Source organism: Lissotriton helveticus, chromosome 4_1, assembly GCF_964261635.1.
Source record: "Lissotriton helveticus chromosome 4_1, aLisHel1.1, whole genome shotgun sequence".
NCBI lineage: Eukaryota > Metazoa > Chordata > Amphibia > Caudata > Salamandridae > Lissotriton > Lissotriton helveticus.
The window spans coordinates 738,197,458-738,341,636 of record NC_136063.1 but is presented as its reverse complement, the minus strand read 5'-3'; the positions used below and the strand labels follow the sequence as shown (position 1 = coordinate 738,341,636).

The 144,179-nt window shown below is 42.3% G+C and overlaps 1 long non-coding RNA gene across 1 annotated transcript; it reads right to left on the bottom strand.

Annotated features, from left to right (window-relative positions):
- Positions 1 to 50,209: 50,209 nt before the first annotated feature.
- LOC144827318 (uncharacterized) lies at positions 50,210 to 133,614 on the bottom strand. The gene is made up of 4 exons (XR_013610133.1): positions 133,528 to 133,614; positions 60,467 to 60,528; positions 57,076 to 57,191; positions 50,210 to 50,712 (listed from the first exon to the last, which is right to left on the bottom strand). It is a non-coding gene; the product is annotated as an uncharacterized LOC144827318 (long non-coding RNA).
- Between the last annotated feature and the right edge of the window lie 10,565 nt (positions 133,615 to 144,179).

Sequence of the window (144,179 nt, the reverse complement as noted above, 5' to 3'; positions counted from 1 at the left end):
ACAGATGATGGACTAAAGCAAGGCTGCGTCTTGGCTCCACACTTATTCAACTTATTCATGAGTGATCTGACAGAATGCTTAGACAAGGTCAACGCACATCCACCCAGGCTAGGTACCCTTCGTCTAACGCACCTATCCTACGCGGACGATGTGGTACTGTTGAGCCAGACAAGAATCGGCCTTCAACGCTTGCTACACGACCTGTCCAGTTACACAAAAAGGAATCTTCTTACAATAAACATTAGGAAAACAAAGACATTGCTCATAACACGACGTCGTAAAAATCAGCCAATTTTCCAAATAAATAATGATCATCTGGAAGCTGTGAACAGCTACAAATACCTGGGGGTATACCTAGACAAGTGCTTAAACTTTCAAGAGCATTTTAAAGCCATAGAAAACAAGGGGGTAACCCTATTGCATGCCTTTGCCAGACTGGCTATTGAGCTAAAGGGCCCTCTCGTATCCCCTTTGCTAATCGCAATGAATGCAAAATTACTGCCCACATTAGCATATGGCAGCATCTTGCATCATGGAAAAAGTGCCACCCTCCTGGACAAAATACAAACTAAAGTCTTCAAACGGGTTTTCTCGCTAGCAAATAGTTCTTCTCCAGCTCAAGTTAGACTTGAGTTCGGACTACAATGTCAAGTTTTGCTGAAAAAATATGAAGCCATCAAATTCTGGTACAATGTCTGGATGAACCATGAGAACATAATGAACAGCGCACTGTGGGAAGCAATCCAGTCTAGTCCGAACTCTGACTACTCAAAGTACCTAAATCTTTCATTAGAAGCAACCGAGCTGGGAACTTTGTGGGAAACAAAATTGCCTGTTCCTTCGTTCAACCAGGTGGTTAAAAGGATCGCTAAGAAACACTAGTTTCTTACAGACAAAATAACTTTTAGCTCTCGAACCCACACCTGGATGACCATTAATTCGTATACAAGGCTTACCCCAGCAGCTTACCTTGACACCGCATTCTCGATGCCACTTAAACGTAAATTTCTCCACTTACGGATGGGCATTCTGCCCACAAAATTAGACCAACCTAAATGGAGTCCACAAGAATCAACGGAATGCGACCTCTGTGGTGCAGGTAAACAAGACATTATGCACATAGTATGTATCTGTCCTGCCATGTATCAAGAACGGAGGCACTGGCTGAAAGACAAACTCAACGAGCAAGGAGTCCGCACTTGTCGATCAGCGATAGTACAGATCCTATGTTCAGTGGACCCTCAACTGATCTGCCGATCAGTAAAATTTCTGGACAGCTTTGTGAAAAAAAACGAGGCCCATAGCCATTGAATCGATTCTCGTCAAGACCTAAGAACATTGTTCGAATGACAATTTTGTGCTCCAGCAAAGTCCACTGGAACAAGTGACAGTCTTTTGTAACATAGTTTTATCTTCGTTTTTACTTTCTCCTCCCCTTCCCTTGCTACTTACTATCCCTTCCCCATTCCTTAAAAGTCGTTTTTAATGTTGCAGAATGTTATATATTGTAATGGTTTTAATTAACCGCGCAATAAAGAATTTTACATTCAAAACTCATTTTTTAAGAGTCAGATCATTGTTTTTCTGAAAAACATCTCTGACTGTAATGCTTGACAGCCACAAGTGCACCAGCAGAGAGGGAGAGTTGGAATGCACCATAGCTTAATAGGTGTGGTACATTTCGGTCCTTTCCATTTGATGCACCAGAGCACATCAGGTTGTCTTGCTGCAATGCATTGACCGAGTTTTAGTAAAACTGCCTCTAGTGTATTGTCATTGAATATAAAGATCTGACATGAAAAAGTTTGTCATATATCTCAAAACTCTAAGAGTATACTTGGAAGCTCTGAGGATATAATACCCCAAATTATACAGATGACAGGTATACACAGGCATATTTATATTAGGACTAACAGGCCCCTTATTAACTGCTTACAGGAATGCCTTTCCAAAGTCCAAAGTTGGGTAGCCAGAAAGAAATTAAAAATGAATCAAACCCAAACTGAGGGACCGATTTTGATTTGACAGGCATCCTGCTAGCCATGCAGTCAGTAAAAGCTTAAGGAGAGGGTGACCTTGTAAATAGTTAAACATCCTTGCCTTCTAAGTGGATATGGCTAAAGCCTACAGAACAGTCAGCATTGCCACAACTACTTTATTGACTGGAGAGTTTGTAGAGCAACCACCACATTTCATTGAAGGTAAAAAGCTGGCTCACGCCCCTCTAAGAATCAAGTGCTTGCTCTGACACAGCACAGAATGTCAAATGTTTAATCTTCATATTAGATAGCAGATTAACTTAGATGGGCATATATAATGATTGGTAAAAGGGGTTCAGTACCCATTAACATGTATTAATTCATAAAATGACACACCCCAAAGAAGGTCGTAAACAGGTTGTACTATCACCAGCAATCTCAAGGCTGGAATATTGGATCGCCATCCTCTCTGGCTTCCCCGCTATTGGTGCATTCACTTCACACACCTGCAGGAATGATCACAGATACTAAGTCTGTTTGATGCTTTGAAACAACCCTGATATTATATGAAAAACAGAAAAAAACAAATTCAATGTCAAGCTGGAAATAGACAAGTGCATTAAAAGCTCACCTCAACATGCTCCTTCTCGGGGTTGGCTCCAATGTTTTGGAACAAAATCCCTGTTAGAAGACTACATCAGACCTTTCATAAACTACCTACAATTCGACGTCATTACACTCAATGGTATCGAACACAACTACCCATCATACCTTCTTTATACTTGCAGCCGTGCTGTAAACCCATGACTAGGCAAGTTGCAAGGATCTTTAGTCTCCTGAATTACACATGAGACTAACTGTATTTCCTTTCATCACTATCTGCTAAAATTTACTCTTTCCTTGTTGTGTAGCACTGTAATTTGAAATCTTATCATTGTACCATTTGCTGTTACATTTTTCAGGACTAATTCTTTTACTGTATCAGATACATGTATTCAGCGTCAGCTGTTCTAACATTGTCCTGCATTTTGTCCATTCCACACATATTGTTTTATAATAAATAAATACATAAATCGGTAGATATATGGATGAATGAATAGATAGATAGATAGATAGATAGATAGATAGATAGATAGATAGATAGATAGATAGATAGATAGATAGATAGATAGATAGATAGATAGATAGATAGATAGATAGATAGATAGATAGATAGATAGATAGATAGATAGATAGATAGATAGATAGATAGATAGATAGACGGAAAGACAGACAGACAGACAGACAGATAGATAGAAAGATAGATAATCATAATTTCCACCAGGCAGCATGTTGGTAATTTATTTGACGCACTTTTAGAAGTTTGATTATCAGTGATTTTTATGTGACGGTGGTACGTACAGTCTCAATCAAGTGAGTTTTTCACCTCATGATATGAGTGAAACAAGTTTTGATTGATAGCTGTCAAATACATGCTGTTTGACATTCAATGACTTCATATCAGGCAATGCAGATGCCTTTACGTATGTCCATCACTCCTTTATCTTGATGCCGCCTAATATAATAAGAATTATGTCAGACTTCATGCGAGTGAGCAGCTAAATAGTCAGTGGTACATTATATGACAGGAAACTGCGTGCATGGTTAATTTAAGCGGTCAGCCCACCATTACAACAGGATTAGTATATCGGGTGTATTATCTATTTCCGCAGTCTGTGCATTGTTACAGTTTTGAAACTCAAAAACTGTCTGTATGTTGGTCTTTAAATTGGATGGCACCAAGCTTATACCTTTGTAGAAGAACAGTGATTTTTTTTGATTTATATACAAAACGTTGCATTGCAGTTTTGCACAGTGATTCACCTAAACCATTTTAGATACTTTTTAGGAAAATTCTGTGCATGCTCATTGGGTAACTTAATAGAGCAAACAGGTTTGACTCCAAACTAAATTTTGGTCGACAATAAACAATGGAGTCAACCTAATTTTGCTGTGTTAATGTAACAAGAAATGGAACAATTACATATTTTTCCATTTCCTTTTTTTCTGACGTGAACTATTTACTTTTAATATTCGTAATTTCCTATAATATAAGCAGGGAGGTGAATAATATTGCAGAAAGGGTTCTTTTCCCTTTCCGAATCAAGCCCACTGTGCCTATCCCACAACGCATTCTGGGGGTATTGCTTGCTACTTGAATGGTTTTGCAGTTTTAACATGTTTCTCCAGGGCCATTTGCCCACACAATGCCACACAATGAATTTGTCATATGAAGCAGGTGTATGGCCAAAGTCAGTACTTCATAAGTGTAGGACAACTGCCCCATTCAAAAGAGGCAACACTAGTTTTTAGTTCAAGTGTTTTTATTAAAATATAAAGTGTACAAATCAAACGTTATATATACAGTACATAATGAAACGCGGCGAAAAGGAGAGAGAAAAGTGCAAACTGTGGCGCTCGGCGTCAACAAATAAGATAACCCCACAAGAAGCCCAGACAAAATTCTGGCTCCTCCACAGAGCCTATTGGACCCCGGCAAAAAAGCAACACTAGTTTTTTATTACATAGAAATTAATATCGCACCTGCATTAACAGTATCGATGAAATGCTGTAGAAATGACTGTGGTACAATCTGAAACAGTCTCGGACCACAAAAATTGATGCAAAGTCCAGGACACTCCTGTGTTCACTATACAAACTATTATACGTGAACACTATAAATAAATAAGTAATAGGTGCAACAAAGACATTTTCCTGTAGTTTCACTGTATATTTCCCCAATTTTTTAAAATGGGCATAAAATCATTGCATTATGCGAACTGGAGCACATTCTTCTCCATTTCCCATCACATATACCCAGTTTTTGTTTTGCAGTTTTATATAGCGCAAACTCGACCTGAAAGTATCAGAGCACTTTACATGAGCACCAGTTGCATTTCCGAAAGACACATTAATTTCTAGAAGGGGAGATTTAGTGATTTGCCCAGAATCAGAGGATATTTGAGCCTCCCGTCAGACTCAAACCTTGGTTGCCCAGCTTCAAAGTCAGCCACTCTAGCCATTAAGCCACATTCCCTTCCCAGTTACCTCTTTTTACGTCCCCAGTGAAATTCCTTTGAAAGTTAACATAAAATGGATCTACTGAGTATAGCCGAAAACAGAGGGGTATATTTCAAAGGGGTAGTCCCACCAGAACGTTACTTTTAGCGAAGTTCTGGTGGCACTATGCCCTTCTCCATATTCACAAAGCGATGTTAAGCCACTTCTTTTGGCCTATCGCCACCCTGTGAATATGGCTCCTTCACATGCATCACTTTGCTTAAAAGGGGCGTGCAATAGCTTTTGTTTTGTCCACTGCAAAACCCAATGCTTTTTGACCCTGCCTTAGATTTAGAAGGATGTGTAAATCTGAGTCAGTGCCAAAAACTAACGGCATGCAAAAGCAGGTGTTAGAATGGTGAAATGAGGAGAAAATATTTTATTTCTCCTCGTTTTTGCTTTTTCTATGTGTGCTGCATTCTGCAGTCACATAAAAAGAGCAAAATGCCATTAATGATGGCGATTTGATACTTCTATACGTGCTGCAGAATAAAAGTAACAAATCACCATCATTGATTGTTTATGTGCAGGAAGGGACACCTTCCTGTACATTAACAATCATTCCCTGCCACACAGGCATCCTTGCACTCTGCTGCAAGGGTGCCTGCGTTGGCGCTAGACAGCTAATTTGAGCTCCAGTGCTAGGAAAAACACAGAGGCGCACCATATTGTTGTAAATACTGCACATCCCTGCATTTTGGAAGTGTCAGAGTTCGGCACTGTCAAATTTGGCACAGCTCCGCGCTTCGACATTTCCTTGTACATATGCCTCACAGTTTGTTTAGCAGCTTCTTTCACTACCACTAAAGCTACAGAAAACATAATGAAAAAGGACGTGTAAGTATGAGGATATCACATTTTCATTTGAAATATTTTAACAACAGACATGAACTTGTTTCTTGCTACTGAAAATATACCAAAGATCATAAATGTTATTTTTCATTAAACCGTTTCAATAAAACAGTTGTGAATGTTCTTAACTCTTAAGATTTTGATTTCTATTTTGGTATGAGTTATGACCAATATTTTGATGGATAATTTGAAGATTATTTGACTGTACACGTCAATACGTGGAAACATTCTAGTTTCCCAGAAATGCATGCAATGTACAAAGATTAAAAAGCCATAGTTGTGGCTAGCAGTGAAACTCCATGTCAAACTCAATTTGACATAGACCTGATAATTCCTGATACTCCAGAATGGTGTATCCATTGTGAAACAGAGTCACTCCAAAGCATTTCCTGTAAACAGGAGCAGCTACAACACAAATAGCATCAACAATTGCCTTCACCTCTTAAATGTCTTTTCCTAGATTCCCACTACCTTCTAGCACCAAACATACCACCCACAGCATTCCACCTGGATACTAACCCTCCTACATCCCTTACCATAGAACAGAACACAACACACCTTCACCCTTTCGCAAATAATACATTGACACATTTTAAGATGGGGAATTAATTCCCCTTCAATCCTGAGGGCCCCTGGTGGCCAACTAGCCCATCAAGTACCTCCAAAAAGTGCCAGAGGCCTGTGTTGCAGAGAGGTGGTCCAGGCCACACCCCTTTGTACACCTCTCTACAATGCAGCTCTGTGGCACTTACTGGAGGTACCTGATGGGCTAGTTGGATCCCAGGGACCCTCAGGATTCAAAGGGACTTAATCCCCCAACTTAAAACGCACCACAGGGCATGTTTGCACAGTGGTGAAGGGAGGGGGTGGGGCCTCAGGTGACATGTGTGCAAACACGCCCTGTGGCGTGTTTTACGTTGGGAAATTAATTCCCCTTCAATCCTGAGAGCCCCTGGGGGCCACCTACCCCATCAGGTACCTTACAAAAGCACCAGAGGCCTGCATTGCAGAGAGGTGGTCCAGGCCACGCCCCGTTTTACACCCCTCTGCAATGTAGTTCTGTGGCACCTACAGGAGGTACCTGGAGGGCTAGTTGGATCCCAGGGACCCTCAAGATTTAAGGGGACATAATCCCCCAATTTAAAATGTTCTGCGGGGCATGTTTGCACAGTGCTGAAGGGAGGGGGGCGGGGCCTGATGTGACATGTGTGCAAACACGCCCTGTGGCTCGTTTTAAGTTGGGGAATTAATTCCCATTCAATCTTGAGGGGCCCTGAGGGCCAACTAGCCAATCAGGTACCTCCAAAAAGCACCAGAGGCCTGCGTTGTAGAGAGGTGGTCCAGGCCACACCCCTTTTTACACCTTTCTGCAATGCAGCTCTGTGGCGCTTACTGGAGGTACCTGATTGGCTAGTTAGACCCCAGGGACCCTCTGGATTCAAGGGGACTTAATCCCCGAACTTAAAACATGCAACGGGGCGAGTTTGCACAGTGGTCAAGGGAGGGTACAGAGTCTGAGGTGCAATGTGTGCAAATACACCCTGTGGCATGTTTAAAGTTGGACAATTAATTCCCTTTCAATCCTGAGGGCCTCTGGGGGCCAACTAGCCCATCAGGTGCTTCCAGTAAGTGCTGCTGCGTTGCAGAGAGCTGGTAAAAGTCATGCCCCTTCTTATACCTCTCTGCAATGCAGCTCTGTGGCACTTACTGGAGGTACATGGTTGGCTAGTTGGACCAGGGATGTCAGGATTCAAAGAGAGTTAATCTCTCAACTTAAAATGGCCACAGGGCGTGTTTGCACACATCACCTCAGACCCCCCTCTTCACCACTGTGTAAACACGCCACATAGCGCGTTTTAAGAGGAAGTTTTAATCCCCCTGCCCTATTATGTACTAGGGTCCTACTGAGGAGGTCATGCTAATCATAGGGGTACCCCAACGCATAGTGTTCTCTAGTGTATGTAGGTGTTTTCACTGTATTCTAAGTGTCTTTTACCATAGCACTGGCTCTACTCCTGGTTAGTCAGAGTCAGTTACCACCAGTACCCATCTGAAAAAGTAGTGGGCACAGGATTATTTTGCAACACGTCCTCTTTCTGCTCCTCTGTTGGTTCTTTCTCCACATGTCTTGCTTCTTCCTGCACATTTCTTTGTCTTTGTGGACTTCTGTTGCTTCTTTCTGCATTTCTTTTGCTTTTTTCCATGCATTTTTCTTCTTTCTTCACATGTCTTACCTCTGTAGGCTAGTTAGAAAATTGCATTCGAAAAACCTTTGAAATTCACTGAAAAAAACATAGGTTTCAGGCACGTCATAGTTAGAAATTAGCATTTAAGAAACCTTAGAAATTCAATGAAAAAACCAAAGATTTCAGGGGCGTTATAATTAGTTGGACATTTCACTCGTACAAAACTATAGAAATTGCCCCGTTAGAGTTAGTTCAGCTAACTATAACTCACGCCCCCGCAATGCACTGCTGATGACATCACATATTACATTACTCATTACATGGTCAGTGACATCACTCATGACATATCGAATGACATCACTGATGACATCATCCTTGTGATAGAGTGGCAGACCTCCTCTCACCCTAATGTAACCTTTGATACACACACTCTAAAATACAAAATACCATTTTCAAAACAATGGACACAGCAATACCAGTTACAACATACCCATTTACTAATTCCAAGATCTACACACACATCTACTCATTCACCAAAAGTCCTATACAGTCACTCAGACATGCACTCACTCATCATATGTACTCATACACCTATATATACACTTACACACCACCACTCATCCATAGAGATACTCACACACATAGTCACACATGCAAAGAAAGTATAAAACATCCATTTACTTGTGTGTACAGTTATACACACACCACTGCACTTACTTCTATAGAAACGAACACATACTTATCTCTTAAACAATCACTTATAGAAACACATACTCATTTATACAGGTACTCTTCCAATCTCTCACTCTCAGATATACTCACTTACATACACCAATACTCACATATAATAGTTTAAAACATATGTAGTTACTCATAAATACACCACGGAGATAGTCATTCACTCACAAAAACACCCAAACACACACTCATCCACCCATACAGTCCTGCACACATGATGTCTTCAACACATAGAAACAGTGTCTCACTCATTCATGCATTTATGCACAAAGTATGACCCCCAACAAACCACACAGACACTCATACTGATACTAAAAAAACAACTAATACCCATATAGACACACGTGTAGCTACTCACCAACCCATGCTGCCACTTATACACAAAGTGAGAGACTGATACAGATATTTACACATTTAAAGATTACTCACTAACCCATGTATTCACTAAGATACACTTAATCAGTCAGTTATACAATCAGTTTCACACAAACAAAATCATCCATTTAGACACTTACATACCCACTTATTCTTCCATCACAAAAACACACATTCACTGGATGATATCATCAGTGATGTCTTTTGAGATGTCATCAGTGATGTCATGAGTGATGTCACTTACCATGTCATGAGTGATGTAATATGTGATGTCATCAGCAGTGCATTCCGGGGGTGTGAGTTATAGTTAGCTAAACTAACTATAACGGGGGAATTTTCAGTGAATTTCTAAGGCTTTTTTAAATGCTAATTTCTAACTATAACATGCCTGAAACCTAAAGTTTTTTCAGTGAATACATATATACACACACACACATATGGGACCTAAAATAATATGTAAAATAGCTAATAAAATGAATCCCTCACAATCAGCACACTATAATTAATATTTGGTACTTGAAATACTTCTTAAAATGTCATTAACTCCCCTAGCATGCAATCCATTTCTAGGGGCAATTTTCATTTCCCTTGGCACCACACCTTCTTCACTGACTTGAATATCCATGAAAACATTGCTTTCATCCACAATTCTAGGAAAGTGTTCCACAACCCTTGTCCCAGCACACACAGAACTTCTGCAAAGAGAAACCCGACTCATATTCCAAATGTTACCTACTTTAACTTTTACAGCTTTGTCATACACTTGCTCCACCTTAATGGGGTCCAACCATTTGGCAACGTCTTTCGGCTTGCTACTGGCTTCCTGATGCGAACCAAGTCACCCATACAAATTTCAACACCAGACGTCTTTCCTCTGCTCTTTTTTATAGCCTTCTTCATTTTCTCACACTCCCTGATCTACTTTTAGTCAATGTACACCTTTGACTCTCCACAACACTCCTTTAACCACCAAGGAACTAGCTTATATCCCAGCTTCCTTTGGCGCAGTAGTTGAAATGGTGAACTTCCTGTGACAAAATTTGGCAAAATGCGATATGACAATAAAGTTGCCTGCAAGGCATTCCTCCAAGGCAAACTTCCCTTGCATGACAACTAATAGATACTCTAACCACATGGTTAAACCTCTGAGTCTGACCATTGAACAGGGGATAATAGTTGGCAGTTTGTTTGTGTTTCACCCCATACCTTGACAAGTAGTTTTGGAAAGCCTTCCTGACAAATTTGGATCCATTGTCAGAAACCACGTCTTCTGCTAACCCTTCCCTGGTAAAAACATCCTCCAAAAACTCATTGATAACTTCTGAAGCTACTTTCTAATCATTTCACCTTCAGGCCATTTTGAAAAATAATCAACAAGGGCAATAGCCAATTAATATTTCCTGGGAACTCTACAAAATGGACCCAAAATGTCCACATCCAAATTCCTCCATGGTCCAGGACCAAACTCAACAGTAGAGGATTGAGCACCACAAAGTTTTACCATAAAAATTTGCACACAAACCACATTCACTCACCAACTCTTTCATAATGCTGTCCATTCCAGGCCACCAATATAAATCCTAATGGTGTCTCTTTGTAGCAGACATACCTATATGTCCTTTATACCCCATGAGAAAAGTCTTCTTCCTTAACCTTAATGGTGGGACAAGTTTATCACAACAAACCAAACAAAACCCATCATACATCAATTCATTCTGTACCTTAAATTATACCACTCTTTCTCAACTCAACTTCCTCTCATCTGGCCAACTCTTATTCATGTATACGCATCCAAAGCTAATTCAGCATCCTTTCTAAATTGATCCATTCAGCTCTCTTTGGAAATCATTTCCACTTCATCATTTGAGTGACCCCAACCATTGATGTCCTCCACAGTATATGCTAAGTCACAGTCATCTCCTGGATAACGAACATCTTGTTGTATAGCTCCTATATATCCCTATATCGTGTTAAGTTAGCATAGGTACGTTCGAGATTTAAACGCCATTTTTCCTTTCTTGCAACTTCTGCACACGACCCTTATTTGTTGACTTAGCTTTCAACCTAGTAGTTTGCCGTGGTGAATGTGAGAATAATATGTTATTGCTCTGATATCTACTTTGTTTAATAAAACATGTCTGCACGGAGAGTGCTGAAGTTTCAGGAGCAACACGATATGGAATTGTTATGAGGTCTGATCTCCACGCCTTCATAGTCATAACACAAGTGCAGCCTTTGCCAACTTGGGCTTGAGGCGGGATTGATATTGCTTTGCGCGAGAATTGTTAACACACTTGATGCGGTGCATATGCAGAGAGAGCTGGTGTATGCTGATGTGATTCCTTCATGCTAGGACACTAAGGTATGGGCCCGCCCTAAAACAACCCAAAGAGACCTTCTTAGATAATAATATAATATATGTGTTAGGGAGGGTGAGATATAAGTGTTGTTAACTCTTATTCATTACAGCATGTTAACATGCTGTCACCATTCGCTTTTTATGTCTTAGTAACTATGCTGATAATTTTGCTACTGATAATAAGTATACTTGTATTATCAAAGATACTGCGCCTGAGAAGACGGCATTAGTAAATAAACATTTCAAATGCACATGTGTCTTCTTTACTCCATGTTCTGGTTTGTAATGATAATATAACGAAAGAGTGTTCATGAGTCCCACGTACCCTGAGGTACTGTAAGTTCATGTTCTGGTTTGTCTAAACATTGGGTGTTTGATATGTCCAATGAGACACTGTAGCTAGCTCGGTAAGGGGTGAGTTGGTTGCTAAGGTAAGTTTTGGGACACCCTAATTTGCCGAGGTTCCACTCCTCTGTGCACAGTTCTGTGTGAGTACAGAAACCCTGCAACATGGCGCCCAACGGTTTCGGTGGTCTTATATCATGACACTCGAGTAGTTTATCATTCATGCCTTAACCCCTTCACATCCGTTTCCGGAAAACGGGGTGTTGGTGAAACCTACCTATTTTTTGAAATAGGTCTTTATTCAAGCTTGATTCTTACTTAAACGGTTTCTTTGAATTACTACCCAGTTGTGCTACAAAGTATTCTTTGTGTTTTCTTGTTTCCAATTCTGTAATGGCGGCAGCGGTGGCTATTGCGCAGCATAGTCGCGTAGCGGTACGCAACCATCTTCAGACGTACCAAGTCCCAGTAGATGGGATGGCTGTGATTTTCGTGGTATGTGCAGATCCGGCGTTTCCTTACGAGTTGTTTTACTCTTGGGTTACGTTTCCGGCTGTGGACGCTAATTCTGGTTTGTTCCACTCCTACACCGCCTCGGATGTCCTGGCTGAATATACGCCGTACAGGGCATTGGAAATACCTATTGATCATTGGCAGCATCGAGTTTGGTTTGATGGCGCCCTCCCCCACTCTATGTCCCCTGCGAGGTTAGGCCCACTCTCAATTCCAGGTACTAATTGGCCTGCGTTGGGTGGCTTTACCCCGCACCCGAATCACGGGGCTTGCACCCTGGCAGAAATTCGCAGGCTGCATGTAGTTTCCATTTCCGTGATTCGTGCTTTAGTGCAATACATCGGTCGACATCTTCCTGGTGGTCCCCAAGGGGGTGCGGCCGCTCCCATGGAACGAGGCGGAATGCGTCTCAATCCAGTGATGGTAAATTCGGTTTTTGGTGCGCGTCCGGTTGACAACGATGACTTCCCATTCTGGCTAGCAGAGAAGTTTGATCAACTGGAGGCGGTTTTTCCGAATTCTACTCCTGCTGATAAACATAGAATGTTGACGATTACTCTACCGAAGGATATTACTCCTGAACTTGCTGACTGTGACAGCTGGGGAAAAACATTTGCGGCAGTTTATACAAGGTGCTTCGGCACCCCGTCTATGACTGCACTGCCTGAAATCGTTAGACGTGTTCAGAATGATCACGGTCCAGAGGCAGCTGTTGAATTGGGTATGCGCCTGTGTGGTTCTTTTGAGATTGTAAGTGATCTCATTCTCTCCAATGTTAAAGGAGATGCAGTTAACTTTCAGGTGTCGAATGCTTTGGCTGCTCTGCCCGATGCCGACAAACCCCGCCAGTTAGCAAAGATTGTGGTGGCCGCTTATAAAACGATTGGCCGCACAAGTAGAGGTCTGAAATATTTTCCAGTGAAGGAGAAAAAACAACCACAGGGACAATCTGCAGTGACAGATGCCCAGCCCAAGTCCAAGAAACAAAATTGGCCTAAAAAACAGACACAGGGGAAGCAGACAACGCAGACTCAGGGTACTTTTCCTGCAATACAAGCTCCTGCGCCACCCGAAAAAGTTTATGATTTGCGCGACCGCGCGATGATTAAATCACCTGATCGTTTTCAGGGTTCTGATCAACGCTCTCCTCGTTCCTTTCAGGACACATCGGCCCCGAAAACCGGTGGAGGAGGAGGGGGTGGACGTGGACGTGGTGGCCAACAAGGACGTGGTCAGTCCCGCCAGACGGACGGCGCAGTGAAGCAGGAGGATTCTACGCCTAGGCGTCCGCAGTTTGCGAAAAAGAAAGTCGCAGCCTTAACAGCGCATCGATATGCCACAGATAGTGAGAACGCGGCTTCGGAATCTGACGTGGGCTCTGACCTTGCTGGACAGCGCGGCGGAGATAACCATAGTCAGAGAGGCGCTGCGTCCACTACTGAGGGTGACAGCGACTGATGTCTACGTTGTGATAGAAACAGCGGATACGAGACTTGCTCCCCCTGAAAGACTATATGAAATTGTCCTGTTGATTGAAGGTGACATACAGCGTACCGTTAAAGGTGTATTTTGGGAGAATCTGTCTTCTACATATGATATTTTACTTTCGGAGGCTGACTGGCCCCCACCTTTTGTGCTCGCGGCGCCGCGAGGGGAGGAGGTAATCCTACCCAGTTTCGCGAACACTGTCTCGAAAGAGCATGCGCAGCATTTTGCAGAAGAGTGGGCTCGGGCTCTCGCGCCGGCTCTGTACCGTAACCAATGTGGTTGGGATAAATTGTCGCCTTGCCACGAAATTCCGTTGCGGTCTCAGCCGCAGCCTCAACCTCAATATCCCATTCGGCGTGAAGCAAAATCTTCCGTCGCGGAAATCCTTGAACAATTGGAATATCAGGGAGTTATTGAAACGTGTGTGTCACCGATGAATAATCCCCTTTTTACTGTGAATAAACCTGACGGATCATATCGTTTGGTTTTGGATTACCGGCATTTAAACTCGCATTGCCGTAACTGTGCAGTACAGAATACCCACGGCTCTGCCCTAGTGGATAGTCTCGTGCGTAAGCGTTTCAAGACAACGCTTGACATATCCAATGGTTTTTATGCCCACAGATTGGACAGCTTTAGCTCCCAATGGACCAGTTTTACAAGCGCTGGAGTCCAAAAGCAATTCCGGCGTCTTCCAATGGGCTACAAGAATAGTCCTGGTGTATTTACCGCTCGAATTGTCTCTATTCTGGAGGCACTCGACCCTGATGCTTTTTCGTATGTGGATGACATATATCTCACAGACGACGATATTTGGGAGCATCTGTGTCGTGTAAATTCTCTTGTTTGCAACTTCGCAGACATGGGTTACAAATTCAACTTTGCAAAATCGCACATTGCTGAACACACAGTGTTGTTTTTGGGCTATGAGCTCAACAATGAAGGTAGAGGTTTGGCTCCTCACTTCTTGGAGAAGTGCGCACAATTGCGCGCACCAACAACTCTGAAAAAATTACAATCCTTACTGGGCTTTTTGAATTTCGGCAGAACTTACATTCCGGAATATGCCCAGCGTATCAAGCCTTTGTATGCTTTGATACAACCAACTTTCTCAAAATCATGCTGGCTGCCTGAGCATTCAGCCATTTTGCAATCCTTGCAGGCTGATCTGCTCGCTTCTAAATATTTACTGACTCGTGATAACCACACCAACCTGGTCATAAGAATAATTCCTGGGACGGTGGGTTTCACTTACCTCACTTTTAATGAAGGTGACACGGTACCTATTGCTTACAAGTCACACTTGTACACCTCGGCTGAGATGCGGTTTCCCACCATAGAAAAGGTTTTAACTGCTGTACAGATGGCTATTCTAAAGGAACGAGCTCTGTCACAGGGGAAACGCATGCTAGTGGTAACACCCTGTCCTCATTTGGAGGCAGTCACGAAAGCCAGTGTACCAAATTCGAAAGCTTTGCACCCTCGGTGGATTCAGTGGGCTGCGTCATTGTCATCCTCGGATGTCATGTTTATTTTTGACGCTTCCTTACGGTCGCAGGAGTTCTTGCAGTATGAATTTGTTCATCCTGCTCCTCTGGCGATGCGACCTTTGGAGGACTTCCATTGCATCATTTACACTGATGGGTCGGCGCAGGTTGCGCATGGCTCTAAACATGCCTACGTTTCCGCATGCGCCATTGTGGTCGGTGCTATGTTGAATGATGAGTTCTTTTCCAGGGAGGTACGCACGTTGCCCCTGGGCGATTGCACCGCACAATTGGCAGAGCTTCGTGCTCTATTACTAGCTTTGGAGTACGCGGATCCAAGTGTTACTACTCTAATTGTAAGTGATTCTTACTACTGTGTCCAGTCTTACAATGAAAACTTGTTCTTTTGGATTCAAAATGACTTTCATGATTCCAAGGGTAGCACAATAAAACATAAAATGATCTGGGTTCGAGTGGCAGAGCTTAAGGCTATGTTGCCACTCGTTTATGTGATTCATACTCTCGGTCATCAGCGCTTAGGAGTTCACGCTGTTGGCAACTCGCTTGCTGATGAAGCAGCGAAATCAGCAGTATCTACATACTTAGTTGCAGCAGTTACTAGGTCTAAAACCAAGATTGATAGCGACATCTTGGCAGCGATTGCTGCCTCTGAGAAGGGAAGTAAACATCCTTCGGGATTCCCTTCGAAGTATAAATACCACTTAAGTCCCGAAAAGGTTCCTTTTGTGACAATTCCTGATGTTGGGGAACGGCTGATTCCCAACTCGGATCGCAGAACAGACTTGATTACAGCGGCTCATGAAGGTGTGGCGTCTGCGCATGCGGGCGTCTCAGCCACTGTAACGCAACTACAACAACGTTTCTGGTGGCGGGGACTGTACAAACAGACGCGTGATTATGTCCTTCTTTGTGACATATGCCAGCAGATTAAACCTTCAACTGCTACGCGTCCGCCACAGACTCAATTGTACATTTCTAATAAACCACTAGGCTGTGTTTATTTAGATCACTGCGGTCCATTTTCATCTGATACTGCGTATAAATACATCTTAGTAGCAGTTGACTCATGCACACGCTTTGTTTGGGTATGGCCACATCGCAGCGCTGATTCCCGGACTGTCATCAGAGATTTGCGTATCTTTATAGGGATTTTTGCCTGTGGTACCTTCCATTCGGATCAGGGTCCGGCTTTCGCCTCTAAGGCGTATAAGGATGCCATGACTTCGATGGGGGTCCAAGTCAAGTTTTCGTCACCCTACAGACCCGAGGGTAATAGTGTAGTTGAACGAATGAACCGTGATTTAAAGCAATCTTTGACAGCCCGAGTTATAGGCACTGGCAGAAACTGGCTGGCTCACCTCTATGGCGTGCAGCGTGCTCTTAATAATCTCCCTAGAAGGTCTCTGGGTGGGCGGACCCCATACGAAATGCTCTTTGGCATCAAGATGTTCGTCCCTGACCTTGACGGTCTAGACTCGGTGGTTCGCGCCACTTCCTTTGACGCAGATGAACATTGCAATGTTTTACAGACTCTACAAAAGACGAGAGAAACTCTTGCAAAGGTACATTTGCCCTCCACATCGGATGATGCGTTGCAGATCCCGGTAGTTGGCTGGCTACCCCAAGTTGGAGAACTGGTTCGAGAGAAGATCGACAACAAGAAAGAGTTTGGTCCCTCCTATCGAGCTCCAGTCCCAGTGCTTGGAGTGAAGGGCACAAGAACAGTCATTCTACCACCACTTCCAGGTCATAAGGAAAACAGGTTTATTTCTATTGACAATGTCAAGATACACAGAGTGGCCGATTCTTCTTAGCATGACACCGGCTGTTTCCTGTCCTTCCATTGTGAGAAATTCAATTATGCCCACTGCTTCTGATAATGAACCTGAGGTGGCCATCGAATTACCTGCTGTTTCTAGTCCATTATTGAATAATTTACCTGGAACTAACCTTGATGAGACAGACTATACATACCCCGCTGATTTGTCCATGCCTGACCTGCAAGCTCGTTTAGCCACGGAATCCAGATTTTCATTTGACTCTGCTTCCCTTGCCTCGAAAAAACCCTCTAAAATTGCATTATATGCTAGCCTGTTTAAAAAACATTTTTTGATACCTCCTTGGATATACATTTGGCTGGTCCTTTTTTCAGTTTACCTTTTTATGTCAATTGGTTTTGTGTTTTATTTTTTTCGGATTATGAATGGACACTATGTCGAGGAGAGAACTTGCATTACTCATTTGAATGGAACTTTGGCCCCACTTTCCTCTTCACATTCTACACACAGATTAAAAAGAGACTTGACTTTGGTTAACATCACAGCGTGGCCTGTTCTGGATGGAATCGCGTGGGATGCAGTTCGTTTTCAGATTCATGGCCCAACGGAAGTCGTTAATGTCCCTAATGTACTAAGAGTTAATATGGGGGATGTAGTGAAACAAAACATTCGTTCTGATGATTGGGATGTTAATGCTGTGGAAAGTTTGTTTTCTGATTTAAAATATTATGCTGCTTTTGATGCTGAGGATTTATATTTAGAATCTGCTAATTATGGTGAATTGTTCTGTTACCAACATTATGGCAATCACTTCTTACACAAGACATCTTCCCGAAGGGATGCGGTTAATTTTACTCAGTGGGAACATTGCCCAGCACCAACACAAGGGAGTTCAGAAACGTTTCTTAAAAAGTATACTTATTTCACTGACTTTAATCAGTCCAATCCCGAGTCCTTTTATTTTAAATTTCTCAAACAGCCACTGTCCAAGGTTCGACTTACAAATACAAAATTGTTATACTCAAAGGCCTTCCTGGATCAATTAGTTACTGGAGGGTATGAGTTATGGAAGGATACAATAGACCTTAAATCAGTTTGGGGCTCAAGGGCCTGGCAGGTACAAGGCACTGAGGCTTTGCACCGTGCATGTCTCATCCCAAATCATATGTGGTTTTTAAATGAAACCATTTCCCAGACCACATGCTTTGGATTGGCCACATCTAAAAGGTTAAACACCCCGTCTTTCCCGGATTTGGAGGAATATGAGAATTGGAGTAATTTTACTAAATTGTCCATTAGTGATATACAGGCTCTGCTTCTGAATTCCTCCTTTAACATTTCCAGTATGAATCCCAAGGGTTGGCTGCTTTGGCACCGTAGTGCTGATTCTTGCCAAAAGAGATTTTTAAATATAACTGACGGTTTTAAGACTGTTAGATCTGATCCCCGTTTTGATTTGAGTCATACTGTCACCTCTTACTCAGTGGGCAAGTTGTGTCAAGCTTGGCTGAAACATTCAACTTTACCTGCGGTTAAGTATCACCTTTCCAAACTGAATGCAGACGTGGATTTGAATGATTTCATTAAGGGCCCAGCTAGTGGCAGGTCGAAAAGGTGGTTATATGGTGTTTACAATGAAATTTGGAAACTCTCACAGATTGAGGCTGCTTCACGCCTTAGGGCTATTGATCAGGCAAATCTTGAGAAAGTGCTTGCAGTGGTTGACAATAGCATTAACGTGCTTTCCTCTAGAATTTACACATTAGATAATATTGTGTCGTCTGTTGTTGATATTGTACATGATGAAGTATCTGTATTATACCATGGTCAAAATCAATTACGTTCAATCATGCAATTTGCATGGACACTTCAGACTCTGAAAATGGGTAAAGTTCCCTGGGGATACATGAATGTTTCTTCTTTATTTGCACCGTTTAATTTGACAGACAAACAACGCTTGCTTTCAATGCGTGATGCTTCCTTTTCTATGCTCCATATTGAAAGGTTGGAATCTTTACCTTTTTCTGTGGCAGAATCCACTGCTGCTACGTGGCTTATCCACGGTTTAATAACGCTGCCTTTTGCTTTATATAAGTTTTCAAATTGTATGAAGTATGTGCCAATAGGTCGTTTTGAACCCTTAGGTAGCGGTTTTCTTCATGAAGTCTGGTCACTCCCATACACATACAGATGTTTCAAGGATGAACAAGAGGTTTATCTGACAGGGGATGAGTGTACTGAGACGCCAGATCATTCTTTAATGTGCAGACACATACAGTTACACGGTTCATGTAACAAGGACCGACCGAATATGGCTTGCGTTTTACAGGGCACGCCAGTTCCTGCTATCATCCCCACGTTTAAATTGTTAGAGAATGGTAGTTATTTAATGCTCAATAATGAAAACTGCTGTGGTTTAATTAAAGGTATAGCTTTCATAGTAACGGTTAGTGAGCGAGTTATTTGCTGCAGAAATGTTCTTTATCCTCCCACACGTGAACATAGGGAGTCTTCCATTTGGCCACAGATACCGACCTTGGGAACAGAATTCAGCGGCATGGCTAGAATAAGAGCTCTATTGTCCCAGAAAGAGGTGGCCTTGAGCTCGGCCCGTGAAACTTTCGTGCTTCACATTGCTAACACCCGTACGGAGGTTCAGGCTCTTTTAAACACTGATTTGCCTTTGCATTTCGGAGCCATGGTCCGTTCTATCTTTAACGCATCCTCCACAACGGGCCTAGCACATTTTTTTAAAGTTGTTAGCGGTGGTCTCGTGACTTCCTTTGAGAAGATTTTTGGAGTCATCCCTGCCTTCTTCCATTCTATTTTTTCATCCTTATTTGGAGGGTTCCCGTTTTTGCTTGCATTAGCGGCTGGCGCATTGGTGGTTTTCTGCCTTTTTAAATATGGATGCCCTTCCTGTGCAAGACCACGCACAGCTACTACTGACGCGGTTTCGCAACCGCATGCTTGATTACTATGGCACACTGCCGTTAGCGACTCTAAGCACGGCGTTTGGATTATCTTTTCGGTTCTCCTATTTCACCTGTGTCCAGCCTGTATTTCGCTGTCTGACCTGTGATTTCCTTTGGGCCATTGATTTGTGTCTCTGCGGACCAGCATCTTCTGACGTCGATTTTGATCAACTGATGAGTCCTATCATTGCTCACGAGTTGGTTTGTTCTGACGAAAGGATTATGGCCTTGGCGGTGGCACATGGACTAATGGGTCCCTGGGATGTGTTGTCGGCAGCGCAAAATTTCTTGGAACTAAGTTTTCTTGAGAACCCACCGAGCTGTCCTCTGATGGTTATAGAGGATCCGGTGCTGGAAGATCACGTATGTTCCTTTCATCTTTTAAATTGGATGGCTGAACTGTTTTCTGATGAGGACAGTGACTTCCTCCTGGAGGCTGTTGCAGCTTACTTTTCATATACGGTCTTATCATAGACACTGCCTCAAATTGACATGCTGATTGATAGCATTTCCTTGATTTTATTGACTTTTGGTCAAGACATTTTATTTTTGCTTGCCTATTGGCTTGAGCCACAGTATATTTGTGGGCTATTTTTTTTAGCATTAATTTTTATATTTGAATCTTTATTCATGCTCGTTTATAAATGGATTCTGCTCTCATGTGATGGCACTTCTGTTACCTTATTTAGTCCGTTCTCGGATCATGGGGGGGTGTTGTATAGCTCCTATATATCCCTATATCGTGTTAAGTTAGCATAGGTACGTTCGAGATTTAAACGCCATTTTTCCTTTCTTGCAACTTCTGCACACGACCCTTATTTGTTGACTTAGCTTTCAACCTAGTAGTTTGCCGTGGTGAATGTGAGAATAATATGTTATTGCTCTGATATCTACTTTGTTTAATAAAACATGTCTGCACGGAGAGTGCTGAAGTTTCAGGAGCAACACGATATGGAATTGTTATGAGGTCTGATCTCCACGCCTTCATAGTCATAACACAAGTGCAGCCTTTGCCAACTTGGGCTTGAGGCGGGATTGATATTGCTTTGCACGAGAATTGTTAACACACTTGATGCGGTGCATATGCAGAGAGAGCTGGTGTATGCTGATGTGATTCCTTCATGCTAGGACACTAAGGTATGGGCCCGCCCTAAAACAACCCAAAGAGACCTTCTTAGATAATAATATAATATATGTGTTAGGGAGGGTGAGATATAAGTGTTGTTAACTCTTATTCATTACAGCATGTTAACATGCTGTCACCATTCGCTTTTTATGTCTTAGTAACTATGCTGATAATTTTGCTACTGATAATAAGTATACTTGTATTATCAAAGATACTGCGCCTGAGAAGACGGCATTAGTAAATAAACATTTCAAATGCACATGTGTCTTCTTTACTCCATGTTCTGGTTTGTAATGATAATATAACGAAAGAGTGTTCATGAGTCCCACGTACCCTGAGGTACTGTAAGTTCATGTTCTGGTTTGTCTAAACATTGGGTGTTTGATATGTCCAATGAGACACTGTAGCTAGCTCGGTAAGGGGTGAGTTGGTTGCTAAGGTAAGTTTTGGGACACCCTAATTTGCCGAGGTTCCACTCCTCTGTGCACAGTTCTGTGTGAGTACAGAAACCCTGCAACAATCTGGCATAATATTTAATGGTCATTGTGACAGAAAATCCACGTGTTCTATTATGGAGTAGTTCCTTTTGGACTCCCTCAAAGCTCAGGAAGCATACAACACCACATACTCCTTAGACTTCAGTAGCAGGGTGGCCCCCAATCCATAATAGCTGGCATCCACAGAAACACTCCACTCCCTTCCAATATCAAAACACTTAAGAGAAGGAGCCTTGACCAACTCTTTTTAGAGAGCTAATGAAAGAATTATCCTGCTCTACTCCCCACAAAAGACTCATTGTTCTTTCGTAATAAATTACATAGACACTCTGATTTGGCAGCATAGTTATCGAAAAATCTAGAGTAAAACTCTATAAGATTAAAAAATGAAAGCAATTGCTCCACTGTCTTTGGAACAGGGGCATCTTTGACTGTCTTAACTTGATCTTGTTTGGGTCTTAATACAATTTTTAGAGATACAATGAGCCAAATATTCCACCTCATCTCATTTTAATTTATATTTAGATTCCTTTAGAATCTGGTATTTTTGACGCAAACCTTGAAGAACACTCCTTAGATTTGATAAATGTTCTTCCTCATTCCTATCGTAGATCAATATGTCATCTTGGAATGCTATGGCCCCTTGGATACCTTCCAATCTTTCCTTCATTAATTGCTAGAATATGGACGCTGCACTGACTAAACCAAACAGCATTCTTCAAAAATGAAACATTCCTACCGACATAACAAAAGCAGTCAAATGGCGTGACTGTTCTTGTAACACTATCTGATGGTATGCACTGGCCTAGTCAAGTGTGGAGAAAACTGTTGCGCCAGCCTGTGTAGAAACAAACTCATGTACATTTGCTAAATAATGTGTGTCAATCCATATTTCACTGATAAGACTCCTAAGATCTACACATTGTCTGAGATCTCCCAAATGCTTAAAAGCAATTACCACTGGAGGCACCCATGGTGAAGAATCTATTGGTTGAATTACTTATTTGCTACACAGTTCCTGTAACATTTTCTTTCAATGTCACGCTGGATGTAAGAGGTAGAATATGAACCCTATGCCTGACTGATACTGCGTGATCAGTAAAATAATTTTGTGTTTGAACCAAACAAATGTCCTCAATTTATCACAAATTACCACAGCAAATTCTGATTTTACATATTTCAAGCATAAATCATGTTTTAAATCTCCCAGTACATAAACAGGTGGAACAGCATTTGGTACAATTTCATATTCATGAGGACATCCTAAAATAGGATCACTTTTTGCAGCTACTCTTCCTTTCCTTGAAACAAATGTTAGCCCGGAAATAACTGAGTTGATAATTCATGTAACTGGTATAGCATCCAGGTCGCACACGTGGTTCCAACAATTTCATACTTCACTACAATTTCATAATTTGATGCCATCTCTCATGACATACTTTTGGCCAGACTAAAATCTTGAGGCATTTCCGACACTGCACTGGCCTGGATCAAGTCCTTCCTGAACAGCGGGAGGCAAGCGGTCTCATTGGCCCCTTCCTTTCTTCAGAACACACTATTACTGCAGGAGTCCCACAGGACCCCTCACTTAGCCCACTTTTATTCAATATATACATGGCTCCGCTTATCTCCCTCAGTTCATCTTATGGGATTGAGATAACATCTTATGCTGACGATATGCAGCTGATCCTGTACCTTGATAAAAACTCCACGGAAGCAGAAGAACACTTTAAATCTTGTCTTACGGAGGTCATCAAATGGATGAAAAACAATCACTTCCGATGTAATATGGACAAGAGAGAAATCCTGCTAATAGGAAAAGACAATCCCTTTCAACCCAAGGCCTGGTGGCCGGAGGATGCAGCAGCCTCCCCATCCACTGTGGAGTTGGCCAAAAATCTGGGGGTGCTATTTGACTCCTCCCTTTCCTTTAAACCCCATGCACTAAATGTGGCAGGGACCTGCTATGGCCTAATCAAATCTCTGAAAAAAAAATTGATCTCATTCCGCTTTCAGCTGGAAAGATAAGTGCGGTGGTGGTGATACTTTTACGCTTAGACTACTGTAATAGCCTCCTGGCAGAGGTGAATAAATCAACCCTGAAGAGGCTACAGGTAGTGCAGCAAACAGAAGCCAGATTGGTTTTAAAACTTCCTCGACTCGGGCCAGTATATCTTTCCACAAGATTCACACCATACACAAGACTACATACACTACAACGAGGACACTTAGATCTTCATTTGCAAACCTACTCAAACCGCTTGGTTTTAAACTTAAAGTATGGGGAGGGAAATCTGCAACTGTGTTAGGTGCAGAGGTCTGGAATCTTATGCCAATTAAACTGAGATCGATAGAATCTGAAATACAGTTTAGGAAGGCCCTACAGACCTGCATTTATGGAGTATCAGATGAACTCTCTCAAGCCCTCATGTAGGTCTCCATTCTCCAATGCTAAGTTGTTTATCTGTACAGCGCCAGGAGGCTCCTTTTGCAGTGACAGTTTGCGTTTTATAAATATCACATTTCATACTTTGCCTATTCGATCCCCAATGAGCTTTACTGATGATGCTATAGCACGCACAAGAGTCCACCATGACCGCTACAATGTTCCCATTAATGTGAACTACACAACTCCGAAAGCTATTTACCCCACCACCCAAACATGCAATATGGCATTGGGATTTAGCTCTTATTCACTATCATCATTTGTCACACAATTGACAGTTATTTCAGGCTTGTTCTTACAACCTCTCCCAAAATGCCATACAGCAGCTACAAGATTTGTCAACTGCATAGCAACCTCTGAGATTTCCTAGATAAAAATTACTGCTAAATCTGTAACAACTTGTAGACTTTTTCTTATGGATACACATTTTTTTCCCCTTGTTTCCTTTCATGGCATTGATACTTGAGCTGGACTCTGGTTTCCTCCCGTCCCCATTACCATTGACATTACATTTTGTAATTTCTTTCACAAATTTCTCAGACTATTCAATGCTCTTAGCAACACTAACAGTGGCACACAACGTCATGTCAGTGCCCACCCAGAGTCTTTCTTGCACTTTTTTACCTTTAGTTTTAATCATGACCTCATCCCTTAAAACGTGGTTGTACGTCATGTTCTCAAATGCACATGATGTTGCTAAAGCTCTAAGGCTAGATACCTACTCCTCAATACTTTCTTCTTTTTGCACTCTTAAATAAAATTTAAACCTTTCCATTACAGTGTTTATCTTTTTTTCCATCTCTACTGGACAATTGTTTTAGCGCACAGACAAACACATCCAAATCAACTGGCTTTTCCACAGGAGATAATGTTTTAAATTCTTTGAGACACACTCCCCTAACGTCTGCTGTAATAAAGCCAATTTTGTGTGAGGAGTACATACCTACCCCTCCATAAGCCAAAAACAGAGGAACCATAATTCCCACTTCAATGGAGGATCCACCTCACATTGTAAAACAAAGGTGGCATAGCAATTTTGGACATTATTTAGCAACGTGAAAGACCACTCTTAGTAGAAAACTAGAACTCTGTCATGGGGAAATGGGATATACCACCCACTCAGCAAGCAACAAAATAAACCAACTAACTTCAGTACAAAAACATGTCCTCCTAAAATCTAAAATAATGCATAGTTGTCAACAGAACAATGGTGAGCATGTCACTGTAAACACACTCCTGAGTAACAGTGTAGTGGATAAGCGCTGAAATAGAGATTATGTTTGCTCACCTATAAATGTGCAGCCATACAACAGTCCACAGTAAGCATACCACCATGCGCCAAATGGTATGGTGAGCATTTCACCTTAATAATACATTGTGTTAAATTAATTACTGCTGAGTGTATCACTGTGGATATGCTCTACAGTGGTGAGCATGTCACTGCTGAGTTGCTCACAAACTCTACGCTGATTTCTTTGGTGTATTAGTTACTGGTGATCTTATCCCCATGAATTTGCTCTAAAATGGGGAGCATGTCACTGGGTAGGCACTCACATGCTCAAAAAGTGTACGTGGCTTTGTTTAATGGTGAGTGTATCGTCTTGCGCCCAATTAAGGCTGGCCGTCACACGTGTTTTGGCCGCAGCGTGCCTGAGCAGCATGTGATATGGCAGCAGAAGCTAGAGAAAACTATGCGCAAGGCTACACTTCAACAGCACAAGTCACAGCAGACCATTACAGCCCACCCTGACACTAGGGCAGAGGTCTTCAATCTGTGGGGTGCGATCCCCAGGGGGGACATGGAGTCATGGGAAGGGGGTCGCGCTCTTTCTTTGCTAAAAGAAAACGCTCCAGATAGGATAGTTAAAATGCCTTTCCTGGAGCGTTATTCAAGGACTCTCCTGTGCTGGGAAACAGAAGCCAGGCAGACCCATAAGCACACCTTTCTGCCAGTGTACTGCTGGTCTGAAATAAATGCAAATGTGCACAACGAGTTAATCTGCAAATGTAAAGGATTTGCAGATTAACATGTTGTGCACATTTGCATTTCTTTCAGGCCAGCAGTACACTGGCCGAAAGGTGTGTTTAACTGTCTGCCTGGCTTTGATTTCTCAGGAAAGGAGAGTGCTGTGGATGTTCATTTATTGAATCACTTGAAACTTTTTGACTGGTAGTGCACAGAGTTAACTGAGCTGTGAATTGCTTGCTTTTAATTGTCATTGTATTTAGCTTTTATTATCCCTGAGAATGTGTTGAAGGGACAGTTATGTTAAAAAAAAGCATTACATAGGGTCTAGATATTACTAAAATCTATGGGCCTCATTTACAATGAAATGGTGTAGGGCAGCTCCGCAAGTATTTTTGCTACGCTGCCCTATGCCAATTCAAAAGGACAGGATTGGATTGTATAAAATACAGTGCATTCCTGTCCTTTCAGGCAGAACACAATTTGGTGCCTAGCGCCAGCGCAGGGACCCTTACACCATGGTGCAAAGGTGTCTGCATTGTTTGCAGGATTGGTTTTGTGCAAGAAGGCACGCCTTTCTGCGCAAAAACAACCCATGGAGGCCTTTCCCTCCTTCCATGTGTGCCACACATAGAAAGAGGAACCAATTGAGGAGAAATGAAGATATTTCTCCTCGTTACACATCCCCGGGGGCAGCGTACAGTTTTTACGCATCCTCGGGTTTACAGATGCTTGTAAATCTGGGAATGTGTCAAAACCCTTGGGAAAAGGCACCGCAACATCCATGGAGCACCCCCCCGATGTAGTGTAAGGCAACATATCAACATGCGCAGCGTTGCCTTTCTCCATATCTAGGAGGCCATGAAATGCCACGCAAAGTGACTTCGCATGGCTTCGTACATATGGGTCTGCGCAAGCAGATGGTCATAAAAAATGATGCAGCGCAAGGGGCTTATAAATAAGCCCCTATATTTTGAAAGCAACCAGTATATTTTGGAAGCACCATTTTATCGTAAAACATTTTGCGCATTTTATAGCAGTCTCTCTTATACTGTGTGTACGGCAAGTATAAAATAAAGACTTACATATTCTTAGTGCTTTCTGTCACAGGCTTAAAACTCATAGCACTAAAAATGCACAAGTCACTATTTTCTACTGCACCAACCACAATTTAATTACAGCTATTATACCAACGGCCACTGGAATATTGTGATTTTGAGGCTACAGTAATTTTAGCATGATTATAGATGTGTCGCAGGTGCCACATAATCCATCATCTGCCACATAATCTGCTCATTTTAACCCAAAAAATGTATTTATTCAAAAGGTTCAAAAGTTACTAAAAAGCAGCATTAGGTGTTGACGCGTAGTAGAAGGCCATTTGTAAAGCTGTGCTGGTCACCTTTTTGTTGCTTATTGCTATATTTGGGTTTTAAACTGGTACTAATGAGGTGCAACCACAGATTGACTGTTTCTCTGGTGAACATTTATGGTTGTCAATGATACGACGTACCAGGTTCTAGAAATTTGTGTTGGGTCCTTATGCCTAAAAAATGTTGATGGGGGGGCCTCGGCATCAAAAAGTAGGGGCAGTCGCACCTAAAAGATTAATTTGGCTTTTTCATGGAAATCACACACCCGCAGGCTGTTATGCCCAGCAGGTTGCCAATTCACATAAACAGAGAATGGCGCTGTGCTGCAAAACCTAGCCATGTCCTGTTCCGCAGATCTGGGGGTCCCATGAACTGCTGGACACCAATGACGTCGTGGCAGCTCCTCTCCCCAGTCATTGACAATATAGAAAGACTGAGTCACTCGAGAGTTGTTTGACAGTTAGTTTATTTCCTGTAAACAGGAGCAACCACAACACAAACTGCAACAGCAATTTCCTTCACCTCATGTATTTTCCTGGAATCCCACAACCTTCTAGTGCTAACATTCCACCCAGAGCATTCATCCACATACTGGCCCTTCGCGCTTCCTAGCCACAGCACAGAACACATCCATTACAGGCAGACACATGGTTTTTAAGCGCACCAACATTCAGCTGTATACGATTTTATTGTATTTGTTTACCAGTACATTTTGGCAGATGTGATCCGTCGAAATTTAGTAGGGGACTGTGAGCTATGGTAAATATTGCATTACCTGAAATACCATCCCTTCCATATTCATCTTATCACATGGATCACAATTTACCTGCACCTCGTAATCATGGACAACATCGCCAATAATGTATCAGTCAGTCAGTCAAGAAGCTTTTATTCGATATGCAAGATATCTTATAAGCGTACACAAAATACAGTAGATAGAAAACTATAAAAGACATATATTTTTTTTTAAAACAGTATTTCAATGTACCTTTAAAAGGATAAAAAGACATGTGATGTCAAGATAATTTAGCTAAAAATGTATTAAACCACAATTGATAATCTCTTGCATCGGATCAGCCAAGACTGCTTTAAAAATTTGGCTACACCACAAACAATGAGGGGGGGAGGTGTCCGTCATTAGGATGTGCAGGGCTACTAGATAACTACTCGTGCCCATATTGCGGCAAAGGGGTTTAGGCCAAAAACTCCTGGATTTAGTATAGTCGGGACACTCAAACAGGATATGCGAAATGGATTCTATTCTGGTGGGACAACATGCACAAAAAGGAGACAAGTGATCACCTGATTTCCACTTAGACACCAGTGCACCGACTGGGAGGGAGCCCACTCTAAATTTAAAATACAATGCTCGATCAAAGGGAAGGGTAATTAGGTCCAGATAGGGCTCGTAAACCACTGCATCTTTTACTGTTAAAAAGGCAACTGTGGATTTACAATGACCAGAGTATGTAACTAGCTGGTCCTTAACCCAATTCCAATATAATCTTTTCAGGACCTCTTTTGGTGGAGCCGATCTAGATAACCAACAATTCCCCAGTCCCAGTTCCTCCAAAAGTTTTTTGGTGTCTCTCAGCCACTTAATTTTTGCCCAACCGCCCAAGCTCATTATCTCAGCCAACCCTTCAGCATACGATTTTAACTCTTCGCCCCTCCAAATGCGTGACCATAAGAGGAGTGGGCGAAGGCGGGCTTGATCTTTTATGTTCTTACATCCTGTGTCCAACAGCACAGGCACTGTTGGAGTGCTTGGAGGGATGGCGATTAAGGATTTCAGGAGCTTGCTCTCTGCTGATGCCAGGGAGTCCAGACAGCAATGCCCCCACAGTTCGGCCCCATACAAAGCTGATGTTACTACATTGGCCTTGTAGATGTCAATTACTGGGGCAAGCGACCTCCTTGGTGATGCCCGGAATTCCCTCAGGAGGGCACCTCCTACTCTCTTATGGTTCAGTACCATCTTAGCAATGTGGGGTGTCCAGTTCATGCTGTCCGTGATCCGAATTCCAAGATAGTCAAATTCGGATACTTTCTCCAGGGCAACAGAGTTGAGAGTAGGGGGGCGGCCCAGTTTCCTTGGGGGATTTAGGACTAGAAACTTAGTTTTGTCCACGTTGATTACTAAGCCTCTTACACTGCAGAAGTCCTGGAAACGAGTTAGCAGTTTCTGCAGGCCTTGTGGAGTCTTTGATATCAGGAGCGTGTCATCCGCAAAAAGCAGCATGGGGATCCTCACTCCTCCAAGACAGGGGGCGTCGGCTGGTTCTTGCTGGAGATATTCCACCACCCCATTCACATATAGTGAGAAAAGGGTGGGGGCCAAAACGCATCCCTGTCTCACACCCCTAGACACTGGGATTTTCTCCGTTAGCTCTCCATTTCTTCCCCAGCGGACCTGAGCAAAGGTATGAGCATGAAGGCTTATGAGAAGGGACAGGATGTAAGGAGGCAATCCCAGCCCATGTAGCACCCTCCATAACTCCTCCCGGGGAACTAGGTCAAAGGCAGTCCTCAGATCTATAAAAGCCAGGTATAGGCTGCCCTTGCCTAGCTCCACCACCTTCCACCCAAGGAGTGTCAACCTAAACGCCTGCTCAATCGTCCCCATTCCTGCCCGAAACCCTGCCTGGAAGTCTGATAGTATTTTATTTTCCTCCACCCAATGAAGGATCCTCCCAAGAATGGCTTTTCCTGCTATCTTTTGGGTGGAGTCTATAAGGCTTATGGGGCGGTAGTTTCCCGGGATTTCTCTACATCCTTTTTTGAAATCGGGACCACCACCGCCCCCTTCCAGGAATCGGGCACTGGCCCTCCCATCATAATGTCATTGAGGAGTGCTGCAATAACCCTTCCCCATGCCACTGGATTTGCCCGCATAAGATCCCCCGGTAGACCATCTGGGCCTGCTGCCTTGAGGGGGGCTACCCACCCTATTACTTTTTCGATCTCTAAAGGTGTAAAGAGATTATAGGAATGGGGTCTAGATACCACTGGGAAGGTCACCCTGTCGCTTAGTTCCCCATCCGCCGGGAGATATAAAGCCCCAAAATGATTTACCCAGCTTTGAGGGGGAATATTGCAGGGTCTCATAGTTTCCCCGGGCCTATTCCGGGAGCCTACAAGGTTCCAAAAGCCCCTTGAGTCTTTACTTTTGCTAGCAAGGAGTAGGTCCTCCCAAAATTTCTCTTCCCACTCCATCCTAGCATTTTTAAGGGATCTATTGTAAACCTTCCTTGCTTCCAGTATAGCACTATGGGATTTATGTTTCACTGCCTCTACGAGCATTGTTTTGTGTACCCTACATGTTTGCGTGTACCAACCAGTACCTTGCTTTTTTCCCCGTTTGTTTCCTAACTTACAAGAGGGGATAGTAAACACATTGGTCAAAGCCTCTACTAAAGAGACAAAGACCCCACTAGCCATACCCACCCCTATCGGGAGAGACCCCAGATTTGACTCAGCTTGATTTAAAAGGGTTAGGATTTCTCCAACTTTTTCCTCGGACAGGACCAGTTTAGCCCATTTAGGCGTCTACCACAGAGAGAAACCACAGATTCGTCAGGGGGAGCTACTGCAGGATTGAGGAGACCCTTTTTACGACAACCCCACCACTGGGCCATGGTTAAGGAAAGTGGATTGTGGTCACTATCAATCGTTGGGACCACAACCATATCCTTCGCTTGGCTCCAGAGACACACCTCAGTAAGATATAGTCTATTCTAGAGGTGTGTCCTGGTCTATTGAATGTATGAGCCCCCACCCTATCTGAAGTTGTCCTTCCGTTCACTGCTCTTAGATTTCATTCGAGGGTCAGGGAGTATAGTTGTAGCGCCACTTCTGTCCATCTCCTGATGGGGGGAATCTCTAAAACTGGGATCCCTAACCTAGCATCCTCCTCGTCCTGGTCTAGGGCAACATCCGAGCCTAGGGGCTCGAACGTACAGTTCATGTCTCCCGCGACCAGGATACACGACTTGTGTGTGGTTATGTTCAAAAGGGACTCCAGGAGAGATAATACAGAGGACTTCCTCCCGCCCTTAGTTCCTCTAGCGTACACATTGTAGACATTCAATATAATTCGTCCCCTAGAGTCTCTTAGAATAATATTTTGAATGTCCGGGGAACCTGTCTGAGGCTCCTCTAATCTGCAGTCTAGGTAAGCTGCTACCCATATGAGCAGGCCACCCGAAGGGCGTCCTCTCCCTGATTCAGAGGATAGGGCAGGCACAGAGTGGGAAGAAAATCCCACCCTATGTGCCGGCTCCAAACTACAGGTCTCTTGAAAAATGTATAAGGAATGCTCATCCACCAAGGCAGTCCAGTCTGGAAGGGCCAACTTTCTTGCGATCCCTGCGATATTCCAGCTGAGAACCTTAAAGACCTGGTCCGTCACAGCCGGTGTGTCGCCGGTCGCGAGAACACTACTGGCCAGAGACCTCACAGAAGGAACTTGCAAATTACAGTCAAGAGCGGTCGGCGGAGAGACTACCGACCCACTGTCGTTTACTGACAAGGGAGGTGCTGGTCGTGAAAGTGACCCTATCATGGGGCCTATTCTATTAACTGATACCATATCTGTATCTGCAATTTCCCTCGTATTGCCCTCCTGCAGTCAACAGCTCCCTGGGCCCCGTGGGTTCAACCCGTTGGCACCAGGACCCCCAGTCCTTCGTGGGTCCCAATTTTGGCAAAAGCCAAAAGTACTAGGCCCCTCCCAAGGCAACATGGCAATTTGCCTGGGGTAGAAGAAGGTTAAGTCCACTACTTTTACCCCTTGTGAGTCCATGCTTTTTATAGGGCCACAGATGGAGCTCACCACTCTGGAATCTCGGAAGTTTATTAATACACAATCCCCCTCCTGTGTTTTTTTCCCTTGCCCTATCCACCCTACTCTGCGGACACTTAAAATGAGCCCATCCACACCAGTCGAAATAGGCTTGTTTGACTTTAGCCAGTGGATGCACTTATTTTTAAGTGACTGGTGGTTTTCCAACTGTCCATCCTTCAGTGGGGGAACATTTACCAGTACTGCAACAAAAGGTTGACAATCTGGTGGAAGGTTTATGGGTGGGATCTGCCGTCGTAAATTCGGACGGACCACTGTGGTAACAGCTGGGGTTGTAGTTAAAGGGGTAGTTTTGGCAACCATTCCTGACACTGATCCCTTAGTTTTATCTTGTTTGCCAAGTGTTTGGCTATCTTTAGCTTTACCTTTACTTGCCAAGGGCTGGATTTGTGGAGTTTGCTTAGGTGTAGTTTTCGCAACCCCTGTGGGCGTTGTCATTCCCTTAGATTGAGGCCCCGCTACAGGTGGGGTAGGAATTTTAGGGACTTGGGCTCGCACTCTGCTAGGATCAGTCTTATTTGACCTAATTGGGGAATTAGAGTCTGCCTGTGGTGACGAGGAAACTAGAAGAGCCACCTGAGGCGCACTCCCCTCTAGGCCTATATCCTGGCCATTACTCACTTTTTTTAGCTGTTTGAATGTAGTTTTAAGTGAGTAAAACCCATCTAGGGTTGATTGCTACAGTTTGTCTATTCTAGCTCCCAAGCCCTTAACCTGAGTCAGCAAGGGCATCAAGAGACTATTTACCCTCTCCAGAATGGAATCAATAGTCATGGGGACGATAACTGTGGGGGCATTATCAATGATCTTACTGCGGGGCGTGCAGTTATTTAAACCCATTTGTGAGGCTACAACATCCCCTTCCACCTCAGCATTATCCTCAGGGACCAGCCCCATTGCATTATTCCCGCCCTGGTCAGAAGGCTTTTTTGTTTGTTTATAGAACGCGGCCTTACTCACCTGCCTCTTCTTATTAGAATTGGCTGACTTTTTACTTTTTGCCCTTTTCTTTTGCTTACTTGGGTTGTTCACCAATGGCGCCCCATCTGGATTTACTGTGATGGGGATGGACGGAATTGGTAATAGTGACTGGGTCGTACCTTTATTTGGGGGCATAGGCGTTACAGGTAAAGGTAAAGGTAGTGCGGTTGAGCCATCCTCCTTCTCAACGCAACTAGGAGGAAGCGTGGCCAAATGCTCCAACCTGTCTATATTTTGCCCTATTTCAGGCAGCGAAGGGGGGTCAATAAGGCAACCCGGGACAACAACATGGGGGCCAATTTGGTCTCGCTCACAAGCCGGTGTCAATGCCTGTGCTATGGCCCCCAAGGATGAGCGTCTAGAGGGAAGATAGACCTCGGAGAGACGGCGTTCGGAAATAGCAATTTCCTTGTCTATGACTGCCGCCACTCTAGTTATAAAACGGTCCATAGTTCCAATTACTGGGCTCCCACCGGCTACTCCCCTTTCGCACTCACTCCTAAGTAATTTACCTGAGCGGGTTGACATGATGAGGGGCAACAACCCTAGTGAGCCGCAGAGGCCCGCCCGAACTCGGGGATGGATGACAGAGATGTGGCCCTGCCCTGCCTCCTCCTGCCCCGGGCGTCCCACTCGCGTCCCGCTCGGCGAGGCTGGCTCTGTAATGTTTGTGTAGGGTGATGGTGGGCGGGGCACGCAGGGGGGCGCTGACCGGATGTGGCATGGTCAAGCAGGGACTCCTGGGATAGTGAGTCCCTGCCGCGCTACTCCCCTGCAGCCTATCTCAGCCCCACAGATGAAGAAAACAGGTAGCTCGGCAGCCAGGCAGCAGAACGCGTTGGTGGGTCCTCCCACGAAGCGGCTCCCGCGGAGCGGGAGCGGCGAGCAGTAAAGGTTGGAAGGGGGGGCAAGCAACAAGCAGTTACCCACAGCGTCTCCAAAGGGCACAAAGGGTCACACCAGTTCGCACTCCAACTCCCCTTTTGGCCGGCTTGCTGTTGGGGGCGGGGCACGCAGGGGGGCGTTGACCGGATGTGGCGTGGTCAAGCAGGGACTCCTGGGATAGTGAGTCCCTGCCGTGCTACTCCCCTGCAGCCTATCTCAGCCCCACAGATGAAGAAAACAGGTAGCTCGGCAGCCAGGCAGCAGAACGCGTTGGTGGGTCCTCCCACGAAGCGGCTCCCGCGGAGCGGGAGCGGCGAGCAGTAATTGTTGGAAGGGGGGGGCAAGCAACAAGCAGTTACCCACAGCGTCCCCAAAGGGCACAAAGGGTTATTGTATTTGTTTACCAGTAAATTTTGGCAGATGTGATCCGTCGAAATTTAGTAGGGGACTGTGAGCTATGGTAAATATTGCATTACCTGAAATACCATCCCTTCCATATTCATCTTATGACATGGATCACAATTTACCTGCACCTCGTAATCAGGGACAACATCGCCAATAATGTATCTGATGTTATTGCTCGCGCCCACATATACAGTATACTCTTAAATTCACAAAATGGCGAGTAGAAACTGAAAAGTGTCAGTGACTTTTTTATTGTGATGCAAAACATCATTTGTGGTTTTGACTAATGGAATGCCTATTGATCAAAAAAAGGTTGCTACTATGGTGATCCAAAATTTAAAAAAATAAAATAAAATATGTCTTAGTAATGGTGAGCTACACAACAATAATTCCTATGAATGTGTTGCTTGTGATATCACATGTCACATTACCATTTCTTTACCCACATGTTCAAATGGCAATGAAGGGGTCAAAATGCCTTTAGTAGATCACCTGTCCAGGACCACCACACGTGCAGTCTAGCATGGCTGGTGTAATTTTCATGGACTGGGCTCTAGTGAAGTATGTTCCATCTGCCCTCAAATATGTATGTGGTATTGTGAGACTACGGATGAAAGTGTACACACTACCCAAATATAGACTCCTGTATGTCTCCCTGTGACCTGAGAGTGTGTTTGTAAGGCTAAGTAGACCACTTCAACCATTAAAGAGGTAGCCACGGAGTCTCTTACCACAGTAAGTACCCACCTTGTGAACAAACCTGACCATTTGAACAAAGAAAAAAATTATCATTAAGCACTGCAGTGAAGCATGGAACATAATAATAATAGAGAATGCGCTATGGCTTGTTTTCTCACACGCCCAGAGATGAATTACTCCCTGCTGCCATTTCTGTATATGAAAATATTTACCGTTCTCCTCCTGGGGTTGCAGTAATTATGTTATAAGAAACAAAGGGCTTCGGATATGCGATTTCTTAATAGCAATTTTTTGCGATTCTCTATTAGAAAATCACAAACAGCTATGTACATCTGTGTATTAGACTGTTTGCGATTCCCAGTGGGTCACAAATTACCTACCTCATTAATAATCATATGGCAGTACTTAATGTGCGACCCTTTGGGAATGGCCGAAAACACAGGGATGGTGGTTTGCTGGGGACAGCAGACTACCCATGTCTGTGTTTGCTTTTAAATAAAGCAACATGTTTTTTAAAATACTGCCTGTTTTCCTTAAATGAAAATGGGATGTGCCTCAAAAGTAAAAAATAAAAATATTCTTTTCATTTATGCATTACCCCTTCCTGTTTGCGAATGCATTAGCACTGAAGTGAAATTGGTGTAAAAAGCAAATGTTTTGCAATCATATTTTGGTCGCAAAACTTTTGCACAAAACACTGTGAGTCGCTAATAGGAAGGGATGCCCTAACACGCCCCTTCCTAATACCGACTCGCTAACCCATTTTGTGATTCGTTAATAGGTTCCAGAATCTCAAAATTGGGTTTTGTACATAGGTAAATGGTTTTTTATCGAAAACCTTTAGAAAGCATAATTTCTAACCAGAACTGTAACACAACGAACTCAGAAACATGCCTGGGACAATGTATGTGCTTTCAAGAATAATAGGCTAGATTTCTGGAGTTGCGAAGATCTTTTGCCAAAATAGCATTTTGAAAGTAAATTTAAAAAGCTAATGTAAAATATATAAAAGAAAACAGATTAGTACTTAAGAATGCAGGGCCATATTATCAAGAAAGGGCAATACATTATCGCAGATTTTATCATCAGGAAACTGCCGCTAAAGCGGGGATAATGGGCTTGATATACCCATAGAAGCCCAGGTTAACACCAGAACCCGGGCTTCTATGGGAATTCACAAGGGCATATAATCAAGCCGATTATCGCCCCTTTAGCGTCAGTTTCCTGCCGTTAAAAGCGGCGATAATGTATCGCCCTTTCTTGATAATATGGCCCGCAATTTTTTAGGACAGAACATTTTTTTGTGCTTATACCAGGAGAATCCAGTAGGTTTTAAGCGCTGCCACAATGGAAGAAAGTGAATCTAATTGTGCTCCTCTTCCCTCTGCAGATAGAAATATTCATATATGCTATAAATGTTCTATATATTCCGACGATGAGGTCCCATGATCTTTAGAATTATTGCCAGAAGGAGTATTTTGTTAACATATACCGTAATTACATAGTTGTAATTTATTGAAAGGTCATGCATCCCTTTAAAGTAATGCATCACATGTTGTTTTTAACGCATTAACCTTTCTGAAAATTATGCATCGTATACATGCTTGCAGTAAATCTAGCATGTTCATTTTGGATATAAATGCAAACTGTATTTGATTAACTTCCCTTATTGAATGTTTGTGCCTTTGAAAGAGGTCACACATTAGTTATCACGTAATGGAAGCTTACTTGCACATCCATTTTAAAACAGAACCTGTCTCATTAACACAAGTTATTGATAATACACATTATTTTGATCAATACTCGGTGCCAAATATAAACAATAGAGCAGCAGTAGTTATTCTCTAGATTTCTGTTTCAAGATATGAATGCAAATATAACCTTATCTTGCTGAGGATGACACAAATAATACAAAAAATGTGTGTGTGTTTTGGTCAATACTGTATCTCAAGACCTTGAAACATGCGTTCAGGTTGGCCAATTGCAGAGCATCAGAAACACCCACGAATTGATCACAATCATTGCTAGGCGTCTTCCACTTTGTATTCAAAAAGGAGAAGCTATGCCTGACAACGCTGGGTAGGAATTCTCTCCTGGCATAACGTCAGTAACAATATCATAAACAAAACTTGGCAAAGTAAAAGCATAAATTGAGAACGATAGATTTACTATTCTTAACTACATCGCTGTGCACTTAAAATATATTATCAAGTTATCTAGAAGTGAATTTAATAATAGTGCATGTGTACTTATCTATACGTAATTAACTTCAAGAAATGGAGGTAGTCTATGGTCTGGAGACTATTTTGTCAGGGCAGTAATTACATTTCAATATTGTGTATTAACTAATTGAGCAACATGAGAGAAGCAATAATTAAGGCAAAGCAAATGCAAGGCATAATTAATGGCAACAGAAAGTTAATAATTAGAATTTTAGAGCACTCAAGGAAAAGGAATTAAGCTTCTCTCAAAAAACCTCATTCTAGAGACAGTCATGCTACAAGATTGGAAGTTTCATAAAATAGATTCTAAAGAAGACAGTCCACCCATAACAGTGGGTTAATGTAGGTGAGAATGAAAGGAATATCATTAAAAATTTCTTAAAGAGTAGGAGGCCACAAGTTAATTTAGCAATAAACACACCTAACCAAGATTAACCTGCTAATCAAATTAATAAAATACAGCAGAATAATTATCAACCGATTTAAAACCCCATCAAAATAATCCCAGACGAAGTTGGAGAAGAGAAACTTAAAGTGGTCACCACATAAATGGGATCGGAGAAACCCCGAATGAAGGGGGCACCAAACAAACCCACAGGTTGGCACCAAAGAAAGAGACTGACCTCAGTAAAAGTTTCCTTTGAAGGTTAATATTAAATTATTATCGAAGACCTATTCGTTACATTTACAGAAAAGGACAGCCCTAGAACCATATGCCTATTCTTCCATTCATTTTGAATTTTGTTTATGCTTCTTTTTTCCTGACTCTTTCGTTTTATCATGTGCACTAACTTGCTGAATTTCCAAACATGCTAAACACGCTAAGGGGCATATTCACAAGGAGTTAACTCCGATTTATCTCCACCTTAACGCAGCGAAAGTGGAGATATATTTAACACCTCATTCACAAGCTGGTGCAAACTGCAGACAACACCGGTATTCCCGCGATAACTGCCTCCAAATTTATCTCCATGGTGGACACCACCAACTAACACTAATGAGATGCAGAGTAGGCGTTCCCGTGCAAAAACACATGAGAAAACGACAACACCACATTCACACCGAACTGCCGGTTCTGCTAAGCAAAGCAAAAACAGGGGATAACAAGGGATAGCACCAGGGACTTTACACCTGCCTTTTGCTGGTGCTAAGCAGGACGACTACCCAAAGCATTAAAGGAGGCCCAGTTAAGAGCCACACCTGAAGAACCACAGATGCCATGGAGGCAATGATAATGCAGCTCCGATAACCATGAGGGTCACAACACCCACCACCACCAAGCCCAGCCCTCCTTCCATATTTTATTAATAATCTGCCAACCTCCCAGCAATTATCTGTGAATGCATTTCCATCTATCACTTGTAGGTGCTGGATGGCGGAGTCTTTCAATGGACAGGGGGTACAGAGGTCGGGGAAAGGGCCTCTGTAGACACAGCAATCTTTCAGGCTGCATGCCAAATGTTAAATGTACCAGACAATGTCCCCTGCATTTGTTACTCAGTTGACATCCTAACCCTCACACCCTAATATTTGCAGGGCCATGTTTGCAAAACGATATCGCCTGGGTTGAGAAAGGTGAGTTTTCTGGCACTGATGTGCTGATCCCCAGCTATCGCGTGCTAACGCAGGAATAACTATCGACATTACGATGTTGTTGTCGCATGTTTTCTCTGCAATTCACTGTCATTTTCGCCATTAAGCGCGGGCTTGTAAATACCCTGCTATCACAGCGGTAATAATCAGTGTTAGGCAGTGCTAACTTTTCTGCCGCTATATTACTATGCCGATAGTTATCGAACGTTCTTATGAATATGCCCCTAAGTGTCTTCTAAATTGGCAGCTTAGCCCACACTTATTCCAAGAGGTGCAAAGAGTTGAAACAGGTATGGCCACTTTAAGGAACCAAATGCCTTAGTGGCATCAAGTAGTATTGTAGCAGTGCCTAACCGTTGATTTTATGTAGGAGCGACAAACTGGTAAGCAGTATGTGAGTGGTGGAGCAACCTGGTACACACCCGGACTGATCAGGTCTATTTATGTTCGTAAAAGAGGTAAAAGGCGATTTACTATCAGTTTAGCCAGTATTTTTTTATTGACATTGATACTTGACAACGATCTACAAAGTTATGATTAACCCCTTCCATGCTCATGACGAGCTCAGCTCGTCATGCAGTACAGTGCTCCTGTGCTCATGATGAGCTGAGCTCGTCATGACCACACCCGTTTTTATTGCTGTCCAGCACAGCAGGGGAATCTCTCTAGCAGCGATGCGGTTAAAGAGAAAGGGGTGATCCTGTGTCCCTCAGAACCTGGGTTTTCAATAGTTAAACAAGATAGTGTTTTGTTGGGTAAGACAGGTTATTTGAAAGATGCTTATTAATGCAAACCAACACAAGAGCTCTCTAATACACAAAGTAATTTTGAGAAATAAATGCTCAAAATGCAGAATCATAGAATCAAAGCATTATATTATTCAAATTATAACAAAACTTCTTCCATTTGTATCCGAATTACTTCATTCAAGGATAACATACAATGCATGGTAAGACCGTCATAAAAAAGTGTGATATTGTGACTTTTTGGTGAAAAGGTGCTCAATGAGTGTGACAATATATACAATGTGAGGAAATTTGATATGTACAAGTATATACAAGTTGCTTTCAATGGTCAGATATTGATTTTCAACCAAGGATTCCTAAGGTTCCTATTGGGATCCTGGTGGTTATGGACCCATGAATGCGTCGACGTTTCGACCCTCATGCGCCCCAGTGGGTGGTCGCGGCAGGTCTTTTTCAAGACAAGATGGAGATGACAGTTTAATCTCCAGACAGGAGAAACTCAGCCTGATTCAGTGTGGCGCAATGGCCCGTCGTATCCGGCTTGGGCGAGTCAATCATTCCCGATAGGAGGCACTCAGTTCCTCTCGCTATCTGCATCCGTACGTAGCTGCCACTCAAAACTACTTTGTGTATCAGAGAGCTCTTGTGTTGGTTTGCATTAATAAGCATCTTTCAAATAACCTGTCTTACCCAACACAACCACTATCTTGTTTAACTAACGATCTACAAAGGTCACATCTGTTAGCTGGCTTTCCAGGTTTCAGTGTGGTAACAATGACTGCTTCACGCTAAGATGGTGGAAGAATGGCGAGTGCTAAAGATTCTCAAACTTTGCCAAAAAATGATCGGTTAAAGCCAGGCATATTCATTGTGGAAAGCCATGGTGGGGCTGTCCAAACCAGGCACCCTATCCCTGATCATGCTTTGGATAACCTGTAGGACATCTTCTACCATGAAGGTGTATTGAGATAAAGGGAGTGCCCATTTTCTAGCCAGAGGAGTGAATTGTGTCAAATACTGTGTGAAAATGGTCTTTGTCAGGGACTTTCTGCACACAATAGAGGTCAATATAAAAGTCTGTCATGACTCGTTGGATCTATGTAGGGTACCTATGAGTGAGCTGTTGGACATCTAAAAGGTCTATGATGTAGTCACTAGCCCATGCCTTATGGATGAGTACCGCAAGTGGCTTCTCAGACCTGTCACCCTCACCATAGCGTCTATCCATTTCTTCTTGTCCCAGGTAGTGAGTTTTCCTATTCGCTGCCTCATTGTATTCGGACAGTCACTCTCAAAGGACAGCAACCACACGTATGTCCTTAGTTAAAAGATATTGCATTTCAAGCTCACAGATGTCAGTTTTCACTCAGGTCAGGTGTGTGTGTGTATATCCTTGAGTATATTGGAATGTTTTGCAAGGAAGACACCTCTAAAACCACACTGAACGCCTCCCACAGTGTGGACGATAAGTCAGCTGGTCGCTTGTTCTGGGTGAAGTATTCAAGTATTGCTACCTGGAGCTCCTGTCGGAACACCAGGTCTCGGAGTCTATATGGAGCAAGTCTCCAAGAGAAGGATATTTTGTTTTCCTGCATAAGTGTGTGGAGTTGAGCAGCAGCACCAGAATTAGGCCATCCAGTGTTGCTTGACCTGTCAATCTCTTGATCCAGGATCACATTAAAATCAACCCCCAAAGTTTCATAACGGTGATTAAACGCCAGATCTCTGCAAATAAATCAGGGTGATCAACTTTGGGGCCATAGATCGAGGCCAGTATAACAGGGAAGTCAAGCAGCATACCCTGTGGTTTAAAATTCTGCCACCAGTGTCATAGCAGTGATATCGCATTTGATGAGTGCCCCAGTGCAGCCCTTTACGGATGAGGATGGCAATGCCATGAGCAAATTGGAATATAAGGAAACATACATTTCAGTGGCCTATCCCAACTGAAGGCAGGAGTTTGTCACCTCCGTTAGGATGCATTCTGTAGAAAGAAGAAGTCTATGTGATGTCATTTAAGGTAAGAATGTATGTACCAGTCGCATCTTGTAGCGATCATTGAGCCCTGGTTGTTCCAGGTTAGACAGCTAATAAGTGACATCTGCTTTAGGGGGAGTAACATGGTGCACCCACTTCACATGAAGGACTTATGACTAGCATGTATAAAACGCTAAGGTGTGATATGTCAGATATGGGGAGTGCAAAGCATGAGGTTCTATAAGGAAAAAACAAGTAAGATTCCCACCTGCCACCCACTTGAACCCCCAAACTAGTTAAATAAACCCATCCCACACCCTACCCACCCCACCGACCTCCATAACCCAACACTCACTTAGCACACCAGGAAGCATCCATCAGGGATGCCAGTAGCCCAAGCTTACACCGCAGCTCATACCAACATGGGTGGCTGAGTTTCTAAAACCCCATGGTGGGTCCCTGCGAGGGTTACTGTTCCGACCTGACATCATTGATCTCCCATTGCCCCACCTCTAAGCATGAGTATTAAATATATGCTGATATTTCAAGTAAGGGTGAGATAAGAGCCAGAGCAGGAGCATATAAGCAACTAATCATTATAGCTGAGATGTCCATTGGTAGTGTCCTATATGGTGGTTGTAACCGGATGTTGGATGGCGCCACATTTCAGGGAAAACTTCATGGTCACTTTGCAGTAGGTGAAGTAGTGATGGTTTCTGTCCAAGTTGATTTGTAGTTTAGCCAGAAAGAGCAAGGAACAGGCGATGCCAGATATTTGGAGAATGCGTTTCACACACAATAATTTGTGACATGCTGTCTGGACAACAAGGGTGAAATCAGGTTACAGAGAGAGTGAGTTGCTCCAGTATTGGACTGGTTGACAATCTCTGGCCAGCCGCAGAATGGTGTCTCTATACCTACAGTTAAGTAACCTGGGCACAATGGATAGTGCCAGGGCCCTGGTGGGGCACATGGACCCATCACTCAATGTGCATGTTACACTATAACAACTGGTGAATAGGCATCTCTGACCAGAGAGCGGTGCATATCTTGAAAGTATGTTTTCATTTTGTCAATATATGTCGATGCAGGGACTTCCAGAATGAGGAGGTTGTTACGCCTTCATCTTGCCTCAAGATCTTCATTTTTTTCTTGATGACCTCTACCACCTCCTTCATCCAGAGAAATGCATGTCTTCCATTTCTGAGGTATGAGTTTCTAGGTACACAGACAAAATATCGAAATTAAAATATCGACATACAATAATATCGATGTTTTAATATCGATAGTATAGAATATCGATGTCCAAAATATCGACAGACAGAATATCGTTTTTTTAAGGTAAGTATGTTACTAATATCGAATTTTACTAATATCGAAATTTTGTTTAGTGTTATGTATTTTAATGTGTTGTTTATATGTTTGTTAAACATGTTTTGTAATGTATGTTTGAAAATTTGTAAATTTGTTTACATTTTGCGTTTTAGAATCAGAGCGGGTTGTGGGTTTATAGGGGAATAGGGTGGGAAGTAATTTAATAATAATTAATTAATTAATATATGTTTGTAAATATTTTTAATTAATACTTAATTGGTAATTAATTAATATTAATTAGTTAATTAATTGATATAATTTTGTACATATTTTTAATTAATAATTAATTGGTAATTAATTAATATTAATTAGTTAATTACATTAACTAGAGTAATTTTTTTATATATAATTTTTTGTTATTGTTAATTAATTAATTGGGAAACTATAATATTAATTAGTAAATTAAATTATTTACAGCTAATGTGCTAATATATTTACTTTATTGTTATTGTTAATTAATAATTAATTGATAATTAAATAATATTAATTATGTAATTAAATTATTTAGAGTTAATGTGCTAATATATTTAATGTGTTGTTATTGTTAATTAATAATTAATTGGTAATTAAATAATATTAATTATGTAATTAAATTATTTAGAGTTAATGTGCTAATATATTTAATTTTTTGTTATTGTTAAATAATAATTAATTGGTAATTAATCATTATTAAGTGAATAAATGATATGATTTATTTCTGTGTAGTGGGTTGTGTGTTTATAGGGGGATAGGGTGTGATATAATTAAATGTAATTAATTAAAGAGATTGTAATTTTCTTTGGTATTTATTGTTAATTAATTAGTAATTAATATGTGTTATTTAGTTCATTTATAATTACATCAATTTAGTAATATTAATTGTTATTAATTGATTAATTGAAATTTATATTAATTATCTTTTTTATATGTGTAGTGTGTTGTGTGTTAAAGTGGGAGTAGTGTGGGAATTAATTTTTACCCCCATGCTATCCAACGCTTTCCCTACTGTTGCACCCTCTGGAGTGTGAATAGTAATTTTTACCCCTACGCTATCCACCGGGGAAACAACCTTTACAACGAAACTTTTACAACGCACTACCATTACGAAATTTTTACAATGCAAAAACCATTACAACGCATGTGTTTACAACGCATGCTTTTACAACGCAGGTACCTTTACAACGCATACCATTACAACGTAAGTATAGGTAAGTATATAATAATATTTTAAATTTTATATGTTTTAGTTTTTTTAAGGGGTATTTTTAGGGTTCAGGGTCAGTTTTCAGTTTTTGGGTAAAAGGGTATTTTTAGTGTTCAGGGTCAGTTTTCAGTTTTTTGGGTAAAGGGGTATTTTTAGAGTTCAGGGTCAGTGTTCAGTTTTTGGGTAAAGGAGTATTTTTAGGGTTCAAGGTCAGTTTTCAGTTCTTGGGTAAAGGGGTATTTTTTGGGTTCAGGGTCAGTTTTCAGTTTTTGGGTAAAGGGATATTTTTAGGGTTCAGGGTCAGTTTTCAGTTTTTGGGTAAAGGGGTATTTTTTGGGTTCAGGGTCAGTTTTCAGTTTTTGGGCAAAGGGGTATTTTTTGGGTTCAGGGTCAGTTTTCAGTTTTTGGGTAAAGGGGTATTTTTAGGGTTCAGGGTCAGTTTTCAGTTTTTGGGTAAAGGGGTATTTTTAGGGTTCAGGGTCAGTTTTCAGTTTTTGGGTAAAGGGGTATTTTTTGGGTTCAGGGTCAATTTTTAGTGCTTGGGTAAAGGGGTATTTTTTGGGTTCAGGGTCAGTTTTCAGTTTTTGGGTAAAGGGGTATTTTTAGGGTTCAGGGTCAGTTTGGGGTTTTTGGGTAAAGGGGTATTTTTAGGGTTCAGGGTCAGTTTTGGGTTTTTGGGTAAAAGGGTATTTTTAGGGTTCAGGGTCAGTTTTGGGTTTTTGGGATACAGGCGTACAGGGTAAAAATAAAATAAATTTATATTTAAATTAAATCAATTAAATGAAATTAAAAAAAATAAAATTACATTAAATTATTACGTTTTTAATTTATTTATTTTAAATGTATATGTATTAGTTTTAATTTTTTAATTATGTTTTAATGTTTTTATTTAATATTTGTAAAATTATATGTATTTTAAAATTATTTTTACATTATTATTTATACATTTAAAAAAACGATATTTTTAATTTCGATATTTTTGTACTACGATATTAATTTTTCGATATTTTTGTACTTACCTTTATGAAGATATGACTCCGATATTTTTGATTTCGATATTTTTGTGTCGATATTTTTGTATGTCGATATTCTGTCTGTCGATATTATGTCAGACAATCGAGTTTCTAGGTTATCAATGCAGTCTTTTTGTTTACCCACTTAATCCTTGATGTGATTCATTCTGCTGGTAAGAAGGTGTATCTTGAAATCATTGGCACAGAGGATGTTCTTAATATCAAGAAACATGGCCCTAATATCTTGGTCTTGGCTTGCGTCTCCCAATGTTGCAGCAGGGGTGTCCCTGTTGCCCAGATCCAAGTCAGTTGTGTGCGTCTGCCTCTTACCATAGGTGGCCAGGTTGGATTGTATGGAATTGACTTTGCTCAGGATTCAAGACACCCAGCCTACGCGGAGTCTACTTCTCCAGCTCCAGAGATGCGTGCCACATACCAAGTCCCGCCTCACCCCTGCCCCAACAGGGTAAGAGTCAGGGGGCACAAGCAGGCTCAGTTGCCGGTCAAGAGCAGGGACTCCCAAGGATGGTGGTGGATTATTCCACCCCTACAGGGCTCCACAATTGGGTCCTCAGTCTTAGATTCTTAGCAGTTCTTCAGTGGGCCTGTGTAGGCCTTAGCACAGGGGCAGGTGAAAGCAGTGTTCTAGGAGCCTCCAGGAGAAGCATGAGTCAGCAGGTTCACAGGGCCCTCATGGGCCAGTGCCTCCCAGGATCAGAGGGCCAAGTGAGCCCACCCTCCAGCATCCAGCAGTCACATACATGCAACCCCAGACTAGCTCCATCTCTTACCACACAGCTGCATCTACAAGCACAATGAGTGGTTAGGGAAGAGCCAGTGCCTATCTTCTTCAATGGCAGACTCAGCCATTACCATTCATTCACCACTTCTTACTGCTATTCCAAGCCTCAGAGCAGCTGCCTCTCTGCCAGGCCGCTCACTTCACTGGGACTGCTCCACACCTCTCCACACAAGGAACACAAAGTGTGAGCTCCACTGCCAGAGGACCAGGGCCAGCAGGCCTCGCTGGGAACCCGCCACTCTTCCAGGGTCTCTCAACATAGCCGTCACAGCTCCCAGCTTAGGCTCTGCCTCATGTATCCCTACCAGCGAGCATGGCCGGTAAAGCTGATTTCAGGCCCCTCATCATCTCACAATAGGAAGAAAGTGCTTAATTGTCTCTTCTGTGGAAATGCAGCAGTTGGGGGGAAAAAAGGGCAAATGCGCCCTTGCACCAACAAAATAGGATGAATTGATGCAACGGCTCGCAGAGCCTTGCTAAGCGATGGTCATCTTGCTGCCAGGCTCTCTTGTGCCCCTCTCGAATGGACTACTTTCATCTACCTCCAAGACTGCACCAAAGACATATCTTGATTTGGAAAAGGGTTCTGAATCACTCTCAGAAGATGGTTCACGTTGAACCTTGGTTTCATTGCTTTCTATTGGGTCATCAGTGCTTGCAAAAAAGCATCACTGGAGCTTAAGGCATGTTAGAATTCTGGGGTCTCTACCCTGGCATATTCTGCATCTTGACAGGATTCAAATTTTGCATTTGACTACCACCAATCAATCTACTGGGATTCAGTTGATATTCCCACTTCCAATAACCTAATTTATTCTAATAGGGACACAGATTCAACTGCTTCAATGTCGCTACATTTATCCCGCACCCTCCACCTTGATATCTCATACCTTGCATCCCACTGACATTTCCCACATACAGACCATTCGGAAGCCCAATTAAGGGCAAACTTGGTTTGGGCTAACATAAACGTTTCCTAAAGCCTTTTCTGTTACATCTCCTGCTCTTCACTACTGCATAGTGAAGTATATCATCCAAAGGCTTATTTTGCTAACAAATTCTGCTGAATATGTAGGCTAATCTCTGGGTTTAATCTGAGAACAAACTGTGACACAAAATACTCATATAACTTCTTTCTGGCTCCTCAACATCATTGTGTTGTTTAAACAACTACAAAAAGCGTTCATAGTAAGCATGCCTTGACTCTTTAGCCTCTTGAGTTTTTCAGTACATTTCCAACCAATCTCTTTTCGTGAAACGTTCCCTTTCATGAAGTTACTCACCTGTTCATACCTCTGCATTACTATAGGAGACGGTGCATTTGTCCCTGCCATTCTCTGAGGTTCAGCTCTTGGTCACTTTATCAACACCTTACACTCAGCCCACAAATCACTAGAATAAACACTTTATTAAAAAAGGCATTCATATATTCCCATAATAATTTCAAGGTTTTCACAAATCAGCAAACCTGGGTGTACCGCATGTTGAGAATCTTCCTCAGTTTTGGGAACTGATTAGTAAATGTAACAAGATCACCTCGACTCCAGGATACACACATATATCCTACTCCATGTACTTTCCCCCAAACAGTAGGTTTTAGTAGTTCCATCCAGGGGTGCCGGTGGGATTCCACCAACTTGTTCCTTTTTTATTTTCTCACTTTTCCTTGCCCATTTGTCCCATAATTTGTTCGGTTACTCCAATTCCATATACATACTACTAATTCCTTAGCAAGTACGTTCATCATAGAGTTCCTCATGGTCAAAATCATTTTACCATCTAACGGAACTTGATAGCTCCTTTGCAAGGGCTTACTTCTAGACAGATCTATAGCATACTCATACTCATTAACCTCCCTTGTTAATTGGTCATGTGCTCGAGCCACCCAGCGGGTGATGTCTTTGCTCACAAATATGTTCATTCTCCTGAAACTGGACAACATGACTGAGATCAAGATTCCCCCTAATTAGCTCCTCTAACTCTCTTAAGGACTGCAAATCTGGTTTATTTTCGACTACTTAGGTCTCTTCACTATCCGGGGATTCTCCAAACAATCAGAGTACTACTCCAAAATCCAAGATTCCCTTGGGCATCTGGGGTCATAAACATTAGCGTTCCAACTTGCCCTAAAGGTCTTGTAATTTGGTTGTGACTCCAAATTGTTATGTGTGAATTCTGTCTTAAGTATAATACAATGGCAGGTTTTCCACCAGTAGCTCCAGACGCTATAGGCCTCGGAGCCACCGTTATCAGAGCCATTGCAGCAGGAACAGTCCATGTCTGAACCATTACACCAGGACTTGTCACTCCAAGGCCAGGTACAACTGAGATAGCAGTAACTGGAACAGTCATAATAATAGATGTTGGCGATGCAATAGTCACAACTGGGGCCATCAGGGCAGCACCTCTGGTCTGCATTACATTTTGATCAACTGGAATTGTAACACCACTGTCACTACTAGCACACCGCCACCCACAGCGGGCTGAGAAAGATTATAAGGCAGTGGTCAAGAAGTCCAAAAATCATGCCAAAAATTATCGATAGAATCACTCTCAGAATCAATCTTGGCCTACATCTCATAATTTTTCTCTCCCTGGACTCTTTTCTTAGGATTCTCATCCGTTAATGCCAGGTATAACTTAGCTCCCTCAATCAGGTCTCTTCTCCACATTTGCTGTCCACATCCCATTTGGCATACACTAAACTACAAACTGCCTTTTTTTTGCATCCTATTCTGAAGCATATCCTTGCCCTTTGCAGCATGCTCCCAGGCATTCAAAGCTTCATATTGTACTGGTCTGAGTTAGAGTTTTTAATAAAATAACATTTGTCTGCCCACTAAAGAAATTCAAAGTTTATCACTTACACAAGTGTTTTACACAGGGAATAAGGCTTTCAAATACATGCTCACACAAAAATAAAATCTCAGCCATGGGGAAATCACCCTAAATAATCTGGTTTCTCCTCTGTGCAACAGGAAAAACCAACACCAGTCACTGTTAGTACACTCATAACAATCTATTACAGGTCCCTATCTCAATTGTGCAGTCAATGGCACCTCACAATGAACACCACATACCTTAGCAGACACGTTACACACCAATATACTTCTCATCTATTCCAGAATCTCGGACTGCGGTTTACCTGATAACAACTTAAACTGCTCAACATTAACCGCATATAAATTCACCCAGTCAGCCTAAATGCATCACTGCAAAGCAAGACACACAATAACATCCCAATGCCGCAAGCTTGACATTAATAAGAGTGATGCACAACCCTGTTTATACTCACTCATCAGCCACCACAGCCACCTTCAGAGCCACCAAAAACACCATTGATCTTTAAAATTGGACTATTGTTTTAAGCGCATAGTCTAGACTCAGAGGTACTCTAGATCTTTTGTAGAATATTGTAGATCCCTACATATTAGCAATAAACTTTCCTCTTCACTACAACATGACAGAGTGGGGTTTCTTGTATCTGGATCTCTTGGTAAAGTCCTGGAATAAAACCCCCCACTGGTCGTATCGACCCTTGATTGTCGACTTAATGTGCAAGAAAGAAGCTAACATTAGAAATACATTGCCAATACAATGAAACTCATATGGCTCCATAAAGACAACAGAAATGATGATGTCCAAACCTTAAGGGTTTTATTAACAAATTTAGTTCATATTACTTATCAAATCATTCAACAAGATTGATTAAAAAAAGGAATAGGAATGTACGTATTTAAAAATTCATGCAGTCAATGTTCACATATAATCAAAAAAAGAATAAGCAATCCAAGGTAACATACGGAGAGCAAAATATGACCCAAGCAAGTTCCAAACGAGGAACTTCCCTATTCTAAATATAGTATCAAAAGTAGCAAGGGGAAAATCTAACAGATAGGTGTCCGCATCAGATGAACCTGATTTATCGCTCAGTGGAAGAAGCCTGAGTATTCAATCATGAAGGTTAACACTCTGGATTGGAGAAATCAGCCGAGCTGAGCAGAAGTCTTCACTCAGCAAAGTTAGTATAGGGTGTGATCTGCTATTCTAAAGAACACACAAAGCATGAACGAAGTCTCCAGAAGACCTCTCCCTATGATCTTCCACAAAACAATCCAATTAGGTAACAGTATTCTTGGGGAGCAGACAGACTCCCTAAACTTTCTAGCTTCCATCGAAGAAGCAATCATCAGTACAAGCTTGGATGTAACATCAGTCTGGTCTGCCTGGTTCAGGATGGTATCTCCCACCATCGCAGTCTTCATGTCCGAGGCCAAAAGTTACTCAAGGGATCTGTGGTCTGCCGGTCTAGTACAATGAACAATGGACCTGTTCTCTAAGTTCATGAGTACATATATAAAACACCTGCAAAGAAAGGGAAAAACAAGACTGTTGCAAAATATTTTATAAAGCGTAATGTGTGCACTGAGACCTGATTACACATTAGCCCAACATTAGATTTAAACAAGTTCTAAATTAATAGAGTTAGCATAAGTGTTCATATCAAATGCAATTTTATAGAAAGCATACATTCCTTTCATGGTGATTATATTTATAATTCACCAACATATTTGAATGGATCTCATTAAAAGGAGTAAACAGCCACTAACTAAAAATGATTACTAAAATGAACACATTTGATACAGTTAAATACACATTGAGTAAATATGTTGTGTATGAAAGGAGTGGGCACTACAATATGCTGCTCTAGAATGAATGTATGACTGAAGATATGCCCTAAGCAATTATACTGTATGTTTTAATGTTGTTCATGTAGGATGACCAGTTCAGTTCATAATCAATGTTTGCTTGCATTTCATTAATTGACTACTTACACCACAGAGTCCAAACCTTGCTTTGTCAAAACTTTGAACAGCAAATAAGGTACAATTTGAAATATTTATAATACACCAGTCTTTAGTTACCATTCTTAATATGTGCTAAAAAAACTGAATTCAGGTCCAAATCATTTTAAACTACTTGTATGCTTGAAAACACCTCACTCGTTTGTGCAGGCCAAAAGTATCTCAAAATAGTCACAATAATCTAGATAATTAGAAAGCAAATTACATTTCAAGAGAATCACAATTCCCTAAAACTTTGAGCAATTAAGCACATGCAGTTTGTGTAGGGTTGGGTTGCAGATAGACCATAGGTCAATGCCTGGTTGTAGATTTATCATATGGGCCTTGTTAACCCCTTCCGCGCTCATGACGAGCTGAGCTCGTGATGAGTTACGACGCTCGTACGCTGATGACGAGCTGAGCTCGTCATGTAACGCGGCTTTTGAAAAAACGCAGCGCGCAGCGGGGAAACCGCTAGCGCGCCTGCGGTTAATAGCAGTAACGGTCGGTGGTGGGAGTAGCTGCCGGGCGGTGACGTGGGGAGGGGGAGGGGTAGGGTGGGGGGTAGTAATCAATGGATTACGGAGGATTGCAGGTAAGTAAACATATAAATAAATAAAACAAATTTCGTTGCTTGCACTGCATTGCATTTGGGGATGCAGTGCACGCAACAAAATGCGTTTTGTTTATTTATATGTTTCTTTACCTGTAATCCTCCGTAATCCATAGATTACTACCCCCACCCTAGCCCTCCCCCTCCCCACGTCACCAGCCACCAGCGACTCCCACCACCAACTGCTACTGGTTATTAGAGAGGCAGTGGCAATGATCATGTTACTTCCTATGCCTTCTGATCAGCAAGAGGCCATCCGGTAAATCCTCTGTGCACAACTAGCATTAGAATTGATGATGAAGCTCTATTTTGAGAATGTTACTAATTGTTGAAAAACAACATGCAAACTTCACAGGTTTACATGCTCTGAGGCTCTGATTATTGGTTGCACTCACATATAAGTTGCCAGGTGCACTCGTAATTTCTCCATGTGGTTTTAGTGCACCCAGCAGTCTATGATGCAGAAACACTAGGGAGCATTTTATCAAGACAAGAGATAAAATTATCGCTGCTTTATCGGCAGAAAACTACCGATAAACCGGCGATAATGGAATTGATAATATACTCTATGGAATTCCAATCAAAGCCCATGTTAGATGTGAAGACATCTAACATGGGCTTCGATTGGAATTCCATAGAGCATATTATCAAGCCCATTATCGCCGGTTTATTGGCAGTTTTCTGCCGATAAAACGGCGATAATTTTATCTCCTGTCTTGATAATATGCCCCTAGGTACGGTTTTACCGAGGGCAGAGCTAGTCCTAGTAAAACCATGGGCAGGGCTGAGGACATCTTGACAGACTGGACATGAGCCAACACCTTCAACTTCATGATGAAGCATGGAACACTCCCTCAGACCACAGCCTCTCCTTACCCCAGACACCCTCCCCGTCCCATTGCCACAGGCCCAAAACATGCACTATTCCTTGTTATTCACCCTGGCATAGTGAGCTGCGTGAAGTCTTTGTCAGGGTAAAATTGATCCACATGGTATTTTCCATATAAACCTTAAAAAGTTGGAAAAACCCTATTTGAGTGCAAGGATATCGGTCAAAATCAGAAATTTGCCACCTTAGTATTACTGCACCTTTATCTGGCCTTCTTAAAATATGTCCTTTCGACATTCTTGGTCAGAAATAGCATAAATTAAATAGTAATTGTGCAAACTTTTGACATTTTGGTGTGAAATTAGTTCTAGCATTAATTTTTGGTGCAAGGATACATATTTTTTTTTGTTTAATAGATTTTTATTGAAGTTAACAAGAAATAGTACAGTGGAATACAGGTACAAATTTGAGAATATAAAGAAAATACAAAATATAATTCTATGATAAAAATTATTACAAAAAGAGAATCAAATGCATACTAAGAATAGAAATGGAGAAAGGAAGGAAATGAGTGGGCGAGGGATAGAGGAAAAAGAGAAGAAAAAAGAGGAAAGAAAGAGAATAGAAGAGAGAAAGAAAGAAAAAGCAAAAGAGAGGAGGAAAAGAAAAAAAAAGAGAGGGGGAAGTAAACGAGAGCAAAGGAGAGGCAGCTATGGAGCAGGAGGAAAGTTGGAAAGATAATTAGTAAAAGGTAACCAGAGAAGGTCAGATTTAATTTTACTAGAGAGGGAAATAGAAGGGACAGTTGAGAGCCTATGTTCATCACAAACAAAATTCCACCATGCTGTAATTAAAATGTGTGATGTATCTTTCCAAGAAGACAGAATAACTTTAAAAGCAAGTGCAATAAAGAGGTCAAATAACAAAGAAATAGGAGATGCAGCATTAATATCAGGTGATAGGGATCCTAAGAAAATATTTTGAAAAGACAACGGGATAGTACATTGAAAAACTTTCATACAAATATCCCAAACTGATTTCCAAAACGAGGCAACATTAGAACAATCATATAATTGATGTAATAGGGTACCTGTAACAGTGGAACAAGACCAACACATCTGAGAGGAGGAGGGGGAGAATTTAGAAATGCAAACAGGAGTAATAACAGCTCTATTATAAATAAAATACAGGGATTGCGTAATACGTGCAGCAGGAGAGGTTTTAAACACTTTAGACCATATCTTATCCCATGTGGAGACAGAAAGGGAAATTGCTAAATCAGTTTCCCATGCACACTCCGTAGGGGATTTATGACGCTCAGGAATACTAGACAGCAATACCTTATAGACATGAGCTGCCTTAGGTCTATGAGTGGGGAAGAGTGGGAATAGCGGAGAAGAAGGAGTAAGTGAAGGTGTATCAACAGGGAAGTCATAGGTGGATAGATGGGATTGTATTGCATTGGAAATAATGGTATACTGAGGGAGGAATGAAGCAGGTAAATGGTAGGCAGTTTGAAGGGAAGGAAAAGGGATAACAGAACCAAGATGCACCAATTGATGTACATGAAGGATACCCTTCTCCTTCCAATATTTGAAGTAGAAAGATTTACCCTTATAGTTAAGGAATTTATTAAACCAGAGAGATGAGTATAGAAAACATTGTAGTGGTGTAAAACCCTCAGAGAAATTGTTATAGAGCAGACATTTTGAGTATTTTAATGTTGGAGTAGCAGACAAAAAGGTACTGTTAGACATGAAAATTACATCCTGAAATGCAAAATCATGAAGGAGGGAACGTTCATAACAAACCCATGTCGGAATAGGAATGTCCCCAAAATCAAAAGCTAGGGCAAAAGCTTGCTTGAGCAAAAAAGCAGAATGATACAATTTAAAATTGGGAAAACGAACCCCGCCTTCTCCCTTAGGGCGAATAAGTTTGGCAAGAGCGATACGTGGGTGTTTGTTGTTCCACAAGAACTTTGAACAGACTGAATTTAGTTGGGAAAAATAAGAGAGGGGAATTTTTACAGGAAGCATGGAGAGTGTGTACAAAACATGGGGGGAAATCATCATTTTTACGGTGTCCAATCTACCCCACCATGATAGAAACAAAGGGGACCACTGAAGTAAAAATGACTTAAGTTTGGAAAGGAGAGCAGCAAAAGTGAGCTTAAGTGTATCATGTATGGAGGGGGCAAACCAAATACCAAGATATTTAATTTTGGAGGGACACCAAGCAAAGTCAGTAGCATCAAACATAAATTGGTAACAGGAGGAGTTCAGGGGCAATACTTCGGTTTTGGACAGATTCAATTTATAACCAGATATACTAGAGTATAGCCGGACTTCCTCCAGGAAGGGTGGAAGGGAGTTAATGGGGTCAGACATGTAAATTAATACATCATCAGCATAAGCCGAAAGCTTCGTCGTATGGGATTTATGCTGAAAACCTTTAATTTGCGTATTAACACGGATACGTTCTAAAAATGGCTCAAGACAGAGGATGAAGAGCAGTGGGGAAAGAGGGCAACCTTGCCTGGTACCTCTCGATAAGGATTTTTTTTTTAGAAAAATGATTATTAACAAAAATACTAGCTCTGGGATAAGAGTATAATAACTTAACAAAGGAAATAAAAGAGGGCCCAAAACCGAACCACTGGAGGGTTGCAAACATAAATTGCCAATTAATGCGGTCAAAGGCTTTCTCGGCATCTAAAGAGAGGGCGGCAAGGGGGGATTTATATTTTTTGGCAGAAGAAATAACATTAGCAAACATTCTTGCATTGTCTGATGCCAATCTACCCTTTACAAAACCCACTTGATCAGTTTTAATTAATAGGGGGATTAGGTTTTCAAGACGAGTGGCAAGAATTTTTGCCAAAATTTTACTATCAGAATTTATTAAAGAGATGGGACGGTAATTCTTACTGTAGGAGTGGTCTTTGTCCGGTTTGAGGATGATAATAATTAATGCATCCATAAAGGAGCCGGAGGCCTTAGCGTTGGAGATAAAAAAATTAAACAGTGTAAGAAGGCGTGGAACAAAAATGGAGGAAAAAGTGGTGTAAAACTCAGCGGTAAGGCCATCAGGTCCTGGAGCTTTGGACTTTTTTAGTGCTTTTATAGCATTGGAAATTTCTTGGGAGGAGATATCGGCTTCTAAAGCTGCGAATTCATCTGGCAGGGAGGGTGGAGTGGGAAGGCCTGAAAAAAAATCAGTCAGATTTTGAGAAGGTGGGAAGGTGTCTTCGGAATAAAGATATTGGTAGTACTTGTGAAAAACATCCGCAATATCTTCATCCGATGAAACCAATTTCTTAGAGGATTCATTTAGGATAGGGCCAATCGTTTTGCGTTCAGATTTGATCTTTAAATAGTTTGCTAACATACGACCGGCTTTATTTTGACCTCCATGGTATTTAGACTTTATTTTGCGAAGTACATTGCATGCATCAATCGTAGCCAATTTATTGAGGTCGACTTCACTTTAATCAGCTGACGTAGTGCAGAGGACGATTTTGAAGAAAAATATGCGTGCTCTAATACCTTAATAAGGCAGAGTTGAGCCTCATATTTTGTCTGCGTAGCCTTTCTTTTACGAGAAACGTAAGAGATGACAAAGGCGTGGAAGGAAGCCTTGAAGGCATCCCAAGTATTTGGAACAGTAGTGTCAATGGGGTTGTTGAAAGTAAAAAATTCATTAGTATGGGCAGTGGCTTCCTTGATAAAAACAGGGTCAGACAATAAGGAAGAATTTAGCTTCCATCGACTGAATTGAGAAGAAGTAAGGGAAAAATCAAAAACCGCATGGACAGGGGCATGGTCAGAAATAAAAATAGAACCTATATCAGAGGCCTGTATGGACGGTAACAAAGATTTACTAACAAGAATATAATCAATTCGAGACCTTGTGTGATGCACATTTGAATAGAAGGTATATTCAAGCAAATCAGGATTACATGTCTTCCAAACATCATACAAAGGTCGGGAGGCGATGGCAGACTGAAAGGCTTTGTGAGTTTTGTCAGGGATAACCTTAGATTTTGATAACCTGTCAGAAAAGGGATCCAACCATTGATTGAAATCACCAGTAACAATCACATTGGGGCAATCAAGAGATGAAAGTAAAATTTTAATACTATTCCAGAATTGAGGATCAGGTTTAACTGGGCCGTAAATGTTCAATAACACAAGGGTTTGATTTTGGAAAACAATCTTTGCCATCACCCACCGACCATCATCATCAGCTTGAGTAGATAAAATTTGCACAGACAATGATTTATGAAATAATATAGCAACACCACCTTTTTTGTTGGAAGTAGAGGAATGCACAACCTGACCAACCCATTGTCTCTTCAACTTAAGAGATTCAGAATCAGTACAATGCGTTTCTTGAAGGAAAACAATACGAGAATTAATTTTGGACAAATGAGACAGTACCTTTTGACGCTTAACCGGGTTTCCAATACCACGAACATTCCACGAAACTAGTTTACACATAATGGAGGGTAGGGTAGGAAGTATACAGAGGGAGGTGATACACTTCAGGAAAACACCTGGAAGAAAAAACAAACCACATAAGGAAAGGATGAGCAAAAAATATTATAATGAATATCAGAATGTACATAAAGTTTATAAAATGACCAAGAAGGAGAGACATTGCCGAACAAGAACAAGAACATGCAATACAATCCCGACCAAAAGAGGGATACACCAGAAGAGAAAAGATGCACAAAAGGAGATTCGAAAATGCGGAGAAGACATAGAGAAAGGGGAGAAAGAGAGGAAGAAGAAGAAAGAGAGAGTGAAAGAACAGTAGAAGAAAAGTGAACAGATCAAGGCAAAAGAGCCAGGTCTGAGGAGAAGAGAGAAGTCGAAATGGCAGGAGCATGGAAACGCCGAGGAGGAAGCGAACCCCCACGAGCAACACATACGAAACAAAGAAAATCAGAACCTCAAGAAGGTGAAGAATATAAAGGAAAGTTGATGGTAGAGGAGGAATAAAGAGCAGGAAACACGCCAGTTTTTCCTCAATTTGAGTGAGTTTAGCATTAGTAGTAGCCATGAATGGTTGGAGACTGCGCACTTCTTCTAAGATGGAATCCAGAACAGGATTTGATGTAGAAATGGGAGATGGTGGGTCATTTTTTGGTCTTTTAACTTTAGCTCCAGAGGCAGAATGCTTCGGGGTACCAGACTCCTGAGACATGTTGAAAACCTCAATAAACGTATAATGAACAGTTAGCCTCTCTCACAATGATGCAGAAAACAGAGAAAAATGTGCAAAAAATACTACATGCATGAGGAGGAGGCAGAAGTTGAGCTGAGATAAGTAGCAGAAATACTGTTCAGTGAAGGCAACTGGCATTGAATAGGTTAGAGATCAACCACGGAGGAGTACATAGCTTCCAGCATGACATGTGGGATTATTTGAGGAATACGATGCAGACACAGTAGATTGGTGAGCGTGTTACTGAAAAGGTTGCTCACAATGGAGAAAGAGAGAAAAAAGAAAAAAAAATGGATGCTTGTATGTCAGGGCGTAGACTAGTGACCAGAGACAAAGCACTTAGGCTGCAGGAACTGCCGGTAGCAAGAGAGTCATATGCAGGAGTGTGGGAACATCACTCATTATACCACAGTGCAGGAGATGGATGCTATGGTGACCCCAAAAGGTGATTTTGAAATTAGAAACTCGCACTGCTCAAAGTAAACAACAGCGTGTAGAACTTGTAGGTTCCATATGGGGAGGAGCAGTTATGGAATAGCCACAAAATAGCCGAAAAAAACGGGCTAGTCTAACAGCATACAAAATGGCGGCCATCAATATCATAACACTGGGAGCAGGAACAGTTGAGCATCATGAAGTCTACAACACCCATTCAAAAAAAAAGGAAAACGGCAAAAACGGGTGAAAGTTACATCTTTGTAGAGAAGCGTCAGTTAAACTGTGGCATTACACTGATAAGGCGCTTAAGGTCCGATAACAAATTACTCCGATGCTGAAGAGAAAGGACGCGGGCACGGCGACACAAAATGGCGGCCGCCCGCGTCCACAAAATGAAGAGAGTTACCGGGATAAATATGAAGCGCCTGACGCTCAACCGGAACCTTTCATTAACGAGCGCAGCTGCTCGGGATCTTCCGACATCTGCATGCGGCAGTATGAGCCTCTACACACCTAGATGAGGTCCGATAATAGGTCCGAAGGTCCGCTGATGCCCGGAGCTCACGGGAGACGCGACATTCCTCGTCGGCGCGTAAGCCACGCCCCACAAGGATACATTTAAATGAAACACTGTGTACAATTACTGCTTGTGTTCTGGTATTTTACACACAATTGCACGTCTGGTCACACAAGGGAAGAAAGCAAAATAATAGGGTACAGTACCGCTGATTGTATGGCACCACAGAGGGAGGAAAACAATTTTTGTAGGGGAGCTTTGACTGTTCCAGTATCCTTTTGCGCTTTATTTGCCATAGCGAACTAGGTCTTACCTACCTGTGCGATCTTATTTGGATCAGACCCTCTTAGTTGCGTCTTTCCATTTGGTGTAACAAGGAAGCTTCATAACAAGGGCTATGATTACAGACTGCCTGGCCTATGAAAAGGGCATGTCAATTCCTTGGTTGTCATATGTGAAAACCACGTTTTTTAAGGTTGGTCTTTCTCGAGTTTTCCATGACACCACTTCATGTGCGTCTATTATTAAAAGACAGGTGTCCTCATTGTTGCTACTCAACTACATGATAAGAGGGTTGATGTTGAGTCACAGAAAGTAACCATTGGAAAGTATTAAGTGTGGAGGCTTCTCCAGTTAGTTACGTGTGGAAATCTAGAAGGGCCTGGAAGCCATCCTATTTATTTAGGTTTAGAGCTGATACAGTGAAGTACCCACTTTGTTTTCCTCTAGGGTATCAGCCGAATTTAGATGTGATTACTTGTCAGTTCACTAGTGGCGCCAAACAATCTATGATTCCATTTATTTCTGTAAATGTTATGCATTATATACCAAAACATTCTTTGTTCTATTTCTGAGATTCAGAAATTTGAGACATTGTGCTTTGGCCTACCTCCTTCTTCAGAGTCTTTCAAATGAAGAAACTTACAGTGCTGTAACATGTTTTTACTTGCTGCTCTTCGCTCATGTGGCACCATGGACAGTTTTTCAATGATGTGACGCTGTAACACATTTTATGGGTTGTTGCTTTAAATATAAGGCACTGTGCACTTTACTTTTCTAGGGTTTTTCTGGATTTTATTTTGTGTGGCTTTATTTTTTAACACTCATCAAATATGAACGCATTTTAACTGTTTTTATGGTTGTTTTATCAACCAAAGAAAGTTATTTTTAATTGAATTGAATTGAATTGAACAGAGTATGGTAATCAGTAACGGGGGTGGGGGGACTGAAGGGGGGCACAGTACTTTTGGGACAAGAATCCTCATTCACCTGAAGGTGACATGTTTCATCAAAGGGTTCCCTCCTTACACAAGGTACCAAGTGAGGGCTACGACTCCCAAACACCAGAGGGGAGGAGCAAAGGTGTTTTGTTCAAAATTAATACAATGATAATTCTCAGTGAGGGGCAGAGTACAAATGTGTAAAGTGTTGATAACAAACTATCTCATGGTGGGCTGAAATTATGCTTTATTCTGGTGCCCCCATTGGATGGAGTTAAAATCAATGAGAGGAAAGGGGGTAACACAACTACCCTATCATGTATGGTCGACATGTTTCTGCACAGAGGTGACTCAGCTCAGGGGAAATCGTCAGGACCAAAAGGTATACTGTCACTCTGCAAGTGTAATAAAATATTTATTACCAACCATTCATTAGACTTGGTAGATGTGGGAGTGGCCCACCACCGACATCAGGGTCCACTTGTATGCTGAAAAAGAAATAGACAGCAATTACTCACATTCATATAGGCAGGCTCCACCTTAATAAAACCTTACACTGATTAGACAATAATAGGTCTGCAAGTGCCTATAGTGTACGTCGCCAATTTCCACACTCATATTTGGGATAGAATAAAGAGAAAAGATCAGGGTAGTCTTACCCAGATCATGTATCAAAACTCCACTCTCGAGCATCTGTCCCCACCTATGCTGCGGAGCTAAATATATTAAAAACAAATGGAAAAGGTTTAAACCAAAGATCCTACAATCAGTACCAATTTAACACACACGTATAATTAAAAACGTGTGGAGGATTATTCAGTCTTATTCAATATTGTATGTCATAACAATCTCGCGTAATACCTCTTAAGCAACAAGAGCTGGGGCCACTATATTAGTTGACCACCTATTGTCAACATATGACTACCATAACTCCGCAAGGGATGCAAAGAAGTAATAGATTGGGAAAGTAGTGTCACCCTTTATAATTTAATGGTCTTGATTGTTCTCTTAGCATCAGCCTTAAATTTAATCCCATGATTAACACAAAAAGGAATAACTAGATATATATATCACACAATACTTATGACCACCCTGCTCATGTATTTGAGCAGTACTTTTCTCCCCCGTTCCAATATATTTAAAACCAAATAATAATCCACGTTGTCCCAGTTTAGATAACCACATCTTTCATAATTAATGACACTACTGTGCCCTGGGTGAAACTAAGCAACTGTGTAGAGCAATCCTAGTCTTCGATATCAGTCTGTAGACACCCCGCCCGTCAAAGCAATTCTTAACGTTAATGTAGGAATCAGGACATACCGTGTGTACCTCTGATAGCGAATCAGTATATGGAGAATCGTCGAGAGAAAGAAGGGATGCACTACGGGCCGTTATAAAGAGAGCTCCAATGAGGCAATGTTTCCACACAAAAATCGAAAGAGGGCGTATGGGATTTGTAGTTTGTAGTCAACGCTCAGCGTCTCAAAGTAACATCTCATATGCAAAATAGAAATAATTCTATTATCGCCAAAAAAGAGAGGTATATAACATCATCCTCAATTGCCATGGGAGTGTGGAACATGTAGTCCGTGTCGACAAAAAGACTTCCTAATTTGTGACAAAACTCATCTTTTCAAGGGAAAATTTAGTAAAGGATACCATGGTCCTCAGACACCATATATAGAGAAGCAGAGAACATACTTCAGTAAGATATCCCTCTGAAAAATATAATGAAGAAGATTAAGTGGAGGAATATAACTCAGTCCCCAGGTGCCAGCCGTACTCTGTTCTATTGCTTTCTTCCCTTGTGAGACCAGATGTACAATTGTGTGCAGATTCTGATTGTTTTAGGAGCAATACATGATTGGCAGGGTTGTTGCTCCTCCGTCATCCTTTGAGTGTTGATAGTTATGTTCTGTTCTTCCCATGCATTTGCAGTAAAACGGCAAAAGGCACCACCTGCAGTAAATTTATACTGCAAATGGTACATATCCATGCAAAATGTAATAATGGCTTATGTAAGAAAAGGCTTCATTTTGCATGATCACCTCCCTTTTTTGCAACGATGCTCTTGGTTTTTTGACTCTGTTATTTTATTTTTGCAGAGTTTTATATAGCGCAAACTTGACCCGAATCTGAATCGGTTATCAGAGCACTTTACATAGCACCAGTCACGTTACATGAGGACACACATTCATTTTTGTTAGGCACGGGGAGATTGAGTGATTTGCCCAGAATCAAAGGATGTTCAGCATCATTGCCAAAACTCGAACCTAGTTTCGAGCGCCTTAGCCGTTAGGCCAGGCTATAGTACAAGTGCTCTGAGCTGTGAAAACGTGTTATAGTACAAGTGCTCTGAGCTGTGAAAACGTGTTCAATTGTTTAGAAATTCTAATTGGCACATTTAACTTAACTCCTATGCCTGCCCCTTCCATTGTTTTTTTATTTTAGTTCAGTGTTTTGTATAGCAAAAAGCGCTTGTGCCTTTAAGCAGAAGAATTTGGGCGAGTTGTGTGGATGCTCTGTAATGGTTACCGTAGGAATTTGCTCCTTAGAAAGTTCTTGCTTTCTTTATTGAATCTTGCATGGTTGGGTAACCTTCTGATGCCTGGAGGCAGCTAGTTCCATATTCTCAGTGCATTTCCTGAGAACGCTCTGTTGTAAGTTTTTTTTGCGGAAAATCGGTGGCTTCAACACTAGGTCTCTGGTGCTCCTAGGTTGTCTGCTGCCCCCCGAAATCTCCAATTTCTGCGCTAGATATCTTGATGACTTGATGTGTAGGGCTATAAACACCAGTTTGAGCTGAATTCTGGCTTCATAAGGTAGCCAATTCAGCGCTTTCAAGTGAGGAGAAATATGGTCAAATCTTTTTGAACCTGTTATGAGCCTTGTTGCTGTATTGAAGCAGGCTTTTAGAGGTGCTGTTGCAATTTTGGGGAGTCCAGAAAGTGTTGTGCATCTGTATTCGATCCTTGAGATTACTAATGCCTGGGAATGTTGGAACCAATTGTTCAATTAGCCAGAGTGGCACCAATCCCAGTGTGGGGAAAACCTTTTCCAGAACTCATACCACGCTTTAGATTTACAATCAAAACACTAGAATCTTATAAAAGAGCTAATTGCTTGATATCTTTACTGTCATGACCAGCGACAAGAGTACATGCTGTTCTTCGATAGAAGATGCTCCAAATTTATATATTTAATGTCAAGACCAGTGACAAGAGTGCATACTGTTCTTCGACAGAAGATGCCCCAAATTAATTGTGCATAGATTAATGACTATGCTTCAAAGGAGATGTATTTACCATTAATTGTCTGAGTTTTATTCACCCGTTTACTTAACATTCTTGGCGCTAAAAAACACCAAATATCCAGGAACAACTCAACTTACTTCGTTCTTCGACATATTAAAATGGAGGACCAAACTAAATGATATGTCCATTAATAGGTAAATCACATAATTTAAGATGTAAATGTACTGGATTTTAGCCACTTCAGTACTTTGTGGCCATGTCTTAAGCTTATGATGCTCTCTGAGGAGAATGAGTAATGGAATCTTGTGAATTTAGTAACAAAAGAGTTTGTGGTTTCTTGGACACTGATGACCAGCCTTTGGCCCATTTTATTCACACCCTGCAGGGAGAGGCGCTGAATACTATCATCATCAATAATAACCTGGTCAGTCTGAATAATAGTTTTCCAGTCCAGTGCCCTACTTTTGTTGGTGGGGGTAGGGAAAGTTCGATTGATTTTATGCTTATTTCTATGGAATGCTCTTCTCCGGTGTGTGATTTCCATGTGGCCCCTGAAATAGCAAGTGAACACAACCCATTAATTGTTTTGCTCGAAGTAATAGCAAGAACCTCAGGGGGTGATGGTCACTCTATTGATTACAATCGTAATAAAGGCGTAAGAGTAAACTGGGGGAAAATAAATCCAACACTCTTTGAGGAAGAAACAGTCCATTCTAATTTAGACCTGATTATGGTTTGCTTGACACAGGATTCTTCCTCATCCGCCATTGTTCAGAACTATGAACAGCTCTGTGCTAATGTAGCTGAATTTTAACCTGTCCAGCTAGGCCTAAGCAGGACCACGAAGCACGTTGGTTTAATGTACAATGCTCTAGAGCCCCAAAATTTTAAAAACTGCTCTACAATCACACCCCTGTAACATAGAACAAATAAAACACGCAAGATGTTTATATAAAACCACTATCAGCGTAAGGAAAAAGGAGTTGAGGCGCACAGCGCTGGATGATTTGGAAAGAGCAAGTGCTCTTAGAGATAGCAAAAGTTTCTGGGCCATTATCAACCGTCCCCAATTCACTGAAGAAGTGGGAAAAATGGAGACGATGATCCTAGGTGATACCTGGGAATCACACTTTGCGCCCATTTTTAATCCAAATGGTAGGGAGTTGTTGATGTATAATGAGGATCTCCCTGCCGACTTGACACAGGCAGTAGAGCTTTGTGTCTCACTCACTGTGACTGAGGTGGAAGAGGCACTTGAGAAGGGGATGAGTAGGAAAGCTCCAGTTCCAGATGGAGTCCCATTATACCTTTTTAAGTTAAACATAAATCTTTGGGCACCCCTGCTTACTCAGGTTTTTTAATTGGTGGTGACCGGCCCAATCCCAGTATCCTGGAAAGAAGCCATAGTTGTACCCATGTTAAAAAACAGGGAACAGAAATGATCCTGCCTGCTACAGGCCCATTTCCCTAATCGACTCCACCACCATGGTATTAGGTAGGGTAATTCTTGCCCGACTGGAGACCTGGGCGACTAGCAGTGGGATCATTTCAAAAACACAATAGGGTTCTGGAGGGGACTTGGAACTACAGAGCAGTGCCTACATTTATCCCTGATCATGGGCAAGTACATGAGGTCAAAGAGTGGTTCTATCCACCTTGCCTTCATGGACTTATCCTGTGCATTTGATACTGTGAATAGGGGTACATTATGGGCACTAATGACAGACATGGGCTTTAAAAGTGCTCTAATCCTGCTCCTCAAAAGGTTACATACCAACACATCTGTTTCCATAAGATTTGGTTCACAGGGGGAAAAGACGAGACCTATTGCCTTAACAGAAGTAGTCCGGCAGGGGTGTATTTTAGCCCCTTTTCATTTTTTACTATACACAAACGGCCTGGAAGCTCTTTTATTAGGTAGGAAAATTGATTTCGTACGCATCAAGAGAAAGCCAGTTCCGCTACTTTCGTATGCAGACGACACTGTACTCATGGCCTTGAAGGCTAACAGCCTCCAAACCGCCCTGGATGCCTTTACAAACTTTTTGGCAGCACTAGACTTGAAGGTTGATTTCTCAAAGTCTTCCGACCCATGCTCGGGATGGAGATCGCCCTCCTCGCCGTGACAGAGAAAGCCAGGATGATCACTGATCAAGGAGGTACTGCTGCCATTATACTCCTGGATCTCAGTGCCGCCTTCGACAAGTGTAAACCATAACATCCTGCTACGCAGGCCTATCAATCTAGGAATATCAACAAAAGCTATCACATGGTTCGAGTCCTTTCTGTCGGGTCGCTCCTTCCAAGTCTTTGAGGGCGAAATCACCTCCCCCAGCAAACCGATCAGCTGCGGTGTTCCACATGGCTCCTCCCTGAGCCATACACTTTTTAATGTGTATATGAGCCCCCTGGCTCAGAACGTCCACCCATTTGGGCTAAAAATAATTTCCTACGTGGACGATACACAGCTAGTAGTGGCTCTGAACCACCCCCAATAACACGGGGAGCTGCTTAGAAGCAGTTACCTCATGGATGACATCGTCTTGTCTCAAACTGAATGGAGACAAGACCGAACTGATGGTTCTTGGCAACTCCCCACATCATTCTATTGACTCCATGTGGCCGCCTTGTCTTGAACCTGCCCCTACATCCAAGGATACAATTAGGAGCCTGAGAATCTGGCTGGACAAGTTGCTGAACTTCAAAATACCAAGTAGTCAAACGTTCAGCCACCTGCTTTGGTATAATCAGGCTCATTCGTAAAATACTTCCCCTCCTACCTTTCAAGGCGAGATAGGTCATGATCCAGGGCCTCATCCTTTCCCATTTAGACTTTGGGAATGCCCTCTATTTAGGGGCCCCCCAATCAACTCTCAAGTCACCCAGAACTGTGCTGCACGAACCCTCCTCCAGATTCCTCATCGCCTCCCCGTAAAATCAGAACTAAGAGATCTCCACTGGCTCCCAAACAGGAAAAGAATTGAATTTAAGGGCCTGTGTATTGCACACCATGCCTTCTGTAGAAAGGGGGCTATCATTAATCACTCCCTGATCTCCTCCTACAACTCTAACAGGCAGCTTAGATCTGCTTCTTCCTTCCGCGTCACAGTACCCAAGAATCGGAGACTCAGGTGCGGGGGCCGATCGTTCTCCTTTAATTCGGCAGGACTTTGGAGCTCCCTCCCTCTACACCTCCGATCGGAGTCCAACCTGCTGTCCTTTCATAAAAAGCTAAAAACCCTGTTATTCAATAAATAAAACTCAGCCCCACCTGTTCAATTATATACGCTACTCCGCAGCGCAAGGACGCCTCAGGGTAGCGCGCGCTATACAAAAACTCTTTTGATTTCATTCATTTAATTTCATTCATTTCATTCATTCATTACATAATGGTATGCGGCCCAAAAAAGACTAAAACTAGAAGCTTTAGCATAAGGGGTAAGCCCATTGAAAGGGTAGAACAGTTTACATATCTTGGTAACATGTTTAGTAAGGATATGAAAAGGGATTCGTTGATCATGGCTAGAGCACAGCAAACAAGCAGAGTAGTAGAGGGGCTTTTTAGGTTTGCTTGTAAGTTAGGCCACAAGCCAGTGCCTGATCTTGTTACCTTATACAAGGCAAAATGCATGTTGGTTGCATTGTATGGGGCTGGGTGTGGGGTTACCAAAGAAGCCGCCTGTTGCAAGTGGTGGAGAACAAGTTTATAAAATGCCTGTTGATGATTCAATGCCAGAAACCGGTCCTAGGAACCTTGATTCCGGTCCAGGGAAGACATGGCTTGGCAGTACGGGCTGGACTGTTCCCATGAGTTCAGATGCTCCGTCCATCACCACACCCTTTGGCACCGCTTTGTTTGCCATAAGTTGGCAGAGTATGCTCAGACGTTGAGTCCCTTGCTCACTTTGCCACTGGATTCTAGCAAGCCTGGCTGAAAACGGCTGAAATGCCAGAAAACGGTCCTAGGAAGCTTGATTCCGGTACAGGGAAGGCATAGCTTGGCAGTTCGGGTTGGACTGTTCCCATGAGGCACAGGGTCAGACTGATTTGCATATGGTCATGTCTGAACTGGGGTGGCAGAGTGGGCTAAAGAACAATGATGGATTAAACCCAGATCTGTTGACTGGGTGTGAGTGTTTGATTGGTTCAGATGCTCCGTCCATCACCACCCCCTTTTGTACCACTTTGTACGCCATAAGTTGGCACGGTATGCTCAGACGTTAAGTCCCTTGCTCACTTTGCCACTGGATTCAAGCAAGCCTGGCTGAAGACGGCTTAAATGCCAGAAACCGGTCCTAGGAAGCTTGATTCCGGTCCAGGGAAGGCATAGCTTGGAAGTTCGGGCTGGACTGTTCCCATGAGGCACAGGGTCAGACTGATTTGCATATGGCTATGTCTGAACTGGGGTGGCAGAGTGGGCTAAAGAACGGTTATGGGTTAAACCCAGATCTGTTGACTGGGTGTGAGTGTTTGATTGGTTCAGATGCTCCGCCCATCACCACCCCCTTTTGTACTGCTTTGTTCGCCATAAGTTGGCAGGGTATGCTCAGACGTTGAGTCCCTTGCTCACTTTGCCACTGGTTTCAAGCAAGCCTGGTTGAAGACGGCTGAAATGCCAGAAACCGGTCCTAGGAAGCTTGATTCCGGTCCAGGGAAGGCATAGCTTGGAAGTTCGGGCTGGACTGTTCCCATGAGGCACAGGGTCAGACTGATTTGCATATGGCTATGTCTGAACTGGGGTGGCAGAGTGGGCTAAAGAACGGTTATGGGTTAAACCCAGATCTGTTGACTGGGTGTGAGTGTTTGATTGGTTCAGATGCTCCGCCCATCACCACCCCCTTTTGTACTGCTTTGTTCGCCATAAGTTGGCAGGGTATGCTCAGACGTTGAGTCCCTTGCTCACTTTGCCACTGGTTTCAAGCAAGCCTGGTTGAAGACGGCTGAAATGCCAGAAACCGATCCTAGGAAGCTTGATTCCGGTCCAGGGAAGGCATGGCTTGGCAGTTTGGGCTGGACTGTTCCCATGAGGCACAGGGTCAGACTGATTTGCATATGGCCATGTCTGAACTGGGATGGCAGAGTGTGCTAAATAACGGTGATGGATTAAACCCAGATCTGTTGACTGGGTGTGAGCGTTTGATTGGTTCAGATGCTCCATCCATCATCATCCCCTTTTGTACCATGTTGATGATTCCTAGCAGTGCTGCCACCTCATTTACTCACCAAGACGTGGGCATGGGATATATAGAAGATCACATCGGCACCGTCAAGCATCCTCACTAATGCAAAGAGCAAAATTAAAGAGGAGTAATGTGTCCGGGCAAAAACTCTCCACTTATAATTGGAAGCACCCGGCCCCAGTTGCCTTTTTATGCATAAACAGCAATATTACCTTTCCTTCACCATGAACAGCCAGTTGTGTTATCTTTTAACAAGATTCCGTCTTAGCAAGTTGCACTTTTTGGTAGGGTTCCCTAAACAATCCGGGTGGACAGACAACCTTATTCTTTGCCCATGCAACCATAGTACTGCTCAGAGCACTTTGCACTTTATTATTTTTTGTGCACTTTATACCGAAAGGAAGAGTAGATTTTCGGTGCCCTTGTTAAAGAACATTCGCCCATATACATATTCAGAGGGCTTCAGATATTTGCAATCATTGACTAATCCTGTTGTTTGCACTGCAGTATTACATTTTATCAAATCAGCAATGGGCATTAGGAAACGATATGAAGTACAGTGAACTGAGGGGGAATGAGGAAATAAATTATGTCAAACAGGGACTAAACTCGATGGTCATTACTTCACGTACGTTTTTAACTTGTATAGAAACTTTTATCTCTTTTATAATATTCTTAATGGACAAAAGAATGTATTTTAAACTTGAATTGTGTACTTTAAACTTGGATTGTCTTTTTGGTTGAAACTTTTATGGAGGTGTGCCGAATAGAGTTAATTTGATGATGAGTAATGGAATGAAGATGGCCATCTAGATAAAACACACTTGCTGAGGCTCAAGCAGCTTGAGAAAAACCCCACCTCAGCTACGCATCATGGTATATACTGAGCTCCCCAAGGAAAGAATGTTTTGGAGAGCTCAACCCGTGTTTATTTAATCAAGCGTCAAACTACTTATTAGTATAGGGCATTACTCTCAAGCACTGTGGAGAATCACCAATCCCTAGTACTCAAAAGAACTCAACAGCAGGTTCCACAAACTCTCCAGCCCCTTGATGTGACCGCTCATGCTTTCATAGATGGTTCACACTTCCAGCTGAGTCTTGACAAGTACCAGGAGTGAGCATGGCCACGCAATGTGGAACTCGGAAGGCAAGTGGGGCTGAAGCCTGCATCTAGAATCTCCCACTGCCAGCGAGAAACCTAGCTACTTCCTGACAACATCCCTTATCATTCAAATCTATTGAAATATGCCATGAAAAAATTCAAACATAACATTCTAAGTGAATTTCCTAAAATTGGTATTTCTAACCAGTGTTACTGTGCTCAGAAGGGATCCCTTAATACGTGTCTTCCACTATTTAGTCACAAAAAGGAGCCATGGCACAACTTCTTACACAGAGTCCTAAATATTTCTTTAACAACTATCATCATCCTTTCCATACTTCAATGGCTATCTTCTTATTTCCATTGTCAATAATAGTAAAGTTATGTTCCAACCCAACAGTATGAAACTAGTCTCAATATATTACACTTTCCAATCCTTCAACACTAACTCCCCCTCCTTTCTACTGCCACCCTCTGATTACCCAGTTCCCAGACCTAAGCCAACCTATATTTGCTATCTACCTTCCCATGAATCACTCCTTCCTGCTCTCAAGTTCCCAAACATTGACTTGACTCTATTCAGATACTTAGACAGAATTGTGTATCCAGTATACTCTGTTATTTGTCTTTAATTCTTGGGACATGGTACTCTCAAAGACATGCCACCATGGAATGTGATGCTGGGCTAACATTTCATTGGTGCAGGATACCAATCCAGGTATCTTCAAAATGATCCACTACTGGAGCTGATTTTATGTCATGCTGTTGGTAATGGGGAATTCAGTTAGCATATGAAAATGAAAGTGACGTCTGTTGAAGGGACAGATCCTAAAGCTTTTAGTTCATTTATTGGGCAAATTATAAGTTAGTTGCGTATTCTATACTTAGGGTGGATTTTTGTATGTGTCTCCATATGCACTGATTAAAGTGATTGTAGCACCCCAGTATCGATGCAGGGTACTCCTGTCTACTCCTGTGCTCCTAGACCTTTCAGGTGCCTTTGCTACAGTTGACCGCTACTCTCCGATTAACATCATGAAGGAATAGGTGGGCATCGGTAATAAAGTGGTTGAATTCTATTTGTCTAACCTTTCACAAATAGTAATAATAGGGAGCTGTGTCTTTGGCAAAACTCACCTAAAACTAGAAAATCAACAGTGCTCTATCCTCTCATCTGAATTTCGTGGTTGGATTTTGAAATAATCTAGACTCCTGTAGCATTAATATGGGGATGATACCCAGAACCACCTGAAGATTTAATGTCCTGAAAATAGATATTTTCTCTCTACTGCCCTCCACAAGGATAACAATGGATGTCCAGCTACCATTTAAATCTCAGTCCATCAAAAACTGAATTTTTACTGCCAAAAATATTGCTTATTTTCTTCGGCATGAGCAAACCAGACAGATTTTATCTTTGGCTCGCACTCATGGCTCCTTCCTGTTTCAAAGTCATACCATCCAGATGGCTGCAGACTTCTCTAAAGAAACGAATGAATGGCGGAAAGCGTTTCTTTTTATGCGGCCCCAGTTACGACAAATGGACATCAAATATGGATTATTTGAACCTGCACGTTTTCGTATTACCAGGGATGGAGAATCCAAAGACTTTTATGATCCTGCACTTCTACAAAAGTTCCTAGATTATATCAAATCCAGTCATATGGACACTCAGTCTTCTTCCTCTGCCCAGCCTCCTCAGTCCAAGTCCTCCTCACTGAACCTGTTAACATCTCCCTTATACACCTCTAGTGACTCTAGGCAACGTGGCTCGCTCTCAGGAGGACAGGGACTCAGCTCTACATTCTGTCTCCTCTCTCACTAACTCGCAGCAAAGAGACAAGTCTAGATCGCCTCTTAAAACGCCTTCTGATGCTGACTGAATTCCTTTTTATGTTCTAATGTTTTCTCTCTTTTTCTAAATTCTAAAAGCTGCTAGCAGTATTCGTTGTTCATAACGCTTTTTACTGCTTGTTTAAGTTCACTGAGATATTTATGCATAACATGATATGGTTCCTTATATTTAGCGTTCTGTATAGTACCTTCTGCTTTACTGTTATTCTATATTTGCTATTACTATGTGATTTTTTTGTCTTGTAGTTATTTATTCATTTTAAGGTTTTCCTTATTATATACTATAAGGTTGTTACCTCCCTGCAGGTAGCTTTTCTTTCTTTCTTCCTATTCATTCCCCCTGCTATAGTGATGTTATTGTTATTAAGGTATTTCCTCACTATTTCTTTATTTGCTATTTTGCTTTTGAATAATGTCTATTTGTTTCAGTGTTTCTCTATTTGGATTGTTTCTGCTCATTTTCTCTTGTTATTCTTCTATGGCATGCTTTTATGGTTTTCCCTCCTTGTCACTACATGCTATCACTTTCCCTCTTTTTATGTGCCACTGTACGTTTGTCTCCTTTTCGTGTTTCTCTTCTTTGTTTTTCTCGTATTACTATTCTCGTCTAGGTTTTATTCTACCGCCGTTTTTCTGTTTGTGATGCGATAACATTTTGTTCTTTGTTTCACATTGTGTTCTCTATGTCCCTCTTCTTTCATGGTTTTACACTATACGTTCGGCTCGCTCAGAGTACACCTCTGTCTGTAGATTTGCTTCAAAATTGTTACCTTTACTATGATGGTCCTTTTCCAATGAATTTCTTTTTCTATAATATAGTATTTGTTGTTTAACGTGACATTATTCATTCTCTTCAGTGAATACTCTGCTTTGGATACTTTCATATCTTTCTCAAAATAGGTACCGATATTTTCCTATGTCTTTGTTCTTATGCACTATTATCTATACTTCCTACCTCCCTTTCTCCCCATCTTTATGATGGTGCTGGATTTTAATATTCCTCTCATTTAACTTTCTCATTTATTTCATTCTATCTTCGCACCTTTCTTATTATGTCTTATGTAATAGGTCTCGTTTCTATATCATTTACTTTGCTTTTAATCTTTTCTCCTTCTATTTTTCTCTTCTTGTATGATTCTTATATCATGTTTTTTTGTCCATTTTATTGCTTATATTTCATGATGATGGTATATGGTTTTCCATATTTTTCTTGTTGTAATCATATTCTACATGTATTTCTCAAATATTCAGTCTTATCACTTGTTCCCCGGATCCCCATTCTTCTTTGCTTGGAGGGGATCCGGTCTCCCTTGGTGCTGCTATAGGTGCACCCAGTCCCGTAGTTAACAGTCTAGGGGCCTTATTTATGAAGGACTTGCGCCGCCGGTGCGTCACTTTTAACATGGGAAAAAGTGACGCACCAGTGGCGCAAGTCCTTCATAAATAAGGCCCTAGGATTCTTTTTTCTTTTTTTTTTTTCTTTTCCTCTTCTTTGCATCTTTAATACTTTTTCTCTTTATATTCATATTTGCTTTGTCTGTTTCACTTTTCATTCTGCCTTTATAATCTACTTTCCCTTTTCTTTTTCTTCTCTCTTCTTCCTCCTCGCCCAGAGTAACAAACTTCTTCTCTTACCTCTATTTACTTCTTTTTTCTCTTCTTTCTCATCTTCTTGTTCAATTCTCTTGTCATGTCTTCTACCCACCCGTTGTCGGTGATTTCCTGGAATGTTCATGGCCTCACCCATTATATTAAACGAAAGAAGGTTCTTTCTTATTTACATTCCAAACATGCAGATGTTGCCTTACTACAGGAAACTCATTTGGACGATGTTGAATCGAGTAGACTTAGCAGGGATTGGGTTGGTAAGGTCATTCATAGCAGTGTCTCTAAACCGGATCCCACTAATCCCAACCCTGTTCGTAAATGTGGGGAAGCCATCCTTTTTCGCAAGTCACTTCCTTTTACAATTATCAAGACATGGACTGATCCAGATGGTCGGTATTTATGTGTTAAGCTGAAACTTGGAAACTCTTTCATTTGTCTTGGTTCTGTCTACGCTCCAATAGGTTCCAAAAAGCAATTTTTCCTTTGACTTAATCGCCTCCTTACAGAAATAAATGCTACACAATTTCTCATTGGAGGTGATTGGAATCTGGCTCCAGACCCTGCCCTTGACAGGACAGGTTGCTTTGATACCGTCAATGGATCCGATAGAGCCGTTTTGACTGACATTCTTACCGATACTGGTCTTGTTGATCATTGGAGGCTCAGTCACCCTCAAGATAAAGAATACACATTCTTTTCTTCTACTCACGGTACATTCTCCCGCCTCGACTACTTTCTTCTTTCGCAACACACAGTGTGGCTAGTTACAGAATCGAAAATTCTAGAAGCAGACATTTCTGATCATTCCCCTGTTTTCTTGTCTCTTGATTTGGGTCTTTCCAATCCGGGGCGCAAGTCCTGGCGTTTAAACATTAATAAATATAAAACACCAACAGGTAAACTTCTTCTACAATCACACTTGCGGGACTATCTTTTGAATAATGAGGACTCAATTTCCTCTAGAAGAACGGTATGGGCAGCTGCTATGGCAACTATTAGATGCCAACTTATGCGTGATGCTGCTTTACATAACAAGACGAACGCTGCCAAGCAGGCTGATTTGGAAAAAGACATTTGCCGTCTTTCTCAATTATATGTTTCGAAACCAACTCTTCAAAATCGTTAATTGTTGGAGCAGGCGTGCATGTCCCTCAACAGTCTTTTTACTTCCAAGGCCAAATATGCCTTACAAAAGATGAAAGGGCGTCACTATGAGCAGGGTGAAAAGGCTGGCCGGCTATTGGCTGCGCAACTGCGTCAGACGGAGGCTGCTATGGCAATTCCGGCTATTAAATCAAGCTCTGGCGATATGCCTTCCCGACCGCAAGAAATCGTTGATGAATTTGCTTCATTTTACAGGAATCTTTATTCCCCAAGTACTCACATTGACACGTCAGAGATGTCCAATTTTTTGGATACGGTACATCTTCCACAACTCTCGGATGATGGTAGAGCTCTACTTGACGGAGCTATTAGGAAGGAGGAAATTTCCTCAGCTATCACTGCCTTACCATACCACAAAGCAACAGGTGAGGATGGTTTCCCCCCTGAATTTTTCAAGTGGACTGGTCAGAGTATGCATGCCGCATTTGTGGAAGCCACAGAGGAAACTTCTCTTGATTCTATATCCAACAAGGCCATCATAGCTGTTTTACCAAAACCTGGTAAAGATCCTCTGTTGTGTGGTAGTTATCGCCCCATATCTCTCTTAAACTCTGATGTTAAGATTCTTGCAAGTATTCTCGCATCACGTCTTCGAAAGGTTTTACCATCTTTAACTCACAACTCACAGGTAGGTTTTGTTCCTGGTCGTTCATCTCAAAATCATTTACGTACTCTTTCTCATGCTTTATGGTCAGCTAAAAATCTTGCTAACGATGCCCTACTCCTTTCTTTAGATGCCGAAAAAGCATTTGACCGTATTGAGTGGGAGTATCTTTTTACCATAATGCAACGATTTGGTCTAGGCGACCAATTTATAACTAAAGAGCGTCTGTAATATGACAATCCTTCCGCTCAAGTTAACTGCGGCGGTTTCCTTTCTACTCCTTTTCCAATCAGACGGGGTACCCGTCAAGGTTGTCCTCTTTCCCTTCTTCTTTTCCTTTTGGCAATGGAACCCCTGGCTGTTGCAATACGTCCCTCTTCCAATTGGCCATTCAAAAATGTATTTATATGCGGACGATATTCTTCTCACACTCACTGATCTTCCCCGTTCTCTTCCTGCTCTCCTTCGTATCATAAATAATTTCTCTTCTTTTTCGGGCTATAAGATTAACTGGGATAAGAGCGAAGCATTGCCCATGTCCATTGGAACTACAAAAGATGCAATTTCTGGTTTTCCATTTCACTGGCAACCTTCCCGACTTAAATATTTAGGAGTATTGATTAACAGAGGATTGGATAATATAGTTATGGACAATTTAACACCGTTGATTGCACAGATGCAGAGAGATTTCGATAAATGGAAAATCCTTGGTTTATCTCTTTGGTGGCGGGTGCAGGCGGTTAAGATGGTCACCCTCCCGTGATTTATTTATGTTCTAGGTATGCTCCCTTTAAACATTCCCCTACCTGTTCTTCGGTCCATTGACTCCAAAATAAAAAAAATAATTTGGGGTACGGCTAAACTGCGTCTCACCTTGGCCAAATTAAAATCTCACCAATTACACGGCGGCTTGGGTCTTCCCTCTATTGAACATTACTCACTTGCCCTTCATCTGTCACAACTTTCCTTCTTTTTGCCTAAGTCTAAAGATATACTTCAATGGGTCCCACTTGAACGTCACTTATTATCCTCTAGCCCTGCATTATCCCTTTTATATAGCAAGGGTTCCAGTTCCTCTGATCCTAAAAATCCTATCTTATCTGCTATGTACAAATCCTGGCAAAGAAGTCATTGTTTACTTAAATCTAATTTGCGGCTTCATATCAAAGCTCCTTTATGGTCCAACTCGACTATTCGTGTTCATGGTCGCATGTTGTCTTGGTCTTTGTGGCAGGAGGCTGGTGTTCATTCTCTGGAACAACTGTTTCATGACAACGATTTTAAATCTTTCTCTCAAATTAGTGAGGAATTCAGTCTACCATCCACACAATCCCGTCACTATATACAACTTCAACACGCCATCACACAACATTTAGGTTCTCCACCTCGATTATTGACAGTTTCTCCTATTTTGTCTTATTTACATTTGTGTGGCAATTTTAAAGGTGTGACTTCTGGTCTCTATAAAACTTTCCTGCATCCTCTTTTTTCACAACCACTCTCGAACGCTCCTCAATTAAAATGGCAGTCTCGCTTGTCAGTTACGTATTCCTCTACCCAATGGGATCAGATTTTGGAAGGTTTATATAAAGGTGTCCGAGAGGCTCGTCTCAAATTTTGCATCTTTAAAATCATCCATGAATGGCACTGGTCTCCATCTAAATTACATCATGCTAAACTGATAACACATTCTCTGTGTTGGAGATGTTCAGCTTCTGGCTGTGATATTACACACATCACTTGTGAATGCCCCTGTACTAGGTCATTTTGGCTTTTTATAAGAAAGACTTTGGCAACTACTATGTCATTACCATTACCTTTTACTTCTGCAAATATTATTTTACATGATTTTCGTGGTCTTCCGACATTGTCTAATCCACAGACTCGTCTTCTTCACACTGCTTTGGCTACGGCCAAAATCTGTATATTGCGTCATTGGAAGTCCTCCTTATCTCCTTCTCAGGAAGAGTGGGTGGTGGCTATGGTACAAACAGCCTCTTACGAACGTGTAATTTATAACTTGCAAGATCAGGCTTCTGTTTTTCTTCAAACATGGTCCCCATTCCTGGGAGTCACGGTGGATAGTGACTCTGTCTCCACCCCTTCCTCTCCAACGTCTGTTACTCCTACATAATTATTTTTATTTTGCGTTTGTGCACTTTTTTGGGGTTTTTTGTCTGCTCCTTCATCCTTTTCATGTGTCTTCGTTTCACCTCTTTTTCTCCTTTCTCTTGTTGCTCTGGGATTCTTTCTTTGTTCTTTTTCCTTTCCTTTTCTTTCCTCTTTTCCTTTTATTCCTTCTCTTTCTTCTTTTCTACTATTTCTTGCTTTGTAGCTTATAGAATATTTGATATTTCTGCTTCTTCATATACAATATATCCAATATATAACTATATCACTTTCATATCTGTATTATGATTCATTTATCAATATCTTCTTTTATTGCTTATTTGCATATGTACGTGTTTCTGTATTTTCATCTAAAAACTTTTCAATAAAAAATTTCAACACAAAAAAAAATGGTGGAGTACATAGGAGGCAGGGCCAAAATTAAGAACAGGTTAAACCTGTTTTTAAGTTGGCGAAACGAGGAGAAATGCATTATTTCTCCTCGTTTTTGCGTTTTCCATGTGTGCTACCTTGTGCAGCACACATGGAAAAAGCAAAATGCCATAGATTGTTTATGTACAGGAAGGTGTCCCTTCCTGCACTTAAACAATCCTTTAAAAAATGCAATTTTGTGACTTTCATGTGTGCTGCAGGAAGTAGCACACATGACAGTGACAGAACGGCATTTTAGGATTGTTTATGTGCAGGAAGGGACACCTTTCTACACATAAACAATCCACCCCTGCACGCAGACATCCTTGCACTCTGGTGCAAGGGTGCCTGCGTTGGTGCTAAGTTGCTAAACTTAGCACAATCGCAGGGGGAAACACAAACCTACACCACATTCTTGTAAATATGGTGCAGCCTTGCATTTCAGAAGTGGCGGAGAGAGGCGTTAAGCCAGGAAGGCTAATGCCTCTCTCCGCCACTTCCTTGCACATATCCCCCTAAGAATTTTTCTTTGCTCTGTCACCATAGAAAATGTTGAATTGGCGTAAACCTTTAATTATTTATGAAATTGTGACTTTTAAACTCCAAATATATGGTTTCCGATTTACTGATCTGTCAACAAATTCTCCAAGCAAAATTGTTTTACCGTTTATAAGTTCGTCTCGTTAATTCTCCATCTACATTTTATTTTGGCACTGAGGAATCCATAATGTTGGTATTTACCCTAGTTAAGTATTAGTTTGTGAACACAATTATATGAACCATGCCAGTCAAAACATTTTTGTTCATGTGATAATGAATACTCGCACATACTTCAAACACCTAATTTTGGCTCGCCTCATTATTCATGTATGGCTGTTCTTTTCAGCTACAGCTTGAGGTAAATCAAACATGTAAAAAGTAAAATAACATGAATGCCAGAATGCACCGCTATTTAAGCTATTTTCAGTGAATATCCGTGGTGAAAGGGTAAAACCATTGTTAAATGTTTTCCTAGCCCACGTTTTTGTGTCAAATTGTATCAAGCAGCCTAAAATGATAGTTAGACATAACATTGTCTATAGTGGTTTAACGCTGCCTTGTAAAAAAGGCTAAGCCCCTATTGCCACCACAACATCGGTAAAAGTGATGTTTTGGTGGCGATAGAGGCTCGTACGTATGCCCCTTAGATTTATATAAAACAAAATTAATTGTGTGGTGCTTTCTTGAGCAATCGTGTTTATGGCTAAGCTCATTTTGCAGGTGGCCACTTTCTTCATTCAGCTAGCTGATTCGGTCACTTTTTTCTCTGAGGCAAAGTAAGTAGGGGACTTTCATTTCTGGGGAACCAGCAACTATGGCACAATCTCTTCAAATGTATCAACACTGATTTGGGCCATTTAAATTCGAAATGGGAATATAAATGACACAGGACTAGACCAATTGTAGTCAAATTATCCCTATAAAAGTCTCATTCAAATTTAGAAGATTAGAGGTATTACATGAAATGATTAAGTCAGTAGTTCTTTCCTTCAGGTTCAAGTTTGCAACCAAGGCCACATATTCTTACTGTGTTGTTGATCTAATAGATGCAAAAATAACAATTGATGGACAGAATCCAGAACAATATCATACATTCACCCCAGTACAGAGATCTGGGCCTAAAGCCATCGTTTGTTTGCTCACAATGCCATTCCAGTTTCGACTCAGCCATATGCAAATCAGTCTTGACCCTGCACCCAATGGGAACAGACCTGCACTAACTGCTAGGTCCGGTCTTCCCTGGAATGGAAACAAGCATCCTAGGACCGGTTTCGGGCTTTACGCCCTCATCAGCCAGGATAGCTTGACTCCAGTGGCATGGAGATTAAACCCAGATCCTTGTGACTGGGGGTGAATGTTTGCATTGCCCAGAATTTCGTCCATTAATTGTTTATTTTGCATACATTGATCTAATAGAAGTAAAATGAAAAAAACATAGAAATGAACTAATACATATCCATGACTTATACAGCTACCAGACAATCTTATATTGACTCAAATGTGGGTTTTTGAGATTTAGAATATGGGCCCTTACAGGAACTATAATGGGTTATGCTGATTATGTAAAGAGAATAATGGAACCATAATATAAACGTTATGCCTTTCTCTATCACTATACTTATTAGGAGTTTAATACTTCAATCCGATTTTTTAAAAGAACAAGAATCAAAATAATTAATTCAGCAGTTTTGCTTTTTTTGGAAGAGCACGTATGAGAATATCAGTCGTACAATCAAATGTATAACCCTTGCTGTTAACTAATTTGCATCTATTCAATTAGCATGATTCAAAGCACAACACCGGATAGTATTTAGCCTAAATTGATGTTAGTTATCAACGGGGGCTATGCTACAAAAAAATTAATTTCAGTTTTTATAGGTCAGTTCTCTACTTTAATGGGGTTTTCTAACTTGTATGTACTGATCTTATTGATGGTATTTGTTATAGCTAAAACCTTTTGCAGAGCATGTTGTATACGTTATTATTATTATTTGTGTATTTTATAAAGCGCTCAGCTACCCCAACGGGGTGTCTCGGTGCTGTTATGGTATGTTATGTTGTGTTATGTGATGTTATGTTATGTTATCTTATCTTGTCTTATGGTAGGCCAAGCAGTGCTGTACCAAAAAGGGTATCCTGGCACTGAATATAATTAATATGTTTTATGAACAGTAAATGAGAGGGGGTGAGTAACATTTTATTATGTATGGAGCCATGATTACACAGGTCTCAAACAAGATCGTAAAACCCATTTTATTTTTAATCCCAGGCCTGAAAGTTAAACATGAATCTCCCTACACCTGCTAATAAAATTGCTCAGAAATTAATGTGTATCATACCTTCTTCTACAGAAAATATTACTGTGTGCAGTTGAGCTCCCAGTAAAGAATGGGGCTTAATCCAACTTGTGAGCATATTTACAAACAATTTGGGAATGGGTGCATTCTGTTCCATTATTGTGCCTTCCACCTATGAGACAAATGTGTACATGGCAATAGGTCTGATTGAGGCAGGAGTCTTATGATATTTCTTCTCAAAAATGCCTTTAATGTGTCTGTCTCCAATCTGAATGTGCCGCCCCTTCAATAGAAGTCAGTGGGGGAAATACATTCTCCACATTATTTTTTTTTTAAATATCCCACTTTCCTCTTCTAAAATGTTGACATGTATGCATGTGTAACATTTACTCTACAGGGTACAGTTAGTAATGGTGTGTTTTGTTTACATTGCATGGTAGAAGGAGGCTGAAGTTCCACCACTACAAAGGTCAAGGCTAGACAGGTAATTTATTCTATGGGATGTTTCCCTGGGAGGCTGGAACCATTGGCGGACGTTTTTAAAGGTATGTGGCTGCTGCTAGCCCATTTGTGCCATGGACGGACCACTTATGTGTTTGTGACACATGAATGACTCTGTCCTCGCTGTCTCGGCAGTAGCCATTGCGCAAGACTGACTCATGACATCAGTGGATCTATGCTGTGGTGTTGGGAGAATTTTACCATTACATTGTAGCCACGGAGTGTGAGCAGAGCCCTCCCGTCCCCCCCAAGCCTGCCGCAAGCAGTGAGGATGGTACTGCACACTCCCAGGTTAATTTGCTCAGTCAGAATGGTGCTAATACAATCTGGCTCGACAGCAGAGGGGGCGCTATTAATGCGTGACTTTGCATCTCAGTGCGATAATGCGGACCACCACACTGACATGCGTTAATCTAACACAGTATAAGTGGTACTTGTAGGGCTGTAAACACCACTTTTTAAACACTCATAATGTAGCCAACAATCAATGCATATCAGAAAAGCATAAGTTGTAGTTAGTCTGGTTAACTTACAGAGAGGCAGTAGCCACTAGGTAGTCATGGTTAGGGTCATCAGAGATATGGACATTTGCGATTTTTGTCCCTTAATATCTTTGCACCCATTTTACGAATGTCCACAAATCTTAGCAGACCTCTTTCACCCATTTAATTGTCAGAGGACTGAAAGTTTCGCCATGTTTGGTCAAGAGGATTCAAAGTAAAAAGGAGGGTCCCATAATGGGCTTAAAATCCAATACATTTGACATAGATTTTGTATTTCGTGTAGCACAAAAATGGCCAGTCAGATTTTGCAGAAATTTTGCAGCATTAGATATTAGGGTGCCCAGATGATTCTTTTGGGTACTTCGGGTAAGTAGAGTAAGTATTTTGTAAGTTACAAGGTTTTTCAACTTAGTGATATCTTATAGCACAATACTAGTAAAAGTAGCAAGCAAGCCCCAAAGATAAATCAAGCTTCACATGTAAAGTTGCAGATGTACTACATGAACAACTGTTTTTTATGGTCACATGCCAAGGAAACGTATAAATAAATAAAAGTGAAGAGACCAGGACAAGTCCTATTTTTTGTCAATGTTCAGTTATATCTATTGAGAGTAAGCATCATCACTGCAAAAAATAATGAATAATATGGTCGAGAACTTGTTGTTTCTCCATATTTTATTTGGAGTATTTTGTACTCATACTAAAACAATCATGTTGTGTAGCACAAGCAACACGTGTTTCCCCCCCCTGTGGACTGTAAGCCAGGGCTTTTTTCAAGGTTGAGATAACAAACACAGTGATCTAAAAGCAATCAACAAACCCCAAAATTATAAAACCCAAAGCCAAAAATATGCCAGTTTCAAGGACATCATACAATTTGCATACCTAGTTACACATCATGCAACAAAAAAACACGCATGTCATATTCAGCATCAAATGACATATGTATGAAAATAGGATAATGAGTGAAAATAAAATGAACAAAAACCAAGCAAAGAGAGAGAAATACAGGACAAAATGCAGAAGTTATCATAATAAGCAATGAGCAAAAGGCAAGAAACATTTTCATAGAAGATTGGAAAAGATAATGATCGTTGAGATGAAAATACATTAGTTGCGCACAAATGGTAGAAATTATTAGCAAAAGAACAAAATTGGATATATGCATTAATTCACATGTGATGTAACAGCTTAAGGTGCCAAAAAGTAGCAGAGCCAACCAGTGACAATAACCAATATGAATAGAGAGATGGCCATTTATCCATGCATTAATTAAAGTATTGCAAACATTATACATATGTTTAGTGATACAGTATAGGTATTGTAAAACATCATTACAGTCGAAGAGGTCCAACACAAGGGGACGGCAAGAAGACTTGACTTTAGTATTTAGTAGGTTTCAAGACGGAAAAGCGATAGTCATCTGCACCATGGGTACCTTGTAGCTTCTATAGCTATTATAGAAAGTCCTTGGACTATTTAAGCACGGTCCTATGGCATATGTCCCCTGCCATAGTTACAAATCGGTATTTAGTTCAATCAACTCTACGGAACAGGGCCTATGACTACTAGCACCATGTGTCCTTGTGTGCGGTAGTGAAAAAGGGTGAAATATGTGCATTCCATTACTACCAGCACCACATGTCTAGGTGTGTAGTAGTAAAAAAAGGGGAGTTTGTGAAGGTTGTGCGTCCCCTTATGTTCAAAAACACGGTTCTTACCGAATGGTCCGAAGAACTATAACTGTAGATGCGAGTGATGTCAAACTGTCTAATAACAGGCTGAAAGGGGATTGAAATTAAAGAAGTCACATACAAGCAGGGGTGCTCAATACCAAAACAAAAGTACCTAAGTTAAGATATACTCGCTATTGAAAATCAGTTGAACGTAATCTATGTCGGATCACTACCTATAATGAGTCAATACTCGTATGTCCAATTTCAAGTTACGAGAAAGGATAATGAAGGCGATAATCTATGGAAGAAAGTACAATAAGAAAGCTGTCCTGAAGCAAAATAATTACTTGGACCAGTATGCCACAAGACAGTGGACTCACCTGAATAGTTTAGGGGGCATACTTCAACCCAGAGTTGACAAACAATAGACTTATAAAAGGACGTATCACTGCCCTTCAGTTGCACATTGTGTGTACCTCTTGAATTGTGACGAGTTCATGCCCATATCCTATGCTCTCTCTGACTATCACTTTAATGCTTGTGAAGTCTAGAATACATGAACTGCTAAAATAGTTTCTCCCTGTGGCTCTTCAACAACGTTTGAAAGACATAAACAGATTTGAAACAGCACATATAAGGACTTATTTCTTGACTACTCTTTTTCGTTATGAAGACGACACGACATTGGTGGATTCTCTATGAACATTTGAGGATTGCCCCCTTATGTAACTAAGCCTTGAAGAAGTTACGAATGTAACAAAACTTGTGTTGGCTGTCATATCTCTATTTCACCTCGCTATTCTGTTCTTCCAGCAAAAAGAACCGGTGTTTGAAAAATTAACTGTATAAAAATGAAATGTTTTTGAACAAATCTTTTTCTTGTATGAATACATGTACAGTATGTATTGACTAAATGTCACCCTTATTATTATTTATACAGCTTATAGAGCGCTTGGTTACACTGGCTAGTGTTTCCCCGCGCTGGTTGCCTAGGTGCCGCTTCTCTTACGTCCTGGCCTGAATAGGGAGTATCTTTAGTTCATGCACTAGTCTTTGGGGAACAGAATTGTTTTGAGTTCTCTCCGGAAGATGGACTCTGATGTCTCCAATCGCAGCCTCTGTGGCAGTTTGTTCCACTGAGTGGCGGTCAGGACTCTGAAGGAGCGTCCACCCATTCGCACTCTATTGAACTTTGGGACCTGACCTTGCCCAGTACCACAGGATCTTAACTGGCGAGTGGGCTCATATCGACTGAGGAGACTATGAAGGTACTTGGGGCCCTTCCCTGTAGGATGAGGTGCCCTACACAGAGGGCCTTGAAAGTCACTCGCTCCCTGACCGGGAGCCAGTGTAAGGTCCTCAATGCTTTTTTTGCTGACGCTCTTCTAGGTAGCAGTAGGATCAGGCGGGCAGCCACATTTTGTATGCGTTGTAATCTCTGGAAACATTTTACGCTAGCACCTAGATATAGGACATTTCCATAGTCCAATCTGGACGCTATCAGGGATGGACCAGGGTTTGTCTTACCGGCACAGGCAGAAGATCCAGTGTTTTCCTTAGGACCCGTAACATGCCAAAACAAGTGCCCGCCACCTGTTTGGACGGGTGATCAAATCATAGTTTATTGTCTAGGCAAGTTCTTCACTGGGTTGCTGGGTGCGGGTAAGACACCCAGCGCATCCGGCCACCAGGCCGAGGTCCACACTGAAGGTGATTTGCCCACAATCAGCACCTCTGCCTTGTTTCCATTTAATTGGAGGCAGTTGTCAGCCATCCACTTGGCGAGCTCCTGCATACATATCGAGAAATTGGCGGCGCATTGCTCCTTTGGTTACGTCAGGGTCACAATCAATTGTGTGTCGTCTGCATACGACACTACCTCAACCCCAAATCTGTCTGTGATACCTCCTACTGGTGCCACATACAGATTAAATAGAGTGGGGCTGAGACTGGAGCCCTGTGGCACTTCCTGTTTTAGTTTTATTTCTTTAGACCGAAAAGGTCCCTGTGCCAGCCACTCCCATGCTTTGCCCACCACTCCTCCCTTTTTCAGACACTGTAGCAGTGTATGAAGGGCTACAGTGTCGAATGCGGCACTGAGGTCAAGAAGAATCAGCGCATCTGTCTAACCTTCATCCGCATATCTTCGTAGAGTTTCGGTAGAGGAGAGCAGGGCTGACTCCGTCGAGTGAAGAGCGCGGAATCCCGACTGTGAGGAGTGGAGCAGTCCACTAGTCTCAATATACGCAGAAAGTTGTTTATTAACTGCTTTCTCCGCGATCTTGGCGAAGTAATGGAGAAGCGAGGTAGACCGTAGATGCTCTAATTTCTCCATACTAATGTTAGGATTTTTTCTCTAAGGAAGAACTACTGCTTTCTTCCATGTTTTAGGTACCTGCCCAGACTCAAAGGAGAGTGCAAGTAGGTACCTAATGTAGGGCTCCAGAATATCTATGCTGCCATGGAGTATTTTTGGAGATGCCGGATCACTAGGTGAGCCTGATTTAATGCTTCCCGCGATCTGGCAAAACATTTCCCGATAGGGTACCAGAAATGCCATGAGGCAGTTCCTATCCTGAGTAGTTGTGGGGATTCCCCCCCTCCCAACACCTCTCCTGGCTGCTTCCAGAAACGCAGAGTAGATCTTATCTACCTTGCTAGCAAAGAAATCTGCTACCTGCTACCCTGATTATTACATTTGAGAGAACCCTAGTACAAATCCAAATATTGTCATAACCTGTGATTTGAGTGATCAATAGAATACATAGATCTTGTGTTTCAATTTAAAGAAAATTTATATTGTAGTAATATTGTTGAGTGCCGGGGTACATCTGTCTGTCTAAAGTTTAGCACGGCAAACTTTTCGGAGAACCTTGCATCAGCACCCAAGTTAGTGGGGTGTGTCTGTTACCCTGATTGGCACCTAAACTTAATATTTTTCATACTTGGATTTTGCCAAAACGCTGCCCACCTTTACACGTCTTTGTTCTACTGATGTGCGACTGTCTGTGCCACTACTACCCCCTGTCTATTTTATAAGGTAGAAAGAGGTCACAGTCTTGATATGCTTTGTGAGTGAGCTCATATGAGGCATAAAAAATCTGACACATAGAGAAAAATTGGTTTCTGTAAAGAATACTTTTGATCCCCCTTGGAAGCAAGGCCTGACTTGTCTGGCTCCCCCTTCAAAGTGTGTAATACATAGTGGTGTTAGGAAGAATTGTCAAATCCTGGTTGCTTGTGTTCCAGTTCAGGGAAGACCTGGCCTGAAATTTCGGGCTGAATTGTTCCCAATGGAACTGGGTCTAGAATGATTTCCATATGGTTAGGTCCAAAATGAGAGGGCATGATGTGAAAAAATAACAAAGAATTGGGATTAGGCCTGGGAGAAATTTTAATCATGCGAAGTACAGGAACTTCGAATTAGGTGAGAGCATGTGTCTACTGGCTACTGTTGTCGTCTCATGTCACATTAACTGCTACTTTCTCAGTGCAAAGTAACTCCTCTCATCCATTTTGGATGAGAGGGTACATTTTGTTAAATGCTGAATTATGCCTCTCACACAATTACAAGTAATTTTGCAGTAATTACATTGGAGAGAACAACACCAGTTACGTCCAGCCCAATCGGGATGCACCCCAAGTAATTACTAGTGACTGAGATTAATTAAAACATTTTATCCATCACCAGACATGGGTCTGTGCACGCTGTGTCAGTGGAGCCATGGTATACCTGGCTGATAAGCGCTAACAAGGGCAAAATTGGTCCTGGTTTGCTTGTGTTCCAGTTCAGGGAGGAACTGGACAGGTAGTTTCGGGCTGGATTGCTCCTATTGGAGAGAAGTAAAGCCGATTTGCATATGAGTGGGCCCAAACTGAGGTGGCATAGTGTGCAAAATAAGGATAGATTGGGATATGGTACTGAGCAATTATCTCTGGCTGAGATTAATTCAGCCATTCCATCCATCACTTTTTGTATGCTTTAGCAGATTTTTAAACCTGCAGATGAGTGTGGCTAAATAAAACCCTTTTTAACAGAATGGAACCATCCTTTAAAATATTAGATAAGTCACCTAGTATTCAGAAGTAAAACATATAAGATTGTTTTGTTGGTATGTTTCTAAAGTGACAAGACTATAAAAGCAATTTTGACTGGAAAGCGGTGTAGCTGAACCTATAAGAAAAAGTAAAGTTCAATACAATATATAATTTCTGCTAACTTTTGATTGGGATAAGATACAGAAGTAATTCAACTGCAGTTTTTAATATTTATCAAAAGTTCACTCAAAGGTAAAGTGTATGCTGTATATAAATGTATAGGAACATTTACTTTAAAAAAGTTCATTATGCTCTTCTTTCAGTAATCTTATGTCTCACCGGTTTTATCAGTTTCATTCCATCAAACTGCCTGCAACGTGTGTATGGGACATTAATCTTGCAATGATTAGTGAGCAAGAGAGAAGAAACAGCCAGATGGTAGGGTCAATAATAGATGCAAAGGGGGAAACACAGAATACCAACACAAGCCTAGTACATACATTTACGCCATATTGTGGGGAATTGTACGCAGCCGACACACTGGCAGAAAAATATGAGATTAAACCATTTCTGGAGCATCTAGACATTCCATTAGTAAGCAAAGACGATTGAGATGACTTAGATAGGGAAGTCACAATAGAGGAGGTGACAGAAGCAACTAAGCATCTGAAGGTGGGGAAAGTTCCATGTTGTAAGAGAATACCGGCAGAGCTCTATAGAAAGCTTACTGCGATAGTGAGTCCTCCCCTTCTAAATATGGGTAAAGAAGCAAGAGAGTGAGGGATACTATGCCAAGACCTTAGGCATGCACATATCACATTAATACATAAAAAAGGGACACCAAGGGATAAATGTTCATTGTATTAACCAATATCAACATAGAAACCAAAATTCTTTCAACCAATCCCCAAAACTAGTGGGATTTGTCACCTCCCTTATCCATAAATACCAACTAGACATTATTCCATGACTCTCCGCACACATTATATTAGGAAAGTACATAGATAGCGGGCATACAAAAACTCATGGGATAAACCACAACTTAGTGAGTTTAACAATAGAGACTATGAGATTTTCCTTCACCTCTTTTATTTATGTTTCCCTCAGTATGGACTAAAGATTTTGTTAACAACAGATTTCACTCATTACAGGACCATTATTGGGTGCAACCATGGCACTAGAGCATGCTCACAATGGATAGCCATGGCAATACCTGAATACTACTTACTGGCTTGGGGTCTATACATATTTTAACTGATTTATATTATGATTGTGGCAACAAGTTTGGATTAGAACAGCAATATAAAAAATCATGGATGGTAATGATTTATCTTGTTGCCCGGATAAAGTCATTGGTATACCTACCATAGACGAAACATGTGTTGGCTACATATCATATTGGATGTAGTGGATGCATGTGAAGATTGAGAATAAAAGAAGAATATGTCTACATCAACTCGTTGAAATCTGTGATTTGAACACTGGTTGTCGGGATTGTTTTGATTGTGACTGGGGTTACCTGTGTCGCCTACTTGGAAGCATGGAGGGGCCACTTCATATTCCTGTAGCACCAATTTGGACGTTGTGCTTCAAATATTTAATGTGGCAGTGTGCAGAAGTTACCCTGCTACATCATTGCTGTTCCACAATCTATCCTGTCATGAGATGCTGAGAAGGCTTTTGATGCAGTACACTATCCCTTTGTGCTCCTAATACTTCAGAGAATGGGATGAGAAACTCTTGTTCTGTAGCTGTATGACCCTGTTAATAATGGGCAGAAGGCAGTTGTCAAAGTGAATACAATTTCATAAAATAATTTTCCATTAGGGCGAGGAACTATTCTGGGATACATCCATTTTCCACTTTGTTTGCCATAAGCATTGAACCCTAGACCTGCTTAGTGAGAGCACACAAAGATATTATAAGAATTCAGGAAGATGCCAGCTCCATTGAAGGACATTTTTTGTTTTATTTGAATGTTTTGCTCCTCTGTGTAACACACCTATCCCAAAGATATTCCAGATATTTGGGGAATATGGAACTTATTCAGGGTACACAATACACTGGTAAAAGTTCATTATGTATTAGTATACAAGATGAAACCTAGATACAGGACTGCCTCTGTTGATCGAGATATCCTCAGGGGTTTTGAATACATGGGAATATGTGTGATGCCCAAAACGGAATCATTTCTGTTAAGAAGCATTGAGAATATTGTGGGGTGCTTTAGGATCCTCCTTCTTACAAATACTGGGCAACGCAGCAATTTTTAAGATGATCACCCTTCCAAAATTACTGTATTGTATGAAAAATACACCTTATCTAATATCTGATACAATCCATGAGAGAAGAGAAAGGGAACTGAGGAGTTTGCTTCAGGATGGTGGCATTCCAGGAATAGTACAAAAGGCCCTAACTAAGAACCCCCTAAAATGGAGGAATTACACTTCGTCACATTAGAGCATACTACTGGGTTGCACAACTTATTATCATTAATTACAAGATGACGCAGCATTCCGACTGGAAAGGACAACATTTGTCAGCCCCACATAACTTCACTATGGTCGCAAGCGAAGGGCAGCTCATGTACCAGCTACACAAGCACTGATAACAGCTTGTAAGAAAAGTATGAGATACCTTGGTTGGCAAACAAAATCACAAAGGAAACTCCGCTGTAGGAAGGTAAAAACCTTAAGGAAGTTACTAAGTTGGTGGGATTGAGGGCTTGGGTCAACATTTCAATTTTTAAAGTCGGAGTTCTTTTTGAAGTAGACTCAATTAGGTCTTTTTTGAGTATGCTGCAAGAATCTGGCCTAGCCAACAGTCAATTGGTAAAATACAACTCAGACATGCCTTGCCAGCAGGGAACCTGGTCTGAACAGAAATTCTTGACTATGCCTTTTTAGAAGGAAAAGTGCTCATGGAGAATCTGGGGAGAGAGGCGCTCTCCTCCACATTCAAAACCTTCATTAATAATATGCCAGATAACCAGCATATTTACAGGGAGATAGGAACACGAAATAGGTGAATTGGAAAATATAGACTGGGAGGAGGCATTAATGCATCCAAGAGAGATTGCAATCAAGGCTGATACAAATGAAGATTGTTCACAGTTGATTATAATAGGAAAAAGCTTCAGGATCTGGCTTTTTTCAAAATGGGCCAAGTCCCCAACTTAACATGTCTAAAATGAAGTACAGGGGAGGGTACATTTATAAACACATGCTTGGGATGTGACAAGATACAGGTATACTAGAAAAATATAGCCAGGGAACTCCTAGATTGTGACATCCCAATGACTTCCCAGTTTGTTCTTCTGGGATTTCTCAATGACGTGGGTATGCCACGAACCATGCTGGGATTGGTAAATAATAAGTAGGAAGTGGTAAGAAAGTGGGAACCTCACCAAATCCTTAAGAAAAGGGAATTGATCAGAGAAAGGATTTTTATATAGGACCTGAGAGGGTGACATACAAGCAAGACGCTACTCATGCAAATTCCTTTAGATATGGGGAAGTTGGATGAACTATTATGAACTGGGAGGTACCCTTGAGGAGCTCATGGAGAAAGTAGAGGCTCCCACTTGGTTGGAAACCGTTGAGCAGCCAGATCACAGAGACTTGACGAGAGAATATTGTTGATAAATGTACAATAATATTAATGGCATATGTAAAGTGCTTGTTGACTGTAGGCTAAATGTTATTTATGTTACACAAGGAAAAATTGAATGAAAATATTTTTATCGAAAATTGTTAATTGAAGTCTAAAAATAAATAAACTTATAAGCGATTGGATTCAGCATGGCTCATAATGGCGGAGTCTTTTTTTCTCAAATTCGTTGAGGAATACTGGCAAAATACACATGAGATTATTTATATAGTCTAATAGTCCATACCTTTTATAATTGCACTAAAGCTGGCAAAGGAACAACTTTTAATGGAAGTCGTGTCTTTTTTCGAAAATAGGGACTGTATAACTGTGTAATTATATCATGGAAAATGGATGTCAAAAGCCTGAATAAACATAATTGAAAATGCACTCAGTATTTTCAGGGACAAATGACAGTAGTCAGTCAATGAAGGAAAATTTAAAACCAAGGGGCATATTATCAAGGGGGTTTATCTCCGCTTTTTTGGCTTCAAAAGCCAAGAAAGCGGAGATAAAATTATCTCCCTATTACCTAGCTGTCGCTAACACCAGTTAGCGACAGCTAGTAGGAGATAGTGACCATCTTGGGCCCCGCTTTGCATGTCAGTGAAATTTATCACTAATGACATGCAAAGTGGGCGTGCCAAGATGTAAGCGACTGAAAACAGTCGCTAACATCGCTATCTCCTATTACCAACTTTTGGAGATATTCGCGCTAAGCGCGAATATCTCCAAAAGTTAACACCTGCCCCTGAGCAGTTCTTAGCCATGTTATCCAATGGGAGGTGGATAACATGGCTAAGAGCATTAGCTCGGTAATGCATGAATATCGCTTACTTTTCAGCGATATTCATGCATTGCGGCCGTTTTTTATCGCTTTTGCGGTAAACCTTGATAATAGCAAGGTTTATCTGCGATAATTTCTGACGATGCTGAGCGTTAAAATATTCGTTGCTAAGCATCGTTAGTGATAAATATCGCTTATCGTTGGTAATATGCCCCCTAATTTTTAGTGTCCCCGATAGTTTCCACTTTATGAAACGGCGGTTGTCAGCATTGGGGGAGCAGACAGCTGCATGCTCCCCAGACAATGCTATTCACTGAATGCAAACATTTATTTCTAAGAGCAGCCCTTGTCAGTTTAAGGGACAGGAGCGGATTAAAAACATCATATTGGTATTCATTGAGTGGCAATGAAGGTGCAGAAGTATGAAGTCCCTCTTAGAGCTCCATTGCACTATTCACAGACTGAATATAACGAAGCAGCATATTTTGTGACTCCTTGTGAAAGAGAATTGTGTGCTGTGACTTATTAGTACATCAGTCGCAGTGCAAATTGATGGTGAGATTACAAACCCGGAAGATCCCAAACACATTGACTGGCTCGAGCATTAGGAATATATTTCACTAGAGTTTGAAAGCGTGTTTCAAGGTCTTTCTTCGCCAAAGTCTACGACTGTGACAAGGGGCTTCATACTGAACTTCAGAGTCTCCCTTCATCAAGTAATATCCTTCTGTTGATTGCTCAGGAGAAACAAGAACATTTAATTTCTTCTTGCTTTTCCTTCACTCTTCGAACTGTGGAGACAGTGCCGCTCTATCCCTCAGTCTTTATGCAAGGTTCATAATACGTAAAAATGTTCACACATTTCTGCAGCCTTCAATTTACTTGAGCATCAGTCGCCTGCAATTTTATCCCTCCTCATTTTTATTAACCTCTTATAAGGTGTTGCAATGGAAAGTGAATGTTTCCTTTCATGGAAGGTGTTTGTTTGAATGGCATCATAAACTGGTTCTCTTTTGTTACCCTTCCAAATCGCTTGATTGGAACAGTACAGTTATGAGGGATAGAATTTAACAGTGTCGGCCTGCATGGCTCACAGGTGGTGAGTGATGGGTCACGGGCGCAGGATGGGGATGAGGATGAAAAAAATCAAAAAACGTCCTTTCCCGCCGGTTCCTGCGTCTCTGACCCATGCCTCAAGAATCTGGATAACAAACTAAACAAATGCCAATACTGCTAACCAATTCTGACTCTTTTAATCATGAGCGGCCAAATTGAAAGTCCAACAATTTATGCCTTAGACCACTTTTTCAGTCTGAAATAAATCCTTTCATTTTTTTTTTTACATATCAAAACAATTTAGACAACTCTATACATCTTTAAATCTTTTACACATTACACATCAAACTTTTTAATACGAATCTTTTTACATTCTTACATTCTTCCCACTTTCACAACATTTTCATACTACATTCACATTCACTGACAGCATTCACCCACAAAACTATGTATTTCTTTACATTTCTTTTTTCAGATTTTTTCAAATAAAAGCCATAGAACCAAATTTCACAAAAATTATATTTTTGGCATTTTACACTTTGTACAATACTCTTATGGCCAAAACAAAAAATGGTCTACTCGTTTCGAACTCCTTTCACTCGTGGAGTTCTCCTCAGGACCAAGCTTCACTTGATCAAGCTATTCCTTTCAATTTTGAACCAACAAAGGCACACGGAATGTCTCAGTACGACACCCTTCCTTCTTTTGTTTAGTTTGGTATTAAGTTGAGGCTTGGCCTTACTGTTGGGAGCCCAAACCCAGTGGTGTTTTCAGTCAAGAATCTGGAAGCACAGCCACACCCCATTGACCAATCACAACGCTACAATGCAGTTTTGTGATTGGTAGGCACCCAGGCTACCCATACAAATCACAACACTGAATTACAGGAAATGGAAGCCCGGGCATGTTCTCAATGCAGGCTGTAATGCAGCCTGCATTGAGAATGGGGAAAGTGCACATGACTGGTTTGGGCGGGCTGAGAGGGCCGACCAAACATCCATTGCGCACTAAGGAGTGGACAAACCACTTCTCCCTTGCCCTGCTCCAAGAGCAGAGCAGGCTTACCCACCGGCACAGCAGTACAAACATACAATTATAATAACTCAAAGTTATTATCATTTTATGTTTTCTCCCCTCGCACTGCTTGCAAGTAGTGAGGCGAAGCTACTCTGCCATAGCGGAGGAGCCGCCACTGGAATATGATAGGCATTGTGACGTATTCAAGTTATTCTTGATAGCGGATTGGGGGGAATGCTGCTGTACTCGTGCCTGCCCACCACTGCTGGACATACCTCTGCTGCAGTAAACCAGCAGCTTAGTGGCTCCCTGGCGAACAACATTCTGCCTTGCCTGTTCAGATTCTCAGATGCTGGACTTCCGGTTTGCTCATAATCATTTGCAGCGCTTCAGAAACCTTCTATTGAACAGCCCAGACCTGCCCAGTTCTCCATAAAGTTGGCATCCCTGCGTCATTCTGTAAGTTCAACTTTGAAGTCCCTATTTTAGCCAGCAGCAGGTCCTCCGTTGTGGCAGCACTTAAAAAAATTAATGATTAAAAAACGGGTTTGAAACCCGTTTTATTATCATTTTATTTAACTTGTGCTGTGGCTTGCTTGGGGCGGGGCCAGGGTTATGATGGGCTGGAGGGGGAGTGGTGAGATCTACCTACCATGCGCATGTAATTTTAGCTGGCGATCTCAGGCTGTCCAGAAACCACATGCGCAGTGACCTCTCTTCAACCCCAGCTGCATTGTTGGGGCTGGAGAGAGCAGGCACAGTCTCTCCGGTCTGCCCTGGAGTGCACTCGGCGCTCAGGCCAATCCTGAAGTTGGTCTCATGCAAGAGCAGCTTCTGGATTGGCTGCAGGGCTGGCAGGGAGTCTGTACCTGCCTGCAGCTGTGGAGAGGAGTTGAAGAGCGCAACACTATGTTCGAGGGTAACAGGTAAGGTTTGTCTTTGTGGTCCCTCGTCACCCGCCCACCTCCTTTCCCCAATATGAGCCGCTCCTGAATTTAGCCTAGACTATCCGTTCCAACGGGTTGATCGGGAAGGCAGGCTATTGCTGATGATATTGATTCAGCATGCCTTCCTTCTGCATGGTAAGAGATTTAAGTCAGCATGGGCTCTGTTTTGCCGACCTCCATCCCTTTCCAACTGTGTTTAACCCTCCCTTGGAGCAATGGGGGTTCCCCAACTCTGCGTTTACAGCTCTGCCTATGGGTGATGGTTTAAGTCACTGGAGTCCTAGGAGTTGTGTGCCATGCCCAGATCCCACTACTTTGTTGTGCCCTGAACACAAGTAGCTCTTGTGACTCAAGAGTGAACTGGTGCATTCTGAAGATCCATGTGGGTGATTGTTAGAACTGGCTATTTCTGGTAGGCTAAGGCTGACGCCAAAGCCAGGCAGAAACCACCATTCTAGTCAGGGCAAGGGAGTCACATGCCAAGATAACCCCTGCTCACCCCCTTGGTAGCTTGGCACGAGCAGTAGGCTAAACTCGGAGGCAATGTGTGAAGCATTTGCGCCAGCACACATCAGCAACAACATCCTAGGCACACCACAAAAGGAACTCCACACAAGGTTATATTAAAATAACTTTTGTATTGTCAAAACACATCAGATAGAATCACACAATATACATGGTGCCAACTGGCACGGGCAATATTCATAAGGGATTATTTACAAGACAGGGCCACATGGGCTACTGTCAGAATCAACACTTTTAGAAATAGCACTTTTAGAACTTAGAATAAGTATAGCACAAAATAACAGTTATAAATCACAACCAGTAACTACTGGTAACAGGTGAGTACCACCTACGCAACCCTAACCACCTTAGGAGAATGTCACACAGGGGACCAGGACCTCACTAGGACCACCTGTACTGGAAAGAACAACCACCTAAGAATAAAATACATTTAGGGGTATCAGCAAGAACAGATTACACATGATGCATCACAACATTCAGAGGTGTAGGGAAAAAAGGTAAACACATATTGTATAAAAACACATTCAGCGGTGTAATAATAAGGCACATGATGCATCATAAACACATTCAGAGGTGCAGGGAAGGAAAAACACAAGATGCATAAACCAACACATTCAGAGGTGTAAAATCAAGGAAGACACATGATGCATAAAAACATTCAGAGGTGGGAGACCATAACTTAATAGCGCAAAAACACATGATGCATAAAAACATTCAGAGGTGTAAGATCAAGGTGCGTAATCATATTAAATGCATTACATTTCCTAGCACCATATCACATTGCACAAAACTCACATTAGGCAATTACCATCACATAGATAATCACATTGCGCCTAAATAAAATCACATACCAGCCCCCATCTAATAAAGTTACTAAAGAGCCCTGTGTCCAGAATGTCAGGTCGTGCTGCCATGCAGCGCCAGTCAGGGGTGAGCCACCGGCACAAAACCTAAACGTTGCAGGTGCCCACTACTTGCTGGGTACCTGGGAACCACACAAGACCTAAACGGTGCAGCTGCCCACTAATTGCTCTGCAGCTGGGAATCAAAACTGCGACAGGGTCCTCACTGACCCTAGAACAGAACTGCGCCAACTGCTGGAGCCACACAGGCTCTGAAAACACTCGTGTCACCTTGCGCAGACCGTTGGAGCCACACAGGCTCTTAAAACACTTGTGTCCCCCAAGTGCCTCACTGGGCTCTAAACATAACACTCACAGGCAGGAGGGGGTGGGCACTGGCAATGTGCCCCGACGCCCCCTCTAACTAAAAATGGCCCCCGGAGCCTTCTCAGGGCTCTACAACAACCACGTGGACAGGGAGCCTCGGGGCTCTAAACAGAGAAATGCCCCACGAGCCTCTCTGGGCTCACAACACAATGCCCCCTGGACGTTGGAGCCATCTGGCTCTATCAAAATGGTGGGGCGGCCCACTGCCATCTGGGGCCGCCCTAATTCTGCCTCCCGCCGGCACCCCTAGGCTTCTTCTGCTCCCACGGGGAGCGAAAACAGACAGGCCCCACTCTGCCTGGCCCAGCCCTGACTCACCGACTGCTTGCGGTCCTGCTGCGGGGCTCTCCTTGCAGTACGGAGGCCTCGCGGCTCGGGCGGCCGGACTTCTCTCTCTCCCCGGGGCTCTCCCTTCACTCAGGAGCCCCGGGGTGGACACGGCAGGCGGCTTCCTTCTTCCGGTCTTTGACGTGCGGTGGGGGCGGGCACCGGCAATGTGCCCCGCGCCCCCTTCACTACTCCTCAGCTCCTCAGGGGCTCCCTCAGCACAGGGGAGCCCCGCTACAGGCCACCACCCCCCGGGCACATCTCTGGTCTCCCTCCAACGCATGGGAGACCGGCCACGTCGTCCAGGCTTCCCCCGGGCAAAGAGGAAGCAGAAGTTCCCTCAGTAAGGCCCGAACACGTCACCACAGAATCTACCTGGCTTCCTGTCTCGCAGGGCCGCCAATGGCAGCGCGGCCCTGGGCAGGGTGGCGGGCACAGCGCCCCCTCACACTATCTCTGGGCCGGCGATGGTGATTCCACTCGAGGGCACAACATGAGGGGTGGGCACCCTCGATAATAACAATAAAAGCGCTACTAAGCGCTTGGGGCAGAAATAAAGCGCTCTCAGCGCTATAAATGAAATACAGCGCTCTCAAGCACTATAAGCAGAAAAAGGTCTCTGCAGGAAAATCCAGCTTCTCCATGCTGCCAAAGGTCCCATAGATTCCAAGGGGCAAAGCAAAGTCCCCCCAATCAGCCCAGGCAAGGCAGAGGGGTCCCCCAGAAGTCCTCCAGGCATCCAGGAAAGTCCATCAGGTGTCCAGGGGCTGGGCAGGGCTCAGGGAGGCAAGCCTTCCCCTGAGCCAAAGCAGCAGCACGCCCCTGGCAGGATTCAAGTCAGAAAACAAGAACATTTTTAGAGTGTCACAGCACCCTTTTTATACCCCCAAAAAATCTTTGAAGTCTTTGTGCAAGTGGGCCCTGAGCCCGGTCTAAACCAGTTCTTGGGTGTTGATGGAGCCCTTGGGCTTCCTGGCTTCCTTCTTTCTTTCAGTATCAGGGACAGAGATGACAGTCGCCCAGCGGGAGGTGGAGCCAGCATTGTGGTCAGGCAGTCACAGCCCTATTCACTCCCAGGTGCTATCTCCTCCCACTTCCCTGGCAGCAGATGCAGCCTTTCATCCACGGGCTGACTCAGACAACCTCCTGGGGGCTCTGCAGCCCCTGTCACCCTCAAACCAGACAGTCAATCCACAAGCAGGCCCAGGCTCACTCCTGGGGCCAGGCTCCAGCCAATCACACGCCAGCCACAGACTACACAAATATGCCAACTTCTAAAAGTCAATATAATAAAGATGCCTGCAAGGGAATTTATTCAAAATTGAATCACAGGCAATTGATCGCACAAATTTATGTATTTCTGATCAACTAAATTAGATTGATACCTGCTGTTATTATATTTTGTCTCAGTTTGGACACAGTAATCAAAATACTCAGGAAGAAGAAAGGCTACACGGATTTTATGTTTGTTGAATGATATCTCTTTATAAAAATTTGTATTAAAAGGGTACTGTTACAATAAGAAAATTCATCAAAAACAAATGGATTAGAAACAAACAAATTATTCGTAAGATCCACTTGTGCTGTAGTCCACTCTTAGTAAGTAAATAACAAAGAATCTTGTACAACCTAAAACAATGATTCAATTGTAAAAATTAATTCAATCTTTAAGGATGTGGACAAAGGAAAGTCGACGTTTCGGCCTTGTAGTTGTTAAATCCTTAAGGCCATCATCAGGACAATTCAATCTTTAGAGAGTAGAGACCCCCTTTTCCTATTTAACATAAGAGAAAATGATGGAATCAGCTTTTTGCGATATCCAAGGATTAGCGTTTTCCAGGAGTCCTTCTCTTGTGAAAGATTCGAACAAGAAAAGATGTTGGGATGTGCCTTTAAAATCAGCGTCTCCATAGCGTATTTGTTCCAAATTGTGAATCTTCAAAACAGTCTCAATCGTGGCGCAGTCTCGCGAGAGAATAACTCAGACTGCGCCACGATTGAGACTGTTTCGAAGATTCACAATTTGGAACAAATACGCTGTGGAGACGCTGATTTTAAAGGCACATCCCAACATCTTTTCTTGTTCGAATCTTTCACAAGAGAAGGACTCCTGGAAAACGCTAATCCTTAGATATCGCAAAAAGCATCATTTTCTTTTATGTTAAATAGGAAAAGGGGGTCTCTACTCTCTAAAGATTGAATTGTCCTGATGATGGCCTTAAGGATTTGATTACTGTGTCCAAACTAATGAGACAAAATATAATAACAGCAGGTATCAATCTAATTTAGTTGATCAGAAATACACACATTTGTGCGATCAATTGCCTGTGATTCAATTTTGAATAAATTCCCTTGCAGGCATCTTTATTATATTGAATTATAGCCCAAGCTCGCAAGGGTATATTGGGTCACCCACCCCTTCTCAACACTACAACAACTTCGAAAAGTGGCACTTCTACACTAGACACATTCATGCCGCATACATCATTACGCAGCATTCAATCTCACGAGTTCGTACATACCAAACTCGACCCTGCACTCCCCACACATCAGGAACTACCATGGTCACACATGTTCCCCATGCATTCCTATGGGAGGGCTGGTCACTCACCACACATACACAGAGAGCTCACGCACTTTACACTGTACCACAGTGAAAAAGTGCGCAAAGGCCTAAAATCACCAACACCCGGTTCCAGAAACAGGCTAGGAAAAAGCAAAAAGTGTAGGGGTGAACCTGCCAAAAGGGCCAGGTCCAACAGTGATTATGATGGAGCACAGGGTTGCACCGACACTTTCTCATCACCATGAACCGCGCGTACAGCTGTAATGCACAGAGTTGTCAGCTGATAAAGATAGAAGGATGTTTAATTCTCTTCTGAACAAATATCATATGTTCTTTGTCCAAGAATATTTGTTGCAGGAGACATAGGAATGCAGGACTTGTTTCCACTAAACAAACACATCAGCCCAAGCAGTAGGGGTTGTAGTTTGGAATGCATCTTAATGTTCAATTTGTAGAATTTGAATGGGCCTAAGTATGTGTTACAGACATTGTAGTAGAGAATTAAAAAAATTAGACACTTTATCCTGATTAACATTAATTTTCATAGGTATGAAAAAATATCTTTAAGTGACCCTTTAGGGAAATCTGAATTAAGAAATCTATTAAAGAAATACCCCAATGTTATCCCTATAATAGTTGGGGGCTTCAATATGAAGCTTAATCTCTGTAGCACAGGTGTGGTAATAAGTGAACTTTTAGAGGAATATCAAGTTCCAACTGTTGTATTTCATTCAAGTTGTAACACACAGTATTCGGACATTATGTAGTTCTGGCTAGCAAACAAATGAATTTATATGATAAAATAAGACACTGCCAGGTCTGCCTTCCTGCCTTACCTGTGTCCGGTCCTTCGTCCAGGCCAGACCCTTCAAACACACTGCACTGAGGCTCCCAGCCTCCTACTCTTACCTCTCTCCTCTGCCTGTTGCTTCTCTTTCCACTTTCACTCTTTCACTCTCACGTTGCTCTTTCTGTTGTGATCTTTTTTCTTTTTTCATCTTCCCTTCTCAGCTTTGTTTCCTGTTTTTTATTCACACTTGCACCGTCACTCTTGCCTTTTTCCACAGCGTGTTGCTTTTTTGCTCAGTTTTATGTATCACTTTTGCTCTTGCTTTCTTTGAACGTTTTGCCCACTTGGCCATTTGTTTCAGTATCGCTTTCATCCTCTCCCACCTTTATCCCTTCGTGATCTGTTCCCTTTTCTCTCTATTCCTCCTTGTTGTGCTGCACCTCTCAATTCTTTGCTGTAGACTCTTTTTTAATTTTCTCCTTTTTTCAGCCCCTTTCTTTCCATGTGTCGCACACTCACTTGCTATTCTGTTGATCTCTCCTTCCACACCCAGCTCTGCCCACCCTGTGGATCTCCTACCCTTTCCTAGACCTATCTATTGGTGACTGCAGCTTGGATCAGCCATTAAGAAGGCTCTGCCTGGCCATGCCTGCCTGTATTACTTGTGCTCAGTCTTTCGACCAAGCCTCGACCTTTTGGTCCCACTCCATCACCACACTGCACTGAGGCTACCAGCCACATTCTCTGCCAATCACTCCTCTGCCTGTTGCCCCTCTTTCACCTCTCATTCTTTCTCTCTCACTTTTTCTGTTCTCCAACCTTATTGTCTGTTTTCTAATCACTCTTGGGCTGTTACTCTTGCTTTCTCTTTCCCTGTTTTCCATTCACTCTTGCACTGTCCCATTTGCATTTTTTCCACCTTTTGCCTTTTTGCCCATTTTTACTAATCACTCTTGTTTCTACTTACTTTGACCTTTTTGCCCGTTTGGCCCTGTGTTTTGCCTCCTCTCTCACCTTTTTCTTTTGTATTTTTTCTCTTTTCTCCTGCTCCTCTTGATTATCTACAGTGCCTTCTCTTTTAAATATGTTTCTTCCTTTTGACCCCTTCCTACATCTGCGACCTTCCCACATTCTTCCCAATGCCCTCAGTTGATTTCTACAGCCCAACTTTGCCCAGCACACTGCCCTTCAGATCTCCTCTCCCCTTTTCAGACCAACTTAATTGCTGTTGCAGCGTCGACACCCTCCTGGGTGCCAAAGACAAGCCCATTTGCTCATGTCCATGCCCCACCTATGCCCAGTGCCAGGACTCCTGACCCTTCACCTGCCCCCCTCAACCCAAACATTTAATCAAACACTGACCTTGGTGATGTGAATACTGGACGTCCTTCAGCTCGCTGTTTCCATGACTTGCCCTCCAACACTGAAGGTGCATTCTTCTGTGCCACCTGTCACTTTTCCTCCATGCACCCCACCCGAACCCCGCCCACCAACCCCGCTTTCCGCACTAAGACCCTCACATCAAACAACAACCCCGTGCCCAGCTCAAACCTCACCCTAACTTTCCTCCTTCTGCTCAACACTATATTGACTGTCATACATGCCACTGGAGTATGGGACATCCTGTACAACCTGTCCCTGGACCTTCTTTTCCTGACCAAATCCTGGCTCGCGCTGATCTTGGCTCCAACATCGCAGTAGCTCTCCCCCAGCTACAAGATCACAGGCCAGGACAGAAGCTACAAACTGGTAGGTGAACTAGCTATAATCTATTAAGAATATGTTCACAGCTCCATCAACTGAGCAAACTCCAGTGAACTCCTGGAATACCTGATCTTTAGGCTCCTTGGGGTTGTGAGGGGGTTCTGCTCTACCGACCTCCTGGCATGAGATGCAACTTCAGAAAAACTATCACAGACTTCATGGGCCTGCTGGTCATCGACTCCAGGTCCTTCTTCCTCCTCACATTTGCTGCCTGGAAGACCACATGGACCACCTGCCTGCTCTTCTACCAAGCCAAACACATACACTCACAAACAAAATGCTGCCCTACCACCTCAATGACAACCACCTCCTGGACCCCTCTCAATCTGCCATCAGGCCCACTGACAGCACTGAGACAGCCCTCATCAGTGCCATAAATGACAATTGCTTGACTGTGGACAGAGGAGAGACAGCAATACCAACATTGCTTGACCTCTAAATCAAGTGCAATATGCTCTGCGTTGCAATAATTGCAATGTATTTTTTACTTTCTTTCACACACCTAATTAAGTGGAGAAAGTAGATTTTTGATAACCATAGTAAAAAATATAATATTGTGAATGTTTATTTTTTGCTGCCTGGAAGGAAACTGGTTTAGTACTATTTCTACATCTCCACCCTGCTACAGCGTCCCAATTCACATACTGGCTTGCTTGCTAATGACCTTTCTCCTAGAAGATAAAGGTTTGGCCCCCAAGAGAAGGAAGGAAGGGGTGTTGCCAGCAAGTGGCCATGTATCAGTCATTAGTCATCTTGGAAGGGGACAGGACCAGGTGGCAGAACAAAGGGCAGCATTCACAGTTCTTCCTATGCCTTGGAAATGCCAAATGGGTTTGGCAGCACCTGTAACCATTGATTCCCAAAGGTAGGTGGCTAGGTGGCTAGGGGAACAGCAGGATTCCTTTAGTTGGAGGATGGTAGAGGCCTTCCTGATCTACTGATCATGGAAATGCTTGCAGTAAACAAGAGAGAAAGCACTGAAAACAGAGGTGGGCCTCTGTGAGAAATTGGTCAAGGCTGGGAGCAGGGAGTTCTTCAGTCACTGGCTAAGGCATGGATAGGAGCGGCACACCACCACCATATCTTCAGAACATTCCTGGACCTTGGTAGAAAACATCTTGCTAGTAGAAGACTTTTCATGAATACCTGAACTGGAGGAAAGATGACTCAAGGACTCCTGACTCCTCGATGCAGTAGAATTCAAAGGATCAAGAGCTATTCAGGAATAAAGCGGGTCCTTAATGGGAACCGTATAAAAAGGAAATCATACACATTGAGATATTTGACAGGATAATGTAGGGCGACACACCTCTTGGGCCCCAAGTAGAGCAATCGCTACTCAGCAGATGCCTCGGAGATCCACAAAGAGTTCTCTCATAAACGTTCTCCACGCGGCAATTTCATGGCATTGGGGAGAGTAGTTGGCCTAACAGCTAGGACAGTCGGCCTCAAATCTGGAGAACTGGGTTTGAGTCTCGGCAACAACGCTGAACTTCCTGTGTTTCTGGGCAAATCACTTAATCTCCCCGTGCCTAACAAAAAAAATTAATGTGTCCTCATGTAACGCACCTGGTGCTATGTAAAGCGCTGTGATACCTGATTCAGGTCAAGTTTTCGCTATATAAAACCCTGTAAAATAAAAAAATAAAATACATTCCATGGGAGAGATACAATTTATTCCCTCTTGTGTTGAGAAAATATTTTACATTCTACTGCATCACAAGAAGGGTTGCTTTTTAGAACACCACATCAAGCAACATGATGCTACTATTGTGATCAGGCTGTATTGATATTTTCTAGTCCTGATTAAGACCCGCTGTGATGTTTTGCATGAACATACATTGTTGAAAGGTTTGAAACATTGATGATAAGAATAGGTGTTCTGTATCAATGTCTCACATACTACCGCCAAGAATTGAGGATATATGTTTGACCATGCTAAAGAGTTGTAAACTGATGCCCAATTGAGAGATTTTGTGTTTTGTGTTTTCTGTCAAATGTCCTGTAAATTTTATTATGTTTAATGCGATGCACACTATGTATGGCATTAAATGATGTTATTGTTTATGTTATTATTTGTGTTGCATAACAGTCCTGTGTCCTTGATATGTAAATTTTGGGATGCTCCACAATATATGTATATTAATATACTGTATAAAGTACAAATATCTGTGTCTGTTTTGATTATTACTTACTTTTTGTTTTTGGTAATAATATATGTGTCACACCATCCATTCATTGGAATTTCCTAGCTAATCAGGATCTAAATATTTGAACTGGAAAGAAATATTGCATTTCCCTACAGAACCGATTATTGCTATATACTACTTAAGACTGTCTCAGCAGAGTGTCCATCTCAGACATCAACTTGAGACCTGTCCAGTAAACTGTGATAATATATTCTGAGGTGTGTTATTTTAACACATTATTGTCTTAGTCGGTGTGCAGAAAGAATAGCGAGTAAACAATACTGAGTTGCACAAATATCGAGTAATAAATATTGTGGTTGAGAAACATTGACAGCAAGAATAGCGGGGTCAAGTATATCGACTTAATGTAAATAATATAGATTTTAAAACTATCAAAGTGTTTAATATTGTTTGCAAAAATATAGTGGTTGAAAGTATAGTTTTTATAATTAATGATATGTATTTTAGTGTATATTTTATATGTATGTGATGTATGTGTTTTGTATAAGAATTGTTTTTTTTTATTATATGTGTTACAGTTTTAGTAGTTATTAATTTTTTATTTGAATTTTGTGTTTTTAGGTCCATAGCGGGTTGTGGGTTTCTAGGGGAATAGGGTGGGAAGTAATTTAATGAAATTAAATTAATTGATGATTTTTCATTTATTAATATGTGTTTAATTGAGATTTTATAGTTTCAATGTGTAAAGTGATCTTTAATTAAATTATTCATAATTTGGTTGTTAATTAATTTATATCAAATAATTGGTATATAATTATGGTAATGGTGTAATTAATTTTAGGAGTATGTTGTGGTGTTTATAGGTGTAAAGGGTGGGAAGAAATTTGTTTTACATTTATGAATTAATAATTTATAATTAACAAATTTCAATTAATTAATTGGTAATCAATTATGGTAATTATGTAATTCATTTTAAGGTGCTTATAGGTGTAATAGGTGGGAAGTAATTTATTTTTAATTGGTAAATTAATAATTGGTTGTCAATTAATTTTATTTAATTAATTGGTAATTAATTATGGTTTTTGTGTAATTAATTTTAGGTGTGTGTTTTGGGTTTTATAGGGGTAAAGGGTGTTACGTAGTTTACTTTTTTATTATAAATTTTTTGTTAATTGATATTAATTAAGTTAATTAAAGATGTATTATGATAATTGTGTAATTAATTTTAGGTGGGTAATTTTTGATTTTTGTGTGTGTTGTTTTCACTTTTAAAGGGGTATTAGTTGGTAATAGTAATAGTTTTTAATTTAAAAATAAGTCTTAAATGTCTTTTATTATTTATAGTTTAATTTAGGTGTGTGTTGTGGATATTATAGTGTTTAAGTGTGGGTAGGCCATTAATGTTTTTTTGTTTTTTTATTAATAATATTTTGTATTGATTTTAAATTATGTTAATTGTGGAAGTAAATGTAATGTAAAATGTTGAGGCGTTTTGTTTTTGTTGGGATAATATAGGGTAGAAAATAAAATAAATCACTGTACGTATTAATAAATTTTTCGGTTTGTAAATATTTTCTAGTTTTAAAAAGGTATATTTTGTAATGTATTTATTAATTTACTATATATATTATTTGAAGGTTTTTGTTATATGTAATTAATATTCCAATATGTTTTCTTTTATATATTTAACATATTTGATTTTTCATTTTTAAATATTGTTTATTTATTTTTATGATAATTTTTTTATTTTTTATTTATATATGTATATAAAAAACATATATATATATATACATTTTAACAGTTTGAGCCTGAATAGTAACTTCTGTCTTTCTGCTATCCAACACTTTCCCTAATGTTGCACTCACTGAAGCGGGAATAGTAATTTCTAGCTTTCCGCTATCCAGCACTTTCTCTACTGTTGCACTTACTGCAGTAGGAATAGTCATTTTTACGCATTCGCTATCCAACACTTTCCCTCCTGATGCACTCACTGGAGTTGGAATAGTAATTTTTACCTCACCGCTATCCAACACGTTCCCTACTGTTGCACTCACTGGAGTCTGAATATTACATTTTACCCCTCCGCTATCCAACACTTATCCTACTGTTGCACTCACTGGAGTGGGAATAGTTACATTTACCCCTCCGCTATCCAACATTTTTCACACTGTTCCACTCACTGGGAGTGGCAATAGTAATGTTTACTCCTCTGTTATCAAGCACTTTCCCTCCTGTTGCACTCACTGCAGTGGGAATGGTTAAATTTACCCCTCCGCTATCCAACACTTTCCACATTGTTTCTCTCACTGGAGTTGGAAAAGTAATTTTTACCCTACGTCTATCCAACACTTTTCCTACTGTTGCACTCATTTGAGTTGGAATAGTAATTTTAACCCCTTTGCTATCCAACACTTTCTCTACTGTTGCACTCTTTGGAGTGGGAATAGTAATGTTTGCCCCTGCGTTATCCAACACTTTCCCTACTGCTGCTCTCACTGGAGTGGGAACAGTATACTTTACCCCTCAGCTATCAAACAATTTCACTACTTTTGCACTCACTGGGGTTGGAATAGTGATTTCCACCCCTCTGCTATCCAACACTTTCTCTACTGTTGCACTCATTGGAGTGGAAATAGTAATTTTAACCCCTTTGCTATCCAACACTTTCTCTACTGTTGCACTCTTTGGAGTGGGAATAGTAATTTTTGCCCCTGCGTTATCCAACACTTTCCCTACTGCTGCGCTCAATTCAATTCAATTCAACAACTTTATTCGGTTATTATGCAGAAAAAATAACCATAACAGTACAATTAATATATCACAAATTCAGAATTTTAAAAATATAGAAACAATCATGGTACATTATAAATAAACTGATTAAAATGTCATACATAAATTGATTTCCGTGATCTAAAAACATTCTTTAAAAACACAGAAACAGATGCAACAGTTAAAATATTATCTAGTTTCTGGATGGCTAAAAAGGCAGGACGACATTGCCTAAGTTCCATATTCTTCAATAATGGTACAATCCATCTTGTCCTAGGAATAGTGTAAAATTTACAAAATAACAAGATATGCATGTCAGATTGGCAGGGCAAATCATCACATGGATATCTACACAATTGTCTTACCCAGTCATTCATCTTGGGGAAGCTTAGGAATCTAAATAAAATATTTAGCCTAAACCGCGTTAAAAGAATCCTTACAAAATCACTCATGTGCAGCTTAACATACGGGTGAATATTAAAAGTGGTCATTGTTAAATGGTGAGCTACCACGGAAATCTTTGTCATCTCGGTATTCGTTCTATATTCTCCCAGAAACGTCATGCAAAGATTTTTTAGTTCCTTCCCGGAGACCTGGCACATGGATAAGGGATCACTATGATATTCTTGGTGGCCTATTTGTGTTAGAAACATCTTTACGTAGTATAACCATATTATCTTGCTAACATTATCAAGACTCATCGCGTCCTTCAAAACCAGACGGTTAAAAACACATTCCTCAGTAGTCCATACCCTGTGCCACAAAAGAACCGGTTGTACCTTGATAACATCTCCTAAAGATGGTTGTCCAAGATCAACATGGCAAATGTACATGGAGCCACTATCCGGGACTGCTAAAAGATACCTCATGAAACCATTTTCCCCCACCTGTAGCAATTTCACATTTACATAGCCCCATATTCCAGCACCATAAGTTGAAATTGCTACACACGTTGCTCTATAAATGCATAAAAGTTCCCCAATCGGTCGTCTGCCCATTTTTCTACTAAAATTAGTCAAGGCCATTAAGGATTCACAGAACAGCAACCTTCTTGATTTTATTGCGTTAATCCATGATCCAGACTGATCAAACAGTATTCCCAAATAATGAAAAGTGGGGGTAAAATCCAGTGGTGTCGAGTTAATGCACATTACTTTTTTTCTTTTTATCTGCATCAATACCACAGTTCATACAGAACATTTTTGTACAATTGATTCTCAAATCCAAATTTGTCATGAATTGGGAGAAAGATGTAACCATCCTTTGCATGGCCACGGGTGTCCGGGCCATCAGGACCGCGTTATCCACGTATAGGAGTGCAGGGACAGATCTACTAGCTATCATGGGCATTTCCCTGTACTCCTGTAACAATGTTCTTTCTAGGTCATTAATATATATTGTGAACAAGAAGGGGGCGAGAACGCATCCTTGCCGCACTCCTCTTGCAATACTAAACGGCCTAGTACACTCCCCGTTCTTGGCAAATCTAACTTTGCCCATTGCCCCTGAGTAAAGCTCCCTAAGAAAAATAATTATATTTTCCTCGATTCCTAATTTTTTCAGGATCAACCATAATTTGCTATGGGTAACGCAATCGAAGGCTGATGTTAAGTCGACAAAGGTTCAAAATGTACAGCCTCCCTTGGCTTTACTATATTTTTCTAAAAGAATGTGTAAATTAAGGTCCTGGTCAACAGTGCCAAGGCCCTTCCTAAATCTATACTGAAGATCACTAATTATCAAGTGTTCTTCAGCCCATGATTGTAATCTATTTAAAATCACATGACCAATAATCTTAATTGTGGAGTCTAATAACGATATAGGGCGATAGCACAAACAACTTGGTCCATCCCACTTTTTGAATATAGGTACAATAATAGACTCATACCATGATGGTAACAATCCGGTTGAGCAGCATGCATTAAACAATTGCGTGAGGAGTGGACCCCATAAGGCCATATTATTTTTATACAATTCAACCAGTTGCTCTCACTGAAGTGGGAATAGTAATTTGTACCCCTCCGCTAGCAACAATTTTCCTACTGTTGCACTCACTGGAATTGGAATAGAAAATTTTGTTCCTCTGCTATCCAACAATTACCCTACTTTTGCACTCACTGAAGTGGGATTAGTTATTTTTACCCCTTTGCTATTCAATACTTTCCCTATTGTTTCACAGATTGTATTGCGAAATGTACGTTTTTTATTTTTTATTTAATGTTTTAATTGTTATAGATTTTTGTTTTTTACATTTTAAATCATTAATATATATTTTTATATTGTTTTAAACCTTCAACATAAATTAAAAATAATAGTTTATTAATTGTTCTAAAGTAAATATATGTGCATACATTATTATGTTTGTGTGTTCAATTGTTTATTTGTTATCTTTCATTAAAATGTATTTTAAATTAATTTTATTTTATTAAAATGATATTTAATATTTAGTATATTTAATATATATAATATTTTATTTTATATTTATACAGAAGTCGATATTTTACACATTTATATTTTTTACATCGATATATTTTAGACAATAGTTTTGTACTTACCTGTTTAAGTATAGGAGTCGATATTTTTGTTGTCTATATATTTTACTCGATATTTTTAACAACAGAGGGGCATATTCCGATGTCGGACGGACCTAAGTCCGTCCCACTTTGGGCAGGAGCTGTAACCGACCGACCTGCTGTCGTCGGTTTCAGCCCTGGTAGTACGATGCAACCGAACAGGGTTCGGTCGCATTCTTATACCTTACAATGCAAGCATGCTTTCCGACCGGAAAGCTTGCTTGCATTGCTGGAAGCGGGGGTGCAGTTCATCCCTGCACCCTGTGGCCCGGCACCCCAAGGTGCCTGCCACCGGGTGCAGGGAACAATGGAGGAGCACCATAGGTGCCCCCAGGCCGCCATCCGGCGGCCTCACATTCATGGGGGCCCTGCTGGGGACCCCTGAGACAGCTTCCGACTGCCTTTTCGTACCGGACAGACCGGCACGAAAAGGCAGTGAAAAGCTGCCATCGTACTCCCTCGGTCGCACAGAGGCTACCAGCGGAGTACTGGAGGTTTTCCGGACTGCGGACAGGCTCTCTAAGCCTGTCATCCGTAATCCGGAAATCCGAGTCGGATTCCTTCCCGACCGAGCCCATCGGAATGGCTCGGTCGGGAAGGAATCCGATCGGGACTGATCGATTGACCGATTCGGTCAGAAGAGCTCCAAACATGTTTCGGAGCCCTTCCGGACGAAATTGGAATCGGCCCCTATATGTCTTTACATCAATGCTGTGTCAGTGAACCATCTTAGTCAGTCAATGCTTGGTAAAGGCTACATGGTTAGGATTTCTATTGTTTTACATTATGCTTTTTATATTTTAGTTTTTGATGATTTCTATCTCGTTCTCACACCACATCAACTTCTGAAGGATAATCTTAGGTACAGCAATATGAGGAACCTGTGAGTCACACAGCCCCTATGAAGCTTTGGCTTTCCTTCATGGTTCATGGAAATTTGGAGGAAAGGAAGAGAGGGAGGGCAAAAGGATGTAAGGAAGGACTTTTAGGAAGAGAGGGTAAAATGGGAGATTATTTCAGGAGGCTGGAAGGAAGGATTTAGAACTGAAATTGCGGTGTCACCCTCATTTCAAATTACAATTCGGATTTCTATACGTATTTCGCTTTTTTAGAAAACGTTTCTGAATTTCAAAATTGGTTTAGTACTTTAGGAAAAGGGTTTTCACATTTCCAAACTGACTTTGAGAGTTTGTGATTGCTAAAAACCTTTGTGCATCTGGCCCCACATATTTTGCTAAAGGAAGGGGCTAGGTGATCGTTAAAACATTATTATGAAGATTCATTGAGGCAGATTTACTAACTTTGCAAAACAGCACAATTTTTTCTAGTGGCAACCGGTACAGGTAAGCGCGATGGGGTGGTGGGGCGGAGCAGGGGCGAGGCAGGGTGGGTGAGTGGGAACTCGACAGACGATGGAATGAGCAAAAATAAAATAAATTCTATTCCTTCATCTGTCGACTTCCCCCCACCCTGCTGCGCTAACCTGCACTGGCCGCGACTGATTAATGATTTAAGATTAGAATTCCGATTTCACGCATATTTCAAATTGCAATTTAGATTTCTAAATGTTTTTAGCTTTTGGGAAAACTTTTCTGAATTGTGAAATTGGTTTAGTACTTTAGAAAAAATGTTGTCACATTTCCTAACTGACTCTTGAGAGTTTGTGAGTGCTAAAATCCTTTGTACATCTGGCCCCACATATCTTGCAAAAGTAAGGAGCTCGGTGAAGTTGAAATCATTATTACAAAAATTAATTGAGGCAGATTTACTAACTTTGAAAAACAGCACCATTTCTACTAACAGCGGCTGGTGGAGGTAAGCGTGATGGGCGGGTGGTTGGAGAGGAAGTCGACAGACAACAGACTAGGGAAAACAATATAAATAAATAAATCGTGGTGAGCAGTCGCACCAGAACCTCTCTCCTATCTGGCATGCTAGCATGAGATAGCTGGCGCTAGAATGATAGCGCTAGCCCCCCCCGGATGGCTTTGACCTTCGACTTTGCTCCTAACTCTGCCCACATGAGAAAGGGATGCAAGGCTGGGAAGTGTATCCCACTAACGACGGCGGTGGGATACTAACGACGGCGCGGACAGGTACCAGCCACCTTGGAGACCTCGGAGATCTGGTGGCACCGAACTTGGCAGGCTGACAAGGAGACTGACGTGGAGACTGAGAGTTCTCGCAGCCAGCCTGCTTAAGCGAGCGGTGAATAGCGCAGCTCTAAGGATCAAAGAGTGGAGCGTTTTAATTCACACCAAAATGCCGCCAAGACCTGTAAAGGTCGACAAGAAGAAAGTAAAAGACAACAGCGAGACAAGCAATCCAACTCCCGCTGCTTCGGTGACACCCGTCATGCTGAAATCGCAGCTACCGGCAAAGAATCCAGGCGCCATAAGGAAGGTAACCGAGCCCATCGTTAAAAAGAAAACGGATGCAAAAGGAAAACCGCTGGGCAGAGAGGAGAGTGTTACGGCGAGAGAGCGCACCAAAGTGATTGAAAAGCCAGCGATGCCTAAAAATAAAAACAAAGGGACCCCTCTCAGGCAACCCACCTTACCGGAATCGTTCATCCGCCCAGGCAATCCAGACGGCGGAATCACTAGCAGGAGTCCAGGCGTCCCCGGTGTCCTCAGTGTTACAGAAGCAGAGCCTGAGTTTGAAGTAAGTCAGCAGAACGTCCTCGAGGACGCAACGGCAGCGGCAGTAACGGGAGCTGAGAGCGGGATGGACGCTGAGACAGCGGTTGCCAAGCGACCGGTCGGGCTGACTTCTCCGCTCTTCACAAACCTTGTGCAGGACGCCAGCAGAAGCAACCAGGAGGTAACAGATGGGAGTACGGGACAGAGGGCTGTGATGGGCACTGGAAAGGGAGGAGTAAAGGAAATGCCTCAGAGGGGATTGCCTACAGAAAAGACTACCGCAGATAATGAAAACGGTAAGAGTGAGCAAAGAGTGTCAAGTGGGGCGAAAGGACAAGAAAATGCGGACATGCTACAGGCAATTATGCAGGTGGAGGCAGAACTAATGGCTAAAACTCCTAACCCCACATGGGGAAGTTCGGTTAGCTTGGTGGCAGATAAGTTAACACTCGATCACCCCATGGAGAAGGAGAGGGAAGATGTATGCTCTTTGGAGGGGGAGCGCTTCTTCTCAGTGGATGAGGACTCTGACTCTACTCAGCAGGAGGGGGAGATATCAGATTTAGAGGAGGAAGATGAGGCGGAGAAGGAGGAGGATGAAGAGGATGAGGAGGATGAATCATGGACGGCCTCTACCTCTTCTGAAACTGACATAGACCAAGACAAAGAGTCTACATTAAAAAAGAAACAGACTTTGCGCCGAAGGCACGAAAGAGGTACTGAGAGGAAACTGGACTTGGATTATTCGGCGACATCGCAGACGTACCAAGAAGAGCCAGAGTCAGAGTCAGGTCTAAATCAGGATGATGCTTTAGGAAAAGTATTTAACATGCTGAAACAAATACAATCCGAAGCAAGATCTACAAGTCGTAAAACAAGACAAGACTTCTCGAAAATTCAAACGACGCTTAGGAAGACAAACAAACTGTATGAAAGTCTGGTTGGGAGAGTTTCTGAGGTGGAGGAGAGAACAGGCAAGATTGAGGATGACTTTCGCAGCTTTAGCGAATTCAAAATACAACAGGAAAAGAAGGCGGATGATATCCTCTGGAAGATGGAGGATTTTGAAAATCGCCAACGGCGCAATAATGTTCGAATTTTGGGAGTGGCAGAAGGGCTTGAAGGGCAAGATCCTAGGGGTTTTGTGGTCAAGCTATTAAGGGGTGCTTTCCCTGAGTCCCAGTGGCAGTGGGAGGCAGAGGTACAGAGGGCGCATAGGTTCCCCTTTGTCCAGCGAAAGCCATACGGAGCTGAAGGAGCTGAAGGAGGGTCCAAAGCGCCACTCCCCCGAGCAATATTAGTGAACGTTGGAAACTTTCTGCTCCGAGAGGAACTTATCCAGAAAGCCAGACCAGACAGTAGAAGAACGGCGGGGGGTGTTACATTTTTTACTAGGCCTGACTTTTGTCACGTGACAGTAGAAAGGAGGTGGAGGCTTAGGAAAATGATTTCGGAGTTTCAGGCTTTAGGATCAGAGGCGTATCTGCTATTCCCAGCCAGGTTGAAAGTTGTCACAAAGGGCAAGGTCAGGATGTTTATGTCGGAAGTGAAAGCAAAGGAGTTTATTCAGGATCTGAAAAGGGCGAAGAAAGAGGGGCACTGAGGGGAAAGGTATTAGATTAGAAAGGTATTAGGTTGTAGAGAGGGGGGGCACACTGGAGATGATGGGAGAGGGGTGCGACTAACACAACCAGGAAGCGTCCACACATAGGTCATTGCTGACCTATTTGCCTGCAGGGGGAGGGGAGGGGGGGAAGACAGGGGAGGGGGGAGAGGGGGAAGCGGGAAGTCAAAAAGCAGCTGAAATGTATGGTTTGGATATGGCAGTTAGCACACATTGATTATTTATTTTGTTCATTGACTATATTTTTGAGTAAGGAAAGAGGGAGAAAGTTCGGAAGGGGGGGGAGAAGGAGTAAAGGAACAGTTGGGTTAGGAAGAGATGTCTTTTTTCAATACACAATGTCATGTAGGATAGTTTCTATAAATGTATGTGGGCTGAATGATCCAAGGAAAAGGGCGAATGTAGCAGCTTATATAAGAACTTTACAAGTGGATCTAGTATGCCTACAAGAAACGCATATAGAAGAAAAGCAGATTTACTTGATGAATCAATTGGGTTTTGATGTACTTGCTGCCAGTAGGCAAGGATCTAGGACAAGAGGAGTTGCGATTCTGGGGAGAAGAAGGGATGTGATAGTTAAAAGAAAGAAAGAGGACCAGTGGGGGAGATGGGCTATGGCGGAATTAAGCGTTAAAGGCCTCAATGTAACATTAGTAAATGTATATGGTTCCACCGAGGATGATCCGGAGATATGGCAGTTTTTAGATATAGAGCTGGCACAATGGCCCGAATCAGTAATATGTTGTGGTGATTTTAATATGCATGACCCTACAAGTTCATTTATGGGTACAGGAGTGGTGTATAATGGCAGAAAGAGAAAAGTAAATAGGGCTATTGCAAACATGGTTAAAAATAATCTTCTGCCAGACCCCTGGATAATGCAACACCCACTGTTAGATGGGAGCACTTTTTTTTCGGCACCTCATCAGGTGTTGGTGAGATTAGATTATTTTTTAGTCTCAAGGTCTTTTGTTTTGGGGACACAGATTGAAAAGCAGCCAAGGACTATTTCTGACCACAGTCCGCTAATACTGACAGTTAAGGTCCCACAAGTACAGAGTAAGAGGTCCACATGGACATTTGAGAGGAGTCTTCTCCAAGACCTCGAGTATAGGAAATACATGGAAGGGTGGATTAGGTCCTTCTGGGAGATCAATCATGGAACTGCCTCTGTAGGGCAAACCTGGGATTGCTTTAAAGCAGGTGTTAGAGGTGAGACACTGAGCTATGTGTTGACCAAACGCAAGAAAGAGAGGTTAAAGACTGAAGCTATTCGCCAAAAGTTGATTATCGAGGAAGAAAAACTAGTTGCTGCAGTAAAATCCAAATCTAGCTTGGAAAACATATTATTAGCACTAGTAGCATTGAGGGCAGACGCAGTAGAAAGTTTCTCGAAAAAGCTTGCTGAAAAATACCTGGCTAAGAAGGAAGAGGCCTTTGAGTGCAGTGAGAAAGTGGGCCACATACTTGCGGTTAAAGTTAGACAGCAGAGGGCAGCTGCAGAGATAAAAGAGATATTGGATCCAATGGGTGTCACTGTCACAGGCTCAGATAAGATCAGAGATGTCTTTAGAGGTTTTTATGAAAAATTGTATATACAGGAAGAAACAGAGGGAATAGTGGAAATAAGGAATTATCTTAGAGATATTTGCCCATCTTCTGTCACAAGAGAAGAAGGAGAAATGTTAGAGTCTACCTTAGGCCTGGAGGAATGTATCGATGCACTAAATAGTCTACCATCAGGAAAGGCGACCGGACCTGATCAAATCCCGGTTGAATTTTATAAAGTGTTTTGTGATTATTTGTTGATTTATATGTTTGAGGTTATGCTATATGTACAACAAGGGGGGCTGTCACCAGATTCATGGCGTGGGGCAGATATAATTGTTATAGCTAAAAAAGGGAAGCCCGCAACTCTTCCTGGATCTTACAGACCCATTACGCTAATGAATTCAGATAGCAAGGTATATTCTAAGATGTTGGCAAAGAGATTAGCAGGTTGTATTGAACACTTGGTGAGCCCATCGCAGCATGGTTTCATACCCGAGAAGGGTACTACACAGCACGTTAGGACACTGATTACCATGATCGATGCGGCAGAAGTCACAGGCGACCCTATTTCAGCACTGTTTCTAGACGCCGAGAAAGCTTTCGATAGGGTCGCCTGGGAATATCTATGGGAAGTTATGAAGTGGTGTGGTATTGGTCCAGGGTACATAGGAGCAATACAGGCCCTGTACAGAGATCCGGTTGTTAAAATTAGAGTAAATGGAGGGCATTCGGATCTAGTACATATACAAAGGGGGACTCGTCAGGGCTGCCCGTCTTCTCCATTGTTGTTTGCCCTGTATATAGAGCCATTATTACGCAAGCTAGAGGGAAATCGTGATATCCAACCTATGACACTAAATGGTTGTACTATGAAAACTCTCGCCTATGTTGACGATGTGGCTATATTGACCCCAAATCCGGATATAGCTATGGTGGGAGTAGAAGCAGAAGCGCATGAATTTGGGCTGATTTCAGGATATAGTCTGAATAAAACTAAAACCCAGATTATCATAAATAGGTTTGCAACAAGCTTAGATAGCAGGGTGGTCAACAATGCAACATACCTAGGGATTGATATATCTGTAAAACTGGAGGAGATAGTCGAGCGTAATATGGAACCACTGTTAGCGAAGGTTAATAGTGACCTGGAAAGGATAAACAATCTACATCTTTCTCTGGTCGGTTGTACAAATGTGTTGAAAATGATGGTTTTGCCTAAATTTTTGTATCTATTCAGGTCAATACCTTTAATTTTTGAGAACAAATGGTTCAACAGGCTGGAGAACGTAGCTAACAGATTTATCTGGGCACGAGGAAAAACCCGTAGGGCTTATAAATTTATCACTTTGCCAAGGGATAGAGGGGGCTGGGGTGCTCCAGATTTTAGATTATACTACTTGGCTGCCGCTCTTCAGTACATGCAGGGAATAATAGGAGGAGGCGCGGGGTCATCAAAGGTCGTTAGCATGTCAATCGAAGCTTACTCAGTGGTACTAGGACAAAATACTGCAAATTGCTTCTTGTACTCTACGGATCTGGGCTATCTTAGAAGGCAGGCATATAAGACTCTTAGGGCGGCACTTAAAACCTGGAGCACTTTTCTGAAAAAGACAGGTATGGGCAGATTCAATAGATACACGAAAGTTTATAAAAATAAATCCTTCCCTGAAGAAATTTTTGCGGATTCAGTAATGGCGGACTGGGAGAATAAAGGGATACATCAAATTGGGGATTTATTCAATTCAGAGGGGATCGTACAATTTGAGGAATTGGTTAAAAAATATAAAATAAACAGAAGGGACTTCTTCAAATACCTTCAGATTAGGAGTTTTCTTAGAAATAAACAAGGGGGGCCGTTGGGCTTTCACACAAACGAACTGATGGAAGGGCTAACTACGGGGGAGGAATACTCCATTAGGCTAATATATGCTGCACTGGCAAAAAACAGAGCAGATGATTTGGATAAACATAGGGCTAAATGGGGGGATAGGATAGAGGCTACCCCTGAATCATTCAATGAATCACTGGAATTAGGCCGATCCATGCTATGTTCTGCCCCCTTGCAATCCCAGCACTACAAAACACTATTCTCGCTGTATCACACCCCAGCCAGGATTGCGAAATGGGGGGGTACCGAGGGTATTATATGCCCCAGATGCAATTCCACAGAGGCAGACATCGTCCACATGTTTGCTACATGTCCTCAACTATATACACTAATTAAGGATATTGAACAATTTCTAGTCAACTCATTAAAGATAAGGACAACCTTTACAGTAAGCTTAATTATGTTGGGAGTAGACGCAGGAAACGTCCAAATGGATCCAGGTGATGTAATGTTTATGTTTATGGCAGCGGCTGTCTTTAGATTAATGTTAGCCAGGGTATGGCTAGATAAGAATCCCCCAACCATGCAAGTATGGTTATCAAACCTCATTGCTATACATAATTTAGAGAAATATATATATGCAAAGAAGGGTAGGGTAGGGAGAGCTTGAGGTATTAAAATATGGGGACCATTGGAGAAATGGAGAACAGGAATAGGATGATCCAATTTGCCTTTTCTTTTCCGTTTGTTTTTCTTTTTATGATTGTGTTTCTTCGAAATGTTTTAATATGATATTATGTTGCTTTGGCCCCCCCCTTCGGTGCTTAAATGTATTTGATCTAAAGCTCCCGGCAATATTGCGAGACGAACAAATGTAGGAGGCAAAATTTTGTATTTGTATTGTTCTGAAATGTGTGCTTTTTTGAAATTTAAAATAAAATATATTTAAAAAAAAAAAAAAAAAATAAATAAATAAATCCTATTCCATCGTCTGTCGACTTCCTCCCACCTGCCCCACCGCGCTTACCTGCACTGGCCACAACTGATTTCTACTAAGATGTGGCATTGTTTTCAACTCTCCCTGCACTGGAGCACTTTAGACTGCCATGCGTCTACACAGAAACTCTTACACCGTACTGTAAGGGTGTTTGGCTTCTATGAAGCCTAGGTTTTGTACTCAAAGGGTACCTTCCAGTACTAAAACTATGCTTGAATATTTGCAAACCTGGAAAATGTGGAGAGTTTTAAAACTTGCTACACAGTTACACCTACCTCAAGGAGGTTTACGTTTTTGACACAAAACCCTGTCTACCAATGTTAGTAGATAGGGATTTTTGTCAAACTAAAGGTGGTTGCAGGGGATCACCCATGTACACACCTGGAAGGTTCCCCCGACGTAGCACTACTTTGCATTACTTTGGCAAACTTTCCAGCGCAACTCTTGATTAGCATTGGGAAGCAAAAACCACCATAACATTATGTGGAGGGTTTGCATTAAAAAGGTAATGCAAACCCACTGCAAAGCGTTTGTAAATCTGAACCATTATTTTCTCCGAGGGTAAAAAAACAAAAAAATAAGAAAAGTGCAACTCAAACTGACACTGTATAGATGGGCTGCCTTTGGGAGTGCATCTGCCCAGTATAGGAATAAGGTTTCCAGACCAACAGACTCATGAAACACTGTTAGATTGGCGACTTTGTTCATGGTCTAGATGAGTAGTTCATGACTAGTTCATGTTCTGACTTCCACTGGGCTTACTGTAATCTTTGACAGAAAAAATTTGGAATGGATGTGAATTTGAAATTATGTTTGTGCAAGTGACGTCTACGTTTAAGAGATTCCGTTTTTTCTGATTACCTGCATAGAATGAGGACCACAGAACATCCTTTTGGCATGCAAAGCAACAATGGTGATAAGAGACGGCTGTGATTGTAAGAGTTTTAAAGGAAGGCCATAGTCACTGACAGGCTGCAACAGTGGCATCGATCATGTCCTGAATAAAAAGAGAAGTCAAATGCCATTTCTTGCAGATTGAATTCTCTCTGAACTGCATTTAGGGACCTGGTGACACATATTCTTCTGTAATGGCTGCTAGTAATTTTGATTTGATTTGATTTTTTCAGAAAAAATCCTGTACGTCAGAACCAGCTTAGGGTGAACAGAGATACAATAATGCGCATCAGAGTGGCAATGATTATGTGAATGTCCAGCCACAGCTATGAGAACATAATGAATTAATATCTCAAAAATGTATCTTGACATAATTAAAGGGCAACATGAGAGCGAAATACCAATAGATAGGGAAAGCATCTGTACATATCAAATATAAAATCATACAACTAGGGCCCCTGACAATTAACAAAATATTGTGTTTGTTGTGGTCACTAGATTATGGCGAACACTGGGGCAATCATGAAAATAAAGACTCAACAGAATGGCATTGCAGTCCATAGATCAATGAATGGTTTAAATAATTGTCAGAAGCGTACACAGTTTTCGGTCACAATGCATGAAATAGGGGCTAATAGTACCCCAGACCAGAGGTACATGAAAGAAGATGAGCACCTGTGGCAAGTTTTGACACAGTCACTAACAGAGATGCAACTGCTCGCGGGACGTCCAGTCCAGGAACCGTATACATCAACATGCCAGGGTAGGCCGGGCACAATCAGAGAGAACTCAAGTGTCCAAGTTTATATGCGAGTAGGTCATAAAGTGTGAGTGGATCATACAGTCCATGTTTTGCTTGTCATTTGAGACTTGTAGTTTAAATTTCATAATGGAGAAATCAGGATTGCAAATCCAAGAATGCAAAGCAAGAACATGGAAAGTGGTAGACTACACATGGTCCTGATACAGATAAGAGATGGGAGACCTCAATACCCAGGTGAGTCAATTCACTAGCGTCAAACCTGTGAACGGCCAAAATATTGTTGCAGAATATTGTGTAAAAAATATTGTCAAGTCAAAAATATCATGCAACAGAATAAAGAAGGTAGGAATATTGTTATTTAGGTATATCATATATTTTTTAAAATACTGTTGTACATAATATTATTTCCTTTAATATCATTGTTTAAATATTGTTTTGTAAAATTAATTTGACATAAATTCGTATCATATTAGTTTTATACATTATTTATATTATTAATTTATGTTAGTATTCTATCATTTTTAGGGATCAGATTTACAATACTTTAGTATAGTTTGTAAATGTTAACATGTTGTTACATTTTTATAACATTTAATTAGTCATTTATAATGTAATGCACATTTGTTGATTTTGTAGAATAGGATGGGAAGTTTTTTAATGATAAAATATTGTTTTCCAGTCAAATTAATTTTTATGTTAATTAAATGTTTAATTGATAATTAATTATTGTAATTATTTACGGGTCGATTCAGATTCGGTAAAATCCCCAACGAATCGCCATACGGAGCATTTTCCCCATACGAATCATACACCTTCAACGTCCCCGTACGTACGATGAAGTACGATCCGAACCCAAAGCAGATCTCCGTACGAATCGTATGAAAGACCATATGACTTAAAAATAAGTTGAAATCGCATTCGAAACACGCAGTTCGCGAAGTCCGTATGGATTGAAGCAGCTTTTTTATGAACCAGCAAGGACCTGTCGTTACGACAACACTCCGTACAACTCTTTTTTTACGGGAGTTTAAAACGTCCGTAAAAGTATATTTTGACTCAGACCGCGTGCGAAACGGACCCCCCTATAACATAACAAAAATATTTCAATATATGACTGTTTTCCCAATTCAGTACTGAAAATGGTTTTAAATAGTGACTCTTCAGACAAGATGTAATTGAATGGATACTACAGTGAATAACAGGCATAAGCAAGGAGGTCTGAAAAATGTGAAATTCCAAAAACATTCAAGGTGGAACCAATTGCATATAAATCCTCGAAGTCTGGTATATATTGACAGATTTACTTGGCCAAGCCCAATGCTGACAGTAAAACTGCAACTGGCGAAATTAATAGAACTCCAACATGTACGAAAAACAGAATTTCATTGAGAGACTAAAAGCTAATTAGGTTTCATGCCTTATATACAATCTTAAGCGTCCACTCCAGAGATATTCACGACTTCTCCCCCCAAACCACATGACATTTAGCACGCCACAAAATGAATATGTTCTATTCTAATTAAGGTATACTCACCTGAAAACAGTTTTTGTCAATCTGCCATTACAAAACAGATGAACTACAAGTGGGTACATATATGTCAATCATATACGATTGAGCGACCCATCAGAATAATCATAAAATCCTTTGTTAGCAGTATTTCACGACCTAGAGGAGTCCCTTACAGACTTAAAGCCAGAGGCATAACAAGGCCTCTGTGGTGCTGGCCCCTCAAACTTCCAAGGGGCCCCAAAGCTTTAAGGGGGCTCCCTTTAAGCCCAACATCAAGAAATATCTGTGAGACAAGGGAGATTTGAGGGACCCTCATCACATTCTGTAGGGGCCCCATCATTTGGTGTTGTGCCACTGGTTAAAGTCAGATTACTTGCTGCAGGTTTACCCTACACAGACACTCATAGTCAGGTCATATGCCAACAGTATTCAGACAATGGCTATAGGTCACCTGCCTAGGAGTCTCATCAAGTACTGTCATCTTTAGCAGGGCCACAAAAGCCCAGAGGACATTTATAAATGCGGTAGACCATGTCATCTTCTTGGGGTGGAGGTCAGAAGCCTCAACAGTTTTTAGGCAATGTCATCAGATGCACAGACATGACCCTTCCTCACAAGGAATATTGTTCTAGCTAGTGCATCTCTCAAGCCTCTAATTCATGCAGTATGCACTGGGTCAGGAAGAAAAGCAAGTTTAGAAGCAGGTTTAACAGAATTTCAAACATCTAATCCAGTGATCATTGAATACACTGGTTGGGTGGAGCTGAGTTGGTACACACTTGTAGGTGCTTCAGAGAGGCATAGGCGTGGAGGAGTGGAAGTATGGCTGACTTGCTGCATGGCCTTACCACATACTTCAATGCTAGTGGTAAGGGTAGTGGACTTTCAATTAGAGATAATAAAGGAAGGGGTACAGACCGATGATGCAAAAGAAAGATGTATTGCTGTGCTCTTCCAGTAGTTGTCAAGATGATATTTCTTTTGAAAAGGAAAGACTGTTACAGTACCATTTAAAGATGGCACCTCTGCTGTAGGAAGGTGGCCCCACTTTTTTACGTGGTGTTTTGATGGTTTTTGACTTAGTTTGGCTGGGATTCTGCTATTCAGGGCCCCAGCCTATCTGCCTTTCCTCCCCAAATTGATTCCATGTACTATAGGTACACTCCAGTTTGGTTACTGGGGTCCCCTAATGAGCCCCAAGTATATGGTACCTTAGGTACCTAGGGCATAGGTACCCCAGAGGCCTTCCAGGGGCTGCAGCATGTATTATGCCACCCCTGGGAAGCCTTCCAGAATGACACCACAGGACTGCTACTGCAGCCTGGCTAAGGCGGTGCATGCACCCCTTACTAAGATATAGATTACCTATATCTACCTTTAATCACTGCACAAAGAAACCTATCAGTCACCCGTATGGTAGGCCTTATCAATCCTGAAGGCAGTGTGCTTGGTTTTGTGTGAGAGGGTGCCCATGCATGAGCAGGTCCCCTCTGTAGCCGTCGGAACCTATTCTCTGGGGCTGTTCTGTGATGCAGCCAGACCACATACTCTTAAGTGCATTATGACCTCGCGGTAAATGCTAACTTTGGAATGGCTGCATCGAAACAAGCCGTGTTTGGTGTCAAACACTTTGGAATCCTACCCCCTTACCAGTCCTGGTGGCAGGGTTAGAATTCCGCCCTTCTAGAGGAAGAAACATGTACACATCGGTATATTTGGTACCAGTTTTAAAGAGCCCTGGCATCACAAAATGGATGCTGCAGCCACAGACATGATCTGGCCCCCTGCTGCTGACCGAAATTCCAGCAGAAAAGGTCTGGACAATAGGTTTTCTGTCACAGGGAGGTGTAACCACATTCCAGACAGGCTTTAGTGTATTGGGGCTGGGTGGGTGCACTCTGAGAGTGCTTTGAAGTCTGCACTGGGGGCACATTTGGAATCTCTGTGCATATCCCAATTCAAACCAGTTGCAGGGGAAACCAGCCCTTGCTCTGGTGTGAAACTGGACAAAGGAAATGGGTGTAGCCACACCTCTTTCCAAATCCTCCCATAGGTGGGTCCCCAGAGTATGTCCAACTCCTTCATTGGGTATAAGAAAACAACCCTTGACTACAGGACTTTATATTACACCTGGACGAAACTTTGAAACTGAATCCTGGAACTTCGATACTCTACTAAAGACTAGAGAATGGAAGAATCTCCCTTGGGGTCAAGGAGTGACTCCCCTGCTTGGCAGGCATCATCAAAGTGTTTGCCGGTCTGCATCTCCGAAGCTCCCGCCGGACTCCGAAGTATTTGCAACCCAGGAAAGGATTTCCAGACTTCTCAGAGGCTGACCAGAGTCCACAGCAAAGCTAATACCCGCAGCCCTCGTGAGTAACGTGGAACTGGAACTCCTGGACACAATGCACATTTGCAAGTGCATTGACTCATCGACATCTCTTGAAGTTGAGCTTTGAAATGCTTGTAGCCCAATCCCAGAGCACCGCCTGCATTGGAGATTGTGGGACTACACTCCATGAGTGTTCCGTGAGCCAGCTTCTTACAGTTCCTCTTGAGGCTCCTTAGCGATCCCTGGTCCGTCAACTGGTGGGTCCCTGTGAAGGTAACTGATTTTCCTCGGGCTTCCCTGGTTGCTCCAGATGTGCCATGACTCCCCACCAGGTGGTGAGATCCTCGGACCTTGCTGGTCTACACCAAAGCATTTCTTTGATTCCTGCATGGGTTACTGTTGCCAAGGCTTGTTGGGTCCAAACCGGGCAACAACACTGCAGCACTCGACATCCTTTGTGGAACAGCTCGATTCCAGATCCTAGTTGTTTTTGACACCTCCTGGTCCTCATTGCTGAAGAGTCAAGCTTCACCTCTTTTGCCTGAAATCACCCAACATCTGTGGGCATTCGACTATTGTGCCCCTGGTCACTGGCAAGTGACCCAGACTCTGTCCCCTCTGCTTTCAGGTTCTTCTCCTCTTTGATCCAGGCTTGGATCACACCGGACACTTTCCACTTCTATGGCGGAAGCAGCACTTTGTAGCAGATTGCCATTGAAAACGACGACACTTCCCCACACCAAAAGACACCTATGCACCCCTCTTCCCTAGGTGAGGTAACTCGAGTACTCCGGTGCTCCCGTGGGTGTTGGCCCTAGAACCCCTTAAGTCTAAAGAAGTTTGCTCAAAGTTCCCCCTAAGTGTCCTTTATCTTTTAATTTCCAACCGCGACTTTCCCCATAGATGCTAACAGCGTCTCGCGGCTGTGTTCTTACACTGTACGCGTCCCCCGTGGGTTCCCTGTGTCACTACCTTGGGTGGTTCCGTGTGGGCCCAGTGATTCTACAGGTTCTAGGCCTTGTGTCTAGTCAAGTCGTGGTTCTTCTACCACTTCCTTAATATATGGTTTGGTACGCCCCTAGGGCTCATTGTATAGTGTGCTAATTTACTGTGTGCTATTAAGTGTAACCTATGTGTTTTGACCTCTACCCTCATAAAGACAGTAGTAGGGTGTGTTTATAATACATACATATATTTTATATGTATACTTGATGTGGTTCTCCTTTCATTTGGTCATTCACGAGATTATAGACTGGTCAAACAACTGCTTTACATTCTTCCAAGACTTAGCCTGAAGGCTGCTCTCCATAGCTACCATTAGGATAGCTTTCAATAAAGGTTGTCTTTAACCTATCACCTCTTAGGGGTTGTTTGGACTGGTGCAAGGAAACCACTATAACTAGTGGACAGCATATGCAGGCCAACCATCTGAGAATGTTGGGCATCCCTGATGAAGTTAGAAGGGCTGTGAAGGCCACAGCCGAACCCCAGGGATATTTTGGAGTGATGGAGCCTGAAAGAATGGCCCACTCTCCTCCAAAAGAGAGCACAAGGGGTGAAGAACAGTCTTCTTCCCTCTAGACTATAGGTAAGGGCCAGCCTCCTCAGGAAATTGATCCTACCCCTAGTGAAGGAACTGCCCCAGAGGTAGTCAGGCCTGTCCTGTCAACACCTCTGTTGGCATGGGACCCTTCCAAGGTGGTACCTAGTCTGGAGCAGGTAACCTGCCCCTCTCTACCCTGCCTCAGTCAGCCCAGGGCTGCAGAGGTTAGGGAGGTCGGTGGACCCCATAGGGCTCCCTATCCAGAGGAACCCAGCCCATCAGCAGATTAGGGGTACCCAGTCTAGAAGCTCTAACCAGGTGAAAATTCCTAAACCCCCTGAGGGATCCTTTTTGACATTGAATAGGGACCACCCCAGATGGACTCTGATGGGCAAAGGCACACCTGGGACAACAAGAGCCCAAACCTACCATGTCACTCCACTGTTCTAACCAAAGGGACCCAACCCCCAGCTCTAGGCAGCCAAAGGTTGACCCTTAGAGCAAAGTGCAACTCAGTCATGGAAAGAAAGCAATCCATGGTGAACAGTGATCTGAGCAAGCTGAGACCAACGTTATTAGGGCCTCATTTCACTACTCAGACACCTCTCCAGCCTATTACTTTACCAAAACATACCATAGGTAGTAAGTCCCCATGGTGGAGACCCTCTCACCCCCTTAGGGAGAGAGATTGCTTAGTGGACCATAAGACTGGGGGTATCCATGTTAACACAGGTACTTCCTTATAAGGCCATTTAGTCAATAAAGGCTCACCTGGACAAGGTTAGCCTCATCTCCTTTTGTTTGGGGGGGTTATGTAGGAAGGGGGAATCTGACTACATGGTTGCCCACACTTTTTTCCTGGTGTTTTGATGGATTTAAACTTAGTTTGGCTGGGATCCTGCTATTCAGGCCCCAGCCTATCAGCTTTCCTCTCTAAATTGATTCCATGTACAATAGGTACACTCCAGTTTGGTTACTGGGGTACCCTTATGAGTCTCTAGTATATGGTACCTTAGGTACCTAGGGCATAAGTACCCCGGAGGCATACCAGGGGCTGCAGCATGAATTATGCCACCCCTGGGAAGCCTTCCAGAATGTCACACACAGGACTGCTACTGCAGCCTAGGTAAGGTGGTGTATGCCGATTGACAGTGTGCACGCGGCTGTAAGTGTCCTGAGGCGGAAAGCCGGGACGGATTGTGTGCGAGAGAGCTGTAGTTTCTGCATTTTTTATATTGCACTTGTGTTCGTATACTTGCACCTTTATTCGTTTTTAATTGAACTACTGTGCTTATTCCCGGCATTGTTCTGAACACTATTCATTGACCACCTTGCTCTCACCTTGTCCCACTCGCCCCACCGCTACCGATTAGGCGTTGCTGGGGTTCAGAATTGAATCCGCCATCTTGTGTGAGGAGCAGGCGAGCAGTCCAGTGCTCGGCCCCTCCGGCCCTCGTTCCCATAAAAAACGCCAATTTTGTCCGCGCGCACCGATTGACAGTGTGCACGCGGCTTTAAGTGTCCTGAGGTGGAAAGCCGGGACGGATTGTGTGCGAGAGAGCTGTAGTTTCTGCATTTTTAAAATTGCACTTGTGTTCGTATACTTGCACCTTTATTCGTTTTTAATTGAACTACTGTGCTTATTCCCGGCATTGTTCTGAACACTATTCATTGACCACCTTGCTCTTACCTTGTCCCACTCGCCCCACTGCAACCGATTAGGCGTTGCTGGGGTTCAGAGTTGAAACCGCCATCTTGTGTGAGGAGCAGGCGAGCGGTCTAGTGCTCGGCTCCTGCCATCCTCATTCCCATAAAATGATTCCCCCACCTAGGAAGCGCAGTGGACGAGCGAAGCGGGCGCGCCGGCAGCGCGTGCGCCGGCAGCGCGCCAAAGGCAAGCCCGTCTGCGCCCAACCGCGCACAGACGGGACCCGGGGCCAGGCATGCTGCCTGTCCTACCCAATATTCTCGTAATGACCTCAAGAAATGGAATAGAGGCCAGGCCCACCTGCCTAGGGAGGCATGCAGCCGTGCCAGGAGATATGGTATCCTGACTGAGCGCATCCCTCCAGCAGATCTTATCAATACGATGAGCCTCAACAGCCATTCTTTGGTAATCCTCTACTTAAATACCCGCTCCCTGGTGAAACACCAGATGGATATTTTCCTTCTGTTGGATACAGATAAACCGGACATCCTCCTCCTTACCGAGACTTGGCTGACTCCTGACTCCGTCCCCGACATAATAGCAGCCTTACCACCTAACTACTATATTATACCTGCAGATCGGGGAGTAGGTAAAGCCGGCGGGGGGGGGTGGCTGCAGTCATCCTCTCCAACCTGAAAGTTACCTCCCTGACCTGCCTAACCCTACCGGACACAGAAAATCTGGTGCTAAAGATCGATTCCCCCCATTCCACGATTGTTTGCGTCCTCTTGTACAAACCCCCTAACTCTATGCCAGCATTCCCTTTTGCGTTAAGCGATCAAGTCGCCAATCTGGCGATGGATCATGCCAAGATCTTTTTGATAGGCGACCTTAATTACTGGTTTAATGACCCCAGGGAAAGCTCCCAATGAAGGGAACTCACAGAACTTTTGACAAACTTACATTTTTCACAGCTAGTGCTTTCACCTACTCACTGTAAGGGCCACATTTTAGACCAGGTGTGGACCAATACCTCGCTAGTAACAACTCCAGTTACTATTCCCTGTCTTTGGTCAGACCACCTACTTGTTAAATTTAAGTTAATCTACTCTCCCTCTAAAATAATCGCTATGGCTGTGGGTGCCCAAGCAAGGAAATGGAACACTATAGATAGGGCAGCGTTTTTACAGACTCTGGCCAACACAGTTCCACTCCTTCATCTTAACATCAATTCTTCAGAATCAAATCTTTCTGGCTGGCTGCAAGCCGCAAGTGATATTCATGCCCCCTATAAAAAAGTCAAACTGGCACGGCGTGCAGACGTCCAAAGATGGTTCTCGTCCGATCTAAAAGCAAGGAAACTGGCTTTGCGACAACTGGAACGTCAATGGCGTCGTAAATACGCCCCTGACTTAAAGTCCAGGTTCATCATGGCCAGGAAAGAATATATGAAAGCCATCTCTTCTGCCAAGGCTGCCTATTTTTCCTCCTGCATCCTTAATTCGACAAATAGAACAAAGGACATTTTTGCCATACTCAATGAACTAACGAACTTGGACAGTGTCCGGCCCCGCGTAACTCCTACTCAGTCCTTGTGCGACTCACTCAACATCTATTTCATTGAGAAAATTGCAGACATCAAAGACAGCATTTCACAATCTTTGACTCGAATTACCATCGGCATGGCTGTTAACAACAGCTCTGGTAAACTTAGTAGTTTCCCTCCTATCACCCCCGAGCAATGTCAGGAGTTGCTAGCAAGAGTTAAATCTGGCGCCCCGTCGGATAGGTGCCCCCCTTACATTCTAAAAGAGTGCCTCTCCGCCCTTCCAGTCCCTGCCTACACTCTTCTGAATGACTCCTTGACCACTGGCCTAGTGCCCCTGGCCTTTAAGGAAGCAACGGTCATACCGCTCTTAAAGAAATCTGAGGCTGATCCTTCCTGCAGGGCAAACTATCGTCACATCTCCCTGCTCCCCTTTTTGGCAAAGGTGTTAGAGGCCCATTAAGCCAAGTGCCTTTCCAATTTCTTAGAGGAATCAGGCTGCCTCGAACCCCACCAGGCCGGGTTTCGGGCCGCCCATTCAACGGAGGCGGTGGTATCCACAGTCCTGGACACTCTTCGGGACTGTGCAGACAGACGCTCTCCCCAGGCCTTGGTGCTCCTGGACCTGTCGGCCACCTTTGACACGGTCGATCATACCATCCTGATTGACCATGTCACCCAGGCCGGCGTCCGGGGCACTGCGGCCCGCTGGCTGAAGTCCTTTTTGGAGAATCGCTCTCAGGCAGCCCGGCTTGGTGAGTTAGTTGGCACCAAACAGACTATCACCTGCGGAGTTCCACAGGACTCATCCCTGTCACCTCACTTGTTTAATCTCTATATTCTCCCCTTGATTCAGGCCCTTAGAGATGAGCAAGTGACAGTGTTTAACTATGCAGACGATTTACAACTGCTGTTTATGATTGACAACTCTGAAACTTCTATCTTGAATTTTCAATCGACCATGAGAAACATCAAAGCATGGATGGATCAAAACCATCTGAAATTAAACCTGGGAAAAACCGAGCTAGTTCTCACGGGAGACAGCGTCAAACACTGGGGCCCTCACTATTGGCCGCCAGACTTGGGTCAAGCTCCGACCACATCACTTTCGGCAAAGACACTTGGGGTCACCGTGGACAGCGATTTGTCGCTGAAAGCTCAAGTGGGCCAGGTGGTCTCCAAGTGTTTCCTTCAACTAAGGAAAATACGGAAGGTTCGGCGCCTTCTCACCCCGGAGGCAATCACCCAGGTTGTGATCGCCACCGTGCTGTCCCACCTGAACTATGCAAACTCCATTTATCTAGGCCTCCCCCTCTATCTGTTAAAACGCCTCCAGATGGTGCAGAATTATGCTGCCAGATTGATTCTGAACCAACCTAGATGGCAATCAGCTACCCCTCTGCTTATGAAACTCCATTGGCTTCCTGTGATCCAGCATTGTACCTTCAAAACAGGTTGCACAATTTTTAAATCACTACACTGCAAAAGCCCTAATTTTATCGACAAACTTATCACAAAGTATGTCCCGTCTCGCAACCTCCGCTCATCCCATCTTGGCCTTCTTCAGATACCTTCCTTCAAACGCAAGCGCTCTGGAGGCCGCAGGTTTTCTACACTGGCTCCTTGTCTGTGGAATTCTTTTCCCCTTGAGATTCGGACCTGTCAGGACCTTATCTCATTTCGAAAAGCCTTAAAAACCTGGCTTTACAGACAAGCATATCAATAATCTTACATTACACTTCCCCGATTACGTCCTCTGTCTATATCAGCGTCAGGAAACCAATCGGTGTTAGTGCGCTTAACAAATCTTTTATTAACATAACATAACATGCACCCCTTAATAAGATATAGGTTACCTACATCTACCCTTAATCACTGCACATAGAAACCTATCAGTCACCCCTATGGCAGGCCTTATCAATCTTGAAGACAGGGTGGTTGGTTTTGTGTGAGAGGGTGCCCATGCATGAGCGGGACCCCTCTGCAGCCTTCGGAACCTATTCTCTGGGTCTGTTCTGTGATGCAGCCAGACCATATACTCTTAAGTGAATTATAACCTTGCGGTAAATGCTAACTTTGGAATGGCTGCATGGTAACATGTTGTGTTTGGTGTCAAACACTTTGGAATCCTAACCCCCCACCAGTCCTGACGGCGGGGGTAGAATTCCACCCTTCTAGAGGGGGAGACAGGTACACACCGGTATACCAGTTTTAAAGAACCCGGGCATCACAAAATGGATCCTTCAGCCACAGACACGAGTCTGGCCTCCTGCTGCTGACCGAAACTCTGGCAGGGAGGCCTGTACAATCGGTTTCCTGTCACAGGGAGGTGTAACCACCTCCCAGACATGCTTTAGTGTATTGGGGTGGGTGCACTCTGAGAATGCTTTGAAGTCTGCACTAGGGGCACATTTGGAGTTCCTGTGCATAGCCCAGTTCAAACCAGTTGCAGGGCCTACTAGCCCCTCCCTGCTCTGGCACAAAACTGGACAAAGGAAGTGTGTGTACCCACCCCTCTTTCTAAACCCTCCCAAAGGTGGGTCCCCATAGTATGTCCAACCCCTTCCTTGGGTATAAGAAAGGAACGCCTGACTACAGAACTTTAGATTACACCTGGATGAAACTCTGAAACTGAATCCTGGAACTTCTAGAGACTAGAAGATTAGAGACTTAAGACTAGAGGACACAAGAATCTCCCTTGGGGTCAGGGAGTGACTCCCCTGCTTGGCAGGCACCAACAAAGCATTTGCCAGTCTGCATCTCCGAAGCTCCTGCCGGTATCTGAAGTGTTTGCAACCCAGAAAGAGAAATTCCAGATTTCTCAGAGGCCGACCCAAGTCCCCAGCAAAGCTGAGACCCGCAGTCCTCGTGAATGGCACAGAACCAGAACTCCTGGACACTGTGCACATTTGCAAGTGCATTGACTTCTCAACGTCTCTTGAAGTTGTTCTTTGGGTTACTTGTTGCCCAAGCCCTGAGCACCATCTGCACTGCAAATTGTGGGTCTTCAGTCCACGAGTGTTCTGTGAGCCTGCTTCTTGCATTTCCGCTTGAGGCTCCTTTGCAATCCCTGGTCCGTTGACTGGTGGGTACCTGTGAAGGTAACTCTGATTTTCCTTGGGCTTGCCTGGTTGTTCCAGATGTGCCCTGACACCCCATCATGTGGTGAGTCCCTCGGACCCTGTTGGTCCACACCGAAGCATTTCTTTGATTCCTGTGTGTAATGAAGCGATAAAACTACAAGGATAGGGACTTAGCCATGTAATCCACCTCCCATTGGATTACATGGCTAAGACTAAAAATTAGCAGACCTAAAAAAGCAGCGTTAACCGTGGTTTAGCGCTGCTTTTTTTTGTCTCTAACAGGGTTAGCGTGAAGCTTGATAATAGGAGAAATGCCTCTTAGCGACATTTCTTCTATTATTTTGCTCTGGGGTGTCCACTTTGCATCTCATTAGAGATGCAAAGGGAAGCGTAGTGGAAAAGGGTGCTAACATGCGATTTTGCATGTTACCACCCTGTTGTTGATAGGGCGATATTTTTATCTCCACTTCTTTGGTTTTTAAAGCCAAAAAAGTCAAGATAAACCCCTTGATAATATTCCCCTATATTTTTTGTGATGAATTTTAAAATGAATGTGCATAATTTAAGGAACTGTAGTACTATTGTTCTCTTAATGTCTTGCAGTTCCTGATTCCAACAGTACCATAACACATACTATTTCTCTCCCCTCCACTGCAGCCCAGATGTTCATACAAAGAATATTTTAGCATGTTGTTGCCATCGTTTACCGTGAGTTATAAAATGATATTCAATCTCATAACCTTGCTCCCTGCAGACTTGCGTCCTAGTCATGGTAGTGTTGGGTAGCAAAATGCATATTTGCCTTTCACCATAGCAAAACATGGGTAGCAACAATAAATGCAGTTGTTACAGGGCATACATATTATTTTATATATTCGTTATATGTCTTCACCACACAATGCCACCCTACTAATCCAAATATTGGTCGAGTAGACAAACCAAAAGCCAACTTGTTGGAAATTCTTCAAATTAACATCTATTTTACATATGGGTCAGGTTTATGCATTTAAAGCCATTTTCGAGTCTTTGCTAATAACACAATTTGATCAATGAGACATCCAGTCTTTCAACATGAGCATGGCCTGCCTGTAGATAATCCACAACATAAAAAATCTCAAAGTATGTATAGAATCAATTAGTCCTTCGCGTGTCTAATGACGACATAAAGTGACATTCCTCTTTAGCCTTCTGTAGTGCATTTCACATTACATGCAGTCAACGTGATTCAGCTTTGTAACTTCCGGCCTCCTCAGGATTCAACAAGTTAGTGTGAAAATATTTACAAAATTAAAAATATATCTTTCTCAAAAACCTTCTCGGCTATAAAGACGTGGTGCAGTAGTATCACTTCTGGTGTCATACTGGCAATTTCCACAGGGAACAGATAGGCAGATCTCAGTCTGAAGGTGATGGGTCACATCAATGAATGGAACATGAGGCCAATTAATTGAATCTCGCAAACGTATATGCCAGGTTCTATACACACACCAAGCAACATGCAGTCCCTGATGTGCTGGTGTTGCAAAGTGCTTAAACAAAACAAAAAGTGCACTTTCCTCGTGATAGCTGTAGTGCAAACACAGGATAGTATGATAAATTGCCTGCGCACAGCCACTGGTTTTTACTAAAGTTCTTTCAGCGTGTTTTACACGTTTTGTATAGGTTACTTTCAATTTATAGGTTGCTCCCAGGGCTGACGTTTCCGTCCAATATGTATAATGTCACGAGGTTAAATATCTATGAATGCTTCCAACTTCCTTGGTTGCACCCTTTGGGGCACTCCTTGTAGATCCGTACCGGATTTTTAATAATTAGAATCCAATTTTTCAACTTTTGTTTCATAAATGTTACTTATTCAGTTGCTTTCCTTTCTTATTTCAATCAATTCAACATATCATATGTTAATTCTTCTTAACATTTCATATCTCAGATGTTCTCCAATGCATTTCGAGCTTGTTTGCTCTACATCAGGGAGTATTATCTATAATGCAAATTAACCAATGATGCATCATGTTACTAAGACTTTATACTGTGTTCATTTCATATATTTAGACTTATGTATCATGCTTCACGTTTTCAACCTCGGTGTCATGCATGCTAATATTTTGCATTTCATCATAGAATTTGTGATATCCCAGTGCAATCATGCTGATTGTGTGTGTTACTGTGCCATGTTGTACGTTGACTGTTACTTACATATGTTGCACTCAATGCGGTGATGCGCTTTTTCACTGTGTAAAGAATATAATGCGTTAAAAAAAGGTTTTATTTGTGCTACGGTTGCAAAGTTTACACGATGTGCAGTTGTTATGACGTTTAATACGCAGTTGATATAGGCTCCAATAAATGTTTAAATAATGTGTCCTATAACTGCCAAACGTTCCCTAGTTTCTGATTCTAACCATATACGCCAAAGCGTTTCTGAATACCAATTAAGTCATTGTAATATCGAATGGCAGCTCATGCTCGCGCCGATTTCCAAAGCGCTTCGCTGTAGGTTTCAAACTTACTGTTATTGACACCTCATGAAATGTACAGTTATTATCCAGATTACGAGTACACTCTTCTGGGTTTCTGCTAGACTGTTATGAATCGTATCGCACATGCGCAATTCAAAGATTCTCCCGATGGCTAAAGCTAAAAGAGGGACTATAGTTAAATGTGCGCTCAGTCTTTGTACTCTGGCTTTTGCCGGGGAATACGGCTGAAACTAAAAAACGGACTTCTATTGAAAAATCGCGGGCGACATGTAGCGTTCCCAAGTGTGTCAATATATGTGCAATATATGTGCAACTTGGTATATATACAGTTGAGAATCCAAAAGTAAACCCAAGTTTGATACACAGAATCAAATCTTGTGATTGAAAAGTTCGAAGAAGAACACATTTTTTCGAATCAAGAATGGAAACAACACATAATAATGTATCAGCGATACATAGATGACATTTACATGTTGTGGGAAGGCACCAACGAAGAAGCCAAAACCGCAATCCAAACTTGGAACACATTTAACGAGCATCTTCAATTCACAAGTGAAACATTGAAGACACAGATCACTTTTCTAGATGTCCTTATCATCAAGCCAGAAAATGGCCTAGAAACAGATATATTACGCAAGAAAATGGATAGAAACAATATAATACACTATTTCAGCCATCATCAGTTATCTCTCAAGACACATCTACCGACATCCCAGATGCTAAGAATACGACGAATTGTTTCCAAAAAAGCCAAGGCAAACCAAAGGATAAATTAGATGGCACAGAGATTTAAATATAGAGGGTACCCTCCGACCACGATAACTAAAGCAAAAAACAAATGCCAATCAATAACTCAAATAAAGGCCATGAGCGCCACTGAAAAACAAACTAATACCAGAATGGTAGTGGTATCGAAATTTTCAACAGCAAGTACCACCTTCAAGAAGATAATCACTAAACATTGGCCAATGTTAACAATGGAGCCAGATTTTAATAACATATTTGCTCAACCTCCCCTTTTTTGCGTATACAAGATATCGCAACTTAGGTGAAATTCTTAAACAAAAGGATCCACATAAACCAACATACAATGGGACCAAACCCTGTTTAAATTGTCAAAACTGCAACAATATCATCCACGGAACTACAATTTACCATCCGATGAAAGGTCATCCAATCAAACTACGAGTAACTGCAACATGTAACACTACCAATGTCATCTACATGTGGCAAGGTTTATGTAGGGAAAACGGAAAGGAAGTTATGAGTGAGGATTAATGAACATAAATCAAACATCAGAACAAAAAACAGTAAATCCATGATTGTCACACACTTTACAGAACAAAAGCACAATATATCGCAATTGAGATTTTTGGTCCTGGAGACAGTGGAGAAGAGAGAAGGTCGAGATAATAATAAACACCTCCTTCGAAGATAAAACTTTTGGATATATAAACTACAATCTTGGAGACCCCAGGGCCTCAATGAACTCATTGAATATGCCTGTTACCTGTGAATAACGGGTTCAGTGAGCTCAAAATGATGTGTAATAGATGCCAATAACATGCCGATTTATTATAAAAACATGTTGTTTTATAAAACTAGATTGAAAGCTAACTGTGATATACCATAATTCTAAACGCACACAAACGTCACCAACACGGTTTGGTTTTATGTTTTTTATGTTTCTGTGTATCAAACTTGGGTTTACTTTTGTATTCTCAACTGTCCATACACCACATTGCACATATTGACACACTTGGAACACTACATGTCGCCCGTGATTTTTCAATAGAAGTCCGTTTTTTTGTTTCAGCCTCATCCCCTAGTACAAGCCGGAGTATAAAGACTGAGCACACATTTAACTATAGTCCCTCTTTTACCTTTAGCCCTCGGGAGAACTTTGAATTGCGCATGTGCGATATGATTTATAACAGTCTAGAGGAAACCCGGAAGAGCTTCCTCGTAATCTGGATAATAACTGAACATTTCATGAGGCGTCGATAACAGTAAGTTTGAAACCTACAGCGAAGTGCTTTGTAAATCGGCACGAGCATGAGCCGCCGTTCGATATTACAATGACTTAATTGGTATTCAGAAACGCTTTGACGTATACAGTTAGAATCGGAAACTAGGGAACGTTTGGCAGTTATAGGACAAATTCTTTAAACATTTATTAGAACCTATATCAACTGCTTATTAAACTTTATAACAACTGCACATCATTAAAACTTTGCGACTGTAGCACAAATAAAACCTTTTTTTAACGCATTATATTCTTTACACAGTGTAAAAGCGCATCACCACATCGAGTGCAACAGATGTCAGTAACATTCAACGTACAACATGGAACAGTAACGCACACAATCAGCATGATTGCACTGGGATATCACAAATTCTATGATGAAGTGTAAAAATATTAGCATGCATGACACCGAGGTTGAAAACGTGAAGCATGATACATAAGTCTAAATGCATGAAATGAACACAGTATAAAGTCTTAGTAACATGATGCATCATTGGTTAATTTGCATTATAGATAATACTCCCTGATGAAGAGCAAACATTCTCGAAATGCATTGAAGTACATCTGAGATATGAAATGTTAAGATGAATTAACATATGATATGTTGAATTGATTGAAATAAGAAATGAAAGCAACTGAATAAATACAATTTATGAAACAAAAGTTGAAAAATTGGATTTTAATTATTAAAAATCCGGTTCGAATCTACAAGGACTGCCCCAAAGTGGGATGCAACCAAGGAAGTTGGAAGCACTCATAGATATCAAACACAGGATAGACCACCCATTCAATTCAGCAGGGTGCCTTGTTAACAACACCAAGCATAATGAACCCCATACACAACTTAACTTCCTTACCAAATGGTCCAGCCAAAAGTGAGGGGGGTTTCCTTAAAGCCACTCGGATGATTGCCCAACCATTATTTCAGCGAGGAAGCCATTTCTGAACGGTGCGAATTCATCCCATTGCGGTGACATCAGGGCAAAATGCACGCCACTTAAGACAGGAAAACCTCTGCCATCTTGTAACATGTGAGAATGCAGCCTAGACGCTTGAAAATTGTGTACTGATAGCTGAATTAAATCAATTGAACAATAAAAATCCCAAAGTTTCTAGGCATGTATATCACAGAAAAGCAAAAACTGTGTCCCATTGCAAGTCATGAATGCACTGCCATGACATTCATTACCTAAAAAGTGACAGACTTCATATATAGAGAAAAGGCTGCGTATTTGCATACTTGAAATCATTACAAATAGTGAAGTAGATATTGGAACAATAGCCTATCTGCTGTAAACAAAATTGAATAATATTGTAATTACATTCTTTTTTATGCATCTACCTCTATTTACATATTTAGAGGGACACAATTATAGATTTACCATTTTTTCAAAGAAACAATCAGAATTGAAGTTAATAACATGATATCAATATGTTAACCATCTGCATAACTTCTCATCAATGACCGTAGTTCATCATGTTCATTGAGCCCTTCAACAGGCGTGTGTAGCATATATTTCACTTCAGTGCATGATAGCTGTGATTTTCATGGACACTCCTCTCCAATCCGTGGAAGCAAAGAAGATTACAATCCATTTTATGGTGTTTTCTGTGTGTCCCATACTCTCATAATGTTGTACAAGTGGTGCTCCTTGTATCTTCCATCAAATTCGTAATCCTTATTGTAAAGTAGGTCATTCACAGGCTCCCTAGTTAGTTCAATGTAAGGCTTACATCAAGGGCATAGTATGCAGTACACAGGATATTTGGTGATGCAGTTCTAGAGTTATTTCCCCTTTTGAAAAAAAGAGAGGTCTGCGAATATTAAGATTAGCCAACATTTTTCACTTAGATTTTTATCATCTTCTTGATCAAATTCGCTTCTGAGGTTAATGTCAAAACACAGATTAGAGGAGTGATTGTTGTTCCTTTAGGGATGAGTAGGGTCTTTAAAGGAGTGAACCAAGCTCCTATAAAAGCACCCTTGATTAGCTTCTTAGTGTACCTCCTTTTTATTTGTTCCTTGCACAGTATCTCAACATTAGAAAAATATACCTCTTTATGGCTACAGTTCCTGCATATCCACAAGAACTGTCTATACAAGAGACGTGTTTAGGAGAACTTGGATGTTAACACTCAGAATAAAAAAAAAACATTCTTGTCTGTAGCTTAAGTGTAGAAGCCTATAGATAATTGGCCAAAATCAGCTAAGATCTATAAATCCCCCAAACTCTGTTTCACATTACTGAATGCCATGGTAAAATTCAGATCAGCGGTACAAAAGGGGGTGGTATTGGACGGAGCATCTGAACCAATCAAACACTAACACCCAGTCAAAGGATCTGGGTTTAATCCATCACCGTTCTTTAGCCCACTCTGCCACCCCAGTTTAGACATGGCACAGGGTCAGACTGATTTGCATATAGACATGTCTGAACTGGGATGGCAGAGTGGGCTAAAGAACGGTGATGGATCAAACCCAGATCTTTTGACTGGGTGTGAGTGTTTGATTGGTTCAGATGCTCCATCCATCACCACCCCTTTTTGTACCACTTTGGCCGCCATAAGTGTGGCAGGGTATGCTCAGACGTGAGTCCCTTGCTCACTTTGCCACTGGATTCAAGCAAGCCGGGCTGAAGACGGCTGGAATGCCAGAAACCGGTCCTCGGAAGCTTGTTTCCGGTCCAGGGAAGGCATGGCTTGGCAGTTCGGGCTGGACTGTTCCCATGAGGCACAGGGTCAGACTGATTTGCATATAGCCATGTCTGAACTGGGGTGGCAGAGTGGGCTAAAGAACGGTGATGGATCAAACCCAGATCTTTTGACTGGGTGTGAGTGTTTGATTGGTTTAGATGCTCCGTCCATCACCTCCCCCTTTTGTACCACTTTGGCCGCCATAAGTGTGGCAGGGTATGCTCAGACGTGAGTCCCTTGCTCACTTTGCCACTGGATTCAAGCAAGCCGGGCTGAAGATGGCTAGAATGCCAGAAATCGGTCCTCGGAAGCTTGTTTCCGGTCCAGGGAAGGAATGGCTGGGCAGTTCTGGCTGGACTGTACCCATGAGGCACAGGGTCAGACTGATTTGCATATAGCCATGTCTGACCTGGGTTGTCAGAGTGGGCTAAAGAACGGTGATGGATCAAACCCAGATCTTTTGACTGGGTGTGAGTGTTTGATTGGTTCAGATGCTCCATCCATCACCACCCCCTTTTGTACCAAAATTCAGATCAGCTGCATGTTGATTTAGGAACTCCTGGAACCTAGTTAAACCCGTCGTGGTACCCTACCAGATAAAGAAAAGGTGGTCAATGTACCTATGCCTAGATATTTAAATGGATTGACCTCTCCGTAGATACATTTATCTTCAGAATCGGACATATAGATATTCACGGCCTCTGGGACTAAGGTACGCCCTGTTGCTATTCCTTTAACCTGTAAGAATAGTTAATTCTTAAAGGAAAATATTTTCTTTCTCAAACATATGATGGTGAGTTCAACTAGAAATAATTGAGTGTGAAATACATAGGGTTGTGATCTTTTATTCAAGGTGATACAAAAGGGGATGATGAAGGGAGTGTTTGAGCATATCAAACACTCACCCCCAGTCAACTGATCGGGCTGGACTGTTCCCATGAGGCACAGGGTCAGACTGATTTGCATATGGCCATGTCTGAACTGGGGTGGCAGAGTGGGCTAAAGAACGGTGATGGATTAAACCCAGATCTGTTGACTGGGTGTGAGTGTATGATTGGTTCAGATGCTCCGTCCATCACCACCCCCTTTTGTGCTGCTTTGTTTGCCATAAGTTGGCAGGGTACGCTCAGACGTGAGTCCCTTGCTCACTTTGCCACTGGATTCAAGCAAGCCTGGCTGAAGACGGCTGAAATGCCGGAAACCGGTCGTAGGAAGCGTGTTTCCGATCCAGGGAAGGCATGGCTTGGCAGTTCGGGCTGGACTGTTCCCACGAGGCACAGGGTCAGACTGATTTGCATATGGCCATGTCTGAACTGGGGTGGCAGAGTGGGCTAAAGAACGGTGATGGATAAAACACAGATCTGTTGACTGGATGTGAGTGTTTGATTGGTTCAGATGCTCCGTCCATCACCACCCCTTTTGTACCACTTTGTTCGGCAGAAGTTGGGATGGTATGCTCAGACATATGTCCCTTGCTCACTTTGCCACTGGATTCAAGCAAGCCTGGCTGAAGACGGCTGAAATTCCAGAAACCTGTCCTAGGAAGCGTGTTTCCGGTCCAGGGAAGGCATGGCTTGGCAGTTCGGGCTGGACTGTTCCCATGAGGCACAGGGTCAGACTGATTTTCATATGGCCATGTCTGAACTGGGGTGGCAGAGTGGGCTAAAGAATGGTGATGGATTAAACCCAGATCTGTTGACTGGGTGTGAGTGTTTGATTGGTTCAGTTGCTCCGTCCATCATCACCCCCTTTTGTACTGCTTTGTTCGCCATAAGTTGGCAGGGTATGCTCAGACGTGAGTCCCTTGCTCACTTTGCCACTGGATTTAAGCAAGCCTGGCTGAACATGGCTGAAATGCCAGGAACCGGTCCTAGAAAGCTTGGTTCCGGTCCAGGGAAGGCATGGCTTGGCAGTTCGGGCTGGACTGTTCCCATGAGGCACAGGGTCAGACTGATTTGCATATGGCCACGTCTGAACTGGGGTGACAGAGTGGGCTAATGAATGGTGATGGATTAAACCCACATCTGTTGACTGGGTGTGAGTGTTTGATTGGTTCAGATGCTCCGTCCATCACCACCCCCTTTGTTACCACTTTGTTCGCCATAAGTTGGCAGGGTATGCTCAGACGTGAGTCCCTTGCTCACTTTGCCACTGGATTCATCAAGCCTGGCTGAAATGCCAGAAACCAGTCCTAGGAAGGTTGTTTCCGGTCCAGGGAAGGCATGGCTTGGCAGTTCTGGCTGGACTGTTCCCATGAGGCACAGGGTCAGACTGATTTGCATATGGCCATGTCTGAACTGGGGTGGCAGAGTGGGCTAAAGAATGGTGATGTATTAAACCCAGATCTGTTGACTGGGTGTGAGTGTTTGATTGGTTCAGATGCTCCGTCCATCACCACCCCCTTTTGTACCGCTTTGTTCGCCATAAGTTGGCAGGGTATGCTCAGAAGTGAGTCCCTTGCTCACTTTGCCACTGGATTCAAGCAAGGCTGGCTGAAGACGGCTGAAATGTCAGAAACCAGTCGTAGGAAGCTTGTTTTCGGTCCAGGGAAGGCATGGCTTGGCAGTTTGAGCTGGACTGTTCTGTGGTAAATTAAATTACCTGGTAAAGTTCAATAAAAAAGCTCAATCAAAATAAGAGACACAGAGTCCGTGGCGTCTGAGTTTTAAGGGGTTTTATTCCATAAAATGGAATTGGTTCGAACCAGGTAGCATGATCCATCACCACGAGGGTTCAGGAAGGGAATCATGGACATGTACAATGATTTATTAACAGCACGCAGTATATATAATATCATTACAGTGGTGATGGGTTCAGAAGGCGTAACGGCTGAAAGAAAACAAGATAAGAAACATGTGCGTAACAATATGTAATCAGAAGGCGTGCACAAGGGTGAACACGGAGGTGGGTGCCAGAAACGTCACATAGAAGAAGAAATATTTCAGCATTTCAGTCATAGAAGTGACGCAAGTGGGTGGATCCCTAGAAGAATCCTGCAGTGTCAGCAGAAATATATGGCAGAGATGCGCACGCAGCAGCATGACGTGTGACTGACGTGGAACTGGAGGGTGAAGGGGACTTGACCTTTAACGCTAGGATTAGAGACAGAAGTCTGGTGGGTCAGATCAACTTGTTCCTAAATCATATCTGGTATCTTTTGTTTGGAGAACTGTATTATCTTAAAAGAAAAGGTCTCTCGGGCAGAGGCTATTCTATACTGACTGCTAATGCGTGTATGTGTGTCTACGTGTAATGCGAGGGCCATGGGCCTACCATGGCAACAGGAGCTATGAATTACGTACATGGAGACAGAAAAACCGGGCCCTTTACTCTGCAGCTGGGGGAATGTTTACCTAAACTACTAGACAGGAATGTATTTTCGAGGAGCGGAGCAGATAACTTGAAGGCTGAATACAGTTTTGGCAGGCAGTCAGACAGAGCCGGGCACCACTTGCCGCGCAGGGAGTAAGTCAAAGTTCAGGGATGCAGATGCAGGTTCTCGCTGCAGTTTTTAGAGGCAGAAGTCAGGAAAAGGCTCGATGGCAGAAATCAGGGCCTTCACCAGAGCCATGAAAACATGAATGTGTACCATGTAAAGACGGTGGCCCGGCACACTTAGGAACTGAATTATTGATCCATTCATGGCGGATCAGAAAGAGGACATGTTAATGTTGGACGCAAATGTATTTGCGTCTTCATAGCGAGTTATGGAGGGAACTTACATGCACTTTAAGCACATACATGGAGCCGTTGGGGTACATAGTAGGGGACACAATTGAGCATAAAAATTCATATTACCTCATTCCCTCCTTGTCCCCTACGGACCCTTCATGATATATCAATCTTCATTAATCCATCTATGTGTTCATATAACATCATTTGCTCTTCCTTTTTCTGACGGGAATTTGAACTTGAACTTGAATGGGGAATACATGATGTGGCGCACAAACCGCATATCGTCGGCCCACATTGTAGACATAGGCAACAACTGAATACTATGAGAAGGGCTATCCCTAGGAAGGATAGGACTTTCCATCCCCAGGTGGATAACACGCTCCAGAACCAACCGGACCAAGTCCAGGTGCCTGGATTCTGGTGTATCTGACTAGCAATTTGGTGAAGACGGGTAATGGCTTTATATACTGAAGGTGCGTTTTGTGGAATGAAAATACAGCAACTCGATCCGATGACTCTACAAGCTCCGCCCCTATCGGCCAAGATGACGTCAAGAACAAGACGATTTTGAAGGACAACAAGTCTCATAGCAGACTGTTCCTCTGTTAAATTGCCTAGGGCGGAAGTAGTTTCATTCACTACTGCTTCAAGGGTTCTGGTCAATCTACGTATCAGTTTACTATTCGAGACAGTACCTAAGTAGGGAAAGAAACCTTTATTGAAATCTGTATATTGCTCCCATGTAGTTTCAGTATAATCGACAATCGGGAGTTCTCTCTTGTGTCTAGTATGTACTAGGTGGGAGTTCCTATGATAGTCAGGTGGGGCTAGAAAAACAGGTGGCAGAAGGAATGCAATGTAACAAGTACCATCCCAATCTAGGGGTAAACGTATGTATGCTGTATGGCCACAAACAAAATAGGAATGACGGGAAGCTTTGAATGTAGACTTGCCTTTATCACTGAATTTGACTACAGTGGTACATTCGCTATGACCTAGGTGTACTGAACCATTCTTTCTGACACATAATTCACCTTTAACAGGTAATACTGACATAGAGGGTAAGTCTGGCTTGGTTTCGGACTCGACATTCAGAATCATGAGGTTAAGTGTAAAATTACCTAATCCATATACTTCGTTTTCTAGATCGGTCCCTGTCCTTTTGGGAAGACCCTCCTTGTCAGGGAAACATACTTTGTGCAGAACAGTGTTCAGATTTCCCCATACCCAATTGCCTTGGTAAACTACGGAATCAGAATCTAAGGAATTTATTAAACTAAACCATGCACCACAGGAACCATTGTGTGTGAACGGGTATGGAAAGAGGGGCAGAACTCCCTTGTATCTCTGATAGGGGGGGAGTCGGCCACATATCCAACAATTGGTAGCATTGCTGGCCTGATGGGAATGTTGTAACATACTAATGAATGTATTGTTGCGCAGCGCAAGTCTGTATGACAATTCATGCGGGGGTAATTCACTGAAAGTGTGCTCGGTAGTGACATTTGAAGAAGAATGTGTATGCTTGAAAATAGGGTAATACAAGTTTAACAGTATACTTGCAGCAATAATCATAAGACTCAGAAAAAACATAATCAATAATGTCACTATGCAGTGACTGCGGAGAGATTTACAATATTCACGTTTCTTGAGCTGTTTCTGTCTATCTCTCTCTCTATCGGGGTCTAGCGGGAACATGTCAGAATCAGGTCTAACCGATTCACCTAGGGGAGGACTTAAACAATTAAACTGTCTGACTTGCTAGACCTCAGTTTGGATTTATACTCCTCGGACGGAGTTTTCTCTATCAGGGGAAGTTTAGAGTCACTGAAATCTGGGCAGTCCTTAGAGGGGGAGGGCTGAGAGTCTGTAACTGGAAGCAGTCCATGAAATATCTTGACGTGGCTGGAGTGGAGCCACCCTTTGCGGCCCTCGACCTTGATTGCAGTCCTCGTGGTTAGCAGGACAAGTTTCGGCTCCTGCCAACGGGGCTCCAGCGGACTCCTCCGATCAAAGTTCCTGACGAGGACATGATTCCCCGGAATAATCCCATGTGGCTTTACATCGGTGTTGTCGGGAAAGGCTGCAGCAACCTGTGAACGACATGATTGTAGTGCAGACATCAAGGAGGCAAGGTAATCTGTCAGCATATTACAGTCAACATCTGTGATTTTTCTAGGCAGAGGAGTCCCCCACATATTCGGTGGCCTGCCAAAGACCACCTCATACGGGGATAGCCCTGTTCTCGAATGCGCTACCATCCTCATGTATAAGAGGGCAACGGGTA